General features: G+C 39.6%; 4 protein-coding genes and 4 pseudogenes across 5 annotated transcripts; 4 read left to right on the plus strand and 4 right to left on the minus strand.

Moving 5' to 3' along the window:
- Positions 1 to 5,969: 5,969 nt before the first annotated feature.
- Positions 5,970 to 6,710, minus strand: LOC147633094 (uncharacterized; annotated as a pseudogene).
- A 7,201-nt stretch (positions 6,711 to 13,911) lies between these two features.
- LOC147633095 (uncharacterized) lies at positions 13,912 to 65,232 on the plus strand (annotated as a pseudogene).
- LOC147633096 (xyloglucan endotransglucosylase protein 1-like) lies at positions 18,187 to 20,133 on the minus strand. The gene is made up of 4 exons (XM_086805796.1): positions 19,794 to 20,133; positions 19,209 to 19,309; positions 18,759 to 18,952; positions 18,187 to 18,638 (listed from the first exon to the last, which is right to left on the minus strand). Exons 1-4 carry the CDS (start codon positions 19,957 to 19,959, stop codon positions 18,254 to 18,256), a joined length of 846 nt encoding a protein of 281 aa, XP_086661922.1. The 5' UTR covers positions 19,960 to 20,133; the 3' UTR covers positions 18,187 to 18,253.
- On the plus strand, positions 28,007 to 29,842 carry LOC147633097 (xyloglucan endotransglucosylase/hydrolase protein 24-like). Its single transcript, XM_086806810.1, has 4 exons — positions 28,007 to 28,240; positions 28,723 to 28,827; positions 28,917 to 28,976; positions 29,601 to 29,842. Exons 1-4 carry the CDS (start codon positions 28,075 to 28,077, stop codon positions 29,840 to 29,842), a joined length of 573 nt encoding a protein of 190 aa, XP_086662936.1. The 5' UTR covers positions 28,007 to 28,074.
- On the minus strand, positions 43,698 to 45,585 carry LOC147633098 (xyloglucan endotransglucosylase protein 1-like; annotated as a pseudogene). Its single transcript, XR_015267045.1, has 4 exons — positions 45,195 to 45,585; positions 44,610 to 44,710; positions 44,204 to 44,353; positions 43,698 to 44,083 (listed from the first exon to the last, which is right to left on the minus strand). The product of XR_015267045.1 is annotated as a xyloglucan endotransglucosylase protein 1-like (transcript).
- Positions 65,233 to 65,320: 88 nt separating the features above from the next.
- Positions 65,321 to 67,031, plus strand: LOC147633099 (xyloglucan endotransglucosylase protein 1-like; annotated as a pseudogene).
- Positions 67,032 to 103,884: 36,853 nt separating this feature from the next.
- LOC147633100 (xyloglucan endotransglucosylase protein 1-like) lies at positions 103,885 to 105,845 on the minus strand. Its single transcript, XM_086805798.1, has 4 exons — positions 105,555 to 105,845; positions 104,865 to 104,965; positions 104,415 to 104,608; positions 103,885 to 104,294 (listed from the first exon to the last, which is right to left on the minus strand). The coding sequence occupies exons 1-4, from the start codon at positions 105,718 to 105,720 to the stop codon at positions 103,910 to 103,912; spliced, it is 846 nt and encodes a 281-aa protein (XP_086661924.1). The 5' UTR covers positions 105,721 to 105,845; the 3' UTR covers positions 103,885 to 103,909.
- Positions 105,846 to 110,887: 5,042 nt separating this feature from the next.
- Positions 110,888 to 112,807, plus strand: LOC147633101 (xyloglucan endotransglucosylase protein 1-like). The gene is made up of 4 exons (XM_086805799.1): positions 110,888 to 111,203; positions 111,688 to 111,788; positions 112,045 to 112,238; positions 112,359 to 112,807. Exons 1-4 carry the CDS (start codon positions 111,038 to 111,040, stop codon positions 112,741 to 112,743), a joined length of 846 nt encoding a protein of 281 aa, XP_086661925.1. The 5' UTR covers positions 110,888 to 111,037; the 3' UTR covers positions 112,744 to 112,807.
- Positions 112,808 to 144,179: the final 31,372 nt, after the last annotated feature.

A 144,179-nucleotide genomic window follows, 5' to 3' on the forward strand; every position in this document is an offset into this window, starting at 1 on the left:
CTCAAGGAAGTTATTCTCATAATGATGGCTATCTTTTCTTTGCCATGCCCTGGAGACTTTCATCAAAAGTGTGCCATCTAGAAATTCCACTAGGAGACGAGGCAAAAAAAACAAATAGTGATGACTATGTCAAGGTCAAGCACCTCATCATAATCTTGGATGAACTTACACATGCAGAGAAGGAGAGGTGGTTGAAGAGGAGGTATCCATAGAAATTTAAATTTTAGGTTTGAGTTAGAATCGTAGTAGGGATCGGAGGGGATATAAGAGACCACAAGCTAGAGCTACCCTACTCACACAAAAACTCATGGGGAACAACCTATATGGTAGTGTCCTTACCTTCTCCATGCCAAGTATTGGAAAGAGTACTGCTATGCTCTCAGGTTCCTCAGAGTTAGCCCAATCTATTTCCCAATTGGACGAAGATGGGTCTAGGACCTTTTTTAGGAAAACAAGGTTAGTTTCTTTTACCTATTCCTAAGGCATAAATGATTGAAAGCTAGTGGTTTATGCTGCCCTAATTTTCATGTGTCTCCTGTTCTCCTTCACAAGTATGTAGGGTTGGAGCCCCATGAACTAGTCATTGAGGATCCACCAGAAGTGGATGAGCTTGTTGAGGAGATTTTGCAGCTAGAATAGATTGTGTATCACAAGGAACACAAGCTTACTGGAAGTCATTACCTTGTGAAGTTCAAGAACTATCTTCCCATTGATGCTAAATGGGTAGATGAAGATTTCTTTAAAGATTTTTCACACTGCGGACATTTGTTTAGAAGAAGGGGGGGGGATGTCACCATTTGGCCACCCAACTGGTCCACTCGTGCTTTCTCATCATGTGTATACATTCTGGCATCCATGGTAGTTACATACATCAGAGATTGATGCCACTCATGTGATATTGTGGATTTGGCTTCTATTTTTGCAACTTGTGCCTGTGTGTACATGCCTAGAAATTCCTTGATAATTGGTGTTTCATTGGGTCTGGTACCTCGTGTACTTGCCTGGAACACATTTATTATGGTATAGTCTCATGAACGGGGATTGTCCATACCAATGTTGAATTGCATAGAATCTTTATGTGCTTGTATGCAAATTGAATTTGCATGTTGTTTTCATGTGTAGTTGAGGGTAAGAGGATGCCTGCCCGTGAAACCGTGTATGTACAATTATCTACTAACATAGTTATGTGGCATGTGACAGGTGGTAAGTATTGGTGAAACGTTAGCCTTAGGATCTCACATTAATTTATGAGTCATTGTGTAAACCTTTTATTAAGTTTTGGGTGACCAAAACACACTTATAAATTATGACCAACTCTGTGTTCCCACACATTGATGTCCCGGGTGAACAAAGTTTAATGTACACTTCCCATACCTTATTCCATTTATTAACGAAGTTATGTGGCATGTGACAGGTGGTAAGTATTGTTAAAACCCTAGCCTTAGGATCTCACATTAATTTATGAGTGAGTGTGTAAACACTTTATTAAGTTTTGGGTGACCAAAACTCACTTATAAATTATGACCAGCTCTATTTTCCCACATTGATATCTCAAGGTGAACAAAGTTTAATGTACACTTCCCAGACTTATCCCCTTTGTTTTAAGAGAGAAATTAGCCATGTGTCCATCCCAGCTTGAACCCCAACTAGCTTTTCCCTCTATGTCTAACACCTAGGGTGTGGAGATCTCATCATCTCTCTCTTCTTTCTGTCTCCTTTTCATGAGGCTCTTTGGCTATATTTTTTGTACTTTCTTCTTTCCTACACCATATCCAAGCTTACTACTTTTTTTTTGAAGCTTCAAAGAGTGTCATGTTGTATTCACTCTCTCTCAATGAGACTAACATTTTAAAAAAAATAGCCCTTTCATTTGCTATATTTTTGGTCTTTTGTCTTAAAGCCCTAATTTTAGCCTTCCTTTCCTTTCTCAAGTTAAACCACAGGGGAAGCTTTCCCAGGGTTCCTTGCATCCACTTGAATACTTTTATCGTGAAGGATGACGACACATTGAAGATTTCAACACTCTTGGTTCCATCGTGAAGACTTTCATTGTCATCGACTCTACTTGCAATCGGTAAGCTTTAATACTCAATTATGGAAGCAAGTAATAGGAGGAAGGAGCAGGACTCCATGTTCACATACCCTATGTAGTGTTCTTTTGTCATACGTACTCTCTTGCAGATTATTTCTACCTTGTATGGGTGGCACAATAACGAGTAGATGGTAGGGAACATGGGGCACTTTTGAGACGGTAATGTGAGTTAAAGATCTTCACCGACAACCATATTATTTGCAATACTATATTCTTATGCATTGGTATGGAAATTTGGTCGTTAGAAATTCCCATGACACTATGTTCTTGATTCTCCCAAGATTAATATACACTATTTGAGGGAGGGGCCGGCCGTTTGGCTCATTGTGCATCTCTTATTAATTTAGCAAATTACAACTTGTATTGTGCTTGTTGTCCATAAAATTTGAGTGTATTTAAGTATATTGATTAGCATTGTGTTCAACCAAACATTCCACACGGACTAGTGGAATTACACCAAGTGCTCACCTATGCATATCAAACACTACATGTCACCGTCTAGTGCCAGCTCTCTTGAGGACTCTAGGGTGAGCCAAGGATATCTATCTAGTAGGAGCTCCCATAATTTGTGCCAATACTCACCACTATCTAGAATAGAGCCTCTGTCACGATCAGTGTATCCCTCATCTCTACTCGCACAATCTCATGTGGCAGGGAAACCTTCACATAAGGCCTTGTAAACATATGAACCAAAAGTGGATCCAACACATCCCTCGCATGGGAGAACTGATCGGCAAGAAACCCATCATAATCCTATGCTCTCTCATTCTGCATCCTATCAATATAGCATCTCTCACCATGCTCAAGTGGAAGGAGGAATAAGGCTGACGAGGCTCAGGTGGGTGAGGGATGGCACCCCTTGGGCACTATGCAAAATAGAGCTGGTGGGAATACACCATCACATCCATACAGTGTGTGATGGGGATAAAACTTTGCAAGTGGGGGGGAGAAGTCCCATGGACCCACTTGCAACGTTTCACCCCCATCATCGAACATTGGATGGGTGTGATATCTTACCCAAACTTGCTATTTTTTTTACGTAGGGGACCCTTGAGAGGTGGCTATCCAAGGACGTGGTAAAGGGAGGTGGCATAGGTATGCCATATGTCGAGTGAGGTGATCGAGGTTGATAGGCGATGATCCTCGAAGATCCTACATCTCCTACTCGGTGGGATCTCGGGCGACAGGAAGCTGTGTGGTAAGCTCATCAAGTGGGATGTGTGGGTCGATGTCAGAGAGGGTGTGGAAAGTGTGGGTAGAGTAGATAAAAGAGGTATCCCTAGTGAAGTGGTATCTCGGGCGGCGATGAAGTGGTAAAGTAGGTGGCTGAGTAGTGTGGAGCCCGTTTATCCATGGCCTCTTACATGGTGGTGTGCCACATGCAAATAAGCACAAGGAACTCTAACCGCCTTACTATATAGTAAGAGAAGACTAATTTGCTAGATACATATGAACGTATCTAGTAAAAGTCCAGACTAGTAAAATACGAACGTTTTGCTAGTTTCATATATATACAAAATTTTCCTATATAGTAAATTTTATGAAATCTACATAGTAAAATTTTATAATTGTAATTGTAGTATATGTAGATTACATAATAAAGTACTATATAGTAAATTTTTTTAATTGTCTATATAGTAGTTTATCTATTTTATATAATAAAGTACTATATATATTTTTAAATTGTCTATATAGTAGTTTATCTACTTTATATAATAAAGTACTATATATTAATTTTGTTTATATAGAAAAGCCAAACATTGTCTATCTCATATTTTATCAACATTAGATTATTTACTATATAGTCTTTAATCTATCTAGCGAGTTTATCTTATATATAGAAAAACATATAAAATATAGTGATTTACATGGATATAAAAATAAAAATATAAATTAAATTTTAAAAATTGATCATGAAAATGTAACTTGAGCAGAATATACTTAATCTAACTCACTTAAAGAGTCAATAAGACATCTTAAACACTTTTATAACATTTATTAAACAAAAAAATTTACAATAAGAATTAGGAATGTAAAGACATACTTAAAGTACTAAATTTGAGAATCTTAAAAACAACATTGAAAAGTTATAATTTTGATATTTCCATAGTTCAAAGAGCATTGGTGAAATTGTACATGAATCATTCCAATACATGTATATCATCAAGACTCAAAAGGTGATTGCCATTCTTCTTTACATGAACTTTTCTTTCATAGATCAACCAATCCACAATAGCTTTTCTCATTGTAGACAAGGTATGCTGCTCGGTTCTCCCTCCAACAAAAGTTGGATCTCTTAATAATGTTGTAGTTGGACTTCAAGGATGTATACATCTCATCAACCGTATGTATATCTAGAAACTTCAAAAGAATTGTCTCTTGATCCTCTTCACCAAATTCATTATCCTAAAAAAATATAAACATATACTATATCAGATGCTATTTTCAAATTTTGAACCATGATCAAAACAACAATGCAACATTCTCAATAGAGATTTTCTTACTTCACGAGTTTCTTGAGATGAGAGTGAACACACATTCTTATGAGCATCATTCACATTAATACCCTACAAATGAAAAAAAAGTACATAAGAGACAAAATATTCCAACTATGAGACACTCATTTTCATATACTAATCCATTAAAACGAGAGTAAATCATTCTTAATAGAGATTATCTTACTTGACGAGTCTCATGAGAAGAGAATGAGCAAACATCCTTATGAACATGGATGGACATATTACGGTCCTACCAATGGGAAAAAAGCAAGCACATATAGTTAGAACGTATTTCAAATGCTTATAGTATAGATTTCTAAAGTACAACATGTAAGAAAGGAATGCCATATACCTTCAACTTCTTTTTCTTTCTAGCATCATTGCTTGCCTTCTTACTTCGCATAGAATGTTGCATCTTTTCACTCCACTATAAAAGAGGACAATAGTAAATGTGGTGATGTTTTAATATTTTCATGTAATAGAAAGAAAAGAGAATTAAACTCTAAATATCTAATTATCAATGTTAAAAATTAGAAAGACTTACATATACCTTTATTTCTACGATTGCTTTTTCTTGCAATCCCAACCTTCACACTTTTTTATGAAGGCTCATGAAGACGTGCTTGAGTCATATAGTCAATCTACATTATCTAAGATATTAGTCACCAATTTTTGTTTAATTGATAGATATGAAATCTAAAAAGATATTATAAAGGCAATTTCAAACCTATGGTGTTTGTTGCAAAAACTCCATAGAATTTCAGAGTTTTGGTTGAAAAGCAAACAGGGAAATATGTAAAGTGCCTAAGGTCAGATGGAGGGAGAAAACATGCATTACATCATATACCAAGTCTAATGATAAATTAAAGCCATAGAGATCATATAATTTCCAAAGTATAGATTCTCTAGATAATCCTGCATCTTTCAATATTCTCTCTCGTTTCAACTTGTGTGAAAGCTCTCTCGTTCAACTTGTGTGAAAGCTCTCTTGGATTGTGTGACAAGGCATCAATCATTTCAACCACATAGCATTTAGAAGGTGGCTATCTAGCTTGGAATCTATTTCCAGCATAACAATAACAACCTTGAAATGATGGATTTCTTATGTCCAGCATGGTTTATGCTTTTTCCCTACAACAAAAACCATTGTCCACCATCTTTGAACAATCCTATTTTACATTGGGTTGGATGGTCTCCGGTGACCATCATCAACATTCCATGAACTTTACACAATTGGGTATAACTAGATGGATCATCAAATATTTGTTCAATTGGATAGTTATACATCCCTTCAACTCCCTCAATGTAAAGATCTTGTAGCTCCTTGATTAGAGGTCTTAAAAAGGCACTAAATGTATCACTAGAGTTTCGAATTATTTTTAAGCAACTAAATGGTATAAATAATACTGGAATAATGTCTCATCGTTCCATCCTCTTTGTAGAATTTTAGAAAAGCAAGACCTTGGAAAGGTGGTATTTACTTTGTTGCATTTTGAGTTTTCACAAACAATTGGCAATTCATATTCAACATTTGGGTTCCAAAAGTCTTGAACCTCATGACACTTAGAACCATCCCAAAATTCATTTATCTTATCCATTTGTGTACTTATTTCTTTACCTAACCATCTTTCCTTTTTACGCCACATCATTAATAAATCATGATAAATTTTTTTACTTCTAACTAAGAGCTCAAGTTGTTTACCAATAGGTAGATAGTCAAATGCTAACATTTCCTTTCTTGGTTTATTACATCTACTACATCTCTCACAACAACCAATACAATCACGCTTCAATTTTCTCTTTCCTATGATGGAAGGGTAAGAACATAATATAATATTTTCAACATAGTTATCTTCTTTACTAGATTGAAGAAGCTCAACCTCATGCCGATTTTCATCTTCTCCCATACACAACTTATAACGTCCAGATTGCATCATTCCAAGTCCACTAAACATGGAGTTTAATTGCTCTCAGCATGCTGGAACTCTTATTCCATCAAGGTCACCATCCGAGGAGGCTAGCAATTGTACCAAGAGTTTACTCAAGCTTGGAGGTACGCATTCATTTGAACGTTTTCCAACCCTCGCTCCACCCATGTCTCCAAAAAGGAGCTTTAACATCTTACCTTGGGACCTATTTTGAACCGAGAAAAAGGAGAATGCTAGGTTGGAGTTTAACTTCCCCTTCTTGCCACCTATGTCCCATAACCCCTACATGGAGGCCAGCATGATCCTGAAGATGCATGGCCACCATCAGATTTTTAAACGAGCTCGAAGTCGTGTTATGGGTGTAGCCAAATAAAAGCTCAATGAGCTACAAAGACCAAACCACAAGAAAGTAACGCTAATTAAACATAATAAATAAATATTAAAACATTAAAACAACATAATAATATATACACCCAAACGAATATTAGGCCCAGTTCACATAAGGCGGCGGAAGGAATTTAAAAAGTGTAGAAGCCAACAAAAAGTTGCCATATGGACATTAGTGTTCACATAGAGCGGCGGAAGAGAAGGTTGAGAGGTGCCACATCGTGGAAGAAAAAAGGGAGTTTTGTTCCAACCCCCCCCCCCCCTTGGAACAAACTTCTTCCACCCTCCAACTTGGCAAAAAGTGCCATGTTGGCACCAATCAACTCTTGGCTCTACTTTCCATGTTTTTGTTTTATTCTTTCTTCCGCCGCCCGAAAGGTTCACACTGGGCGGCGGAAGAAAATTAGTGCAGTCTTCCTTCCGCCCTCCGTGTGAACACTCGGGTGGCGGAAGTGTGCATTTTTTAACTTTTCCACCTGGAATTGCTCATTTTTGAGTGTGTTTTCCGCCGCTTCACTGTGAACTGGGCCTTAAAAGCGTGCAGGTTTTACTTTCAATTCAGAGAGTCAGCGAACGATGGGACGTTGCCGCACGTCCGTCTGCAGACGTGCGAATATGACATGGCGAACTTTCTTGGCTCAACACGTGGCCGTCAACTGCAGCGAAGTTGGTTCTCAACCTGCAGGCGCGCTGCAGACGTGGCGTACTTTCTTGGTTCAGCTGCAAGTGGCCGTCAGGTGCAATATGGGGGCACCCGGCACGGAGCCTGGAGGTGTTCCGGACGTCACTCTTCCTCCACCACACGGTTGTGGTCGAGAGGCCGGAGGCGAGCCGAGTCTTCTATTCAAGCGAGGGCAAGCTGGTGAGAGTCATGGCATAGGTCTTTCGTAAAGCTGCTAGGCGAAAACACGCTGGTGGCTTTGTCAGCGGCACAAGCGGCTGCGCCGCCTCGTGATGACGTGCCTCTACCCGGAGGCTCTTCAGAAATTCGTGCCCAAGGTGGATCTTCTAACCCAAGAGCATCTGGCCCAGCAGTGGCACCCTGCGGCTACGCGAAGCCCGCCCAACAATACCCTCGTGCTTTACAGCCTACGCCCTCAACGTCGTATTGTTGGTGCACAAAAAAAGTTGACGGAGCCTCCTGCTGGGCGTGGAAGACGGCCAAGATCGAGACCAACTGGCGTCTGTCGTCGAAACCCTTATCTTATGCCTCATGAGCCTGCCCATCTACCTCCTCGGGACACGCTACTACAAAGCACACTCCGCACATGCCAAACTAAATAAGCTCCTGGGCGAGCTCATCTCCGAAAGAAAGAGGGAGACTGAAGCAGCTGCAAGCAGCCAAGTGCGCCAATCCGGTGAGTTCAAAGATCTGGTGTCCATCTTGATTACAGCCAAGGACGAGCAAAGCAACCCGCTCACTGAAACGGAGAATGAGGACCTCATGCGAAGTTGGTTCAGCAGGCAAAGCTAAGGCGGCCCCGTCAGCGCGTCAAACAGTTTTTGATCAAAAAGCAAGCCAATGCTATTACATGTAATACCCTAATGCTATCTATAATAGTGATCACCAGCTCTGTGCGCAGCAGCACCACGTACCGGCGTCGGACGAAGTTGGTTCTCTGCAACGTGCAGGCGCGCTAGCCGCGTTGGCATCCGACTGTGCGACCCCGTCAGCTGCTGCAGCTGCACTAGGCGTCCGTCGAGGGGCCAGACCGCCAGTCTTGCAGCGCATGCGAGCTCGTCAGTACGAACTGGGCACTTTCATCTCCTCACGCCTGGCAAAGCTTAGGCGTCCCGCAGCACGTACCAGGCGTCGGACAGTGGTGCGCGAGCTCTATTTTGTGTGCACAAAACAGAGTATGTGGGGAGCCTAGATCTGAGGCCTTAGAGTTCAAATGAGCTCAAATCCTTTCAAGGCCATCAATAGCAATTAGTCTAGTAGAGAGGATTAAGCCAAGAAACACAAGATTTGACCAAACAGTGAATGCTTAATCTCTGTTTTACCAAAGTCACCTTCAGATTTGATGAAGAGCTTGGATCTCACTATAGACTTGATCAAATCAAATTCTGACTTCACCAGCTTATAGAGCATGCTTGAAAACCCCCGGGGCTAAGAGGAATTAGACCCACTGCAATTGGAGAAGACAAGATGTCAATTTTTCTCATAAAAAATGGCGCTTGTAAAAAAGCATAGAACTGCAGCAGTGCGTGGCGGTTTGAGCTTCTATTTAGATGGGCTGGAGCACAACTAAGTTAGCTAGGTTTGCCTAAAAAGTGGCTTGAGCTAATTTGATGTATGATGGGAGATAGAGCTCCTCCAGCAGCTGGGGGTACAGAGGGTTAGTTGAAAACGAGGGAAAAATATTAACTAGTTACTAATCCTAATTAGCCAAGTGATTAGCAAGATAAGGGGCTCACAAATTAATGGATTCTAAGCTAGGCTCTGATACCATGTTAGAACTACAGCAATATGATAAGCTATGGTGGATCAAATGCTAGAATCAACATCATTAACAAAGAGATTAGATGATAATTAAGACGTAATTAGTGAGTAATTAACTAATAGCTTCATGTAGGCATGGATAATAAAAAACCAGCAAGTTCTCATTAGGCCAATGCCTCAATTTATAGAGTTTACATCCAAGTATCTAATCCCATTGATTTCTCCTTGATTCACTCCACCTCTTTTGCTTGATTCTCTCCACCTCTCCCAGAATATCTCCACACCTCCTAAATCTTCTCATGCTACCCTTTATTCTCTCCCAGTAGATTCTTCTCACCTTTTCACAGGTTCTCTCACATTTACAGATTTTCTTTTACAGCCTCTAGCCAAGGGCTTGTTCCCGCACACACCCTATTCACTTGTATATTTCAACACCGTGCACATCAGGTGGATAGTCCCTTGGACTAAAGATATTTGTAGCTTCAAAAAGCTTTAAATCATGAAAACGGCTATGCAAAGAAGATATAACTTTACCAACAAATTGTTTGTCAACATTAATACAATTGTCCCAAGTGGTTAAGTATCGACAATCATCTTTCTCCCCTAGAGTTTCATTGTGAAGAGAATACTTCTCACATCCTTCAGTGTCACTTTCACAAGTCATGCATCCATCTTTAACTTGTTCGAAAAATGCATAAATATGCAGCATAGCTTTGTTGAGTGGGAACATTTGGCGTTTTAAAAAACCCCAACTCCTGAACATTCTTTTGTCAGATAAAGGCTTGTCTCTAATAGCTATGAAGTACATGACTTGAAGAAGTACCTTTACCCTTGCAACCTTCTTATCTACCTCTGCTTGATCCATATTCTGTAGATGAATGTTTACAGGCACGGTTGATCTTCTTTCCTTTTCATCCCACAAGAACTTTGCTTTTTCATGTTCCTTTGACTTCTCATGCCCGTCTAATGAAGACCTTTGAAGCACTGTACTACCAACTGTAGCAAACACATTACTCATCTTAAAGAGAGTACACATACAACAATGTATTCTCTCTTTTCCATTTCCATCATGCACTGCATAGCTCCATGGGAAGTATACTTTCCAATGCTCTTTATAAGATCCCTGGCCTTTAGTTGCCATAGCCTCTGAGAGTACTCCCTTTCTAAACCCTTCAAGCCTCCATAGCTTGCTTGCCAAAGTGTTGTAGCCTTTCGGTATGGAGGCAACTTTGCAGCTATGGAGATCATCATCAACAAGGAGAGAGTACAACATCAAAGACAACAACAACACAGACCAAGATTCTAGCACTACTTCTACCCCTTTTGTAAGTGCACCTTCAAGCCCTATTGGGAGTACTAGCTTGGGATATTACCCACAAGCCCTACTAGAGGAGGCTTTGACATGAGAAAATCTGAGAGAACAGTAATGGCCTCTGTAAATGTGCCCCCTAGTCTTTCTTGGGAAGAGAGAGGTGGGCTTTGCAGTAAGGATGAGTCATCCTCATTCAAATCAGCTTGATGACTATGAAGAGGAGAATCTCTTTTTCTTTTTGGCAAGCTCTAATTTTGATTTCAGTGCAAGGTTTTCTGAAGCTAATGGAGGGCCACCTACCCCTCCCATGTCCAATGTGCAGAGGAGCTTTTCCATAATGGCAAAATCAGGCCGTTGAATAGACTCTATTGTTCCTCTGAGGTAGATATTTCATGTTCACCTATTCATGTAGATTATGATGGCTATTATGATTCCTTAATCTCTGTAGATTATGCTAATGATTGCAGGGGATCGCAATCATGCGGGCTGTCTGCACAGATGCAGCAGAGCAGAGCAACCAATGAATTAGAGGTTGGGGCATACAGAGCCCACCACAAGTGCTTTGGAGCAATGGAAGAAAAGCATGGGTAGGAAGGATACAACAAATGCAAGTGCAAATGCACATTATGATGAGATGAGAACAATGCAACACTGTGGAGGTGGCCATAGGAGAGCAAGGTCGTTATCTCCTCTGAGAGTGTTTCATATAGATGATATGATACAACCCATGCCATCTTTTGAAAGTGAGATTTACACCAATACTTCATCAGTTGATGATATAGAGGGCAAGTGCAAGTGTGCATGTAGAAATAGAAGGACGAGGATGAGCTAGAAGCTAAAAGAGCTGCTAAATATGGGGGATAGTAGGGTACACGAGTCATCTGGTAGGAGGGCCAAATGTGGAGACCATTTTGGGAGATGCCTAAATTGGGATAAATTTGGAGAAAAGACCATGGACAAATGTGGGGATGAAGTGTACAGCAAGAGCACCTCTAATTTGGAGAATGGTGGGGGCAAGCTAGACAGGAAATTACACAGCATCCCCCAAAGAAAACATGAAGCCACTAGTAGATCTTCTATCTGAGATACTACCAGCCCAATCAGCAGCAACCAACCTGCACTTGTCTTTAAAGTATTCAACATAATAACCATCGGGATTAAACCAAACCTGCAAACCCTACTCAATCATGTGGCCAACTGAAACCAGATTCTTTGTTATGTTCGGAACATGAAGTACATCTGCAAGGTACTTCACTTTGCCATCCTGCATAGACAATGGCACATCTCCAACATGGCAAATTGGATGAGCAGTGTCATCCCTTGTTTCCACAAAACCTGGTCTTTCAAGGTTCTTCATCTCCTTGAACCACTCCCCATGACTTATGTGGTTCGAAGCACCTGAATCAATGTACCATACATCATCTTTATGTGCCACTTCAACATTTTTAGACGGCATTAACGACATGCTGCATAACAAATAACCTTTCATTATCCTCATTGTTTCTGCTCGAGGATGCATAGTTGTTTTGCTGCAATTTCCCATTTTGCATGTCAGCCTGCTTCTTATAGCAATCTGCCTGCACATGTCCAGGCTTACCATATTAAAAGCATCCACGTGTATCATTATACTGCCTTTGCCAATTTCCACGACCTCTTTGACTCCCCCTGTCTCTGAACTGGCCTCTTCCACCTGCGTGTTGTTGTTGTTGTTGTTGTGAATTCTGGGACTGTTGTTGTTGCTACTGTTGGCCATAATTCTAATTACCTATTCACCTACCTCCTTGACCACGTCCATGGCTTCCTCTACCTCATCATCTTCCTAAACTTGTGTAGAAGACCTGTTGCTGTGAACTGTTTTTGTTTTGTGAAGATTGTTGGTCTTCACCCAAGCTCTTCTCTTCTATAATCAACATAGACACCAAATCTATGAAATTTGGAATGTTTTTTTGAGTCTGAATAGATGTCTTGAACGCCTTGTATTGTGGCCCGAGACCACGTAGACAAACTTTCACCTTATCATCATCATCTACTGAAACACCAATAGATGCAAGGGATTCCACAATACCCTTTATCTTTAATGCATAGTATGAAGTTCATTCTTCAACTGTATCTTTCGTGCCTTGGTATTCGTTTCATAGCGTTTTACCAAGGTGTCCCATGCCTCCTTGGGGGACTTGGCATCCTGTATGTGCCCAATCATGGTGTCATGTATACTTATAGAGAGCCAATACATAACTTTTCTGGCTCCTTGGTTCCAATCCTTGAACTCTTTCACATCTGCAGTAGTCGGATTGATGTCCGGTATCTTCGGTGCCTCTTCATGCTCACCTTCTATATAGTCCCAGTAGCCCTTTCCCATGAGGAAATTTATCAGCCTGAACCTCCAAGCATGGAAGTTGTTCTTATCAAGCTTCTCAGCAACAATCTAGTTCATGCCATCATTTGACATCTTGCCAGACACACAAATTTACCAGAAACAGCACTCTGGTTTGTCCTGTACAAACTGCTGTATTTTCTGTAGCGGTATTGTAGTACACTCAAATGTCACAACCAGTGACCTCAATGTGCATACATACACCCAATGTGGCAACTATTGACCTCCTTGTAGCACACACAATGTCTGCACAGCCAATCTGTCTTTCTGTAGTTCTTAAAACAGAGTTTTGCAGAGAATCGATGACTTATCCGTAGTGCTCGAAATTGCCTGCTTTCTGAAAAACGGAGGTCCTGACGCGCCTGAAACGCATTTTCGGCCCAAAAAATGTCGTCCGATAGGATAGTATAGCTACCCTATAGCTTTACTCCCTCGAAGAAAACTCCTCAATCGAAAGAGTAGTTAAAGCTCTTACCCTCGTACTGCTTCCTGTGCTTCTCTTGCTTTGCAGCTCAGCCCTTAGCATGCACCACGCTCTGATACCATGAAAAGATGCAGGGGAGAAGAAAGCTTGAGCTCTTGCAAGCACACACACACTCATAAAACCCTAAAAGAGAACACACAAGGTCAGAGGCTAAAAATCTTCTTCACTCAACACTGAACACACACTATACAAAAATAAGAGTACTCACATATGAAAAGGTACTCGGCACAAATTCTTGCAATTCGTGCTTCCTATAGCCATCAAGGATTGCCTTAATAATGACATTATAGCCATAATTTATAAAATTGGTACAGTGGTACATTGGATATCAAGGAAAGAGATTAGTAGAGATACATGGAAGCAGCACGGTTAAACTCCATCGAGGTTGTTACAATGGCTAAGAAATACTTTCCAACAAGTATTTTAACCATTCAATTGCACTTGCGAGTTCATGTGGGTGATGAAGTTGCTGTGGTTGGGGTTGTCCATAGTCGATGGATGTTGTTCTTGGAGAGATTTATGAAGAAACTTAAAGGATTTGTTCGTCAAAGAGCTCGTCCTGAAGGTACTATGGCAGCGGGATGGCTTGTTTAAGAATCACTTGTATATATAACTGAATTTCTCAGTACGTCTGATCCGGATTAACCAAGATTATGGACACAAGAAGAAGATGATCGACTAGTTGGGAAAGAGCCACAAGACGATATATGCGTCGAAATAACCGTGGAAAAAAGTGTCGAAATCATGGTGGAAAAAAGTGTCGAAAAGTGCATGGGAAATAGCGTGGAAATAAGTGTCAAAAAAATAAAATTCCCACGCTCTTTTCGACAGATATTTTGACGATCGCTACTTTTCATTCAAATTCAAAATGTTTCGAGATCTTACGTGCCCCCGACATTTCAAATTACCTATCACCGACTACCACCCTCCACAAACAATTAAGGGAGGATTCCCCTTCAAAAATAAGCATTCGTTCCCGTTTTTCAAATCAATATGGAAACCATGGACGATGCCATACCCTCAAATTTTGTTGATTTAGAGGAGAAGACACTTTGGCCATGTACTCGCTGCAAATACCAAGTGGCTTGACATCGACGAATTTGCAATGATCATACAAAAAAATAAGAAATATTTTCGGTGGAGCGATTGGAACATCTAATTAGTGGCAATGCGCGCTTCAATAATGACGAACTAGTGGATATCCAGCCTAAACGATGGAGACTAACAAGAGTACAAAAGAGGTGATCCAACAATCCGAGGAACTTGAGGTGGATTCAGATAAAATACTACAACATGGCATGGATAACATGATAATGCCTTACATTGATCTGCCAAACAATCTTGGTTTAATAGAATATGCATAATCAAGATGCAATCTCACAAGCTTGTCAATTATTCTTATCTCTACATGCACAGTGCATATGTGAACATTCTTAAGAGAGATAGGAAGAATGGAATCCCAAATGTTTTCTTTATTCTTGATCTTACTCAGATCTATAGAGTCTCCCATTGGGACTCTCCTTGCTGGTCGCAAACTACTCCACTCTTTTGATCCCATACCTTCCATACAACAAATGCAAGGATACTTTGCATTAGCCTCATTGCATATTCCAAGTATACATTTGATAGTCTTTAAGTCAGCACCCAAATGCCATTCCACTTTGAAATTGCCAACTCCATCAACTATGAACATATCTCCAGTACTTTGGGATTGAATGATATTAGGGATACCTGTGTGGGAGAACAACCATTTGAGGGTTTGATCTAATTTTCAGTTGGTATCTTAGCTGCACCAACCCACCAAAGCTCCATCTCGGACTGTGTTTTATGTTCTGGTTCCTCTCCTCTACCATTGCTGTACTCAATTGCCATGTTCATGATAGATATGCTCGCTCTTTCCATCTTTTGTCCTTTTTGGATCCGTACCTCATCCAGCTTCAACACAAACTTTAGCACACCACCACATTCTTCTACAATAATTTTATACATATGCACCATTGCAATTTGTACTTTTCTAAGATCCACCCATATATTGTTGAAAGCATTACAGACAAATGTACTCTTTTTCTTCTGCTTCTCATAAGGCATTATCCCTTCAATATGTATGTACTCTCAAAAAATACTCGAAATTTTTCGATTCATAGTAGTCCTGGTAGTGAAACTGAAATAGATTTTGGCAAACCAAAAGCCCTTATTCTCTTGCATCTAAGATTTTGGAACCATAATCTAGAAAGAGCTTGGTAGCCTTTGCGAGGACTAATACCACAGTGTCACAAGTCTCTACTATTTCATCTGGTTTCACAATGGTCCTTAAGTCTCTTACCAACTCTTTGAGAGTAATATCTCTCAAATTTGTATTCTCTAGAGATTGAAGAATTCTGACCAGGTCTGCCTTGTTCATGGTTTCAATGAGAAGCTTGATTATTCTCTCCTCATTTCGACGGATATTAATATCTGAAATGTGAGACACATTTCTTTGCAAGGTTGAGTCTCCTCTTTTTAGCCCCACTACTTCTAGACAACTCACTTATATTCTTTAAAGTTCTCTTCCTCTCTCTGAATCCTCCTAGGGTTTCTTTCAAGTTTACTAGTTTCTCTTTCAAGGAGTGGTTTATAGCTTCTATCTCTCTAATCTTATCATAAAGCTCTGAAATAGTTTTCTGAGATGTTAATAAAGTTTCTTTCAATTGATGCATTTGGATTGAGCACATAGAAGATGCAAAATATAACTTCATACAGTAACCAAGCAGACCATCAAAACCATCTCCAATAAATCTAATCAAGTCATGAACATTTACAAATGGAGGAGGTCTACCAGTTGAAGGATCATTGGGATAAATACTTCTATCCACCCACAAATCAATGTGCTTCATTCCCTCTAGTCATAGTATGTTTGCCTCATCTTTGTCCAATAATGCTCGGTGATGAATACTTCTCCAAGATGAATAGACCTGATCTATGTTAATAGCAAGTTTGTATCTGCGTTCTCTTGCATTGACGAGAGAAAAAACGGATGTGTTTTGGTGGGAATGTTTGTACAATAGATGTTTCAAAAGTTGAAATAATACTGAGAATAACGACTAAAAAGTACCTCTGACATGATTTAAGGAATGTTAGTATTTATTGTGGCCCATCTCTTAAATGCACCAAAAGTGCCGCTGAACGGCCAAATTTGGAGGTCTCATTCTACTAAAACCTCAGCTAATTAGTGTTTTAATCAAAACCTTAAATGGCCCTTTTTTTTTCATTTTTTGCCATAATGTGTCTTTCACATAAAGGCCCATGTATTCATTCTTAACACTCTCTATGGAATGTGATCTGCAAGTGGGCCACACAAACGTGTATAAGTAACCTTATAGGGTGTCTTTGAAGAGGTGTTTTGCTTCCTAGTTTAAATTCAAAGAAGATACTATGTTGTGACAGAAGACCTTGCTTTATGAATTATGTTTCTAAATTGATATTTCTGGCCTCCATTCATCAACAAAATTTCTCTAAGGGTACCTTAGGAAAAATCACAACCTATCTCTTGGTCATTAAACCAAGATGGCTTAAGTTTGCCCACTCATTGAATTGACTGTCTTACATGCCAAGTCCTAAAAGTAAATGTAGCACTATTTGTAACTACAGAAACATTCAATCTTTAAACTTACATTTTACTTCTGAATTCAATGGTTTCCAACACATTTCATGATCATCTTACTAGATTAAAAAGTGCAGTGCTGAGGTTTCCATCTTTGGGTGTAGGGAACAAACCTGAGATAATCACAAGGGCTCCGTATGACCACAACTATCAAGGAGGGAAGGTTAAGGAAGACGTCTACACAAACAAGGGTGCAAGTAGGCCTCCTTGTAAGGCCCGATGGTGGTAACATGTAGAGAATTAAAATGTGATGTGTGACATCACACATCCTATTTTAACCACTTCTCATGTCGCCCCCTTTCTAGCTCAACAAAATGCATACTTCATACATCTGTAGACTTTGGTTAAATTCCTATGGGAGAGGGACACTTTTAATCATCAACATGTGTCAATTGAAGGCCATGGTGCATGGTTGCCCTCAACGAATTTTGATGATCTGCATAAGATGTATTCGGGAGTCCACAACTTATCATTATGATGACAAGCTCTCATGTGATGTCATGTGCTCATCAAGAAAAATGGCCAAGGAATGCTATGCCGATTGTAGCCCCTCTTCTAGATATTGTCTTCCCTAGTTTTTGGCACCCAATTTTCCGTTGTGAGTCCATCTTGAGTTCCCAATTTTGTGTTGTAAATGCCGCTTGATTGGCAAGTATGTGGACTACCTATGACTCTCTCTTCTTGAAACTCACAATCAATATTTATATGGTTTGGTGTCAATGTACTTATAAATGTACCAAAAGATATGTGTTGAAGTAAAACCACTATGCTCTCTTTTGTTCTGTTGCAGCTGGACCAACAAATGGTGTATTTAATGGTTGCATAACCAGAGACATAATTTGAAGAATTAAGTCTGTTTAAGCATTTAAACGAGTTGTCCTCTGCATGGCTTTACCTTGTGTGAGAAATAATATTGGTGTATTTAATGATTACATAAGTAGACTCAATTTGTAGAAAAATCCGTATTCCGTTAGCAACATTTAACTTGGCCACTATGCTGATAATAAATCGTGATATTCTTATTGGTGTTTTTATGTATAACTGAATAATAATAATATTTCTGAGAAGTTAAAATGCTTACAAACAACATCCCTTTCATGCAGCAGCTCTGCACTCTGAGGGGGGCGTTGCATAGCGTGCGTGGTCTGTGCAATAATTGTACACCATATAGTTTCTCTCCACCCAAGCCAATTTAGCAGCGTCGAGTGTGACAGGGGGAGCGGGGCTACCGACGGTGTTACAAGCGGCTATACCGCTACTACTGCTGGACGTGGCGACACAGGCATTGGCATTGAAGTTACGGTAGCTGGCGACGAAGGGGGCGTGGGTCCAGTCGATTTTGACCTGGCCGCCACGAGTTGCCCACTGGTCGCCGTTCCAGATGCTGGAATAGACGCCCATGGGCTGCTTGTCCAAGTAGGCCTTCCCAGAACTCTCCTGGTTAGGGAAGGCGCGGATGGGCGTGCCATCCACGAGGAACCTACAAGTAATTATGCAGGCAAAATGAGATGAGAACGCACGTATCTTTCTTTCTGTTTCCAAAAAGAAGAAGAAGAAGCGAAGGGCTATCTATATAGGTAGGCTTAATTTTTGTGCTTACAGGATTTGTTGTTTGGTCCAGGAGACGGAGTACGTGTGGAAATCGGCCGTGGGGTCGAACCACAGGAAGATGCGCTGTTCCCGGCCCCCCACTCCGCTGGCAAACACATTGGTCTGCAGAATGTAAGGCTCCCCAGACACGTTCCCCAGAAACTCGAAGTCCAGCTCGTCATGGTACGCCGATTGCGAGGAGAGCTGCACCACCACGTACACACGAGAAGCATATTTATCGTCATATAAAGCTCATGAACGTGTACACGGCCACGTTTCAGCTCAGATAATCAATGATAAAACCAGATCATTAAAACAATATAATCAATGTCCTCTTACACAGATGCACATTTAATAATACACTTATTTTAGCTGATGAACACACGGCAACCTGAGTATTCCTCACAGCTAACCATATCATGAACTAAAACAAGTATGCACATTTCTTTAATACACTTACGTAGTAGGCCGTCACCGTCCCTGCAGAGTCTCCCGGAACCAGCTTGATTTGCATGTCGATGTTGCCAAACAGATACTCCTCCTTAGATTTGAACCCGGATCCTGCCAACGTTAGACGCATCAACTCAACGGAACGATTTATATAAAGGCATTCATTAAATACATTAATGAATGACAGGTCAAGCTCGCAGTAGACGCTAGCTTATAAGACATATACTAATTGGACTATAGATCATCAATTATCTGAGACTCGTAATGCTCGCAGTAGTCGCTAGCTTAGAAGACATATAATAATTGGACTATAGATCAGCAATTGTCTCTAGCTCGTAGATGTACATTATTAATGAACCTGCCAAATCAGCAAGACTAGCAGCTGCTCTACTGCATTGCATTGGACATTTGTTTGATTAAGTGCAGCCTGCAAGGATATTAACCTTCATGACATCTCGATATTCGATATCAAGCTCTACAGAATTATAATTGGTAACTCGATCACCACCATTAAGGCTATAACAACATATGATTCGATTAAATACACGTACGGTTGATAGAAACCTTCACATTTTGGATGGAGATAATATTGTACCCGAATCGCTATCCAAGAGTAGCTGAAGCTGCTCTCCTCCATTCAATACCTTCACTTTGGATGGGCTCCAAGTGACTTGGAAGTCACGGAAGAAGTCACCGGTTGCAGCAGGCATGATGAGCACCGCCAGCAAGCCCAAAATGAGGAAGACGATTCTAGTCGACATTCCTTCTATCTTTGCTTTTGAATCAAAACAACGTTAAACACACACTGTACCCCAAAGAATGTGATGAATGACTGAGAGAGAGAGAGAGAGAGAGAACGCCTAATGGATTTGCATTTGTGGGCTGAGGATGGAGTCAGTCCCTTTAATATAGCTCAGCAGCTTATTCACAACACTCGACCAAACACATCATAGAGTGAGATCAAATCAAGGTGAGCCATCACTCTCAAAATACACATTATAGAGTGAGATCAAATCAAGGTGAGCCATCACTCTCAAGGCACCAGCCCATTTATAAGGGATACATAGTCATGTGCAGTGAGTAGAAAAGGGGAGCTATCTCCCTTATTCATATCTCAACAACAGCAAAACAAGTATTGCTGCATATGTCATCTATATACTGTGCACAATTGTTTGCCCCATCATGCATGTTACTAGCGCCTAGCTATGGCCTAGCGATTTGGAGTGGACTCCCAAAGCGCCAGCTCGCTTATTCGGACTAGTCGAGTAAAATCATTGGCAACGTCCTATCGAAAGCCTTTGTCCCTTATATGACCGTCGCATTCGCGGGCTCCAATATTGGCTAACGCCGAGTAGAATTATTTATTGACAACTCCCTGTAAAGAGCTCTTCCTACTACAAAGGTTACACACAAGTATACCTTTACCACCACCACTAGTCAAATATCGCTTCAAAACTATAACCATTCACTCTAAGAACATCCTTCAAAAAGACTCTCTCTTTCCTACAAAGGTTACAAGTACACCCTTACCACACTCATAGATAGAGTTTCAAGAAAAAACATGCCATTAATTTCAAGGCGAACACACCTCGAAAGAATTACATTACCTTGTTTTGCTTTCTTGGAATTCTTAAAAATCGATAGTTATTAGCTGATGCTTGACAATAGTTTAATCTTCTATTCCATTTGTGCCATCATGCATCTCTTATTATTAGGAAAATTAAATAATTCAATAGCGTATGTAATTTTGTCGTTTCTCTTTTTGAATGACAAATCGATCTTGTTACTAAATGTATGTCAATATCTTTGGAATTCCTCCTTAGCACATGATCCTTCCGCTTTGATTAGACAACTTAAGAGAAACGCACATGTATCCTCTAGTGTCTACCTTGGAGCTATCTAGTTATACCAACCATACATGATAGCCTTGATAACGACCTCATTTAAAGATTTGAACAAAGACCTAAATGTTTTTAGTTTTGCCTTTTCTTTCTTCCCTTTCACTACAAGGGAATGGTCCACATAGTGATAGTGCAATATATTATTTTTGCCTTAGTGCATATGTATGCACCATTTTGGAATTAATATAGTTGTTGGGATCATTGTACATAGTTATTGGGAAAATGATTTATTATCGTTATTCAACAACTAGAACTTGAACCAAAATCAAACACAACAGCTAATCTAGAACTCGAAGAAGAAATAAAAGAAGAGCTTTCAACACAACCACCTCTAATGCCCGAAATAGAAGAGGACAATATAGATGAACTACCTTGTACTCTAACAAAGGAGGCTACACGCATAATTTGACGAAGATGCAGATGGAGAGGTATTTCTAGAAATAGATGTATCTGGGTAGTCATGGATCTAGCTGAGTCAATGATGAGCTATAACATCTTATTTCATTTTTATTTACCAAAAAATACTTGGTTGTTGTCACTATTTTCTAGTTTGGGACTATAAATGGAGGCTTTAGCAAATTGTTGTCATATTTTTTTATAAATATTTCTACATATATCCTTGTATTTAGGATCATTAGTGCACGATTTGGGAAACAAATATTAGCTTTTTAATTTTTATAAATATTGTATTTATTTGAAAAGTACTTAAAAACGTGGTTGATAAGGACTGTGAGAATAAGTGCACACTTGAAATTTGTTTAGAAGTCTTTTTTTTTGATGTGCTTTTCAATGATTACCTCGACTCTTATTCCGACAGTTATTCCGACACCTATCTTGGCGTCAATTGGCGATGTTTATATCGATGTTCATTTTGAAGGCGTAGCCACCATCCAAACTAGGCATCCAAAATGGATCATCATGTAGTAGTGCTAGTGTTGTCTTTCCAGAAGTCGACGACACATTGAACAACCTTGAAACTCACAAAATCTTTCCTATGCTTTCGACCTCCATTAGCCCATTTGAAATCTGCTCCTTCTATGTCGACATGATGCTTCTTCAAATGTCATGGTTGAATATCAAGGGCTTTAGTGACTTTGCTACCACTATATTGTTTTACCATTGATTTATTAGCAATCATGTGGAGTTCTACTCTCTTTGAAGCTAACTTATCACCACTTTACACTCGTTTGACAACACCCAATGATGTCCTCGAATTCTCCACAATTTCCATTTATATTGACTGGCTTGGGAAATCTGTGTTATCCACAACCTTTTTCATATCTGGATGTTGTATAAGCCTAGCCAATTAAAAGCAACATCTAGAGATAGCCAGAGCGTGACTCAAAGGTTTGGGGGCTTCTCACCTTAGCAACAAACGACATCGGATGCTTCCATGCATGCTTCATAAGTGAATCCCTCATAGTTACTCCATGCGTTTATGCATAGCCTTGTACCATATGTGTGCTCAATTGTCTTTCATGAATGTGTATAAAAGAAAGCACCGGTTGTGCCTAGACATAAGTATGACTATACATGGAGGCACATAACATCTCCATTGCTCAAGAAGTTTGAGGAGCGAGAAGGGCATTCAATTAATTGGGCACATAAGAATAATGATTTGCTAATTATATTTGAAAGCATATAACTTATGGTTTGGTAGTATAAAGTTTATGGTCTACGTATATTTTTGTAGGGAATTCCGAAAGAGGAAGGAGGAAATGATGACGATTGGATAGTCTATTTTTTGTGATTTTTTCTGCAACATAGTGATGTAAATGACTCTCTTAGCAATATCAATATAATCAAAATTGTGTGTATAAGGATGTCTTTCTTTCGAACACCTTCCCTTCAGTATCTCTCAAATTTGAGTACATGTTCTGGTACCAATGGTGGCAAAACCGAATAGACTAAGCTAGAAACTCTACCAACCCCAATCTCTCCCATTGTACCACTACAAGAGCTTGAGGGCATACCGACGCTAAAATACCGACGCAAATGTCGAACGTCCGTATGTCCGTCGTAATGTTGGAGGAGTATTGTAGGGCGGGATTTTTTCAAATTTTCATGTCCCGACGCGTATACCGACGACTATACCGACGCATATTCCGACGTGTATACCGACGCACATTCCGTGGCATATACCGACGTATATTCCGACGCATATTCCGTAGCATATACCGGCGCTAGTAAGTTTTTCACAGCCGAGAGCTTATTTTCTAATTTTTTCACACAGGAGGGCGCGTTACAGCTAGAGAAGGCCTCTTTCTCTCCCTCTTCTCTTTCTCTCCCTCTCCTCTTTTTTCCTCTCTCCTCTTTTCTCCTTCTTTCTTCTTTTCTCCTCTTCTCCTTCTCTTAATATGTTCTTGCAATTGCTTTTACTTTTTAATTTAAGAATTAGGATGTTTAGGGTTTTGTATTTTTTTGGCCGCTATGCATGTTGAGAGCTCTCTATGTATGCATAGATCTCCTAATGCATGCATAGAGATTTTAGGGTTTTGTATTAGTTCTTTTTCTTGTGTTTAATTTACTAATTAGTTTGTTTAATATTTTGTTTTGCAGCTCTTTCACCTCACCAATCTTTCACCAATCCTCTCCTTCAGCTTTGCAAAAAAGAGGTAGATCCTCTTTCGATTTTTCTTGTTTATGCTATTTTCTATGAATTATTGCATCCCTGTTTTATGGTTTAGGGTTAGTTTTGGGTTCTTGTAAGCTTACACATAGGATTAATTTAATATCTATGCATAAAACCTATCATAAGCTTGCAATCTCTATGCATAGCCTTCTTGCAAGCTTTATGCATAAGCTCTATTCATAGAGCTTGTGAGCTTGTGAAATCTCTATGCATAAGCTCTATGCATAGGCTTTATGCATAGAGTTTGCAAGCTTATAAAATCTCTATGCATAGGTTTCTTACAAGCTTATAAAATCTCTATGCATAGGTTTCTTGAAAGCTTGCATGGACATTGTACATAGAGCTTGCGTAGTCTTCTTGTTGAAAGCTTTTTGAATGTTTTTACTCTCTTATACATATAACATATAAGTCTTATGCTCTGTTTTTCTATGCATAAGGTATTCTCTTTATTCATAGAGTTTATATATGTTATCAAGGTAAGATCTATTATCCATGTAAAACAAGATCATGTTTATTACACCATTGGGTGATGGGATTAAGGGTTAGCATAGTGCATAAGGCATATAGCATAGAGCTTATGCATAAGTCTTGCATAGAGCGTATGCATAAGACTTATGCATAGAGCGTATGCATAAGACTTATGCATAGAGCTTATGCATATGGCTTATGCATAGAGCGTACGCATAAGACTTATGCATATGGCTTATGCATAAGGCTTATGCATAGAGCTTATGCATAAGACTTATGCATAGAGCGTGTGCATATGGCTTATGCATAGAGCGTGTGCATAAGGCTTATGCATAGAGCGTAATTGCATAGAGCGTGTGCATAAGACTTATGGCTTAGGGATTGTTGGAATGCAATTGCAAATGCCTTGATTGTGGTTAACAAATGCTTATGCAAATGCCATGGTGAGGGCATTGTGAATTGTTGGTTTGTGTTGGAGCTTTTGGATGATGGATTGAGGCATGAGTCCATGCTTTATTGATGAGTTCTAAATTGTAAAAGGGCATGAGTCATGCTCAATACTTGTAAGCCAACAAACTTGTTCTATCATTTGATATTATCCACATCATTTTGTACCTACACTCACCATTGCTACCACTTCAAGTTTCTATAGAATCTAGCAATGTGTGAGGGTACCTTGGCATTGGTTGGAGAGGCCAAGGGGAGAATGGCTTGAACTCTTTGTGCCGTGATTGCTTGGTAAAGCGGTACAAAGGGGGATTAGGTACACCGGTGTGAAGAAATGGCCTCAACCTTCACCTTGGAGGAAAACTCGGTGAAGGGGTGAGAAGAGCTTGGCCGGGAGATCGGCAAGCTTCAACGCGCGTCCTCAACAATCCTCACCATCGACTTTGTGGATGCATTTGCGCAATGGGCCCCTTTTCCGTCATATTGTGTGGATATTGCAAATGCTTTGATGGACAAAGAGTGCATATGATCTTTCATGACATTGTGATATACAAAGAGTATTGCATTGTGATTTGAGAAGTTGCATTTTCATTTGAGATTTGGTTCCAATTACAAAGGAGACTCTGGCGGAATTTTTCCAACAAGGGAGCCAAACAAGCTTATTGATTGGAGATTTACCCCATGGATACACTTGAAGAGTTATTCAGAACTACCAAGGGGAGAAACACCAATCATTTGTAGCCGGATTGAGCTTTGGGACCGAATTTTGGGAATTTCTGGGATTTTACAAAACCCTAATTCAGTCCTAGGGTTTTTGGGATTAGGTCCGAGTGATTACACGACTCTATTCTACTCCTTGAGAGTTTTCAAATGAGCCATAGAACCCCTTAATCGGATATCACAATCTCGGTCAAAGTAGTCATGTTGACTTTCTGGTCAAAGTCAAACAGAATATACTTCCACTTTGACTGAATCAAAATGCTTTTAGGGGTAGGTTCTATCTTCGGTTAGCTTTCTATAGAGCCGTCAAAATCCTAATTCCGACATATATTTTGCGTTTTAGAGCCAAATTACTACTTTCAGCTGTCCCGCAGAGAAAAGAATTATGGTGACTACCAGCAAAGAAAAGGCAAGGGCATCTTGAATGAGGGTTTAGGGTTTATGCATAGAGCGTGTGCATATGGCTTATGCATAAGACTTATGCATAGAGCGTGTGCATAAGACTTATGCATATGGCTTATGCATAGAGCTTATGCATATGGCTTATGCATAGAGCGTGTGCATAAGACTTATGCATATGGCTTATGCATAAGACTTATGCATATGGCTTATGCATAGAGCTTATGCATATGGCTTAAATCATTCATCTGTGGCGCTCAAGAAAACTAATAGAATAATAGAAATCCAAGTACTATGAACAAAAATAATAATCTTGCACAATTAGCAAAAATTAACATAACTCATTTTTTACATAACTTGCAGCCTTTTTCCCTTCACATAAATAAGAATTCTAAATATATTGAAGCTCCCAAATTTTTGAAATCCTCCTATATGCTTCCTCCATAAGATTATTTTTTTATTTTTCTTCACAAACTTCCATGCTCAAATTCTTCTTTGAATTTGTTTATGCTCGGAAACAAGAAACATAAAATTGGGTGTAATATCCTCCCCGACATGTGTGGCTCCTCTGCCACACACACAATATTTAGATCATATTAACAAAAATAGCCCTTGGAGATATTAGAAGAATGCATTTTCAAAGATTGGGATTTTTCTTAGTACAAGAGTGACTTTTTTCAAAAGTTTAAGGTATTAACAATAATAAATCATTTTCCCAATAACTATGTACAATGATCCCAACCATATTAATTCCAAAATGGTGCATACATATGCACTAAGCCAAAAATAATATATTGCACTATCGTTATGTGGGTCATTCCCTTGTAGTGATGAAAGGGAAGAAAGAAAGGGCAAAACTAAAAACATTTAGGTCTTTGTTCAAATCTTTAAATGAGGTCGTTATCAAGGCTAGTTGTCTAATCAAAGGGGAAGGATCATGTGCTAAGGAGGAATTCCAAAGATATTGACATACATTTAGTAACAAGATCGATTTGTCATTCAAAAAGAGAAATGACAAAATTAGATACGCGAGTGAATTATTTAATTTTCCTAATAATAAGAGATGCACGATGGTACAAATGGAATAGAAGATTAAACTATTCTCAAGCATCAGGTAATAACTATTGATTTTTTAGAATTCCAAGAGAGCAAAGCAAGGTAATGTAATTTTCTCGAGGTATGTTCACCTTGAAATTAATGGCGTGTTTTTTCTTGAAACTCTATCTATGAGTGTGCTAAGGGTGTACTTGTAACCTTTGTAGGAAGAGATTTTTGTAGGATATTGCTCATAAAGTGAGAACGATTTTAGTGTGAGGGACAAGCTTGAGTACTTTTGAAGCAAATTGACTAGGGGCATACTTGTAACCTTTGTAGGATGAGGCATTTGAAGGATGAATGTGAATGATTTTAGTGAGAGGGAGAGGATTGAATTTGCAAGCAATTTGACTAGTGGTAAGTGTACATACTTGTGTACCCTTTATGTGGGTAGAATGTGTACTCGCTTGACTAGTTTGGAATCAAATTCTCTAGGGATATACTTGTAACCTTTGTGGAAAGAGAGGCTTTTTGAAGGATGTTCTTAGACTGTGAATGAGTATAGTTTTGAAGCAGTTTGACTAGTGGTGGTGGTGGTAAAGGTAGACTTGTGTAACCTTTGTAGTAGGAAGAGCTCTTTACAGGGCGTTGTCAATAAATAATTCTACTCGGCGTTAGCCATTGGAGCCCGCGAATGCGACGATGGAGTCCCATATAAGGGACAAAGGCTTTTCATAGGACGTTGCCAATGATTTTACTCGACTAGCCCAATGCTGCAATAGAGAAGATCAGGACGTCCAAATATGCGAGCTGGCGCTTGGGAGTCCACTCCAAATCGCTAGGCCACAGCTAGACGCTAGTAACATGCATGATGAGGCAAACAATTGTGCACAGTATATAGTTTTGCTGTTGTTGAGATATGAATAAGGAAGATAGCTCGCTTTAGATGTCCACCCACCACTACACACAACAAGGACAGGGGCTAGTACTCTAACACGCCTTCTCTACTTTCACTGCACATGACTATATATCCCTTATAAATGGGCTGGTGCCTTGAGAGTGATGGCTCACCTTGATTTCATCTCACTCTATGTTGTGTTTGGTCGAGTGTTGTGAATAAGCTGCTGAGCTATATTAAAGGGACTGACTCCATCCCCAGCCCACAAATGCAACGCCATTAGCCGTTCTCTCTCTCTCTCTCTCTCATTCATCACATTCTTTGGGGTACAGTGTGTGTTTAACGTTGTTTTGATTCAAAAGCAAAGATAGAAGGAATGTCGACTAGAATCGTCTTCCTCATTTTGGGCTTGCTAGCGGTGCTCATCATGCCTGCTGCAACCGGTGACTTCTTCCGTGACTTCCAAGTCACTTGGAGCCCATCCAAAGTGAAGGTATTGAATGGAGGAGAGCAGCTTCAGCTACTCTTGGATAGCGATTCGGGTACAATATTATCTCCATCCAAAATGTGAAGGTTTCTATCAACCGTACGTGTATTTAATCGAATCATATGTTGTTATAGCGTTAATGGTGGTGATCGAGTTACCAATTATAATTCTGTAGAGCTTGATATCGAATATCGAGATGTCATGAAGGTTAATATCCTTGCAGGCTGCACTTAATCAAACAAATGTCCAATGCAATGCAGTAGAGCAGCTGCTAGTCTTGCTGATTTGGCAGGTTCATTAATAATGTACATCTACGAGCTAAAGACAATTGCTGATCTATAGTCCAATTATTATGTCTTCTAAGCTAGCGACTACTGCGAGCATTACGAGTCTCAGATAATTGATGATCTATAGTCCAATTAGTATATGTCTTATAAGCTAGCGTCTACTGCGAGCTTGACCTGTCATTCATTAATGTATTTAATGAATGCCTTTATATAAATCGTTCCGTTGAGTTGATGCGTCTAACGTTGGCAGGATCCGGGTTCAAATCTAAGGAGGAGTATCTGTTTGGCAACATCGACATGCAAATCAAGCTGGTTCCGGGAGACTCTGCAGGGACGGTGACGGCCTACTACGTAAGTGTATTAAAGAAATGTGCATACTTGTTTTAGTTCATGATATGCAATGCTTAAATTTGAAGCCCGTTTTGGGCTTCAATGGCTGTGCAGGGCTTCAAATGAAGCCCTACAATATTCTAAAGGCTTCAACCATGAAGCCCAATTTTTCAGGCAAGGCTTCAAATTGAAGCCCTCCTAAATCACCAAGGCTTCAAAAAAATATAGTATATAAATTATAATATATATACTATATAGTATATATATATAATACAGTGTAAATATATATCTATATATACATATATATATATATATATATATATATAGATATATAGTATTATAGTATTATAGTATATATATTATAGTGTTATAGTTTAGATATCTTATAAAATTTTTATATAAAGGTAACTTAGAAGTATAAACGTTTTAACTTACTATATTAAAAATTAAAAGTTATATTTTTAGACTCACCAACTATTCAATCTTATCATGAACGTGGCCCCCTCCCCTCCCCTCTCTCTCTCTCTCTTAGGTTTCACTTTCACTATCTCGATTCTCCTCTCTCCTTCCATGTTCCCGCCCATGCACAGAACTATCTCCTCTCTCCTTCCATGTTCTTTTGGCAATTCATAAAGGTGATCTTGAAGTGGCAGTGGGCACTGTGACGATCTCACATTCAACGGTTAGTCGCGCACTTTCAACGGTTCGAGGGCGGTGTCTGTGTGTGTGTGAGAGGTAAGCGGCGTATGTCTTTTTTTCATGCTATTGGTCTCACAGAAGTTCTGCAACTTTGAGCAGAGAATCGTAGCAAAATGGGTTTTCTTTTGGGGGGCGGGGGGGAGGGGGCGCCAGAAACTCCAGCTCCATTTGCAGGCTTTCTGAACCTCGCCGCTTGTAACACCGTCCGTAGCCCCGCTCCCCCTGTCACACTCGACGCTGCTAAATTGGCTTGGGTGGAGAGAAACTATATGGTGTACAATTATTGCACAGACCACGCACGCTATGCAACGCCCCCCTCAGAGTGCAGAGCTGCTGCATGAAAGGGATGTTGTTTGTAAGCATTTTAACTTCTCAGAAATATTATTATTATCCAGTAATACATAAAAACACCAATAAGAATATCACGATTTATTATCAGCATAGTGGCCAAGTTAAATGTTGCTAACGGAATACGGATTTTTCTACAAATTGAGTCTACTTATGTAATCATTAAATACACCAATATTATTTCTCACACAAGGTAAAGCCATGCAGAGGACAACTCGTTTAAATGCTTAAACAGACTTAATTCTTCAAATTATGTCTCTGGTTATGCAACCCCATTTGTTGGTACAGCTCTTGAAAGTTAACCTTTCTCCATCAATATTGCAACTGTACCTTCCACCTAGAGTTCAAGCTCTCATCATACAAGAGAGGGAGAGAGAAACCAATATAGCTGTCCAAAACACATGTGAGATTTTGAACAATCTACTAGAAGGCTCGTGTGCTCCAAGCAAATGTCCAGATGTCTCCACTTTGCCACTTTCTTCGACGTGCACCTTATAAAAAAATAGAACCTCGACTCTCCAAAGGTTCAAAACCATCTCCCTACACACAACACTAATTAATTAACGTAAAAAACCGTTTCAGACCCTTATTAACATAAATGAAGCATATTTTACATTCCTACCAAGGCGTGCCATTAAATGTTACTAACACAATATTGATTTTCCTATAAACTAAGTCTATTTATGTAATCATTAAATACACCAATATTATTTTTCACAGAAGGTAGATAACTTGTTTAAACGCTTAAATAGACTTAATTCGTAGATTTAAGTCTGTTCATGCTATCATTAAATACACCAGAGCTGCTGCATGAAGGGGATGTTGTTTGTAAGCATTTTAACTTCTCAACAATATTATTATTATTTAGTTATACATAAAAACACCAATAAGAATATCACGATTTATTATCAGCATAGTGGCCAAGTTAAATGTTGTTAACGCAATATGGATTTTTCTACAAATTGAGTCTACTTATGTAATCATTAAACACACCAATATTATTTTCTCACACAAGATAAAGCCATGGAGAGGACAACTCGTTTACATGCTAAAACAGACTTAATTCTTCAAATTATGTCTCTGGTTATGCAATCATTAAATACACCATTTGTTGGTACGTCATCTCTTGAAAGTTAACCTTTCTCCATCAATATTGCAATTGTACCTTCCACCTAGAGTTCAAGCTCTCATCATACAAGAGAGGGAGAGAGAAACCATAAAACTCGTGTCAGATTTTGAACTATCTACTAGAAGGCTGGCATGTTCCAAGCAAAGGTCCAAACGTCTCCACTTTGCCACCTTGTTCGACGTGCACCTTATTAAAAAATAAAACCTCGACTCTCCAACGGTTCAAAACCATCTCCCCACACACAACACTAGTTAATTAATGTTAAAAACCATTTTGGACAATAATAAAATATACCAATATTATTTTTCACAAAAGGTAGATAACTTGTTTAAATGCTTAAACAGACTGAATTCTACGAATTAAGTCTCTTTACGGTATCATTAAATACCCCACTATTATTTTCCACAAAAGATAGGACTAAATAGTTTCTCAAAGTTCTACCATACTCCGAGTTACTTTTTCTGAGCAAACCAGAAAATCGAGGCGAGACATGGCAAAAGGCCTCCTTTAGAGAAGTAGATTGATAGTGAAGACTAAGTGAGCAATAAAGGTTGAGGGAGCAATAAAACAAAAGAGAGCATAGTGGTTGTACTTCAACACATATCTTTTCGTACATTTATCAATACATTGACACCAAACCACGTAAATATTCATTGTGAGTTTGAAGAAGAGAGAGTCATGGGTAATGCAAATATTTGCCAATCAAGGGGCATTTACAACACAATATTGGGAACTCAAAATGGATTCACTACTCAAAATTGGGTGCCAAAAACTAGGGAAGACAATATCTAGAAAGGGGGCTACAATGGGCATAGCATCAGTTGGACATTTTTCTCGATGAGAACATGACATCACATGAGAGCTTGTCATCATATTGCTAAGTTGTCAACTCCTGCATACATCTTATGCAGATCATCAAAGTTGGTTCAGGGCAACCATGCAACATGGCCTTCAGTTGATACATGTTGATGATTAGAAGTGTCCTTCTCCCATAGGAATTTAACCAAAGTCTACAGATGTAGGAAGTCTGCAATTTGTTAAGCTAGAAAGGGGGAAACATGTGAGGGAGTAAAATGTGATGCATGATGTCACACATCACACTTTAATTCTCTACATGTTGCCACCATTGGGCATTACAATGAGGCCTACTTGCACCCTTGTTTGTGTCGTCGCCTTCCTTAACCTTCCACCCTTGATAGTTGTGGTCGTACGAAGCTGTTGTGATTGTCTCTGATTTGTTGCCTACACCCAAAGATGGAAACCTCCACACTTCGAATCTAGTGAGAGGATTATAAAATGTGTTGGAAACCATCGAATTCAGAAATGAAATGTACGTTTAAAGATCGAATGTTTTTGCAATTACAAACAATGATACGTTTGTTTTCAGGACTTGGCATGCAAGACAATCAATTCAACTTGAGCGAGCTTGGTTTAAGGGCAAGGGGAGAGGTTGTGATTTTGAATCCTAAGGTACCCTTAGAGAAATTTTGTTGATGGTTGGAGGTTCGGGACATCAATTTAGAAACGTAATTTATAAAGCAAGGTCTTCTTTCACAACATAGTATCTTCTTTGAATTTAAACTAGGGACTCAAAACACCTCTTGAAAGACACCCTATGGGGTTACTCATACACGTTTGTGTGGCCCACTTGCAATTCACATTCCATAGAATATGTAAAAAATGAATACATGGGCCATTGTGTTGAAGACAAAGGCTAAAACAAAAGCTAATGGTAAGCTGACAACATGGTACGATACTAAATTGATGTATGCACAAGCCCACTGCCATCCATAGCCTCTGGTAATACCTGAAGAGCATAGTTTAAAGATGCACAAAACATTGAGAATCGCTCAATATGACCACCTAGCAGAAACGCACTCCTAGAAAGAGCTGAGACAATCCACAAGAGATTACAATGCATACCTAAAAGAAGTGTTAGACCCCTACCCTTCTAACCCTTGATAAATACAAAGCGAAAGAGCCTATAAATAAGGTAGAGAATCTCACCCGGGGCCTCGAAATGCAATGACCTAAGGTTTGGCTATTCCACTTGACTATCAATCGTTGATTCTAGAATAGATCCTTACCCAAGGAATACATGTGATTCCTCCCCCTTGAGTAAAAGCCATAGACAGTCCTCTCCACTTGTAAATCCTAGGTCATTGATGATCCTAATTCCCCATTTTCCAATTATCCCTTCATAATTATCCAAAAAAAAATTGGTTTTGATTTGGAAAGTATCCGTAAATTCTCAAGTCCACCCTACCACCCACGTTCCTAGGACATCCACTTTTTTACTCTGACAGATGCATAATTTCATCCTAGAGCCTGAAAGATTTGTGTCGCCGTCTTCCTTAACCTTCTGCCCTTGATAGTTTTGGCCGTACGAAGCCCTTGTGATTGTCTCAGGTTTGTTACCTAGACTCAGAGATGGAAACCTCAACACTTTTGATGTAGTAAGATGATCATAAAATGTGTTGAAAACCATTGAGTTTAGAAGTGAAATGTACGTTTAAAGATCCAATGTTTTTGAAGTTACAAATATTGCTATGTTTGCTTTCATGACTTGGTGTGCGAGACAATCAATTCAACTTGGTGTGCGAGACAATCAATTCAACTTGAGCGAGCTTGGTTTAATGGCCAGGAGAGAGGTTGTGATTTTGAATCCTAAGGTACACTTAGAGAAATTTGTTGATGGTTGCAGGCAAGGGACATCAATTTAGAAACATAATTCATAAAGCAAGGTCTTCTTTCACAACCTAGCATCTTCTTCGAATTTAAACTAGGGACTCAACACCTAAACAGGACATTTGGGATCCCATTCTTCCTATCTCTCTTAAGAATGTTCACATATGTACTTTGCATATGTGAAGCAAAGATAAGAACAATTGAAAAGCTTCGAAGATTGCATCTTGATTATGCATATTCTTTTAAACCAACATCGTTGGTGGCAGATCAATGTATTGATAAATGTTTAGCATTGTGTATCAAACATGGGCTTTCATGGGGGTCACGTTCATTTGAGAAAAGATCCAACAGTTTCACAGAAAACACGAGATGTCTTGGTAGATGTCTCCATGCGAGGTGCAACAGCTAGAAGATTTTTAGGAAACCATAGTAAAAAACAAGTGAATGCTACATGGGATTGTTGGAAAGAATTGTGTGAGATCACGACAATGTTGCCAGTACACCACGGCTAGCAAATCTTAGAATGGAGGTTTGGAAGCATCTTGACATCTTTTTAAATGTTCTTAGACAACAGAAGACATCATGTACATATGTGCAAGAGTACAAAAGTTCTATTACAAATCTCATTCAAATAATCAAAGAAGCATGGGGAGAAAACGATATCACATACTATTTGGTAAGACTCCTTTGTATTCTCATGATACACTCAGTGGAATTGACATATGCTAATTTTATTTTTTTGTTATGCAACACATCCTCCATGTACATGGGCCATATTTTGTTGAGGAGCATGGACCCCTAGCAACATACAGTAAGCAAGGGATGGAAAAGTCACATTACTAGTCATGCACATCATTCTTTCGGAGCACAGGACATGGTGGAGGGGCTACAAGAACCAATGCTCTTGCAGAGTTATTCAATTGGTTTTTCAAAAGACAACTACAAAGAATCCCTCATCAGAACCTACAGGAACCATAGGTACTCCTTGACTAACTTGTGGTACCATAGCCTGGGCTTCAGCGGGCTTCATCCTCTCAATCACTGCATTCATGGGTGTAGCCTCCACTCTACAAATTTTTGGCTGTGCTACAACTGGAATCATCCCCAGCTAATTCATCTGTTGCAACTTCCAATCCTTTGATTTGGCAATCTCCACCGCATCCTCATAAGACCTGGGCTTCTTTAATTCCACCTTCCAGCGAATACTCCTCTTAAGCCCGGCTACAAACTTGTTTTTCTTCATCATGTCAGGAGGTACCTGGTCTTCCCCTAAAGCCCTGCATAAAGTCTCCCACAGCAAAGAGAATTTCTTCACATAATCATCAATTGATTCCAACTCACCCTGTATCAGAGCTTGTACCTCATGCCAAACCTTGTCGGGGTCTTCTACCTTCTTAAACCTGTTGCTAAGTGCTGTCTTTAATCTATTCTCAGTCATATCGATACGTGGAACAGCAACCCTCAATGACTGCTCATAAGCTCTGTACCAGGTCCTTGCATCCCCTTTCAAGCAGATGCTCAGTTGCCGCAACACCTGTACCGACTCATTGATGTGGTTGCTTATGCACGCAACCTCCATTCTTTCAAGAAAGTCTGCTACATCTTCATTAGGACCACCAAAAAACTCTGGATAAGACATCATTTTAATCCCCAAACTTCACCTCAAATTCCAAGAAAAACACCTTCCCTGAAACCTTCAACTCCTAGGGCATACACCCTTGTAAACTGAAGAAAATACCTGAGCTATCCTCAGTGGGGGCACCAAAAAGATGTGAGGCAGAAACAAGGAAACAAACACTAGGCCTCTATAGCCTTCCACATCACAAACTTTGGACACAACAACAAAATGGGGGCACCAGAGACGATATCATACATGTCTCACCACATCTCTCTCTTACCCCACACAAACCAAAGAAAAGACAGCCTCAACGGCTCACACATCTCATTATCAAGGCCTTTTATTTGTCGGCAAGGCTAAGCCACTCACATATCATCAACACAAACCCTATTTGTCCATTGACAAGGGGTCATCCATCACACATAGCTTTTTATCAATTGACAAAGCGTCAACCCACTCTTCCTCGCACTCTCCTTTTATCACACACTCACACTGCAGTAACACTGCGCTCCCCAACATATACGCATGTACCCCATTTGCTAAACATGCACATATACACTCGTAAGCTACTGCTGGCTGTTGCAGACACACACCCGCGCTCACCTCTTACTCAAGACACACAAACATCCCTTGTATGCTTGTTGTCGTTGGCGCCACCTCCTGCGCACACACAGAGGCCGCCCACCTTTATAGTCACCAACCCATAGTCGATGTAGGCGAGTGCGCTAGCAGCCCAAGCAACCTACACCTATCCTCTGTCACCAACCATGTCCAAGACAAGCAAGGCAACCCCCTGACAATCGGCAGCCCCCAATCGATGTTGACACCTTTGCTCCCTGAGGTATCCCCTAGCCAGTCATCCACAGTACCAAGCGGCTCCTTAGCTCTGCCCGCTCACACAAAAAAAAACCCTGCCCTCCTGGCTCCGCTGGCTGGTCCTAGAAGTCTCCTTCCGTCTCCAGGCGGCAACTTCCTTCCTCTTCATCTGCCTTTCACACTGTCAAATGAAGCCTCCTCCCGTTCGGTCTGCTCACCCTCGAAGTCTCTTTTGGTCTCTCGACGGTAACTCTTCACACCCAACCCAAAAATAGCTCGCCACCTTCTGGCTCCTTCTTTTCATGATGGCGAGAGAGTTGGCAGCAAGGCAAGCGGCCAGCTGACTCTTCTTTCGCTTGCCACTTGGTGGTGTTATATATATATATATATATAAATTTCTTTAAAAGGTGGTTCCCATGCCACACTGCAGTGCCTATCAAGGCCTTTATCAAGATCTTTTGAACACCAAAATCCACACACATACTACGTCTCATCACCATGGCTATCATGCCCAAACCCCCTGAAATGTGGAGACATACGGCCATTCCAAATCTACACAGTACATCCAAACTCAAGTACAAAGAGCAAATTATATTTAGCTGGCGTTCCTTGTAGATTTTAGTATTTACAGTCTAAATTGGGCTCTCTCCACGTAAAGCAGCATATGTACATCTATCTCCACCAGAGGCTCATCAAAGCCCCAATCATTGACATCCTCATGCTCTTCCACCTCTTGTTTGCACACATCCAAGACACCCTCTTGACAAATAGAAAGCTCATACAAATAAAACTTCAAGTCTCAAGCACCTTCTCCAAAAAAAAATGCATGTACTAACTCACTGTAAGGCCATTCAGTCTGTACATTTGCCAGGGCATTCAGGGCAAAGTTTTATTGCATACCATGCATCCCATATGTACACGAACTCAAAACACCTTTATAGAATTTTGCTTGACAGTGTGAAGGCTTGCTTTATAGAAATTGAAGGAATCCTTTATCGCACCGTTCTGGAATGGCATCTTCCCCATCACCAACTCATGCCTCACCAAGTTCTCCAATAGGTGGTTCAAAGCCTTCATCTCAAAGGTCTACCTCACCAAGAACACCTATTAGTTTGTAGTCTTCACAAGTATCTCCATCTAGGTCCAAAGTTTCCAAAAAGAGAGGGCTTTCCAAATCTCCTACAACAGTTACAAAATCATATAAGAAACTGAAGGAAACAAGCCAACCCTCTCCAATCAACAAAGCCTATTGGGTCCTCAAATCTTTCTCTTCATGCACTAGATACCCAATCAAAGTCTAGTGTATCCAAAGCACGTGGAAGGCTTACAAAGTCACCGAAGGTAGGTCCTAAAGCATCAAAAAAGTTTAAGTCATCAACCAAGGCTCCTGGTCTTTCTGAGATAGTAGAGGTGTGTCCTACTACAGAGAGAATGTTGGATTTTCTTTTTGAAAGTGGAATTGAGGCCTCTTTCTTTCCAGTTGCTAAGGATTTTTCAAACCAGAAATTGATGTTTCAGTGATTATTAATCACGCCATGCAATTCATCAAAGAGGACTTTGATGAATTTGAGGAACTTACAGGGTCTTCTATCTTGATTGATATTACAAGGAGTATGTCCATGTCCCTATGGGAACCTCCTCTATCCAGAGACAAACATTTACAAAGAGATGTAGTATGTACAAACTTCAAAGGTTTTTAGTAGAAAATGCAGAATGGTCCTCTCATCCAAAAGGCTGCAGAGAATGGTCAAAGCTGCTACATTCATAGTTTTCTCCATTGTCAAATATCCTCTTAGAGGTAAAGAGGAGGAACTTGAGGAGATTGAAGGCTCTTCAAACTTTTTCTTTCTCAGAGATTTAGAGGCAAATGATATAGAGGAGGAACTTGGACATGAGGAGGAGGAGAGGCTTGCCGAGGATAATGAAATCATAGAATTAAAGGCACATACAATTGTTCAGTCACCCAAGGAAGGTGGAGATCCATTGCATAAATATATTGTTCCTTCACTACCAAGTTTTCCTATCAAGGATAAGGAGTACTTACTCCTTATTGATATTCAAAAGCTATTTAGCTTGAGGGAGGACTATTGTCTTGCCATCATTGCAGACAGTTGTGAAGTTGCTGAAGGGCTCATTGATATGGAGAATGAGCATAATGATGAATTTGCTACTTTAGATGTGTGTACTTCGGATGACAAGTTCATTGACTCAACTCCTGCTTTATCATTATGTATTAAGAAAGCACAAGAGTCAGAACCATTGATCTCCGAAGATGAATTTAATCAGCTTCAAGCTTCACTTGGTATTGTTGATGTTGGTAGGAAACATAGTGATTATGTCCAACTCAAAGACATCAAAGAAACCTCAATCTCACTCTAGACATCAAATATACTTGAACAAGATGAAAATCAAAAGGTAAATGAATACGAATTTGAATCCATACATTACATTGTTTTTACTTACAATAATTTCATAGTATTCCTCTTGTTTACAATTGGAGCTAGCAGATGAAGACAACTTCTTAGGGAGAGATAAGGCTCAAGGCAAGCAGGATCTAGCAACAAGAAAGATACTGCAGTTGGACACTATTTGTCTAAGATGGATGAGAATATTTTCCATGTGTTGCATAGCCAGATCTTCGAGGATGCAGACTGGCTTTTACTTTGTATTAAAGCTCTCTGCAGACTATATGGCTTCTCAACTATAGAAACCAATGCTAACAAAATCATGTTTCTTGAGAAGAAAATCACTACTAGAATTTTTGATTATGGCCCTAGGTTTTCCGCCTCTAGAGCAGGATATTTTTTGACATACTCTGCATATGCTCTAGCTACAAATAAAACCAATGTAAACAGTGGCTACAATAGAAGGAAATTTATATGCTCCAGGGGAGTACTAACAAACGATGATGATGTGAAAACTTTGGAATAGACTTTTTATACATACTCCGGATTACAATAGATAACTTTTTATACAAAGTTATGAATACAATAGTTGTCTTTTTTGACACTGTTATGTGTCCAAAATGTTGTTTTTCTGCATTCTTTGGAGTTGTCTTCTGAAAAACCAGTTGAATAACTTTGCAAGAGCATTGGTTCTTGTAGACCCTCCACCATGTCTTGTGCTCCAAAAGAATAATGTGTGCGCCTGGTAATGTGACTTTTCCATCCCTTGGTTACTGTATCTTGCTAGGGGTCCATGCTCCTCAACAAAATATGGCCCATGTACATGGAGGATGTGCTGCATAACAAAAAAAAAAAATAGCATATGTCAATTCCACTAAGTGTATCATGAATAGTCTTACCAAATAGGATGTGATATCTTTTTCTCCCCATGCTTCTTTGATTATTTGAATGAGATTTGTAATAGAACTTTTGTACTCTTGCGCATATGTACCTGACATCTTCTATTGTCTAAGAACATTTAAAAAGATGTCAAGATGCTTCAAAGCCTCCATTCCAAGATTTGCTAGCCGTGGTATACTAGCAACATTTGTCGTGATCTCACACAATTCTTTCCAACATTCACTTGTTTTTTACTATGGTTTTCTAAAACTCTTCTAGCTTTTGCACCTCCGATGGAGACATCTGCCAAGACATCTCGTGTTTTCCCTGAAACTGTTGGATCTTTTCTTAAATGAACCTGACCCCCATGAAAGCCCATTTTTGATAACAATGCTTCACATTTATCAATACATTGATCTGCCAAACAATCTTGGTTTAATAGAATATGCATAATCAAGATGCAATCTCACAAGCTTGTCAATTATTCTTATCTCTACATGCACAGTGCATATGTGAACATTCTTAAGAGAGATAGGAAGAATGGAATCCCAAATGTTTTCTTTATTCTTGAACTTACTCAGATCTATAGAGTCTCCCATTGGGACTCTCCTTGCTGGTCGCAAACTACTCCACTCTTTTGATCCCATACCTTCCATACAACAAATGCAAGGATACTTTGCATTAGCCTCGTTACATATTCCAAGCATACATTTGATAGTCTTTAATCAGCACCCAAATGCCATTCCACTTTGAAATTGCCAACTCCATCAAGTATGAACATATCTCCAGTACTTTGGGATTGAATGATATTAGGGATACCTGTGTGGGAGAACAACCATTTGAGGGTTTGATCTAATTTTCAGTTGGTATCTTAGCTACACCAACCCACCAAAGCTCCATCTCGGACTGGGTTTTATGTTCTGGTTCCTCTCCTCTACCATTGCTGTACTCAATTGCCATGTTCATGGTAGATATGCTCGCTCTTTCCATCTTTTGTCTTTTTTGGATCTGTACCTCATCCAGCTTCAACACAAACTTTAGCACACCACCACATTCTTCTACAATAATTTTATACATATGCACCATTGCAATTTGTACTTTTCTAAGATCCACCCATATATTGTTGAAAGCATTATAGACAAATGTACTCTTTTTCTTCTGCTTCTCATAAGGCATTATCCCTTCAATATGTATGTACTCTCAAAAAATACTCGAAATTTTTTGATTCATAGTAGTCCTGGTAGTGAAACTGAAATAGATTTTGGCAAACCAAAAGCCCTTATTCTCTTGCATCTAAGATTTTGGAACCATAATCCAGAAAGAGCTTGGTAGCCTTTGCGAGGAGTAATACCCACAGCGTCACAAGTCTCTACTATTTCAGCTGGTTTCACAATGGTCCTTAAGTCTCTTACCAACTCTTTGAGAGTAATATCTCTCAAATTTGTATTCTCTGGAGATTGAAGAATTCTAACCAGGTCTGCCTTGTTCATGGTTTCAATGAGAAGCTTGATTATTCTCTCCTCATTTTGACAGATATTAATACCTGAAATGTGAGACACATTTCTTTGCAAGGTTGAGTCTCCTCTTTTTAGCCCCACTACTTCTAGACAACTCACTTATATTCTTTAAAGTTCTCTTCCTCTCTCTGAATCCTCCTAGGGTTTCTTTCAAGTTTACTAGTTTCTCTTTCAAGGAGTGGTTTATAGCTTCTATCTCTCTAATCTTATCATAAAGCTCTGAAATAGTTTTCTGAGATGTTAATAAAGTTTCTTTCAATTGATGCATTTGGACTGAGTACACAGAAGATGCAGAATATAACTTCATACAGTAACCAAGCAGACCATCAAAACCATCTCCAATAAATCTAATCAAGTCATGAACATTTACAAATGGAGGAGGTCTACCAGTTGAAGGATCATTGGGATAAATACTTCTATCCACCCACAAATCAATGTGCTTCATTCCCTCTAGTCGTAGTCTGTTTGCCTCATCTTTGTCCAATAATGCTCGGTGATGAATACTTCTCCAAGATGAATAGACCTGATCTATGTTAATAGCAAGTTTGTATCTGCGTTCTCTTGCATTGACGAGAGGAAAAACAGATGTGTTTTGGTGGGAATGTTTGTACAATAGATGTTTCAAAAGTTGAAATAATACTGAGAATAACCACTAAAAAGTACCTCTGACATGATTTAAGGAATGTTAGTATTTATTGTGGCCCATCTCTTAAATGCACCAAAAGTGCCGCTGAACGGCCAAATTTGGAGGTCTCATTCTACTAAAACCTCAGCTAATTAGTATTTTAATCAAAACCTTAAATGGCCCTTTTTTTTTCATTTTTTGCCATAATGTGTCTTTCACATAAAGGCCCATGTATTCATTCTTAACACTCTCTATGGAATGTGAACTGCAAGTGGGCCACACAAACGTGTATAAGTAACCTTATAGGGTGTCTTTGAAGAGGTGTTTTGCTTCCTAGTTTAAATTCAAAGAAGATACTATGTTGTGACAGAAGACCTTACTTTATGAATTATGTTTCTAAATTGATATTTCTGGCCTCCATTCATCAACAAAATTTCTCTAAGGGTACCTTAGGAAAATCACAATCTATCTCTTGGTCATTAAACCAAGATGGCTTAAGTTTGCCCACTCATTGAATTGACTGTCTTACATGCCAAGTCCTAAAAGTAAACGTAGCACTATTTGTAACTGCGAAAACATTCGATCTTTAAACTTACATTTTACTTCTGAATTCAATGGTTTCCAACACATTTCATGATCATCTTACTAGATTAAAAAGTGCAGTGCTGAGGTTTCCATCTTTGGGTGTAGGGAACAAACCTGAGATAATCACAAGGGCTCCGTATGACCACAACTATCAAGGAGGGAAGGTTAAGGAAGACGTCTACACAAACAAGGGTGCAAGTAGGCCTCCTTGTAAGGCCCGATGGTGGTACCATGTAGAGAATTTAAATGTGATGTGTGACATCACACATCCTATTTTAACCCCTTCTCATGTTGCCCCCTTTCTAGCTCAACAAAATGCATACTTCATACATCTGTAGACTTTGGTTAAATTCCTATGGGAGAGGGACACTTTTAATCATCAACATGTGTCAATTGAAGGCCATGGTGCATGGTTGCTCTCAACGAATTTTGATGATCTGCATAAGATGTATTTGGGAGTCCACAACTTATCATTATGATGACAAGCTCTCATGTGATGTCATGTGCTCATCAAGAACAATGGCCAAGGAATGCTATGCCGATTGTAGCCCCTCTTCTAGATAATATTGTCTTCCCTAGTTTTTGGCACCCAATTTTCAGTTGTGAGTCCATCTTGAGTTCCCAATTTTGTGTTGTAAATGCCGCTTGATTGGCAAGTATGTGCACTACCTACTATGACTCTCTCTTCTTGAAACTCACAATCAATATTTATATGGTTTGGTGTCAATGTACTTATAAATGTACCAAAAGATATGTGTTGAAGTAAAACCACTATGCTCTCTTTTGTTCTGTTGCTCCCTCTACCGATATCGCTCACTTAGTCTTCACTCGCTATCCATCTACTTCTCTATAGGAGGCCTTTTGCCATGCCTTGCCTCGATTTTTCGGTTTGCTCGGAAAAAGTCGCTCGGAGTATGGTAGAACTCTCAGAAACTATTCAGTCCTAACTTTTGTGGAAAATAATACTGGTGTATTTAATGATAACATGAACAGACTTAATTCAAGTTATCTACCTTCTGTGAAAAATAATATTGGTGTATTTAATGATTACATAAATAGACTTAGTTTATATAAAAATCAATATTGCATTAATGGCACGCCTTGGTAGGAATGTAAAATATGCTTCATTTATGTTAATAAAGGGTCTGAAACCGTTTTTAACATTAATTAATTAGTGTTGTGTGTGGGGAGATGGTTTTGAACCTTTGGAGAGTCGAGGTTCTATTTTTTTATAAGGTGCACGTCCAAGAAGGTGGCAAAGTGGAGACGTCTGGACATTTGCTTGGAGCACGCGAGCCTTCTAGTAGATTGTTCAAAATCTCACATGTGTTTTGAAGAATTAAGTCTGTTTAAGCATTTAAACGAGTTGTCCTCTGCATGGCTTTACCTTGTGTGAGAAATAATATTGGTGTATTTAATGATTACATAAGTAGACTCAATTTGTAGAAAAATCCGTATTCCGTTAGCAACATTTAACTTGGCCACTATGCTGATAATAAATCGTGATATTCTTATTGGTGTTTTTATGTATAACTGAATAATAATAATATTTCTGAGAAGTTAAAATGCTTACAAACAACGTCCCTTTCATGCAGCAGCTCTGCACTCTGAGGGGGGCGTTGCATAGCGTGCGTGGTCTGTGCAATAATTGTACACCATATAGTTTCTCTCCACCCAAGCCAATTTAGCAGCGTCGAGTGTGACAGGGGGAGCGGGGCTACCGACGGTGTTACAAGCGGCTATACCGCTACTACTGCTGGACGTGGCGACACAGGCATTGGCATTGAAGTTACGGTAGCTGGCGACGAAGGGGGCGTGGGTCCAGTCGATTTTGACCTGGCCGCCACGAGTTGCCCACTGGTCGCCGTTCCAGATGCTGGAATAGACGCCCATGGGCTGCTTGTCCAAGTAGGCCTTCCCAGAACTCTCCTGGTTAGGGAAGGCGCGGATGGGCGTGCCATCCACGAGGAACCTACAAGTAATTATGCAGGCAAAATGAGATGAGAACGCACGTATCTTTCTTTCTGTTTCCAAAAAGAAGAAGAAGAAGCGAAGGGCTATCTATATAGGTAGGCTTAATTTTTGTGCTTACAGGATTTGTTGTTTGGTCCAGGAGACGGAGTACGTGTGGAAATCGGCCGTGGGGTCGAACCACAGGAAGATGCGCTGTTCCCGGCCCCCCAGACACGTTCCCCAGAAACTCGAAGTCCAGCTCGTCATGGTACGCCGATTGCGAGGAGAGCTGCACCACCACGTACACACGAGAAGCATATTTATCGTCATATAAAGCTCATGAACGTGTACACGGCCACGTTTCAGCTCAGATAATCAATGATAAAACCAGATCATTAAAACAATATAATCAATGTCCTCTTACACAGATGCACATTTAATAATACACTTATTTCAGCTGATGAACACACGGCAACCTGAGTATTCCTCACAGCTAACCATATCATGAACTAAAACAAGTATGCACATTTCTTTAATACACTTACGTAGTAGGCCGTCACAGTCCCTGCAGAGTCTCCCGGAACCAGCTTGATTTGCATGTCGATGTTGCCAAACAGATACTCCTCCTTAGATTTGAACCCGGATCCTGCCAACGTTAGACGCATCAACTCAACGGAACGATTTATATAAAGGCATTCATTAAATACATTAATGAATGACAGGTCAAGCTCGCAGTAGACGCTAGCTTATAAGACATATACTAATTGGACTATAGATCATCAATTATCTGAGACTCGTAATGCTCGCAGTAGTCGCTAGCTTAGAAGACATATAATAATTGGACTATAGATCAGCAATTGTCTCTAGCTCGTAGATGTACATTATTAATGAACCTGCCAAATCAGCAAGACTAGCAGCTGCTCTACTGCATTGCATTGGACATTTGTTTGATTAAGTGCAGCCTGCAAGGATATTAACCTTCATGACATCTCGATATTCGATATCAAGCTCTACAGAATTATAATTGGTAACTCGATCACCACCATTAAGGCTATAACAACATATGATTCGATTAAATACACGTACGGTTGATAGAAACCTTCACATTTTGGATGGAGATAATATTGTACCCGAATCGCTATCCAAGAGTAGCTGAAGCTGCTCTCCTCCATTCAATACCTTCACTTTGGATGGGCTCCAAGTGACTTGGAAGTCACGGAAGAAGTCACCGGTTGCAGCAGGCATGATGAGCACCGCCAGCAAGCCCAAAATGAGGAAGACGATTCTAGTCGACATTCCTTCTATCTTTGCTTTTGAATCAAAACAACGTTAAACACACACTGTACCCCAAAGAATGTGATGAATGACTGAGAGAGAGAGAGAGAGAGAGAACGCCTAATGGATTTGCATTTGTGGGCTGAGGATGGAGTCAGTCCCTTTAATATAGCTCAGCAGCTTATTCACAACACTCGACCAAACACATCATAGAGTGAGATCAAATCAAGGTGAGCCATCACTCTCAAAATACACATTATAGAGTGAGATCAAATCAAGGTGAGCCATCACTCTCAAGGCACCAGCCCATTTATAAGGGATACATAGTCATGTGCAGTGAGTAGAAAAGGGGAGCTATCTCCCTTATTCATATCTCAACAACAGCAAAACAAGTATTGCTGCATATGTCATCTATATACTGTGCACAATTGTTTGCCCCATCATGCATGTTACTAGCGCCTAGCTATGGCCTAGCGATTTGGAGTCGACTCCCAAAGCGCCAGCTCGCTTATTCGGACTAGTCGAGTAAAATCATTGGCAACGTCCTATCGAAAGCCTTTGTCCCTTATATGACCGTCGCATTCGCGGGCTCCAATATTGGCTAACGCCGAGTAGAATTATTTATTGACAACTCCCTGTAAAGAGCTCTTCCTACTACAAAGGTTACACACAAGTATACCTTTACCACCACCACTAGTCAAATATCGCTTCAAAACTATAACCATTCACTCTAAGAACATCCTTCAAAAAGACTCTCTCTTTCCTACAAAGGTTACAAGTACACCCTTACCACACTCATAGATAGAGTTTCAAGAAAAAACATGCCATTAATTTCAAGGCGAACACACCTGGAGAGAATTACATTACCTTGTTTTGCTTTCTTGGAATTCTTAAAAATCGATAGTTATTAGCTGATGCTTGACAATAGTTTAATCTTCTATTCCATTTGTGCCATCATGCATCTCTTATTATTAGGAAAATTAAATAATTCAATAGCGTATGTAATTTTGTCGTTTCTCTTTTTGAATGACAAATCGATCTTGTTACTAAATGTATGTCAATATCTTTGGAATTCCTCCTTAGCACATGATCCTTCCGCTTTGATTAGACAAGTTAAGAGAAACGCACATGTATCCTCTAGTGTCTACCTTGGAGCTATCTAGTTATACCAACCATACATGATAGCCTTGATAACGACCTCATTTAAAGATTTGAACAAAGACCTAAATGTTTTTAGTTTTGTCTTTTCTTTCTTCCCTTTCACTACAAGGGAATGGTCCACATAGTGATAGTGCAATATATTATTTTTGCCTTAGTGCATATGTATGCACCATTTTGGAATTAATATAGTTGTTGGGATCATTGTACATAGTTATTGGGAAAATGATTTATTATCGTTATTCAACAACTAGAACTTGAACCAAAATCAAACACAACAGCTAATCTAGAACTCGAAGAAGAAATAAAAGAGGAGCTTTCAACACAACCACCTCTATGTTGGCTATATATAGAATGTCTATATATATAGCCCTAGGATCTCCTCTATATATACTCATCTATTGTGTGTATTCCACACACTTTGGGGATTCAATATTGTGTCTCGTGTGCTTCTCTCTCATGCTATCGCCTCCATCTCCAACATGGTATCAGAGCGAGATGAAAGCGAGCTGCCCAGATATATGCTGTGTGAAGGATGTGTCTCTTATTCCTTCCTTAACATGAAGATTAAAGCGAGCTGCCCAGACTGAATTGATCATCGTTGCAATCGACGATGCTCAGAAGCTTTGTTTCGAGGTTTAGCGACGGGTTCTCAGGGAAATAGTCCTCCGGAGAGCAGCTGCTCAGGAGCGTTGCACGCGGAAAGCTTTTACTGTCAGCTCTCCTGAACTTTGCAGGTGAGACAGTGTCTTTGTATGGTGAAAGGATTGTCAGTCGCAGCATGATCGTTTGCACTTGATCAGATAGTTCAAACTGGTAAACCCTAGCAAAGTCATGTCTGAAAGTTCTTGTTTTATTAATAAAAGAGGAAGACGCATAACATAAGTGCTCACGTTTGGCGTCCTCTGTATCGATTACGATTACTTGCTCTTCTTCAAGAAACATCAGGGAATTGGTTTCGCCTGTGGAGCTCTGATGCAGATTCTTCGAGGCACTGTTTTTCTGTGCAAGAAAAGGCTTTCTCATGACTGTCCTTCGCTCCAGAGCTCGTGTTTTAGTTGTTGTATCGATTACAGCTTTCGCCCTCTTCTTCAAGGGGATGGATTCGCCTGCGGAGCTGTGCTGCAGTTCTTTATATTGCGCTGCTGTTTTAAAAGGTTCATATATGGAGTTGATGTTTCAGCAATTTTCTGCAAGCTTCAAAGAGTACAGTTCTCTAAGCTCTACAGTTGGCTGCAGAGCTCTGCTCTTTTGAGAAGCGTCAAAACATGACTGAAAGGTTCGTTTTTTAATTTCATCTGGCATTTTTTCTTCTAAGGCTGCCGTTGCCTTAAGCGTGTTATTTATATGCTTCCGGAGGCCACGTCTAACAATCTGTTGCAGCATAGAATCGATACTTCTGCGTTTTTGCCATGCTAAGGCGTTTAATTCTTGCCTGTGCGTAAAGCCTTGAGAGGATATAAAGATAGACGGACAGACAAGTATTAGAATGGAGCCGAGCTATGAATCTAACCTAGATGAAGAGAAGCCTGAATGATAGCATTCGTTGAAGAAACCACTAGCTCCATGACGTTGTGGAGCAAATACTAGCTGTGTCTCCTTGCAGATGTTTCATTGGCTCTCTGCAGGATTCCCTAATAGTATGGGTAGGTATCCATCAAGTGCGTGGAGGATACTCAAATCTCACTTTTCAGATGAGGAGCGGATAGGTATGATTCTCATATTAAATCCTCAAGAAAAGGTATGTCAATTGTTTCTCTCTCACTTTTTAGATGAGGAGCTGATAGGTATGATTCTCATATTAAATCCTCAAGAAAAGGTATGTTCCATCACGAAAACTGCTATATGGGTAGGTATCCATCAAGTGCGTGGAGGATTCTCAAATCTCACTTTTCAGATGAGGAGATGATAGGTATGATTCTCATATTAAATTCTCCCAGTATGATTCTCATATTAAATCCTCAAGAAAAGGTATGTTCCATCACGAAAACTGCTATATGGGTAGGTATCCATCAAGTGCGTGGAGGATTCTCAAATCTCACTTTTCAGATGAGGAGATGATAGGTATGATTCTCATATTAAATCCTCCCATATTGATTGTGATCCTTTTAAATGCATCTTGTTTCTTCCATATTGATGGAATGTGCATCCATTGACTTGGTTTACCTTTGTATTAATGCTTTGGTGTTGTCTCATGATACTATGGTTTCCTTCTATGATGATGGTTACACGTTTCCTGAAAATGTCCATGATGCCATGGTGATGGTTACACATTTCATCGATATTGGTTGACTATGTTCCCATGGAAAAGATCCATGATGCCATGGTGCTATTTTATGATGATTTTTCAAGCATACATATGGATACTTTTTCGTCAAAATGTCCATGATGCCATGGTGGTGATGGCTACACATTTTATCGATATATGTATATGTGTTCATTGCATTGATGTAATTCACTCACTACAATCCATGATGCCATGGTGTTGTTCCGTGATGATGGTGTTTCGTGAATGATGGTTGACTACGTTTCCATGGATTGTTACCATGATGCCATGGTCATTGGATGCACCAAGCCTTGGCTTTGGCTCATCAGATTGACTAGGTTTATTTAAGTCTATCAATGTCTTTTCGTGATGATGGTTACATGTTTCATCGATGATGGTTGACTATGTTTTCCATGGATCGTTGTTCCATGGTGATGGTTATATGTTTCGTTGATGTTGGTCATTCCAAGCTATATGTTTCGTTGATGTTGGCCATTCCAAGCTACATGTTTCGTTGATGTTGGTTCACTTGGCTAATCTATATTGGTTGATTGTGTTTCCATGGATTTTATCCATGATGCCATGGTGTTGTTCCGTGATGATGGTGTTTCATGAATGATGGTTGACTAAGTTTCCATGGATTGTTACCATGATGCCATGGTCATTGGATGCACCAAGCCTTGGCTTTGGCTCATCAGATTGACTAGGTTTATTTAAGTCTATCAATGTCTTTTGTGGTCGACAATGCAACCATGCAAGTCTAAATGGCTATAATGGTGGTCAAGTCTTGGAATTGAATCTATGGCACCTAACAAGAAATTTTGTCGAGCATATTTCCCGAGAGGTTTTATTTCTCGTCCCGTCAGCTTATGAGGTTTATGTTCACGTCATGTCATTTCTTGTCCCGTCATCTTACGAGGTTGGTTTACGTTCACGTCATGTCACAAACCTCTCGTCCCGTCAGCTTATGAGGTTTATGTTCACGTCATGTCATCCTGACTACATGCCAAAGGTTTGATTTCTTGTCCCGTCATCTTACGAGGTTGGTTTACGTTCACGTCATGTCATCCTGACTACATGATGTCAGAGGTTTGATTTCTCTTCCCGTCAGAGGTTTGATTTCTCGTCCTATCAGCTTATGAGGTTTATATTCACATCCTGTCATCCTGGCTACATGCTGCCTGTGGTGGATGTTAAACGTTTGATTTCTCGGCCTATCATCTTATGAGGTTTACTTTCAAGTACGTCATGTCAGAGGTTTGCTTTTTCGTCCCGTCAGAGGTGTCTACATCCTAATTATTGTTTCATGTCAGAGGTTCGCTTTTTCATCATGTCTGGTCATCCTACCTATGGACGTCAGAGGTTTGATTTCTCGTCTTGTCATCTTCTGAGGTTTACTTTCATATCATGTCATCCTGGAGGTTTGATCCAAGTTATAGTTGTCTCATTATCTTGACTCATAATATTGGAGGTTTGATCTTATGTCATAGACTTTTCCTATGGCAAAGATATGATTCTAGCTTTCGCTCCTTCTGGTAAGATACCCATCACAGCATGGACAGGTGATGATGCCATATCTTGCAATCATGATCACCTGGAGCAGTGACAACATTTGCTACAGCATCAATTGGAGGTTTGATCTTATGTCATAGATTTTTCCCATGGCAAAGATATGATTCTAGATTTCCATGATATATCCTTACTAACTAGAATGAGTGTCATTTTCTATTTTAGTGTTTATTGACAGGTCAATCTTCCAAGTCAACTTCTCCAAGTAACCAGATTCTCTTACCAAATCTAGTTCATTTGCCATTGATTGGATGATCTTCCACAAGTTGACATTGCCATGCATGTCCTTGCGGATGGTCTATATTCCTAAGCAACCATATAATAGATACCTTTATGTCTATTTCTTTGTGTACATCTCATATTTCTATAACAAAATTATGGTTTTCCATTTGTTATGGAGACTTCTTCCATATTACAGGGTTTATGGATCAGGATTGTATTTGGATATTGTTGAGCTTCAATATAGAGAAGAGACTACAAAAATATTCTTTGGCATCATCACGAAGATAGACTCGCACCCAACCTACATGAATGGATCAAGACAACATGAAGATGGATGACGATGACTCCTTCAAAGCCTTCATGGCTATTGTACACATAAGAGTGATGAAGTATATATGGGAGTGATGTAGCTCCTTCATGGCTATTGTATATATGGGAGTGATGTAGCTCCTTCATGGATATTGTGTATATGGGAGTGATGTAGCTCCTTTGAATAATACTTTGTAACTATAAAATAATTTAATATAGCGGTAGGTGTATATAGAGCTGTGGGTTTTTCCCTTGATCCCCCAAGGGTTTTTTCATCCACAGTTAGAGACCCTTCTTTGAGCGGGGGTGTTGGCTATATATAGAATGTCTATATATATAGCCCTAGGATCTCCTCTATATATACTCATCTATTGTGTGTATTCCACACACTTTGGGGATTCAATATTGTGTCTCGTGTGCTTCTCTCTCATGCTATCGCCTCCATCTCCAACACTCTAATGCCCGAAATAGAAGAGGACGATATAGATGAACTACCTTGTACTCTAACAAAGGAGGCTACACCCATAATTTGACGAAGATGCAGATGGAGAGGTATTTCTAGAAATAGATGTATCTGGGTAGTCATGGATCTAGCTGAGTCAATGATGAGCTATAACATCTTATTTCATTTTTATTTACCAAGCAATACTTGGTTATTGTCACTATTTTCTAGTTTGGAACTATAAATGGGGGCTTTAGCAAACAGTTGTCATATTTTTTTATAAATATTTCTACATATATCCTTGTATTTAGGATCATTAGTGCACGATTTGGGAAACAAATATTAGCTTTTTAATTTTTATAAATATTGTATTTATTTGAAAAGTACTTCAAAACGTGGTTGATAAGGACTGTGAGAATAAGTGCACACTTGAAATTTATTTAGAAGTCTTTTTTTTTAATGTGCTTTTCAATGATTACCTCGACTCTTATTCCGACACCTATTTTGGTGTCAATTGGCGATGTTTATATCGATGTTCATTTTGAAGGCGTAGCCACCATCCAAACTAGGCATCCAAAATGGATCATCATGTAGTAGTGCTAGTGTTGTCTTTCCAGAAGTCGACGACACATTGAACAACCTTGAAACTCACAAAATCTTTCCTATGCTTTCGACCTCCATTAGCCCATTTGAAATCTGCTCCTTCTATGTCGACATGATGCTTCTTCAAATGTCATGGTTGAATATCAAGGGCTTTAGTGACTTTGCTACCACTATATTGTTTTACCATTGATTTATTAGCAATCATGTGGAGTTCTACTCTCTTTGAAGCTAACTTATCACCACTTTACACTCGTTTGACAACACCCAATGATGTCTTCGAATTCTCCACAATTTCCATTTATATTGACTGGCTTGGGAAATCTGTGTTATCCACAACCCTTTTCATATCTGGATGTTGTATAAGCCTAGCCAATTCAAAGCAACATCTAGAGATAGCCAGAGCGTGACTCAAAGGTTTGGGGGCTTCTCACCTTAGCAACAACGACATCGGATGCTTCCATGCATGCTTCATAAGTGAATCCCTCATAGTTACTCCATGCGTTTATGCATAGCCTTGTACCATATGTGTGCTCAATTGTCTTTCATGAATGTGTATAAAAGAAAGCACCGGTTGTGCCTAGACATAAGTATGACTATACATGGAGGCACATAACATCTCCATTGCTCAAGAAGTTTGAGGAGCGAGAAGGGCATTCAATTAATTGGGCGCATAAGAATAATGATTTGCTAATTATATTTGAAAGCATATAACTTATGGTTTGGTAGTATAAAGTTTATGGTCTACGTATATTTTTGTAGGGAATTCCGAAAGAGGAAGAAGGAAATGATGACGATTGGATAGTCTATTTTTTGTGATTTTTTCTGCAACATAGTGATGTAAATGACGCTCTTAGCAATATCAATATAATCAAAATTGTGTGTATAAGGATGTCTTTCTTTCGAACACCTTCCCTTCAGTATGTCTCAAATTTGAGAACATGTTCTGGTACCAATGGTGGCAAAACCGAATAGACTAAGCTAGAAACACTACCAACCCCAATCTCTCCCATTGTACAGCAAAACAATAGATTTGGTATAGGCATAGACATGAGTGTTAATAATAACTAGTGTAAAAGGTCTTGCATATGGAGATTTGTGGCGCTCAAGAAAACTAATAGAATAATAGAAATCCAAGTACTATGAACAAAAATAATAATCTTGCACAATAATCTTATAGCAAAAATTAACATAACTCATTTTTTACATAACTTGCAGCCTTTTTCCCTTCACATAAATAAGAATTCTAAATATATTGAAGCTCCCAAATTTTTGAAATCCTCCTATATGCTTCCTCCATAAGATTATTTTTTTATTTTTCTTCACAAACCTCCATGCTCCAATTCTTCTTTGAATTTGTTCATGCTCGAAAACAAGAAACATAAAATTGGGTGTAATATCCTCCCCGACATGTGTGGCTCCTCTGCCACACACACAATATTTAGATCATATAAACAAAAATAGCCCTTGGAGATATTAGAAGAATGCATTTTCAAAGATTGGGATTTTTCTTAGTACAAGAGTGACTTTTTTCAAAAGTCTAAGGTATTAACGATAATAAATCATTTTCCCAATAACTATGTACAATGATCCCAACTATATTAAAACCAAAATGGTGCATACATATGCACTAAGCCAAAAATAATATATTGCACTATTGTTATGTGGGTCATTCCCTTGTAGTGATGAAAGGGAAGAAAGAAAGGGCAAAACTAAAAACATTTAGGTCTTTGTTCAAATCTTTAAATGAGGTCGTTATCAAGGCTAGTTGTCTAATCAAAGGGGAAGGATCATGTGCTAAGGAGGAATTCCAAAGATATTGACATACATTTAGTAACAAGATCGATTTGTCATTCAAAAAGAGAAATGACAAAATTAGATACGCGAGTGAATTATTTAATTTTCCTAATAATAAGAGATGCACGATGGTACAAATGGAATAGAAGATTAAACTATTCTCAAGCATCAGGTAATAACTATTGATTTTTTAGAATTCCAAGAGAGCAAAGCAAGGTAATGTAATTTTCTCGAGGTATGTTCACCTTGAAATTAATGGCGTGTTTTTTCTTGAAACTCTATCTATGAGTGTGCTAAGGGTGTACTTGTAACCTTTGTAGGAAGAGATTTTTGTAGGATATTGCTCATAAAGTGAGAACGATTTTAGTGTGAGGGACAAGCTTGAGTACTTTTGAAGCAAATTGACTAGGGGCATACTTGTAACCTTTGTAGGATGAGGCATTTGAAGGATGAATGTGAATGATTTTAGTGAGAGGGAGAGGATTGAATTTGCAAGCAATTTGACTAGTGGTAAGTGTACATACTTGTGTACCCTTTATGTGGGTAGAATGTGTACTCGCTTGACTAGTTTGGAATCAAATTCTCTAGGGATATACTTGTAACCTTTGTGGAAAGAGAGGCTTTTTGAAGGATGTTCTTAGACTGTGAATGAGTATAGTTTTGAAGCAGTTTGACTAGTGGTGGTGGTGGTAAAGTAGACTTGTGTAACCTTTGTAGTAGGAAGAGCTCTTTACAGGGCGTTGTCAATAAATAATTCTACTCGGCGTTAGCCATTGGAGCCCGCGAATGCGACAATGGAGTCCCATATAAGGGACAAAGGCTTTTCATTAGACGTTGCCAATGATTTTACTCGACTAGCCCAATGCTGCAATAGAGAAGATCAGGACGTCCAAATATGCGAGCTGGCGCTTGGGAGTCCACTCCAAATCGCTAGGCCACCGCTAGACGCTAGTAACATGCATGGAGGCAAACAATTGTGCACAGTATATAGTTTTGCTGTTGTTGAGATATGAATAAGGAAGATAGCTCGCTTTAGATGTCCACCCACCACTACACACAACAAGGACAGGGGCTAGTACTCTAACACTGTAGGAATTAATGCTATAATGCCCGCATGTGTGTGAACGCATGTGAGTAATGAACGGACACACGAAGAGGCACAACTCAATAACTATAAATAAATGTATTCTCTCATCAATTAATAACAACGATTCATCTACAACGCGATTCTCTTCATCTCCCTTCTTGCGCGTCTCCTGCTGCAGCCATGGCAACACCAGCATGGCTGTAGCCTCCCACTCATTTTACATGGTATCATCGCCTTCCTTCCTGGAGTGCTTGTGGGGCTTGCCTTGAGCGCTTCTGTCGTGTGCTCTGCCAGCATTCGTTCGTCGCCACCTGCTCCCAAAGTCGCCAACTTTACAAGACGCTCACACCCCGCCCGATAGGTCTTACCACCCAAGACTTCATTCCGTGCAAAAGGACTGCATTTTGCATAAGCGCAACAAGAGAAGACGTTAGCAAAGGAACCCTACACATAACCACCACCTTGTACGTCAGTAAAACAAAAGCCCCTTCATCACCTTGCGCAACAACAATAGTACGCAGCAATGGCATATACAACAACAAGGTAACTCAACAATTGCCGTCCGTCAAAATTTAAAAAAATATAGAGTATCACATTGCAAATTCATGCTTAATTCATACTTTAAAAAAACAACTATAAGCGTACTAATACATTCATTAATTTGTAATCAATCAAAAAATCATTTTATTCATTAATTCACTCACATCACGAACATGCCTAAACATTCAGGCTATTCGTGAGCGCAAACATGCCTACTCTTTCAGGCTATTTGCGTGCACACATGACATTTTATATAAAAATGATAACAAATAATAATAATAATGATGATTAAAAGAAACAAACTAACAAATAAACAACACAAATGGGCAAAGACCCACAAAAAGGCAAAGACCTACCAAAAGGGCAAAGACCCACAAAAAGGCAAAGACCTACCAATGGACACTAATATAAGGACCTGGGCAAACAAATGAGATAAAAAAATAATAATAATAAAAAACAAACAAACAAAAAAAAGTTAGCCTTAAGAGGCATCAACCCGTTGGAGTGTTGGCCACACCCACGAGGTATGATATTAAAACAAAATTATGAGTGATATAATCATCCACCCTAAGCGCCCAAAGTGGCATCACTACAAGAGGTTGAGGACATACCGACGCCAAAATACCGACGCAAATGTCGAACGTCGGTATGTCCGTCGTCATGTTGGAGGAGACAAGCATGGCGGGGTTTTTTTAAATTTTCATTTCCCGTCGCGTATACCGACGCATATACCGACGCATATTCCGACGCCGATACCGACGCATATTCCGTAGCATATACCGACGTATATTCCGACGCATATTCCGTAGCATATACCGGCGCTCGTAAGTTTTTCACAGCCGACAGCCTATTTTCTGGTTTTTTCACAGAAGAAGCGCAAGTATACACGCGAAGAAGGTGCTCTCTCCCTCTTCTCTTTCCCTCTCTCTCCTCTTTTTTCCTCTCTCCTCTTTTCTCCTTCTTTCTTCTTTTCTCCTCTTCTCCTTCTCCTAACATGTTATTGCAATTGCTTTTAGTTTTTAATTTAAGAATTAGGACGTTTAGGGTTTTGTGTTTTTTTGGCTCTCTATGCATGTTGAGATCTAGAGCTCTCTATGTATGCATAGATCTCCTAATGCATGCATAGAGATTTTAGGGTTTTGTATTAGTTCTTTTTCTTGTGTTTAATTTACTAATTAGTTTGTTTAATATTTTGTTTTGCAGCTCTTTCACCTCACCAATCTTTCACCAATCCTCTCCTTCAGCTTTGCAAAAAAGAGGTAGATCCTCTTTCGATTTTTCTTGTTTATGCTATTTTCTATGAATTTTTGCATCCTTGTTTTATGGTTTAGGGTTAGTTTTGGGTTCTTGTAAGCTTACACATAGGATTAATTTAATATCTATGCATAAAACCTATAATAAGCTTGCAATCTCTATTATCCATGTACGTAAAACAAGATCATGTTTATTACACCATTGGGTGATGGGATTAAGGGTTAGCATAGTGCATAAGGCATATAGCATAGAGCTTATGCATAAGTCTTGCATAGAGCGTATGCAAGAGACTTATGCATAGAGCGTATGCATAAGACTTATGCATATGACTTATGCATAGAGTTTATGCATATGGCTTATGCATAGAGCGTACGCATAAGACTTATGCATATGGCTTATGCATAGAGCTTATGCATAAGGCTTATGCATAGAGCGTGTGCATAAGGCTTATGCATAGAGCGTGTGAATAAGGCTTATGTGAAAGGGATTAAGGGTTAGCATAATAGTGCATAAGGCATATAGCATAGAGCTTATGCATAAGTCTTGCATAGAGCGTATGCATAAGACTTATGCATAGAGCGTATGCATAAGACTTATGCATATGACTTATGCATATGGCTTATGCATAGAGCGTACGCAGGTAGGCTTATGCATATGGCTTATGCATAGAGCGTGTGCATAAGGCTTATGCATAGAGCGTAATTGCATAGAGCGTAATTGCATAGAGCGTGTGCATAAGGCTTATGTGAAAGGGATTAAGGGTTAGCATAGTGCATAAGGCACATAGCATAGAGCTTATGCATAAGTCTTGCATAGAGCGTATGCATAAGACTTATGCATAGAGCGTATGCATAAGACTTATGCATATGACTTATGCATAGAGCATACGCATAAGACTTATGCATATGGCTTATGCATATGGCTTATGCATAGAGCTTATGCATAAGGCTTATGCATAGAGCGTGTGCATAAGGCTTATGCATAGAGCGTAATTGCATAGAGCATGTGCATAAGGCTTATGTGAAAGGGATTGTTGAAATGCAATTGCAAATGCCTTGATTGTGGTTAACAAATGCTTATGCAAATGCCATGGTGAGGGCATTGTGAATTGTTGGTTTGTGTTGGAGCTTTTGGATGATGGATTGAGGCATGAGTCCATGCTTTATTGCTGAGTTCTAAATTGTAAAAGGGCATGAGTCATGCTCAATACTTGTAAGCCAACAAACTTGTTCTATCATTTGATATTATCCACATCATTTTGTACCTACACTCACCATTGCAACCACTTCAAGTTTCTATAGAATCTAGCAATGTGGGAGGGTACCTTGGCATTGGTTGGAGAGGCCAAGGGGAGAATGGCTTGAACTCTTTATGCCGTGATTGCTTGGTAAAGCGGTACGAAGGGGGATTAGGTACACCGGTGTGAAGAAATGGCCTCAACCTTCACCTTGGAGGAAAACTCGGTGAAGGGGTGAGAAGAGCTTGGCCGGGAGATCGGCAAGCTTCAACGCGCGTCCTCAACAATCCTCACCATCGACTTTGTGGATGCATTTGGGCAATGGGACCCCTTTTCCGTCATATTGTGTGGATATTGCAAATGCATATGATCTTTCATGACATTGTGGGATGCAAAGAGTATTGCGTACAAGTTTTAAGAAGTTGCATTTTCATTTGAGATTTGGTTCCAATTACAAAGCAGACTCTGGCGGAATTTACAAAACCGTAATTCAGTCCTAGGGTTTTTGGGATTAGGTCCGAGCTTATGGCTTATGCATAAGACTTGTGCATAGAGCGTGTGCATATGGCTTATGCATAAGACTTATGCATAGAGCGTGTGCATAAGACTTATGCATATGGCTTATGCATAGAGCTTATGCATAAGACTTATGCATAAGGCTTATGCATAGAGCTTATGCATAAGTCTTGCAGCCTTATTATGCAAGCTTATACTTATAATATGCATTTAGATTATTGCATAAGGCCTTTATAAACAGCTATTTATGAATAGAGATAGCTTCTCTCTCCATCCTTGTTCAAATTCTATTTAATTTTGTATGGAGAGGAGATAAGCTGATTTGTGTTTAACGAGCTGCATATACATGTTATCCTGCTAGATGGAGCCTCTCAATCTTGAAGAGAGAATAGCGTGTCCATGCATGCGATGTAAGTACCAAATCTTTCGAAAACGAAGGATTTGCAACGAGCATGTTCATGACGCTGGAATATTTCCAATGGAGCGCTTGCAAAATTTACGGTTTCAATCGTACAACCAAGCAAGTGTGCAGCCGCATCTTGATAACATTGTGCCTGTGAATTCTCGTCCCCAACAAAGGATGAGGATATCGCATGAGGGAGTGACAGATGGAGCTCAATTAACAGCACCCGAGGGAATGGAAGAAGGTCAGGAAATGGAAGAAGGTCCAATGGAAGAAATGTTGGATGCCTTCATCTAGCAACAAGAAGCTCTCTTCGAGGAGCATGAACATGAAGATCATCAACCACGACATTCTCAACGGTCAAATTATGAACCAGAGGAAGAGGCCATGCGTAAACTTGCACGCCTTCCATTATACAATGGTGCCAACATATCTGTATTGCGTGCATCTCTTACGATGCTAAATTTGCAGTCAGTTTTTGGATGGTCTAATACAAGTGTCACTGAACTATTCAAGTAAGGTCTTTTTTTGGAGATTACACCTACTGTTGAAATGTTAAATTATCAACTTGTATTTGAGAAAATCTTAATAGTAACGATCAGATATTGCCATACATGCAGGCTTTTGAAAGATCAAATATTGCCCCCTGGCAACGAGATGCCTCCATCTCGTGCAGATGCGAAGAAGTTATTGAAATCCATAGGCATGGATTACAATAATATTCATGCTTGTCGCAATGATTGTTGCCTCTTCCGCCATGAATATGAGCATTTGCAAGAATGTCCCCATTGTGGCTCTAACAGATATAGAGAAGATGTTCAGGGGGAAGCTGTCCCGGTAAAGGTTCTCAGGCACTTTCCAATCATTCCAAGGATAAAAAGCATGTTCAGGTGCAAATCAATAGCAAGCTTGATGACATAGCATGCCACAACTCGATCCACAGATGAAGTGATGCGTGTGCCTGCTGACTCACCCGCATGGAGACACATTGAAGAGAAATGGCCGGCTTTTAAGGAAGAACCTAGAAACCTCCGTCTTGGCCTAGCAATGGATGGTGTAAACCCTTTTGGTTTAAGGAGCTCTTCATGGAGCACATGGCCTGTTTGCCTTGTGAATTATAATCTTCCGCCATGGTTAGCAATAAAGAAAGGTCATCTGTTGCTCTCATTAATAGTTCCAGGAAAGTACAAGGTGAAGAACATGGATGTATATTTGGCACCACTTATTGATGAGTTACACACCTTGTGGAACGGAATTGAAGTGAAGGACATGTCAAAGCAGCAGAGTGGCCAAAGACTTACAACTGTGCAAGGTATTCTCATGTGGACAATGCATGATTGGCCTGGCTATGGAGAATGCTCAGGTTTGTCTATATCGGGTTACAATGCATGTCCTGTATGTGGTCCTCGACTTGATTCAAGATACTCAAAAGCATTACGAAAGAATGTCTACCAAGGACATGTTAGGTATCTTCCAGAAAATCATGAATTGCGGGATGGTAATCTAGGAAGACCTCCTCCAAGTGCATTGAAGGCAAGCGATTGGAAGATCAAATGGGAGGAATGTGGCAACTTGGCATGTCCTGGGATGAAGAGGCTCTCTATCTTTCACCAACTCCCCTATTGGGGTGATCTCCTTATAAACCATTTGCTTGACCCGATGCATATTTTCAAGAATGTAGCTGACATTCTGTGGAAGACCATGACAGGAAAAAAGGATACTAAAGGCCAAAGGGATGACTTGGAAGAGATTGGTTGTATGCAAGAGTTGTGGGCTCGCACTAGACCCAATGGAAAGGTGCTACTTCCAAGAGCCCCATGGGTTTTTAGCAAGATGGAGGAACAACAAGTCAAGAGGACAATTTCAGAGTTTCGGACTCCTATAGGTTGTATGCATTGCTTGAAAAGTGCATTTACAAAGGATGATGATCTTAGTGGTCTCAAGAGTCATGATTGGCACAAGTTTCTACAATTTGTGCTACCCATAGCAATAAAAGATTGCCTCACTGAAGACATTAGAGCTACTATCTATAAGATTGGCACATTGGTGCGCTGGATTTCTTCAAAAGAGATAAAGAGAGACACTTTGGAGACAGCGCGTTTAAACTCCATAGAGGCAGTCTGCATGGTAGAGAAGTTTTTCCCTACAAGTTTATTAACAATCCAGATGCATTTGCTAGTTCATGTTGTAGATGAGGTTGCAGTTGTTGCTGGAACAGTCCATTCAAGATGGATGTTCTTTTTGGAGAGGTTTATGAAGACATTAAAGGGATTTGTTCGCCAAATGGCTCGCCCAGAGGGTAGTATGGCAGAAGGGTGGCTGATACAAGAGTCCCTTGTTTACATCACTGAATATTTAAGTTCCTCAGATCCAGAGATACCTCGACTATGGTCTCAAGAGTCCAACAGGCGAGTCATTGGTGAGGAACCTCAAGGCCAAGGCATTAAGAGAAAGATGGATAACACTTTGAGAGAAAAAATCAACAAATTTTGCATCTTGAACTCTCATGTAATGGAGAAGTGGATTGAGACATATGAAGCTCTCAAGCGACAGCGAGTACAAGATCGTTTAAGTTTCAGAAGGAATCGCACTACAAGAAATCTCCCATATCCAGAAGGTATGCAAGCTCTTCCGGACTTTCCCACAGGTAGATGGCTAGAAGCTACAATTTTAGAAGCCAAACGTGCTGGTTTACCTATAACAGAGGAGGAGGAGGAGCTTACAAAAGGATGCGATTGGCATGTAAGTGTTTAAGTTCTACATGTCTCATTTTTTTCTCTACATGTCTCTGTGTTTGATTCTCCATCAACAAACTTTTTGTGCTATTTGTAGTATCACAAATATGGGGCGTTTTGGTCACATGGACGTCATTTTCGAGTAGAACGAATAGACCAAAGAAGAGCAACCTTTGATTGTGGTGTCACAGCACAGTTTGTTCAAGAAAGTCGTGCAAATGCAAGTGATGATAACACAATTACTGGAATGCTTGATTACTTTGGAACCATTCAAGATATAAAAAAGGTTGGCTTCAGAAGTTTTGAGTTGTTTATCTTTGATGTGAAGTGGTTCAAGGTAATCATGAATGGGCCACATGCAACTGTACGTAGAGACAAGAGTGGCCTCATCCAAGTGGACTCCACAAAGGTATGGACCGATCAGCAAGATACTTTTGTGCGCCCAGAGCATTGTGAGCAGGTCGTCTTTAAAGCGGATCCAAAAGATCCACGCTGGCTGTTTGTGGTTCAAGTCGCCCCCCGCAGTAAGCAAATTTTTGAAGAATTTGAGCTACAACAAGGTGATGTGGATGCACAGGGTAATGGAGAGCAGCAAGAACAAGCCGATATCAACAATGAAGAGGAGCAAGCAAATGAAGAGAAGCAACTAGAGCAAGATCCAAATGAAGAGGTGCAAACCAAGGAAGCTGAAAAACAAGTTGAGGAAGAGGACATAGATGATGAAGACATCCTTCATCAAGGGACTTTTAATGATGAGGATGCTGAAATGTACATAGACATAGATCTCTTTGGGGCTACTGATCTTAATGAGGATGATAGAATAGATAATGATTTTTAAAATGATGTATCTCCATGATTATGCAAATAGTTATGACATATTTGTAATGGTTTTATGACATTGAAGGTCCATTCATTGTTTACCATAGTTAATGTTTACCATCATAATCACTACTGTAGGAGCAAGTTGATATAGTTTTACCAATGTTGTTTATCATTGTTAATGTTTATCTTATGGTTCTTTCATTCATTGTTTACCGTGTAATTTTCATTCCGTACAAGTTTGTCATATGGTTTTTTGTCCAACAGGCCATGGGTGACTCACTGCCCTACGACTACAGTCCAGATTTCTCATTTAATCCTACACCGCAGGGCATGAGTCCCCAGCAGTTATATGGTTTTCTTTCGTCCATGACTCCAGAGCAGAGAGCCATGGCTCAGAGTTATTGGGGTTCTGGAGCAGGGACATCTGCCTCACCATCTGGCTTCCCGACGCCAGTTCCCACACCCGTGGGTACGACAGCAGCTCCCACACCTCATACCACACAGCCTTCCACTCCTCTTACGGCTCGATCTACCACCTCTTCACATAGACGGCGCTCACGTAGTAGGTCTTCAGGGGGAGGTTGTTGTGGTGGTAGTGCCGCAGATGCTGTGACACCACCACCACGTAAGCGTCGTCCTTCGCTCTCATCTGTTGATAGCACACCCATAGGGTCACCTTCCACTCCCTGGGGTGCACATGACCATGACAACAGCAAGATTTACACAATTAGGGATGGGGCACCAATAATGGATAGTGCAGGGAAGGCAATGAAGACACGCATTCGACAATTGTGCACTATACAGTTTCATGACTCTGTCATGACTAAATGGGATCAGCAAGACAAGGGGAAGAAAAATTATATAAACACAAAGATAAAGCAAGAGTTCCAGCCATCTGACCCTATGAATGTCGTCTCTAATGAGTGGATACAGTATACAGCTCGCATTTTGATGGGGCATCGTAGGTCAGAGGCGAGGGACGCATTCAGAGAGGGGAAGGAGAAACCTGTTTGGCTAGATGACAGGGAGTGGGCAGCCATTGCTCAGGAGCTCACCGAGACACCAGACAGGTTTCAACAACAAAGAGAGGCGGCAAGGGCAAGACTCCAAACAGTAGGGGCTTCTCATCTCGGGAGTGGTGGTTACGAAACCATGCGCCATGAATTCGTAAGTGTTTGTAGCAATTTTATTTATTTAAATGTATGTATGTGGGCTAAATGTTGATTTTTTAAAAGTTATAATTGTTAATCGTGTGTGCAGGAGTTGGCTATGAATCGCCCACCAAGCAGGCGAGAGGAGAAGTACGCTCACAAACATGGCCTTGTGGCCTTGTTTGAGATGCTTGAAGAAGAAGGAGAGACCGTCAATTGGGAGGCATTACCATGATGTAAGATGACCTTCAAACTAATGAAATATGATCAAAACATTCTTGAGTATTAATGTTTAATTTAATTTCTTGTTTGTCGATCAGGAAAATATGCAAACGAGCACGGTTGTTTTTGTGCTCTATTGTAGACAGAATGGTGCTGTCTGTTTGCTGTTGTTGATCCTGCTCATTGCAGGCAGCTAGGCAACAGCCAGGCAGCACTATTCTGCCCAAAAAAAAATTTCTGCTACAGCGTCGGTATATGCCCCGGTATCAGCGTCGGTATATACGCCGGTATATGCCCCGGTATCAGCGTCGGTATAATCCGGTATAGACGCCGGTTTATTCGTCGGTATATAAACCGGTATAGACGCCGGTTTAAGCGTCGGTATTACCCCCGGTTAGCATCGGTATAAGCGCCGTTATATGCGCCGGTATTAACACCCGACAGTTATACCGACGCTACGATACCGGCGCTTATACCGGCGCTTATACCGATGACGAGGCTTTTTTAGACCCCGTTAAATAGCGCCGGTACAACCCCCGGTATTAGGCTAATATGTAGTAGTGCATGAAACAACCACCCAAACAGGGAATTACGAATCCCCAAGAGGGAAACAACTATGCCCAAAGAGGCAAATTGAGCCCATTGGAGTGTCTACAACATCCATGAGGCCAAAATTAAACATTATCTTCGACAAGCTGAAAACAAATCAGCCTCTGAGCGATGACAAATTAAACTTAATTGTACATACACACTTGTAAATAACATCATTTCACATCTATATTTTGATAATTCAACTCATACTCATATATTAATTTCCTTTTGACATGTACAAATGCAACTACATTTTATTCCCTTTATGTGCTTGAGGGGGAGAGCTCAATGGATGGTTCAAGCTCACAAAGAGAATCAAAGTGTTGCGGCTATAAAGCATCACCGACGTCATTATTTCAAATGGAGTACCTAAAGTTGTCTTCGTCATCATCAACATCGACATCAACACTCATATACTTTTTAACTTTGTTCACCACATTCAATTGTTCACTCATGATATAAACAAAATATATCATATCTCATGCATTCACAATACATACATCACTAGACACATAGCATGCTCTCACTTACCCTTATGCGGACATTCGCATTAAGGGGGAGTGTAGGAATTAATGCTATAATGCCCGCATGTGTGTGAACGCATGTGAGCAATGAACGGACACACGAAGAGGCACAACTCAATAACTATAAATAAATGTATTCTCTCATCAATTAATAACAACGATTCATCTGCAACGCGATTCTCTCCATCTCCCTTCTTGCGCGTCTCCTGCTGCAGCCATGGCAACACCAGCATGGCTGTAGCCTCCCACTCATTTTACAAACACGCCTTCTCTACTTTCACTGCACATGACTATATATCCCTTATAAATGGGCTGGTGCCTTGAGAGTGATGGCTCACCTTGATTTCATCTCACTCTATGTTGTGTTTGGTCGAGTGTTGTGAATAAGCTGCTGAGCTATATTAAAGGGACTGACTCCATCCTCAGCCCACAAATGCAACGCCATTAGCCGTTCTCTCTCTCTCTCTCTCTCTCTCTCTCTCATTCATCACATTCTTTGGGGTACAGTGTGTGTTTAACGTTGTTTTTATTCAAAAGCAAAGATAGAAGGAATGTCGACTAGAATCGTCTTCCTCATTTTGGGCTTGCTAGCGGTGCTCATCATGCCTGCTGCAACCGGTGACTTCTTCCGTGACTTCCAAGTCACTTGGAGCCCATCCAAAGTGAAGGTATTGAATGGAGGAGAGCAGCTTCAGCTACTCTTGGATAGCGATTCGGGTACAATATTATCTCCATCCAAAATGTGAAGGTTTCTATCAACCGTACGTGTATTTAATCGAATCATATGTTGTTATAGCCTTAATGGTGGTGATCGAGTTACCAATTATAATTCTGTAGAGCTTGATATCGAATATCGAGATGTCATGAAGGTTAATATCCTTGCAGGCTGCACTTAATCAAACAAATGTCCAATGCAATGCAGTAGAGCAGCTGCTAGTCTTGCTGATTTGGCAGGTTCATTAATAATGTACATCTACGAGCTAGAGACAATTGCTGATCTATAGTCCAATTATTATATGTCTTCTAAGCTAGCGACTACTGCGAGCATTACGAGTCTCAGATAATTGATGATCTATAGTCCAATTAGTATATGTCTTATAAGCTAGCGTCTACTGCGAGCTTGACCTGTCATTCATTAATGTATTTAATGAATGCCTTTATATAAATCGTTCCGTTGAGTTGATGCGTCTAACGTTGGCAGGATCCGGGTTCAAATCTAAGGAGGAGTATCTGTTTGGCAACATCGACATGCAAATCAAGCTGGTTCCGGGAGACTCTGCAGGGACGGTGACGGCCTACTACGTAAGTGTATTAAAGAAATGTGCATACTTGTTTTAGTTCATGATATGGTTAGCTGTGAGGAATACTCAGGTTGCCGTGTGTTCATCAGCTAAAATAAGTGTATTATTAAATGTGCATCTGTGTAAGATGACATTGATTATATTGTTTTAATGATCTGGTTTTATCATTGATTATCTGAGCTGAAACGTGGCCGTGTACACGTTCATGAGCTTTATATGACGATAAATATGCTTCTCGTGTGTACGTGGTGGGGCGTGGACGTGGTGCAGCTCTCCTCGCAATCGGCGTACCATGACGAGCTGGACTTCGAGTTTCTGGGGAGCCTTACATTCTGCAGAGTGGAGTGGAGTGGGGGGCCGGGAGTAGCGCATCTTCCTGTGGTTCGACCCCACGGCCGATTTCCACACGTACTCCGTCTCCTGGACCAAACAACAAATCCTGTAAGCACAAAAATTAAGCCTACCTATATAGATAGCCCTTCGCTTCTTCTTCTTCTTTTTGGAAACAGAAAGAAAGATACGTGCGTTCTCATCTCATTTTGCCTCCATAATTACTTGTAGGTTCCTCGTGGATGGCACGCCCATCCGCGCCTTCCCTAACCAGGAGAGTTCTGGGAAGGCCTACTTGGACAAGCAGCCCATGGGCGTCTATTCCAGCATCTGGAACGGCGACCAGTGGGCAACTCGTGGCGGCTAGGTTAAAATCGACTGGACCCACGCCCCCTTCGTCGCCAGCTACCGTAACTTCAATGCCAATGCCTGTGTCGCCACGTCCAGCAGTAGTAGCGGTATAGCCGCTTGTAACACCGTCGGTAGCCCCGCTCCCCCTGTCACACTCGACGCTGCTAAATTGGCTTGGGTGGAGAGAAACTATATGGTGTACAATTATTGCACAGACCACGCACGCTACGCAACGCCCCCCTCAGAGTGCAGAGCTGCTGCATGAAAGGGATGTTGTTTGTAAGCATTTTAACTTCTCAGAAATATTATTATTATTCAGTTAAACATAAAAACACCAATAAGAATATCACGATTTATTATCAGCATAGTGGCCAAGTTAAATGTTGCTAACGGAATACGGATTTTTCTACAAATTGAGTCTACTTATGTAATCATTAAATACACCAATATTATTTCTCACACAAGGTAAAGCCATGCATGATGCAGAGGACAACTCGTTTAAATGCTTAAACAGACTTAATTCTTCAAATTATGTCTCTGGTTATGCAACCATTAAATACACCATTTGTTGGTACAGCTCTTGAAAGTTAACCTTTCTCCATCAATATTGCAACTGTACCTTCCACCTAGAGTTCAAGCTCTCATCATACAAGAGAGGGAGAGAGAAACCAATATAGCTGTCCAAAACACATGTGAGATTTTGAACAATCTACTAGAAGGCTCGTGTGCTCCAAGCAAATGTCCAGATGTCTCCACTTTGCCACCTTCTTGGACGTGCACCTTATAAAAAAATAGAACCTCGACTCTCCAAAGGTTCAAAACCATCTCCCCACACACAACACTAATTAATTAACGTAAAAAACCGTTTCAGACCCTTATTAACATAAATGAAGCATATTTTACATTCCTACCAAGGCGTGCCATTAAATGTTACTAACACAATATTGATTTTCCTATAAACTAAGTCTATTTATGTAATCATTAAATACACCAATATTATTTTTCACAGAAGGTAGATAACTTGTTTAAACGCTTAAATAGACTTAATTCGTAGATTTAAGTCTGTTCATGCTATCATTAAATACACCAGAGCTGCTGCATGAAGGGGATGTTGTTTGTAAGCATTTTAACTTCTCAACAATATTATTATTATTTAGTTATACATAAAAACACCAATAAGAATATCACGATTTATTATCAGCATAGTGGCCAAGTTAAATGTTGTTAACGCAATATGGATTTTTCTACAAATTGAGTCTACTTATGTAATCATTAAACACACCAATATTATTTTCTCACACAAGATAAAGCCATGGAGAGGACAACTCGTTTACATGCTAAAACAGACTTAATTCTTCAAATTATGTCTCTGGTTATGCAATCATTAAATACACCATTTGTTGGTACGTCATCTCTTGAAAGTTAACCTTTCTCCATCAATATTGCAATTGTACCTTCCACCTAGAGTTCAAGCTCTCATCATACAAGAGAGGGAGAGAGAAACCATAAAACTCGTGTCAGATTTTGAACTATCTACTAGAAGGCTGGCATGTTCCAAGCAAAGGTCCAAACGTCTCCACTTTGCCACCTTGTTCGACGTGCACCTTATTAAAAAATAGAACCTCGACTCTCCAACGGTTCAAAACCATCTCCCCACACACAACACTAGTTAATTAATGTTAAAAACCATTTTGGACAATAATAAAATATATCAATATTATTTTTCACAAAAGGTAGATAACTTGTTTAAATGCTTAAACAGACTGAATTCTACGAATTAAGTCTCTTTACGGTATCATTAAATACCCCACTATTATTTTCCACAAAAGATAGGACTAAATTGTTTCTCAAAGTTCTACCATACTCCGAGTTACTTTTTCTGAGCAAACCAGAAAATCGAGGCGAGACATGGCAAAAGGCCTCCTTTAGAGAAGTAGATTGATAGTGAAGACTAAGTGAGCAATAAAGGTTGAGGGAGCAATAAAACAAAAGAGAGCATAGTGGTTGTACTTCAACACATATCTTTTCGTACATTTATCAATACATTGACACCAAACCACGTAAATATTGATTGTGAGTTTGAAGAAGAGAGAGTCATGGGTAATGCAAATATTTGTCAATCAAGGGGCATTTACAACACAATATTGGGAACTCAAAATGGATTCACCACTCAAAATTGGGTGCCAAAAACTAGGGAAGACAATATCTAGAAAGGGGGCTACAATGGGCATAGCATCAATTGGCCATTTTTCTCGATGAGCATATGACATCACATGAGAGCTTGTCATCATATTGCTAAGTTGTCGACTCCTGCATACATCTTATGCAGATCATCAAAGTTGGTTCAGGGCAACCATGCAACATGGCCTTCAGTTGATACATGTTGATGATTAGAAGTGTCCTTCTCCCATAGGAATTTAACCAAAGTCTACAGATGTAGGAAGTCTGCAATTTGTTAAGCTAGAAAGGGGGAAACATGTGAGGGAGTAAAATGTGATGCATGATGTCACACATCACACTTTAATTCTCTACATGTTGCCACCATTGGGCATTACAATGAGGCCTACTTGCACCCTTGTTTGTGTCGTCGCCTTCCTTAACCTTCCACCCTTGATAGTTGTGGTCGTACGAAGCTGTTGTGATTGTCTCTTATTTGTTGCCTACACCCAAAGATGGAAACCTCCACACTCTAGTAAGAGGATTATAAAATGTGTTGGAAACCATCGAATTCAGAAATGAAATGTACGTTTAAAGATCGAATGTTTTTGCAATTACAAACAATGATACGTTTGTTTTCAAGACTTGGCATGCAAGACAATCAATTCAACTTGAGCGAGCTTGGTTTAAGGGCAAGGGGAGAGGTTGTGATTTTGAATCCTAAGGTACCCTTAGAGAAATTTTGTTGATGGTTGGAGGTTAGGGACATCAATTTAGAAACGTAATTTATAAAGCAAGGTCTTCTTTCACAACATAGTATCTTCTTTGAATTTAAACTAGGGACTCAAAACACCTCTTGAAAGACACCCTATGGGGTTATTCATACACGTTTGTGTGGCCCACTTGCAATTCACATTCCATAGAATATGTAAAAAATGAATACATGGGCCATTGTGTGGAAGACAAAGGCTAAAACAAAAGCTAATGCTAAGCTGACAACATGGTACGATACTAAATTGATGTATGCACAAGCCCGCTGCCATCCATAGCCTCTGGTAATACCTGAAGAGCATAGTTTAAAGATGCACAAAACATTGAGAATCGCTCAATATGACCACCTAGCAGAAACACACTCCTAGAAAGAGCTGAGACAATCCACAAGAGATTACAATGCGTACCTAAAAGAAGTGTTAGACCCCTACCCTTCTAACCCTTGATAAATACAAAGCGAAAGAGCCTATAAATAAGGTAGAGAATCTCACCCGGGGCCTCGAAATGCAATGACCTAAGGTTTGGCTATTCCACTTGACTATCAATCGTTGATTCTAGAATAGATCCTTACCCAAGGAATACATGTGATTCCTCCCCCTTGAGTAAAAGCCATAGACAGTCCTCTCCACTTGTAAATCCTAGGTCATTGATGATCCTAATTCCCCATTTTCCAATTATCCCTTCATAATTATCCAAAAAAAATTGGTTTTGATTTGGAAAGTATCCGTAAATTCTCAAGTCCACCCTACCACCCACGTTCCTAGGACATCCACTTTTTTACTCTGACAGATGCATAATTTCATCCTAGATCCTGAAAGATTTGTGTCGCCGTCTTCCTTAACCTTCTGCCCTTGATAGTTTTGGCCGTACGAAGCCCTTGTGATTGTCTCAGGTTTGTTACCTAGACTCAGAGATGGAAACCTCAACACTTTTGATGTAGTAAGATGATCATAAAATGTGTTGAAAACCATTGAGTTTAGAAGTGAAATGTACGTTTAAAGATCCAATGTTTTTGAAGTTACAAATATTGCTATGTTTGCTTTCATGACTTGGTGTGCGAGACAATCAATTCAACTTGAGCGAGCTTGGTTTAATGGCCAGGAGAGAGGCTGTGATTTTGAATCCTAAGGTACACTTAGAGAAATTTGTTGATGGTTGCAGGCAAGGGACATCAATTTAGAAACATAATTCATAAAGCAAGGTCTTCTTTCACAACCTAGCATCTTCTTCGAATTTAAACTAGGGACTCAACACCTAAACAGGACATTTGGGATCCCATTCTTCCTATCTCTCTTAAGAATGTTCACATATGTACTTTGCATATGTGAAGCAAAGATAAGAACAATTGAAAAGCTTCGAAGATTGCATCTTGATTATGCATATTCTTTTAAACCAACATCGTTGGCAGATCAATGTATTGATAAATGTTTAGCATTATGTATCAAACATGGGCTTTCATGGGGGTCACGTTCATTTGAGAAAAGATCCAACAGTTTCACAGAAAACACGAGATGTCTTGGTAGATGTCTCCATGCGAGGTGCAACAGCTAGAAGATTTTTAGGAAACCATAGTAAAAAACAAGTGAATGCTACATGGGATTGTTGGAAAGAATTGTGTGAGATCACGACAATGTTGCCAGTACACCACGGCTAGCAAATCTTAGAATGGAGGTTTGGAAGCATCTTGACATCTTTTTAAATGTTCTTAGACAACAGAAGACATCATGTACATATGTGCAAGAGTACAAAAGTTCTATTACAAATCTCATTCAAATAATCAAAGAAGCATGGGGAGAAAACGATATCACATAGTATTTGGTAAGACTCCTTTGTATTCTCATGATACACTCAGTAGAATTGACATATGCTAATTTTATTTTTTTGTTATGCAACACATCCTCCATGTACATGGGCCATATTTTGTTGAGGAGCATGGACCCCTAGCAACATACAGTAAGCAAGGGATGGAAAAGTCACATTACTAGTCATGCACATCATTCTTTCGGAGCACAGGACATGGTGGAGGGGCTACAAGAACCAATGCTCTTGCAGAGTTATTCAATTGGTTTTTCAAAAGACAACTACAAAGAATGCAGAAAAATGACATTTCGGACACATAACACTATCAAAAAAGAGAACTGTTGTATTCATAACTTTGCACAAGAAGTTATCTATTATAATCCGAAGTATGTACAAAAAGTCTATTCCAAAGTTTTCACAACATCATCCTTTGTTAGTGCTCCCCTGCAGCATAGAAATTTCCTTTTATTGTAGCCACCTAGTGTGTTTACATCGGTCTTATTTTAAGCTAGAGCATACACATAGTATGCTAAAAAATATACTACTCTAGAGGCGAAAAACCTAGGGCCATAACCAAAAATTCTAGTAGTGGCTATCTTCTCAAGAAACATGATTTTGTTAGCTTTGGCTTGTATAGTTGAGAAGCCATACAGTCTGTAGAGAGCTTTAATACAAAGTATAAGCTAGTCTGCATCCTCGGAGAACTAGCTATGCAACACATGGAAAATATTCTCATCCATCATTGACAAATAGTGTCCAAGTGAAATATCTTTCTTGCTATAGCCTGCTTGCCTTGAGCCGTTACCTCTCCCTAAGAAGTTGTCTTCATCTGCTAGCTCCAAGTGTAAACAAGAGGAATACTGTGAAATTATTGTAAGTTAAAATAATATAATGTATGGATTCAAATTCATATTCTTTTACCTTTTGATTTTCATTTTGTTCAAGTATATCTGATGTCCAAAGTGAGATTGACGTTTCTTTGATGTCTTTAAGTTGGACATAAATACTCTGTTCCTCCCTACCAACACATTAACAATACCAAGTGAAGCTTGAAGCTGATTAAATTTATCTTCACAGATTAATGGTTGTGACTCCTGTGCTTTCTTAATACATAATGATAAAGCATAAGTTTGCTTAGCATTTTAGCAATCCTTGATTGTTATACCTTATGCAACCACTTTTTGGTTGACTCCTGTGCTTTCTTAATACACAATGATAAAGCATGAGTTTGCTTAGCATTTTAGCAATGCTTGATTGTTATACCTTATGCAACCACTTTTTGGTTTCAATAGATGTGTGCTTAGCACTTTGGCAAGTCCTTTATTAAGTCATACCTTATGCAACCACTTTTGAGACCTCCATTTGCTCTGTGTGCAGCATATAAGTATATCGACAATTTTTTCTTGCTTTAGTTTGGGACATCCTTTTGTGTGCCTTTTTGAAACCACTGGCCATGTACATCCTTTCTTTATTTCTTCTTGTTTGAGGGTCTTCTGTTAATCTAGAAAGGATTTTGGCTACTGTTGTTGTAGGGTTTCTCAAATATTTCTCAATTTGCAGTCTATGGCAAATACAAAGAAAACTGCAAGGAAAGTATATATTGAAGATCCAAAGATAGCACAGGTTGCTACTGCACCAAGTCCTAAGAAGAAAAGAAGGTCAAGATGGTATTATATGAAGATGTGTTTTTCAGAGATCAGGAAGGCCCAAGATGACACTCATCATCTTATCCCAAGGGCTGCCTTCATTCGTGTAGTAAAGCAAATATGTGACAGGATTGGCGTCTTGACCAAAAGTAATACCCCATACAAAAAGTGGCAAGGTTTTGTATTGTGGTGCTTGCAAGAAGCAACTGAAAACTTTCTTATAGATTTCATGAATGATGCCCATATTGCTGGTGCACATGCACACAAGGTCACTTTAAGAACAAGGATTTCTCAGTGGGTGAGCAGGCTTAGGTGTAGATTTGATAAAGTTCTCAAGCCACTTCCCACCACAAATACTAGGGCCTTTGATATCCTGACAATTCCTCCCAAGAGGTCCCGCAAAGCTGAGGGGCCTACTATTGAAGATGTTACACATGAGTATGAAACAAGAAAAGCACTTGACCAAAAAGAGATGCTTCTCGAGAGGGAGGATAAGTTTTATAAAGAGGAAGTTAAGAGACTTGGTGCTATGAATTATGATAGAATGGGCCAGGTATTTGGTCAAATGATTATCAATGTCTCCTCCAACCCTCAGAATGATTATTACTTGAGCATTTCACCTGAGGATATTATTCTATTGCATGAGGTAAGCATCATTCTTTAGCCATAGTTTTGTCCTTTTCTCTCCTTTTTGCAAACTTAATACTGTCTTTGATTATAGGGCATACATTTCTACAATGCCCACATAGATTTCAAGCAGTATATTTGTTGTTGATCCTCTAATATCAAATGATATCTTTTCAAAGACATGATCAAATATTGAAGTGTTTTTTAGTGCATATGATAGCCTGAGAAACTATTATATATTTATCCCATATAATGAAAGGTAGTATTTTTTAATAGTTTTAAATTCATAACTCATGTGAGTAGATATTTTATTACTATTGTTTTATTTGCAGTTACCATTGGAATCTTATACTCATTGATGTTTTGGATAGAGAGGTTACTTTCATGAACTCCTTATTTGGTATCCATGGTCAATGCAAAATATAAGTATCTCTTTTCATCAACTATCACAATTTTGTTACAAACATTGCACTTGTTTGATATGCTCTTTATTGCACTGCTTACAAAATTGTATTAGCATATTTAGAGAAGAATTGTGAAGACCTTATAGATCTAGAGAAGCCACTCAAGTATCTTCACACATGGGCAATTTCCACACGTACTCCATCTCCTCGACCAAACAACAAATCTTGTAAGCACAAAAATGAAGCCTACCTCTATAGATAGCCCTTTGCTTCTTCTTTTTTTTTTGCATACAGAAAGAAAGATACATGCGTTCTCATCTCATTTTCCCTGCATAATTACTTGTAGGTTCCTCGAGGATGGCACACCCATCTGTGCCTTCCCTAACCAGGAGAGTTCTGGGAAGGGCTACTTGGACAAGCAGCCCATGGGCTTCTATTCCAGCATCTAGAACGGTGACCAGTGGGCAACTCGTGGCGGCCAGGTCAAAATCAACTAGACCCATGCCTCCATAGTCGCCAGCTACTGTAACTTCAATGCCAATGTCTGTGTCACCAGGTCTAGCAGTAGTAGCGGTATAGCCGCTTGTAACACCGTAGCCGCTTGTAACACCGTCTCGGTAGCCCTGCTCCCCCTGTCACACTCGACGCTGCTAAATTGGCTTGGGTGGAAAGAAACTATATGGTGTACAATTATTGCATAGACCATGCACGCTATGCAACTCCCCCCTCAGAATGCAGAGCTGCTGCATGAAAGAGATGTTATTTGTAAGCATTTTAACTTCTCAATAATATTATTATTATTCAGTTATACATAAAAACACCAATAAGAATATCACGATTTATTATCAACATAGTGGCTAGGTTAAATGTTGCTAACGTAATATGGATTTTTCTACAAATTGAGTCTACTTATGTAATCATTTAATACACCAATATTATTTTCTCACACAAGGTAAAGCCATGGAGAGGAAAACTCGTTTAAATGCTTAAATAGACTTAATTCTTTAAAATATGTCTCTGGTTATGCAATCAATAAATACACCATTTGTTGGTATATCTCTTGAAAGTTAACCTTTCTCCATCAATATTGCAATTGTGCCTTCCACCTAGAGTGCAAGCTATATATATACATATATATACATACTGCTGATCCAAGAGGAGCCTCCCTTCTCCCCCTTTTCATAGAGTCGACCTCCTCTATTTTCAGCATGTGCTTGCTTTTCCCTTAGCTAAAAGTGGCCTTTCCTCATAAAAATATCCAAATTTGTGCTTTATATATCCAATCACTCTATAAATGACCAAACTTGCCATCTTTAGAGTCTAGATTATAAAAATACCTCATTAAAGGTAGGCGCCTGGCTTTTATTGACTTTTTGAGCCATGCCCAAATACTAATATGTCCACCCCTTTGCTATTAGTGTATGAAAACACTAACTCATCACTTTAATGATGAAAATTTCATGCCACCTTTGTCCAGATGCCATCTTCCAGGCCAAAACCTTGCCGGTCCTCACAACAGGGCTGCGCAGAGGGAAGAGGCGGAGGAAGGAGGGGAGGCGTTTAGAGGAGCGATCAACAGGAGGGCGAAGAAGGGCGGGCAGGGGTAGAAGCGAATAGAGGGGAAGGAAGAGGCGAATTAGGGCGGGTAGAGGCAAGGAAGGGAGGCGGAGGAGGATGGGGGGTGAAGCAGGAAGAGAGGCGGATGGGCGCAGCGAAGGAGGAAGGAAACAAAGGAGGAAGGAGGGGCGCAGCGATGGAGGAAGGAAGCGAAAGCATAGGAACAGAGGCGGAGGAAGGATCAGAGGCGGAGGGGAGCGATTCAGGCAGCGAAGGAGGAAGGAAACGATGGAGGAAGGAGGGGTGCAGCGATGGAGGAAGGAAGCGATGGTAGAGGAACAGAGACGGAGGAAGGACCAGAGGCGGAGGGGAAAGAAACAAATATTTTATTAACGTCTTCCAAAAGACCGAACTTGGCCTATGAGACAAATCAGAGGACCTGTATGAACACCATATTGGGGAATATGGGAATTTCCTAGTAGTTTGGGACACATGGTCAAATCTTTGGATTAATCATAACTTGACACCGTTACTCCAAATTGAGCGCTCTATAGCTCACTAGATTCCATTTTGCAAGCGCTTTCCAACAATAGGTCACATGATATGGTTTTGAGAAACTTATAGGCATGTTATCTAGGTCCCACCTTTTTGGTATTCGAAAAATGGGAGTTGGGAAATTCCCAAACTCACGAATATAGTGTTTATGGGGTATCCTCTGTCATCCCAAACAAAATGAAAAAGTACTGAACTAAAAAGCTGAATCTGGGTGTGCAATAAGTACAATGGGTGGTGAAGGGGATGGAGCTCTACTACTAGGAAACTCGTGGTGCCTGCTGGTCTCAGGTTGGAAACTTGCATGATAGTTTTGAGCTGCAACAGATTGAACAGTAGACCAGCACACAGGCCTTCCCATAGCAGGGATTCTATGAGGTACTTGCAGGATTCACGGGGTGAGGTTCAGATTGAGCCTAATAAGGTGAGGGGTATTGCTTCAAAATTTTATCGGTCTTTGTTGACTGTAGAGGTGCCCTCCCCTCAGAAATGAAATGAAATAGATGAAATGATATATTAATGTCTCTAAGAGGCCATAGTGGCCTATGAGACCAAAACTGAGAGACATCTGAAGTTGGTGTCTCATCAAAGAGAACAACTAAATGAGACTAAAAGGTACAATAAATTGATTGTCCTACAGTTATAAGAATAGAACTGTAAGACTCTGAGATGATACTGAGTAGAAAATACTAAAAAATGTATATCAAGTAGATCCATGTATGCTGATCAGTTGAAGTGTTGCCCTCTCCTTAGATCAAGTATCTCTGCCATGGGGCTGTCTAGAATGGAGAGGTCGTAGAAGTGAGGTAGGCACCTCCGATGTCGAGCAATAATGGCTCTGATCTGGCGATGGTGAGGATGCTGTGGTCGGGATCCTAGTGGGCGTGGCCGACGAGCACAACATAAGATAACTGCTCTATCAGTTGGTGGTGACCTGGGAGCATGGTCGGTGCCAATGGCCCAATGGAGGAGGTATCAGGAGGTGTGTGGGCTCGGTTACTGGTGTTGGTGCCGAAGAAATCTATCAGGGTCCTTTGTCTAGGTACATCATGGCTCGGCCTCCTGTCTGCCAAGAGGGTCTCTCTGTGTCTGTGTCTCCTGAGCTCAAGTAGAAACAATCCCAGGCATCTCTGACCCTCAAACTCCATGACCCTTCGTAACGGCCCAAAACCCTCTCGGAAGAGGTAGTGATATCTCCCTCGGATCTCATAATAGACTGTACATCGGCAAATGTACTGTTCCTTTGTCTCTACCTCCTGGTAGCATAGCTGACAAATGCGATCATCCATGATTTGATGCACATATCGCCCTGTCTCAATCCGCAACTGGTGTGATGAGGTCCGGATATTTCCAATGGCACAACGTATCCCATGTTATAGGTGTACATCCATGTACACCGGGCGGGTGATAAAATCATCCGATGAGGTGTAGAAAATGGCTCTTGTAATGAGCCATTTTCGTTCCCAAGGGCTCAAGGGGGCTAGTCCATGTCCTCTCTGTGTCCACTCTAATGATATCCATCCTGATCACGCGGTTTTGCTCTGAGCAGGTGAGATCCTAAAATGGACAATCCAGACTGTACTGAAAGGGTGGTAGTGCCTCTATCCGCAAACCATGTAGGTCAAACCATGATCTCATCTGAGCGTACCAACAATCAGTATCTCCATCCTCTGCCAACTGTATGGATGAGGTCAATGCCAATCGAGAGTACCTCTGCTGAGGGAGCTCCCATAGCCGCTGTAAAAAGGTAACTGCCTGGAATAGGGCCTCGTTACTACTGGTGGGCACCTAGCTCAGCCCGAACAATCTCATGTGGTACTGAGGATTTGCTCCGAATCATGCGGGCAATCATCATAATCAGTGGTCTCTCCATTTGCCTCCATCCCTCATCTATCCCTCTCTAAGATCTGTGATGTATACTAGGTCCCCAAATTGGAGCTCCGTACAAGAGGGTCGGTGTGACAAGTGTATCAAATAGTCACAATTTGGTGTGTGGCTCCTGAAACTGTATGTGTGCACACTGCCTCTCAAGTGCCCCCAAGGCTACATGCCCTCGAGCTAATCTAGCTGCTGTTGCCTCCTTCAGGGAGAAACGCGGTCCTGTGAAAGTAACTCCCAAGTAGACATATGACCTGACGCACTCTACCGGCTCCCCTCGGAAAGTGAACTGAGGCTTTGATCTCGTCACCCATTCCTGTGTGGTGTTAAACACCATAACCTTGGTTTTCCCAAGGTTCACTGTCAGATCTTTATCCGCACAGAAAGCCTGTAATGCATCCAGGTGTCTCTGTAATCCCTCCGGAGAGTTTGAGATTAGAATAATATCATCAGCCAACACCCCTGCCAGGCATGCCCCTGGGCCTCCCAATCTGTCTACATAATCAGAGACCGCATCAATGTACAGTCCAAAGAGGGTGGGCGATAGCGGGCATCCCTACTTCACCCCTATCGTGTGCTGGTCACCCTATTAGATAGTCCGCCTGGAGCTCGGACTCTGCCTGTCACAAACTCATACAAAGCATATATCCCCCTCACATGCTCTTTTCTCTCTCTCTCGCTTGGTACACAGGAGGTTTATAGGAGGGCTGGACTGCAGGCGCTCAAGGTTGCATGCTCTTCTCCTAGGTGGCGAGAGAGCTGGTTTCTCTGGACATAAAGGCGGATAGGGGCTGGTTTTTCATGAACATAGACATCATGTCGATGGCGTTCAATTGATGGAACTTTCAGCTTCTCTTTGCTTTGGTTCGGGACTATTTTGAAGTGCGTGTGCAGTGAACTCAATGCATGTGCAGCTGTGAGATTTGCAGCGAATTCAATGCGTGTGGCAGGAAACTCAATGCGTGTGCAGCTGTGACATTTACAGGGAATTCAAAATGTTCAATCTTCTTGTGTGTGTACAGATTTCAGTTTCTCTACAGGTGCAGGTTTAAGAGAGAACTAAAATGCAAGTTTAACAACAGATATTTAAAATGCACAAAATTAAAGATGCAGAAAACTAAACTAAGCTAAGAACAAAAAATAAAACGAACATGCAGAAAACTAAAACTGTAAAAATTATCCTTAAAGAGAATGACAGAAATGCAAAAATAGGCCTCTCTCTTTCGCACACAAATTGAAATTGGCAGGTTTAGCGCCTACCTCCAATCCTTCCCGTGTGTTGAATCCTTGTCCTGACCTCAAGGGAGAAGCGTAGCCAGCCAATCGCACTCAAATTGCAAGATAAATAAAGAGAATTTAACAACAGATTAGTCTTAAAGAAGTACCAAAATTAGTCCCAAAGCCTGCTCTCCTATCCAACAGTTTTGCAACCGATTGGAGCTTAACATGGAGTGGTAGTGTGTGTATGGTGCTCAACTAATGTAGGCACTCGCTCCCCGGCAGCGACGCCATTGTAGAGCGGTTCTCTCTACCGTGCAATATAGTGCTCATAGAGTACTATCGATCAACAAATGTGTTAAGAAACACAATGTCAGTTCGAGGACTCGACCTGATTAGTGCATGAAGGCTTATCCCTTGAGGGAGAGCTCACATACATGAACCACCACTTGACGATTCAACCATTCAATACCTCAATCAATCTCTCAATCCCTTAAATCCACTACACTAATCAAGAGAACAAGCAATGCAAGGCAATCTCTTAATCCCATTCAAACATTGATTAAATCTTAGCTTTCCCTCATGCCAACAAACCCATAAGTGTGCATCTACTAACCCACAAGCTTAAGCAAGCATAGAATGTAACATTCACAAACCCACAAGCTCATAGAGAGAGTCTATTCATAAATAACTCATTGCCAATGAAGTGGGCAAGAGCTTGCATCAATGGAGACTACACACACACACTACAAGCTTGCAGCATACACAAGAGAAAGAAAGAAGCATTCAACTAATCATAGATTAATCTACTTCAATGATGCTAAAACAGATTAAGAGAAAGAAGTGGAGCTATACTCATTGGAGCTTGATGCTCATTAGAGTACAATAGAGAGAGAGTTAGAGAGTTTCCATAGCTTGAGAGCTCAAGAGCTTCACTCAATAGCTTATGAGAATGGCCAAAAACATCCCTTTTCTTTAGCTAACATCTCTTTTATAGAGATGTCACTAACCCTAACCCTAGGCCTCTTTTATAGAGATGTCACTAACCCTAACCCCAGGCCTCTTTCACACATGGGCGGACAACCCTATAAGTGAGCCTTGCTTAATACACTTAGAACTCTCATTTAGAACCCACATTGGCCTAAAACGATTTACATTGCACTTCGGCACAAAAATATGAAAAAATTATGTGCGTCTTTATGTTCCCATGGCTACAATCCCGCTCTCTCGCATTAATTGCTTCCGGCCTCCTTCCATAATCCATGTTCTCGTGAGTGTTCCTGTGGAACATTCACTTTGCTTATTTGGACTCCCAGACTTTGCCTGCTCTTGATCTTAACTTTGCTTATTTGGGCTCCTAGACTTTGCTTGCTGTTGGGCTTCACTTGGTTTTTTTGCACTCCCAGACTTTACTTCCTCTTGTCATTGAGCAGGATGAGCATCGAAGTTGAGAGGCTTCTGAGCAGAAGGCTTATTTGCATGAGATTTCTTTTGTGAGGTCCTCTTTGGTGGGCTGAGATGTCTTTTTTGGAGAGGACTTCTTTGCAGTGGTCTCCTTTGAGACTTTTTTCATCTTCTCAAATTTTAAAGGAGAATACACTAGAAAACCCTTGCCTTTGCCTTTCGGTCTTTTCAGCTTCTTCTCCTTCACTTTTCTCTGAGCTTGATCTCCTCAAGGAGGAGAGACCCGATCTACAGGCATAATTGCTTTGTCCAATATAATCTTAATACATCTCTCTCTTATCCCCACCAAATATAAGATTCAGGGTATTTGTTGCATTGCCAAAAAAAGTGGAGTTCCAAGAAAAATAATTAATGTACAAATACATTAAGAGCAATGCAAAGGATTCTCTGGGGTTCTTACGTTGACTTGTTGTTTTAACAACTTAAAATCTATTGTCCTGCAAGCCGGTGGTTGTAGGATCAAGTTGCCCAGTTTTGTCTACTCAGACACCCTGTAAACAATAAAAAAACAGGAATTTGTTTACCTTTAGTGGCCAATCTCTCCTAGCTAACGAAGGAATTTCCTTTCAAGTTCTTTTGTTGGAATGTAAAGTTGCAAAATTTATCATTTCCTTAGGTACAAAGTCAATGTATACACCATGTCCCAAATTTGGACTGATTCCATAAAGTGCTAATATCTTTTTCATATAAACTCATATGATATTCCCACTTTGGATCCTAGATATTCACATAATATAGAGCTTAACTTTATTTTTTGAGAAAATTTTAAGCTATTTTTCTATTTTTCTTAAATATTTCAAGGTTTTTATAATGTTATAATATATGCCACTTTTTGCACCCACAATAACTACCACTTAAAATGCTCAATCTTGTAGATCAAAAGAGTGGTAGATAGTGAGACATTAGTAGAATGTGTTGGTTAGTCAAAATTGAAAATCCAATGGTTGGATTTTTAATGATCGCTTTTCCAAAATTCTTCCAAGCTATCAGAAGGCCTGTAAATATTAATAATCTAATTAGTAAAGTTATATTTTTTATGTAAATCATCTAAAACCTATAGGGACTAGTGTACTTGTAATAGTGCATCTATGGAAAAAAAATGGATCACTCTAAGTATAGAAAGATCATTTTTTAAATCATTTCATCATATTTTTTTATTAATTTTGATTAATCAGACTAAGTTCTATTAATTTAGGCTATATTTGATTAATTTGATTGCATGTGTATTTTCTATTAGTTTCTTGATATCATTTGAAGTACCTTTCTCTCCAAATTTACTTTCCAAGCATTGTCTCAGTCCAGCATGACAAAACTGGACACCTTGATCTTGCAACAACCCAAGCATTTGCAAACACCCTCCATCCACAAACTAGTATTGTCAGACTGAATTAGAACATGAAATAATAGTGTAATTAGAAGAAAGCCATCTTCAAACAAAGAAACATCCAAACTAAATTCTTAAAACCTCTTGCTAAAGATACTTGAATGGCTTCTCTGGATCTGCAAGGTCTTCATAATTCTTCTCTAAATATGCTAATACGATTTTGCAAGCACTGCAATAAAGAGCATAACAAATAGGTGCAATGTTTTTAACAAAATTGTGATAGTTGATGAAAAGAGATACTATGGTAGTTGATGAAAAGAGATACTTACATTTTGCATTGACCATGGATACCAAATAAGGAGTTCATGAAAGTAACCTCTCTATCCAAAATATCAATGAGTATAAGACTCCAATGGTGACTGCAAATAAAAAAATAGTAAGAAAATATCTACTCACATGAGTTATGAATTTAAAACTATTAAAAAATACTACCTTTCATTATATGGGATGAATATATAATAGTTTCTCAGGCTGTCATATGCACTAAAAAACACTTCAATATTTGATCATTTCTTTGAAAAGATATCACTTGATATTAGAGGATCAGCCACACAAATATGCTGTTTGAAACCTCTCTGGGCATTATAGAAGTGTATGCCCTGTAATCAAAGACAATATTAAGTATGCAAAAAGGAGAGAAAAGGACAAAGCTGTGGCTAAAGAATGATGCTTGCCTCATGCAACAGAATAATACAGAGTCAGATATTTTAATATCCATCTTCTCTTACATCACTTTGTCCTCAGGTGAAATGCTCAAAAAATAATCATTCTGAGGGTCGGAGGAGACATTGATAATCATTTGACCAAATACCTTGCCCATTCTATCATAATTCATAGCACTAAGTCTCGTAACTTCCTCTTTATAAAAATTATCCTCCCTCTCGAGAAACATCTCTTTTTGGTCAAGTGCTTTTCTTGTTTCATACTCATGTGTAACATCTTCAATAGTAGGCCTCTTATCTTTGCAGGACCTCTTGGGAGGAATTGTCAGGATATCAAAGACCCTAGTATCTGTGGTGGGAAGTGGCTTAGACCTTTATGAAATCTATACCTAAGCCTGACCACCACTGAGAAATCCTTGTTCATTAAAGTGACCCTGTGTGCATGTGCAGCAGCAATATAGGCATCATTCATGAAATCTATAAGAAAGTTTTCAGCTACTTCTTGCAAGCACCACAATGCAAAACCTTGCCACTTTTTGTATGGGGTATTACTTTTGGTCAAGACACCAATCCGGTCACATATTTTCTTTACTACACGGATGAAGGTAACCCTTGGGATAAGATGATGAGTGTCATCTTGGGCCTTCCTGATCTCTAACTGGGTGGAGTAGCAACCTGTGCTATCTTTGGATCTTTAGTATATACTTTTCTTGCAGTTTTCTTTATCCTTGCAGTTTTCTTTGTCCTTGTTGCAGTTTTCTTTGTCCTTGTTGCAGTTTTCTTTGTCCTTACATACTTAGCATAATTTTAGCCATAATTATAAGCATAATTATGATTATTTGTCTTCCTTAAACTAAAAGAACCATTCCTCATTTCTACAATTGTTAGTATAATCCCCTTTATGTGCTTGTATACAAATTGAATTTGCATGTTGTTTTCATGCTTGCTTGACCAATGTGTAGTTGAGGGTAAGAGGATGCCTGCCCATGAAACCGTGTATGTACAATTATCTACTAACATAGTTATGTGGCATGTGACAGGTGTGGTAAGTATTGGTGAAACGTTAGCCTTAGGATCTCACATTAATTTATGAGTCATTGTGTAAACCTTTTATTAAGTTTTGGGTGACCAAAACACACTTATAAATTATGACCAGCTCTGTGTTCCCACACATTGATGTCCCGGGTGAACAAAGTTTAATGTACACTTCCCATACCTTATTCCATTTATTAACGAAGTTATGTGGCATGTGACAGGTGGTAAGTATTGGTAAAACCCTAGCCTTAGGATCTCACATTAATTTATGAGTGAGTATGTAAACACTTTATTAAGTTTTGGGTGACCAAAACTCACTTATAAATTATGACCAGCTCTATTTTCCCACACATTGATATCTCAAGGTGAACAAAGTTTAATGTACACTTCCCAGACTTATCCCCTTTGTTTTAAGAGAGAAATTAGCCATGTGTCCATCCCAGCTTGAATCCCAACTAGCTTTTCCCTCTATGTCTAACACCTAGGGTGTGGAGATCTCATCATCTCTCTCTTCTTTCTGTCTCCTTTTCATGAGGCTCTTTGGCTGTATTTTTTGTACTTTCTTCTTTCCTACACCATATCCAAGCTTACTACTTTTTTTTCGAAGCTTCAAAGAGTGTCATGTTGTATTCACTCTCTCTCAATGAGACTAAAATTTAAAAAAAAATAGCCCTTTCATTTGCTATATTTTTGGTCTTTTGTCTTAAAGCCCGAATTTTAGCCTTCCTTTCCTTTCTCAAGTTAAACCACAAGGGAAGCTTTCCCAGGGTTCCTTGCATCCACTTGAATACTTTTATCGTGAAGGATGACGACACATTGAAGATTTCAACACTCATGGTTCCATCGTGAAGACTTTCATTGTCATCGACTCTACTTGCAATCGGTAAGCTTTAATACTCAATTATGGAAGCAAGTAATAGGAGGAAGGAGCAGGACTCCATGTTCACATACCCTATGTAGTGTTTTTTTGTCATACGTACTCTCTTGCAGATTATTTCTACCATGTATGGGTGGCACAATAACGAGTAGATGGTAGGGAACATGGGGCACTTTTAAGACGGTAATGTGAGTTAAAAATCTTCACCGACAACCATATTATTTGCAATACTATATTCTTATGCATTGGTATGGAAATTTGGTCATTAGAAATTCCCATGACACTATATTCTTGATTCTCCCAAGATTAATATACACTATTTGAGAGAGGGGCCGGCCGTTTGGCTCATTGTGCATCTCTTATTAATTTAGCAAATTACAACTTGTATTGTGCTTGTTGTCCATAAAATTTGAGTGTATTTAAGTATATTGATTAGCATTGTGTTCAACCAAACATTCCACACGGACTAGTGAAATTACACCAAGTGCTCACCTATGCATATCAAACACTACATGTCACCGTCTAGTGCCAGCTCTCTTGAGGACTCTAGGGTGAGCCAGGGATATCTATCTAGTAGGAGCTCCCATAATTTGTGCCAATACTCACCACTATCTAGAATAGAGCCTCTGTCACGATCAGTGTATCCCCCATCTCTACTCGCACAATCTCATGTGGCAGGGAAACCTTCACATAAGGCCTTGTAAACATATGAACCAAAAGTGGATCCAGCACATCCCTCGCATGGGAGAACTGCTCGGCAAGAAACCCATCATAATCCTATGCTCTCTCATTCTGCATCCTATCAATATAGCATCTCTCACCATGCTCAAGTGGAAGGAGGAATGAGGCTGACGAGGCTCAGGTGGGTGAGGGATGGCACCCCTTGGGAACTATGCAAAATAGAGCTGGTGGGAACACACCATCACATCCATACAGTGTGTGATGGGGATAAAACTTTGCAAGGGGGGGGGGGGAGAAGTCCCATGGACCCACTTGCAACGTTTCACCCCCATCATCGAACATTGGATGGGTGTGATATCTTACCTAAACTTGCTATTTTTTTTACATAGGGGACCCTTGAGGGGTGGCTATCCAGGGACGTGGTAAAGGGAGGTGGCATAGGTATGCCATATGTCGAGTGAGGTGATCGAGGTTGATAGGCAATGATCCTGGAAGATCCTACATCTCCTACTCGGTGGGATCTCGCGCGACAGGAAGCTGTGTGGTAAGCTCATCAAGTGGGATGTGTGGGTTGAGGTCAGAGAGGGTGTGGAAAGTGTGGGTAGAGTAGATAAAAGAGGCATCCCTAGTGAAGTGGTATCTCGGCGGGCGACGATGAAGTGGTAAAGTAGGTGGCTGAGTAGTGTGGAGCCCGTTTATCCATGGCCTCTTACATGGTGGTGTGCCACATGCAAATAAGCACAAGGAACTCTAACCGCCTTGCTATATAGTAAAAGAAGACTAATTTGCTACATACATATGAACGTATCTAGTAAAAGTCCAGACTAGTAAAATACGAACGTTTTGCTAGTTTCATATATATACAAAATTTTCCTATATAGTAAATTTTATGAAATCTATATAGTAAAATTTCTTAATTGTAATTGTAGTATATGTAGATTACATAATAAAGTACTATATAGTAAATTTTTTTAATTGTCTATATAGTAGTTTATCTATTTTATATAATAAAGTACTATATATATTTTTAAATTGTCTATATAGTAGTTTATCTACTTTATATAATAAAGTACTATATATTAATTTTGTTTATATAGAAAAGCCAAACATTGTCTATCTCATATTTTATCAACATTAGATTATTTACTATATAGTCTTTAATCTATCTAGCGAGTTTATCTTATATATAGAAAAACATATAAAATATAGTGATTTACATGGATATAAAAATAAAAATAAAAATTAAATTTTAAAAATTGATCATGAAAATGTAACTTGAGTAGAATATACTTAATCTTACTCACTTAAAGAGTCAATAAGACATCTTAAACACTTTTATAACATTTATTAAACAAAAAAATTTACAATAAGAATTAGGAATGTAAAGACATACTTAAAGTACTAAATTTGAGAATCTTAAAAACAACATTGAAAAGTTATAATTTTGATATTTCCATAGTTCAAAGAGCATTGTTGAAATTGTACATGAATCATTCCAATACATGTATATCATCAAGACTCAAAAGGTGATTGCCATTCTTCTTTACATGAACTTTTCTTTCATAGATCAACCAATCCACAATAGCTTTTCTCATTGTAGACAAGGTATGCTGCTCGGTTCTCCCTCCAACAAAAGTTGGATCTCTTAATAATGTTGTAGTTGGACTTCAAGGATGTATACATCTCATCAACCGTATATATATCTAGAAACTTCAAAATAATTGTCTCTTGATCCTCTTCACCAAATTCATTATCCTAAAAAAATATAAACATATACTATATCAGATACTATTTTCAAATTTTGAACCATGATCAAAACAACAATGCAACATTCTCAATAGAGATTTTCTTACTTCACGAGTTTCTTGAGATGAGAGTGAACACACATTCTTATGAGCATCATTCACATTAATACCCTACAAATGAAAAAAAAAAGTACATAAGAGACAAAATATTCCAACTATGAGACACTCATTCTCATATACTAATCCATTAAAACGAGAGTAAATCATTCTTAATAGAGATTATCTTACTTGACGAGTCTCATGAGAAGAGAATGAGCAAACATCCTTATGAACATGGATGGACATATTACGGTCCTACCAATGGGAAAAAAGCAAGCACATATAGTTAGAACGTATTTCAAATGCTTATAGTATAGATTTCTAAAGTACAACATGTAAGAAAGGAATGCCATATACCTTCAACTTCTTTTTCTTTCTAGCATCATTGCTTGCCTTCTTACTTCGCATAGAATGTTGCATCTTTTCACTCCACTATAAAAGAGGACAAAAGTAAATGTGGTGATGTTTTAATATTTTCATGTAATAGAAAGAAAAGAGAATTAAACTCTAAATATCTAATTATCAATGTTAAAAATTAGAAAGACTTACGTATACCTTTATTTGTACGATTGCTTTTTCTTGCAATCACAACCTCCACACTTTTTTATGAAGGCTCTCATGAAGACGTGCTTGAGTCATATAGTCAATCTACATTATCTAAGATATTAGTCACCAATTTTTGTTTAATTGATAGATATGAAATCTAAAAAGATATTATAAAGGCAATTTCAAACCTATGGTGTTTGTTGCAAAAACTCCATAGAATTTCAGAGTTTTGGTTGAAAAGCAAACAGGGAAATATGTAAAGTGCCTAAGGTCAGATGGAGGGAGAAAACATGCATTACATCATATACCAAGTCTAATGATAAATTAAAGCCATAGAGATCATATAATTTCCAAAGTATAGATTCTCTAGATAATCCTGCATCTTTCAATATTCTCTCTCGTTCAACTTGTGTGAAAGCTCTCTTGGATTGTGACAAGGCATCAATCATTTCAACCACATAGCATTTAGAAGGCTGCTATCTAGCTTGGAATCTATTTCCAGCATAAACATAACAACCTTGAAATGATGGATTTCTTATGTCCAGCATGGTTTATGCTTTTTCCCTACAACAAAAACCATTGTCCACCATCTTTGAACAATCCTATTTTACATTGGGTTGGATGGTCTCCGGTGACCATCATCAACATTCCATGAACTTTACACAATTGGGTATAACTAGATGGATCATCAAATATTTGTTCAATTGGATAGTTATACATCCCTTCAACTCCCTCAATGTAAAGATCTTGTAGCTCCTTGATTAGAGGTCTTAAAAAGGCACTAAATATATCACTAGAGTTTCGAATTATTTTTGAGCAACTAATGGTATAAATAATACTGGAATAATGTCTCATCGTTCCATCCTCTTTGTAGAATTTTAGAAAAGCAAGACCTTGGAAAGGTGGTATTTACTTTGTTGCATTTTGAGTTTTCACAAACAATTGGCAACTCATATTCAACATTTGGGTTCCAAATGTCTTGAACCTCACGACACTTAGAACCATCCCAAAATTCATTTATCTTATCCATTTGTGTACTTATTTCTTTACCTAACCATCTTTCCTTTTTACGCCACATCATTAATAAATCATGATAAATTTTTTTACTTCTAACTAAGAGCTCAAGTTGTTTACCAATAGGTAGATAGTCAAATACATTTCCTTTCTTGGTTTATTACATCTACTACATCTCTCACAACAGCCAATACAATCACGCTTCAATTTTCTCTTTCCTATGATGGAAGGGTAAGAACATAATATAATATTTTCAACATAGTTATCTTCTTTACTAGATTGAAGAAGCTCAACCTCATGCCGATTTTCATCTTCTCCCATACACAACTTATAACTTCCAGATTGTATCATTCCAAGTCCATTAAACATGGAGTTTAATTGCTCTCAGCATGCTGGAACTCTTATTCCATCAAGGTCACCATCCCAGGAGGCTAGCAATTGTACCAAGAGTTTACTCAAGCTTGGAGGTACGCATTCATTTGAACGTTTTCCAACCCTCGCTCCACCCATGTCTCCAAAAAGGAGCTTTAACATCTTACCTTGGGCATTGATAGATATTTGATGCTCATCCCATAAAGCTTGTAATTTAACTATTATTTCTAAAATTTGGTTGCACAATGATGATCCTCGACAGTCATCAACATTAGTTGGATCTACAAAAACATCATTTTGTTGCTCTTGATGATCATGTGGTTGCCATTCATTTTCCTCGTCTCCATCTATAGTGTTCTTTTGTCTATATAGACCTATTTGGGTAGTTAAGTCATTATATCTATGCTTTAATTGTTGGTGCACAAAAAACGTTGACGGAGCTAGGTTTCGTCCACCATGAAAATATGCTAGATAATTACACCAAACTCGTCTTCTATCTTCTTGTATTAAGTTTCAAATACAAGCTCAATGAGCTACAAAGACCAAACCACAAGAAAGTAACGCTAATTAAACATAATAAATAAATATTAAAACATTAAAACAACATAATAATATATACACCCAAACGAATATTAAAAGCGTGCAGGTTTTACTTTCAATTCAGAGAGTTGGGACGTCCGTCAGCAGACGTGCGAATATGACGTGGCGAACTTTCTTGGCTCAACACGTGGCCGTCAACTGCAGCGAAGTTGGTTCTCAACCTGCAGGCGCGCTGCAGACGTGGCGTACTTTCTTGGTTCAGCTGCAAGTGGCCGTCAGCTGCAATATGGGGGCACCCGGCACGGAGGTGTTCCGGACGTCACTCTTCCTCCACCACACGGTTGTGGTCGAGAGGCCGGAGGCGAGCCGAGTCTTCTATTCAAGCGCGGGCAAGCTGGTGAGAGTCATGGCATAGGTCTTTCGTAAAGCTGCTAGGCGAAAACACGCTGGTGGCTTTGTCAGCGGCACAAGCGGCTGCGCCGCCTCGTGATGACGTGCGTGTACCCGGAGGCTCTTCAGAAATTCGTGCCCAAGGTGGATCTTCTAACCCAAGAGCATCTGGCCCAGCAGTGGCACCCTGCGGCTACGCGAAGCCCGCCCAACAATACCCTCGTGCTTTACAGCCAATCTCACGCCCTCAACGTCGTATTGTTGGTGCACAAAAAAAGTTGACGGAGCCTCCTGCTGGGCGTGGAAGACGGCCAAGATCGGGACCAACTGGCGTCTGTCGTCGAAACCCTTATCTCATGCCTCATGAGCCTGCCCATCTACCTCCTCGGGACAGGCTACTACAAAGCACACTCCGCACATGCCAAACTAAATAAGCTCCTGGGCGAGCTCATCTCCGAAAGAAAGAGGGAGATTGAAGCAGCTGCAAGCAGCCAAGTGCGCCAATCCGGTGAGTTCAAAGATCTGGTGTCCATCTTGATTACAGCCAAGGACGAGCAAAGCAACCCGCTCACTGAAACGGAGAATGAGGACCTCATGCGAAGTTGGTTCAGCAGGCAAAGCTAAGGCGGCCCCGTCAGCGCGTCAAACAGTTTTTGATCAAAAAGCAAGCCAATGCTATTACATGTAATACCCTAATGCTATCTATAATAGTGATCACCAGCTCTGTGCGCAGCAGCACCACGTACCGGCGTCGGACGAAGTTGGTTCTCTGCAACGTGCAGGCGCGCTAACCGCGTTGGCATCCGACTGTGCGACCCCGTCAGCTGCTGCAGCTGCACTAGGCGTCCGTCGAGGGGCCAGACCGCCAGTCTTGCAGCGCATGCGAGCTCGTCAGTACGAACTGGGCACTTTCATCTCCTCACGCCTGGCAAAGCTTAGGCGTCCCGCAGCACGTATCAGGCGTCGGACAGTGGTGCGCGAGCTCTATTTTGTGTGCACAAAACAGAATATGTGGGGAGCCTAGATCTGAGGCCTTAGAGTTCAAATGAGCTCAAATCCTTTCAAGGCCATCAATAGCAATTAGTCTAGTAGAGGATTAAGCCAAGAAACACAAGATTTGATCAAACAGTGAATGCTTAATCTCTGTTTTACCAAAGTCACCTTCAGATTTGATGAAGAGCTTGGATCTCACTATAGACTTGATCAAATCAAATTCTGACTTCACCAGCTTGTAGAGCATGCTTGAAAACCCCCGAGGCTAAGAGGAATTAGACCCACTGCAATTGGAGAAGACAAGATGTCAATTTTTCTCAGAAAAAATGGCACCTGTAAAAAAGCATAGAACTGCAGCAGTGTGTAGCGGTTTGAGCTTCTATTTAGATGGGTTGGAGCAAAACTAAGTTAGCTAGGTTTGCCTAAAAAGTGGCTTGAGCTAATTTGATGTATGATGGGAGATAGAGCTCCTCCAGTAGCTGGGGGTACAGAGGGTTAGTTGAAAACGAGGGAAAAATATGAACTAGCTACTAATCCTAATTAGCCAAGTGATTAGCAAGATAATGGGCTCACAAATTGATGGATTCTAAGCTAGGCTCTGATGCCATGTTAGAACTACAGCAATGTGATAAGCTATGGTGGATCAAATGCTAGAATCAACATCATTAACAAAGAGATTAGATGATAATTAAGACGTGATTAGTGAGTAATTAACTAATAGCTTAATGTAGGCATGGATAATAAAAAACCAGCAAGTTCTCATTAGGCCAATGCCTCAATTTATAGAGTTTACATCCAAGTATCTAATCCCACTGATTTCTCCTTGATTCACTCCACCTCTTTTGCTTGATTCTCTCCACCTCTCCCAGAATATCTCCACACCTCCTAAATCTTCTCATGCTACTCTTTATTCTCTCCCAGTAGATTCTTCTCACCTTTTCACAGGTTCTCTCACATTTACAGATTTTCTTTTACAGCCTCTAGCCAAGGGCTTGTTCCCGCACACACCCTATTCACTTGTATATTTCAACACCGCGCACATCAGGTGGATAGTCCCTTGGACTAAAGATATTTGTAGCTTCAAAAAGCTTTAAATCATGAAAACGGCTATGCAAAGAAGATATAACTTTACCAACAAATTGTTTGTCAACATTAATACAATTGTCCCAAGTGGTTAAGTGTCGACAATCATCTTTCTCCCCTAGAGTTTCATTGTGAAGAGAATACTTCTCACATCCTTGAGTGTCACTTTCACAAGTCATGCATCCATCTTTAAGTTGTTCGAAAAATGCATAAATATGCAGCATAGCTTTGTTGAGTGGGAACATTTGGCGTTTTAGAAAACCCCAACTCCTGAACATTCTTTTGTCAGATAAAGGCTTGTCTCTAATAGCTATGAAGTACATGACTTGAAGAAGTACCTTTACCCTTGCAACCTTCTTATCTACCTCTGCTTGATCCATATTCTGTAGATGAATGTTTACAGGCACGGTTGATCTTCTTTCCTTTTCATCCCACAAGAACTTTGCTTTTTCATGTTCCTTTGACTTCTCATGCCCGTCTAATGAAGACCTTTGAAGCACTGTACTACCAACTGTAGCAAACACATTACTCATCTTAAAGAGAGTACACATACGACAATGTATTCTCTCTTTTCCATTTCCATCATGCACTGCATAGCTCCATGGGAAGTATACTTTCCAACGCTCTTTATAAGATCCCTGGTCTTTAGTTGCCATAGCCTCTGAGAGCACTCCCTTTCTAAACCCTTCAAGCCTCCATAGCTTGCTTGCCAAAGTGTTGTAGCCTTTCGGTATGGAGGCAGCTTTGCAGCTATGGAGATCATCATCAACAAGGAGAGAGTACAACATCAAAGACAACAACAACACAGACCAAGATTCTAGCACTACTTCTACCCCTTTTGTAAGTGCACCTTCAAGCCCTAGAGGGAGTACTAGCTTGGGATATTACCTGTCTAGGGCACCCACAAGCCCTACTAGAGGTGGCTTTGACATGAAAAAATCTGAGAGAACAATAATGGCCTCTGTAAATGTGCCCCCTAGTCTTTCTTGGGAAGAGAGAGGTGGGCTTTGCAGCAAGGATGAGTCATCCTCATTCAAATCAGCTTGATGACTATGAAGAGGAGAATCTCTCTTTCTTTTTGGCATGCTCTGATTTTGATTTCAGTGCAAGGTTTTCTGAAGCTGATGGAGGGCCACCTACCCCTCCCATGTCCACTGTGCAGAGGAACTTTTCCATAATGGCAAAATCAGGCCGTTGAATAGACTCTATTGTTCCTCTGAGGTAGATATTTCATGTTCACCTATTCATGTAGATTATGATGGCTATTATGATTCCTTAATCTCTGTAGATTATGCTAATGATTGTAGGGGATCGCAATCATGCGGGCTGTCTGCACAGATGCAGCAGAGCAGAGCAACCAATGAATTAGAGGTTGGGGCACACAGAGCCCACCACAAGTGCTTTGGAGCAATGGAAGAAAAGCATGGGTAGGAAGGATACAACAAATGCAAGTGCAAATGCACATTATGATGAGATGAGAACAATGCAACACTGTGGAGGTGGCCATAGGAGAGCAAGGTCCTTATCTCCTCTGAGAGTGTTTCATATGGATGATATGATACAACCCAGGCCATCTTTTGAAAGTGAGATTTACACCAATACTTCATCAATTGATGATGTAGAGGGCAAGTGCAAGTGTGCATGTAGACATAGAAGGACGAGGATGAGCCAAAAGCTAAAAGAGCTGCTAAATATGGGGGATAGTAGGGTACACGAGTCATCTGGTAGGAGGGCCAAATGTGGAGACCATTTTGGGGGACCCCTAAATTGGGGTAAATTTGGAGGAAAGACCATGGACAAATGTGGGGATGAAGTGTACAGCAAGAGCACCTCTAATTTGGAGAATGGTGGGGGCAAGCTAGACAGGAAATTACACAGCATCCCCCAAAGAAAACATGAAGCCACTAGTAGATCTTCTATGTGAGATACTACTAGCCCAATCAGCAGCAACCAACCTGTACTTGTCTTTAAAGTATTCAACATAATAACCATCAGGATTAAACCAAACCTGCAAACCCTACTCAATCATCTGGCCAACTGAAACCAGATTCTTTGTTATGTTCGGAATATGAAGTACATCTGCAAGGTACTTCACTTTGCCATCCTGCATAGACAATGGCACATCTCCAACATGGCAAATTGGATGAGCAGTGTCATCCCTTGTTTCCACAAAACCTGGTCTTTCAAGGTTCTTCATCTCCTTGAACCACTCCCCATGACTTATGTGGTTCGAAGCACCTGAATCAATGTACCATACATCATCTTTATGTGCTGCTTCAACATTTTCAGACATGGCATTAACGACATGCTGCATAACAAACAACCTTTCATTATCCTCATTGTTTCTGCTCGAGGATGCATAGTTGTTTTGCTGCAATTTCCCATTTTGCATGTCAGCCTGCTTATTATAGCAATCTGCCTGCACATGTCCAGGCTTACCATATTAAAAGCATCCACGTGTATCATTATACTACCTTTGCCAATTTCCACGACCTCTTTGACTCCCCCTGCCTCTGAACTGGCCTCTTCCACCTGCGTGTTGTTGTTGTTGTTGTTGTGAATTCTGGGACTGTTGTTGTTACTGCTGCTGGCCATAATTCTAATTGCCTATTCGGCCACCTCCTTGACCACGTCCACGGCCTCCTCTACCTCATCGTCTTCCTAAACTTGTGTAGAAGACCTGTTGCTCTGAACTGTTTTTGTTTTGTGAAGATTGTTGGTCTTCTCTTCTATAATCAACATAGACACCAAATTTATAAAATTTGGAATGTTTTTTCGAGTGTGAATAGATGTCTTGAACGCCTTGTATTGTGGCCCGAGACCACGTAGACAAACTTTCACCTTATCATCATAATCTACTGAAACACCAATAGATGCAAGGGATTCCACAATACCCTTTATCTTTAACGCATAGTACAACTGTATCTTTCGTGCCTTGGTATTCATTTCATAGCATTTTACCAAGGTGTCCTATGCCTCCTTGGGGGACTTGGCATCCTGTATGTGCCCAATCATGGTGTCCTGTATACTTATAGAGAGCCAATACATAACTTTTCTGGCTCCTTGGTTCCAATCCTTGAACTCTTTCACATCTGCAGCAGTCGGATTGATGTCCGGTATCTTTGGTGCCTCTTCATGCTCACCTTCTATATAGTCCCAGTAGCCCTTTCCCATGAGAAAATTTGTCAGCCTGAACCTCCAAGCATGGAAGTTATTCTTATCAAGCTTCTCAGCAACAATCTAGTTTATGCCATCATTTGACATCTTGCCAGACACACAAATTACCAAAAACAGCACTCTGGTTTGTCCTGTACAAACTGCTATATTTTCTGTAGCGGTATTGTAGTACACTCAAATGTCACAACCAGTGACCTCAATGTGCATACATACACCCAATGTGGCAACTATTGACCTCCTTGCAGCACACACAATGTCTGCACAGCCAATCTGTCTTTCTGCAGTTCTTAAAACAGAGTTTTGCAGAGAATCGATGACTTCTCCGTAGTGCTCGAAATTGCCTGCTTTCTGAAAAACGGAGGTCCTGACGCGCCCGAAATGCGTTTTTGGCCCAAAAAATATCGTCCGATAGGACAGTATAGCTACCCTATAGCTTTACTCCCGCGAAGAAAACTCCTCAATCAGAGATTGTTTGCCGGTGCCTCCCATAGAGCTCCCGACAAGGGTGTAGTTGCTCGCCAATACAAATAGGGAAGAGTAGTAAAAGCTCTTACCCTCGTACTGCTTCCTGTGCTTCTCTTGCTTTGCAGCTCAGCCCTTAGCATGCACCAGGCTCTGATACCATGAAAAGATGCAGGGGAGAAGAAAGCTTGAGCTCTTGCAAGCACACACACACTCATAAAACCCTAAAAGAGAACACACAAGGTCAGAGGCTAAAAATCTTCTTCACTCAACACTGAACACACACTATACAAAAATCTTCTTCACTCAACACTGAACACACACTATACAAAAATAAGAGTACTCACATATGAAAAGGTACTCGGCACAAATTCTTGCAATTCGTGCTTCCTATAGCCATCAAGGATTGCCTTAATAATGACATTATAGCCATAATTTATAAAATTGGTACAATGGTACATTGGATATCAGGAAAAGAGATTAGTAGAGATACATTGGAAGCAGCACGGTTAAACTCCATCGAGGTTGTTATAATGGCTAAGAAATACTTTCCAACAAGTATTTTAACCATTCAATTGCACTTGCTAGTTCATGTGGGTGATGAAGTTGCTGTGGCTGGGGTTGTCCATAGTCGATGGATGTTGTTCTTGGAGAGATTTATGAAGAAACTTAAAGGATTTGTTCGTCAAAGAGCTCGTCCTGAAGGTACTATGGCAGCGGGATGGCTTGTTTAAGAATCACTTGTATATATAACTGAATTTCTCAATACGTCTGATCCGGATTAACCAAGATTATGGACACAAGAAGAACATGATCGACTAGTTGGGGAAGAGCCACAAGGCGATATATGCGTCGAAATAACCGTGGAACAAAGTGTCAACATCATGGTGGAAAAAAGTGTCGAAAAGTGCATGGGAAATAGCGTGGAAATAAGTGTCAAAAAAATAAATTTCCCACGCTCTTTTCGACGGATATTTTGACGATCGCTACTTTTCATTCAAATTCAAAATGTTTCGAGATCTTACGTGCCCTCGACATTTCAAATTACCTATCACCGACTACCACCCTCCACAAATACTTAAAGGGAGGATTCCCCTTCAAAAATAAGCATTCGTTCCCGTTTTTCAAATCAATATGGAAACCATGGACGATGCCATACCCTCAAATTTTGTTGATTTAGAGGAGAAGACACTTTGGCCATGTACTCGCTGCAAATACCAAGTGGCTTGACATCGACGAATTTGCAATAATCATACAAAAAAATGAGAAATATTTTCGGTGGAGAGATTGGAACATCTAATTAGTGGCAATGCGCACTTCAATAATGACGAACTAGTGGATATCCAGTCTAAACGATGGAGACCAACAAGAGTACAAATGAGGTGATCCAACAATCCGAGGAACTTGAGGTGGATTTAGATAAAATACTAGAACATGGCATGGATAACATGATAATGCCTTACATTGATCTGCCAAACAATCTTGGTTTAATAGAATATGCATAATCAAGATGCAATCTCACAAGCTTGTCAATTATTCTTATCTCTACATGCACAGTGCATATGTGAACATTCTTAAGAGAGATAGGAAGAATGGAATCCCAAATGTTTTCTTTATTCTTGAACTTACTCAGATCCATAGAGTCTCCCATTGGGACCCTCCTTGCTGGTCACAAACTACTCCACTCTTTTGATCCCATACCTTCCATACAACAAATGCAAGGATACTTTACATTAGCCTCATTGCATATTCCAAGTATACATTTGATAGTCTTTAAGTCAGCACCCAAATGCCATTCCACTTTGAAATTTCCAACTCCATCAACTATGAACATATCTCCAGTACTTTGGGATTGAATGATATTAGGGATACCTGTGTGGGAGAACAACCATTTGAGGGTTTGATCTAATTTTCAGTTGGTATCTTAGCTGCACCAACCCACCAAAGCTCCATCTCGGACTGGGTTTTATGTTCTGGTTCCTCTCCTCTACCATTGCTGTACTCAATTGCCATGTTCATGATAGATATGCTTGCTCTTTCCATCTTTTGTCCTTTTTGGATCTGTACCTCATCCAGCTTCAACACAAACTTTAGCACACCACCACATTCTTCTACAATAATTTTATACATATGCACCATTGCAATTTGTACTTTTCTAAGATCCACCCATATATTGTTGAAAGCATTATAGACAAATGTACTCTTTTTCTTCTGCTTCTCATAAGGCATTATCCCTTCAATATGTATGTACTCTCAAAAAATACTCGAAATTTTTTGATTCATAGTAGTCCTGGTAGTGAAACTGAAATAGATTTTGGCAAACCAAAAGCCCTTATTCTCTTGCATCTAAGATTTTGGAACCATAATCCAGAAAGAGCTTGGTAGCCTTTGCGAGGACTAATACCACAGTGTCACAAGTCTCTACTATTTCATCTGGTTTCACAATGGTCCTTAAGTCTCTTACCAACTCTTTGAGAGTAATATCTCTCAAATTTGTATTCTCTAGAGATTGAAGAATTCTGACCAGGTCTGCCTTGTTCATGGTTTCAATGAGAAGCTTGATTATTCTCTCCTCATTTCGACGGATATTAATACCTGAAATGTGAGACACATTTCTTTGCAAGGTTGAGTCTCCTCTTTTTAGCCCCACTACTTCTAGACAACTCACTTATATTCTTTAAAGTTCTCTTCCTCTCTCTGAATCCTCCTAGGGTTTCTTTCAAGTTTACTAGTTTCTCTTTCAAGGAGTGGTTTATAGCTTCTATCTCTCTAATCTTATCATAAAGCTCTGAAATAGTTTTCTGAGATGTTAATAAAGTTTCTTTCAATTGATGCATTTGGACTGAGCACACAGAAGATGCAGAATATAACTTCATACAGTAACCAAGCAGACCATCAAAACCATCTCCAATAAGTCTAATCAAGTCATGAACATTTACAAATGGAGGAGGTCTACTAGTTGAAGGATCATTGGGATAAATACTTCTATCCACCCACAAATCAATGTGCTTCATTCCCTCTAGTCGTAGTATGTTTGCCTCATCTTTGTCCAATAATGCTCGGTGATGAATACTTCTCCAAGATGAATAGACCTGATCTATGTTAATAGCAAGTTTGTATCTACGTTCTCTTGCATTGACGAGAGGAAAAACGGATGTGTTTTGGTGGGAATGTTTATACAATAGATGTTTCAAAAGTTAAAATAATACTGAGAATAACGACTAAAAAGTACCTCTGACATGATTTAAGGAATGTTAGTATTTATTGTGGCCCATCTCTTAAATGCACCAAAAGTGCCGCTGAACGGCCAAATTTGGAGGTCTCATTCTACTAAAACCTCAGCTAATTAGTGTTTTAATCAAAACCTTAAATGGCCCTTTTTTTTCATTTTTTGCCATAATGTGTCTTTCACATAAAGGCCCATGTATTCATTCTTAACACTCTCTATGGAATGTGAACTGCAAGTGGGCCACACAAACGTGTATAAGTAACCTTATAGGGTGTCTTTGAAGAGGTGTTTTGCTTCCTAGTTTAAATTCAAAGTAGATACTATGTTGTGACAGAAGACCTTGCTTTATGAATTATGTTTCTAAATTGATATTTCTGGCCTCCATTCATCAACAAAATTTCTCTAAGGGTACCTTAGGAAAAATCACAACCTATCTCTTGGTCATTAAACCAAGATGGCTTAAGTTTGCCCACTCATTGAATTGACTGTCTTACATGCCAAGTCCTAAAAGTAAATGTAGCACTATTTGTAACTGTAGAAACATTCGATCTTTAAACTTACATTTTACTTCTGAATTGAATGGTTTCCAACACATTTCATGATCATCTTACTAGATTAAAAAGTGCACTGCTGAGGTTTCCATCTTTGGGTGTAGGGAACAAACCTGAGATAATCACAAGGGCTCCGTATGACCACAACTATCAAGGAGGGAAGGTTAAGGAAGACGTCTACACAAACAAGGGTGCAAGTAGGCCTCCTTGTAAGGCCCGATGGTGGTAACATGTAGAGAATTAAAATGTGATGTGTGACATCACGCATCCTATTTTAACCCCTTCTCATGTTGCCCCCTTTCTAGCTCAACAAAATGCATACTTCATACATCTGTAGACTTTGGTTAAATTCCTATGGGAGAGGGACACTTTTAATCATCAACATGTGTCAATTGAAGGCCATGGTGCATGGTTGCCCTCAACGAATTTTGATGATCTGCATAAGATGTATTCGGGAGTCCACAACTTATCATTATGATGATTGCTCTCATGTGATGTCATGTGCTCATCAAGAAAAATGGCCAAGGAATGCTATGCCGATTGTAGCCCCTCTTCTAGATATTGTCTTCCCTAGTTTTTGGCACCCAATTTTCCGTTGTTGTAAATGCCGCTTGATTGGCAAGTATGTGCACTACCTATGACTCTCTCTCCTTGAAACTCACAATCAATATTTATATAGTTTGGTGTCAATGTACTTATAAATGTACCAAAAGATATGTGTTGAAGTAAAACCACTATGCTCTCTTTTTTTTCAAAAAAAGGCTGATGAATTATGATTAAGGAAGGGGCGAAATTACAAGGACAACATCCACGTGTCGATCATGCATATCTACTACCTAATGGCTGGCGCGTGGCCACAACACGTGATCTTGCATGAGGGAAAAAAAAAAAAAAGGGATCCGAGGCAACAAAAGGCACTTGTCTGGTTCTATGTCGCTCCGGCCAAGTGTCACACGCGTGTTAGCATGTGCTCCACGTGGTCTGGGAGGATCGGATTAGAGCAGGTCACTTCTTCCAGACTGGTTCCTGCTCGAGCTCCAACCGAGCTGATGATGATTTCCTCTCGCCTCTCCTCCTTCGTCCTCCTGAGGATCGAGCTCTCTTTTGCTCTGGCTAGCCGCCGACTCCTTCTTTCCCTCTGGTCGCCGGATGGGGCTTGCGAGGGATCTTCGTCTCGCTTGATTGCTCTTCCTCGTATGCCTCTTAATCACAGACGGCTCTGGCTCCCTCGATAGCCTTTGGACGAAAGCCCTTCTGTTCAGCTTCTTTCTTTCTTGACCTTGATTCCGGGATCTTCTGTCAGCAGCAGAAGGCTACCTCTGGGGGCCTGAGGCTTCCTCGCCCTTCAAGGCGGATTGGTTTCTTTTGGGTCCCTTGATTTTTAGTTTACGGCAGGTTTGATATATAGGGAATAATCTATTCTGACTCATTTCCTTTCTTTGCAGGTAGACAGAAGAGGTAGATGCGGATGGATCCGACCTCTTGTTGATTTGGGCCTCTGCTATCGAAGACTCTGGCATATCAGGGACCACCAAGAGACCTTCATGCGAAGTCTCCTGGCTCTTCTGAGTTGCTTCTCTTTTTTGATCTTGAGTCCAGGTGGTAGGCTCTCCTGGCGGCGGAAGGGGGACTACCGGGGTCCTTGGAAGTACTCTTGACACACCAGGCCGCCTTCCTCTCTTGATGGAGGATAAGATGGCTCTGCCTCTTTCCTTCTTTGCAGGTACATAAAGGATGCATCTGGCACATCGGGATCATGAGGTTGTGGGCTTACCTGATTTTGCCGAGATGCGGTAGCCTCTCCAGAATTCCTGGTGGACAGGCCAGCGGTGGCTCCTTCTAGTCGATAGGTCACTTTTCCTTAGTAGCCTTTTGACTTCTCTTGGTTGATTAGTGACTGCATGTCTGTTGTTTCCCTCTTCTCCTGTGAGGGGAGGGCTAGGAATGTTTACTGCATCCTTCTGATAGTTTCTATTAATGCTCTGTCTTTTGAGAGGAGTAAGAGGATCTTGTCTCTGGTTTTTTCGAGTTGATTCATTGTGAAATCTGATTGCCTCTTCTGGAATTTAATCAACAGCATCTTCTCTAGCTTGAATAGGGCTTGTGTTTGGATGTTCCAGTATCTGTTGCATGATGTGATTAAGCATTCTGCTAGGGGAGGGCCCTTAATTTCAGGATTATCAAAAGTGGCAGCTAACCTCTGCAGCCATGCATGCCATATGTACTCGCACCTTACTACATTCCACAGAACTGTAGAACAACCTATATTTTCTCCAAGAATTGTATTCTTCCAGTTTACTTCTTTCCCCCAGCTTAGAATAACTGCCTGCAACTCTTTGTAGGATTCTGAGATGTGCTTGCAGTGAATGAATATGTGTAGATCGTCCTCGGGCTGGCCACATCTAGAACATTGTTCAGAGGCAATGTTGAACTTGGCTGCCTTACACTGGGTCCAGATGGCTGTGTAAGCAATCAGCCATGCGAGACAAGATTTCTTAGGTTCTATGTGTTGACTCCACAGCTCTTTGAGGCAACTGTACCATCTTTTCCTGTCCCAGGCTATGTTCCATCTGCGGTTCAGAGTAACCTGGATAGGGGGAGACTTTTCAAGATAGGGAATGGGTAGAATGGGTTTATTTTTTATCCAGCGAAAGGCCAGGAAGTTGAAGCTGGGGGGACTACTGATTCTCCAGATTTCCTGGGTATCCCATTGGGAAGTTCTGCTTTGTACTAAATCTAGTTCAGGGGTTCTGCAGTCGTATTTGCCTACCAGCTCTGCTCTTGTGAGCCAAGTACCGGTGATGGGGTTAAAAATATCTGACCAAGTAGCCAGTCCTTTCCTGTGCAGATTGAGGGCAATATTCTCTTCTTCTGGACCTAGAAGAGGCTGAGGGAAAAAGGACCACCAGCAGGAGTCGGCAGCTATTAACCCTTCTGATTTCTTGTCATTGAGATTGATGGACAGTGCTCCTTTAGATCTGAACCAGGCTTTCCAGATTGAAGTAACAAGATGACTCCCTTTGGGGGTAATGGGATGTTTTGAAGCTACTATTGTGGTCATGGGTAGATTTACCCATTTATTGTGTCCGGTGATAGAAAATCTGGGGAGGTCTTTGACTAGAAGCTGAGCCCAGTCTTCAGATGGATTTTCCAAAGCTCTGATTATCCATTTAGCGGCCATTCTGTCTGCGATCAGACGGATGTCTATAATCCCCAGTCCTCCCTTGAATTTTGGGACCGTGCAGATCTCCCATTTAACTTTAGGTCTGCTTCTGATCCATGGGTCACCTCCCCACAAGTAGTTTCTGCAAAGCTTGGTGAATTCGTTGAGATCAGCATCAGGAGGCCTCCAGCAACTGAGGAAGTAGATCGTGGCTGGGATGATGAAGTGGTTAATGACCATGATTCTACCTGCTAGGGACAGTTGCTTCCTTTTCCATCTAAGCAGCTTACTTTCTATTTTTTGCATTACCCATTGCCATCTTTGTTTCATTGACACCCTGAATCCCATGGGGATTCCAAGAAGTCTGAAAATTTCTCCATCTTGGATGCTATGACATCCTGTTTCCAAAAGCCACGATGGGGGGGGTACGATGAGAGTTTTGATGCCTGTTTTACTGTGATTGACTTTGGATCCTGAAGCCTCACAGTAGATTTGGAGACAACTCCAGAGAACCTTGATGTTATCCTCTTCGTTTGCAATGAGGCTGTTGGTATCGTCCGCGAACATCTGAGTGCACATTTGCTCACCGTTAGGAAGTTTGATGCCCACTAGTTCTCCTTTGTTTATCCTGTCCTTTATCAGCCAATTGAGCCCATCTGCAGCTATAGCATAGAGTAGGGGAGCTAGTGGGCACCCTTGTCTGATGCTTTTTTCTAGAGGGAAAGGGTCTGACCACTATGCTCTCTTTTGTTCTGTTGCAGCTGGACCAACAAATGGTGTATTTAATGGTTGCATAACCAGAGACATAATTTGAAGAATTAAGTCTGTTTAAGCATTTAAACGAGTTGTCCTCTGCATGGCTTTACCTTGTGTGAGAAATAATATTGGTGTATTTAATGATTACATAAGTAGACTCAATTTGTAGAAAAATCCGAATTCCGTTAGCAACATTTAACTTGGCCACTATGCTGATAATAAATCGTGATATTCTTGTTGGTGTTTTTATGTATAACTGAATAATAATAATATTTCTGAGACGTTAAAATGCTTACAAACAACATCCCTTTCATGCAGCAGCTCTGCACTCTGAGGGGGGCGTTGCATAGCGTGCGTGGTCTGTGCAATAATTGTACACCATATAGTTTCTCTCCACCCAAGCCAATTTAGCAGCGTCGAGTGTGACAGGGGGAGCGGGGCTACCGACGGTGTTACAAGCGGCTATACCGCTACTACTGCTGGACGTGGCGACACAGGCATTGGCATTGAAGTTACGGTAGCTGGCGACGAAGGGGGCGTGGGTCCAGTCGATTTTGACCTGGCCGCCACGAGTTGCCCACTGGTCGCCGTTCCAGATGCTGGAATAGACGCCCATGGGCTGCTTGTCCAAGTAGGCCTTCCCAGAACTCTCCTGGTTAGGGAAGGCGCGGATGGGCGTGCCATCCACGAGGAACCTACAAGTAATTATGCAGGCAAAATGAGATGAGAACGCACGTATCTTTCTTTCTGTATCCAAAAAGAAGAAGAAGAAGCGAAGGGCTATCTATATAGGTAGGCTTAATTTTTGTGCTTACAGGATTTGTTGTTTGGTCCAGGAGACGGAGTACGTGTGGAAATCGGCCGTGGGGTCGAACCACAGGAAGATGCGCTGCTCCCGGCCCCCCACTCCGCTGGCAAACACATTGGTCTGCAGAATGTAAGGCTCCCCAGACACGTTCCCCAGAAACTCGAAGTCCAGCTCGTCATGGTACGCCGATTGCGAGGAGAGCTGCACCACCACGTACACACGAGAAGCATATTTATCGTCATATAAAGCTCATGAACGTGTACACGGCCACGTTTCAGCTCAGATAATCAATGATAAAACCAGATCATTAAAACAATATAATCAATGTCCTCTTACACAGATGCACATTTAATAATACACTTATTTTAGCTGATGAACACACGGCAACCTGAGTATTCCTCACAGCTAACCATATCATGAACTAAAACAAGTATGCACATTTCTTTAATACACTTACGTAGTAGGCCGTCACCGTCCCTGCAGAGTCTCCCGGAACCAGCTTGATTTGCATGTCGATGTTGCCAAACAGATACTCCTCCTTAGATTTGAACCCGGATCCTGCCAACGTTAGACGCATCAACTCAACGGAACGATTTATATAAAGGCATTCATTAAATACATTAATGAATGACAGGTCAAGCTCGCAGTAGACGCTAGCTTATAAGACATATACTAATTGGACTATAGATCATCAATTATCTCTGACTCGAATGCTCGCAGTAGTCGCTAGCTTAGAAGACATAATAATTGGACTATAGATCAGCAATTATCTCTGACGCTAATTGGACTATAGATCATCAATTATCTGAGACTCGTAATGCTCGCAGTAGTCGCTAGCTTAGAAGACATATAATAATTGGACTATAGATCAGCAATTGTCTCTAGCTCGTAGATGTACATTATTAATGAACCTGCCAAATCAGCAAGACTAGCAGCTGCTCTACTGCATTGCATTGGACATTTGTTTGATTAAGTGCAGGCTCAAGGATATTAACCTTCATGACATCTCGATATTCGATATCAAGCTCTACAGAATTATAATTGGTAACTCGATCACCACCATTAAGGCTATAACAACATATGATTCGATTAAATACACGTACGGTTGATAGAAACCTTCACATTTTGGATGGAGATAATATTGTACCCGAATCGCTATCCAAGAGTAGCTGAAGCTGCTCTCCTCCATTCAATACCTTCACTTTGGATGGGCTCCAAGTGACTTGGAAGTCACGGAAGAAGTCACCGGTTGCAGCAGGCATGATGAGCACCGCTAGCAAGCCCAAAATGAGGAAGACGATTCTAGTCGACATTCCTTCTATCTTTGCTTTTGAATCAAAACAACGTTAAACACACACTGTACCCCAAAGAATGTGATGAATGACTGAGAGAGAGAGAGAGAGAGAACGCCTAATGGATTTGCATTTGTGGGCTGAGGATGGAGTCAGTCCCTTTAATATAGCTCAGCAGCTTATTCACAACACTCGACCAAACACATCATAGAGTGAGATCAAATCAAGGTGAGCCATCACTCTCAAAACACACATTATAGAGTGAGATCAAATCAAGGTGAGCCATCACTCTCAAGGCACCAGCCCATTTATAAGGGATACATAGTCATGTGCAGTGAGTAGAAAAGGCGAGCTATCTCCCTTATTCATATCTCAACAACAGCAAAACAAGTATTGCTGCATATGTCATCTATATACTGTGCACAATTGTTTGCCCCATCATGCATGTTACTAGCGCCTAGCTATGGCCTAGCGATTTGGAGTGGACTCCCAAGCGCCAGCTCGCTTATTCGGACTAGTCGAGTAAAATCATTGGCAACGTCCTATCGAAAGCCTTTGTCCCTTATATGACCGTCGCATTCGCTGGCTCCAATATTGGCTAACGCCGAGTAGAATTATTTATTGACAACTCCCTGTAAAGAGCTCTTCCTACTACAAAGGTTACACACAAGTATACCTTTACCACCACCACTAGTCAAATATCGCTTCAAAACTATAACCATTCACTCTAAGAACATCCTTCAAAAAGACTCTCTCTTTCCTACAAAGGTTACAAGTACACCCTTACCACACTCATAGATAGAATTTCAAGAAAAAACATGCCATTAATTTCAAGGCGAACACACCTGGAGAGAATTACATTACCTTGTTTTGCTTTCTTGGAATTCTTAAAAATCGATAGTTATTCGCTGATGCTTGACAATAGTTTAATCTTCTATTCCATTTGTGCCATCATGCATCTCTTATTATTAGGAAAATTAAATAATTCAATAGTGTATGTAATTTTGCCGTTTCTCTTTTTGAATGACAAATCGATCTTGTTACTAAATGTATGTCAATATCTTTGGAATTCCTCCTTAGCACATGATCCTTCCGCTTTGATTAGACAGGTTAAGAGAAATGCACATGTATCCTCTAGTGTCTACCTTGGAGCTATCTAGTTATACCAACCATACATGATAGCCTTGATAACGACCTCATTTAAAGATTTGAACAAAGACCTAAATGTTTTTAGTTTTGCCTTTTCTTTCTTCCCTTTCACTACAAGGGAATGGTCCACATAGTGATAGTGCAATATATTATTTTTGCCTTAGTGCATATGTATGCACCATTTTGGAATTAATATAGTTGGGATCATTGTACATAGTTATTGGGAAAATGATTTATTATCATTATTCAACAACTAGAACTTGAACCAAAATCAAACACAACAGCTAATCCAGAACTCGAAGAAGAAATAAAAGAAGAGCTTTCAACACAACCACCTCTAATGCCCGAAATAGAAGAGGATGATATAGATGAACTACCTTGTACTCTAACAAAGGAGGCTACACCCATAATTTGACGAAGATGCAGATGGAGAGGTATTTCTAGAAATAGATGTATCTGGGTAGTCATGGATCTAGCTGAGTCAATGATGAGCTATAACATCTTATTTCATTCTTATTTACCAAGCAATACTTGGTTATTGTCACTATTTTCTAGTTTGGGACTATAAATGGGGGCTTTAGCAAACAGTTGTCATATTTTTTTATAAATATTTCTACATATATCCTTGTATTTAGGATCATTAGTGCACGATTTGGGAAACAAATATTAGCTTTTTAATTTTTATAAATATTGTATTTATTTGAAAAGTACTTAAAAACGTGGTTGATAAGGACTGTGAGAATAAGTGCACACTTGAAATTTGTTTAGAAGTCATTTTTTTTTATGTGCTTTTCAATGATTACCTCGACTCTTATTCCGACAGTTATTCCGACACCTATTTTGGCGTCAATTGGCGATGTTTATATCGATGTTCATTTCGAAGGCATAGCCACCATCCAAACTAGGCATCCAAAATGGATTATCATGTAGTAGTGCTAGTGTTGTCTTTCCAGAAGTCGACGACACATTGAACAACCTTGAAACTCACAAAATCTTTCCTATGCTTTCGACCTCCATTAGCCCATTTGAAATCGGCTCCTTCTATGTCGACATGATGCTTCTTCAAATGTCATGGTTGAATATCAAGGGCTTTAGTGACTTTGCTACCACTATATTGTTTTACCATTGATTTATTAGCAATCATGTGGAGTTCTACTCTCTTTGAAGCTAACTTATCACCACTTTACACGCGTTTGACAACACCCAATGATGTCTTCGAATTCTCCACAATTTCCATTTATATTGACTGGCTTGGGAAATCTGTGTTATCCACAACCTTTTTCATATCTGGATGTTGTATAAGCCTAGCCAATTAAAAGCAACATCTAGAGATAGCCAGAGCGTGACTCAAAGATTTGGGGGCTTCTCACCTTAGCAACAACGACATCGGATGCTTCCATGCATGCTTCATAAGTGAATCCCTCATAGTTACTCCATGCGTTTATGCATAGCCTTGTACCGTATGTGTGCTCAATTGTCTTTCATGAATGTGTATAAAAGAAAGCACCGGTTGTGCCTAGATATAAGTATGACTATACATGGAGGCACATAACATCTCCATTGCTCAAGAAGTTTGAGGAGCTAGAAGGGCATTCAATTAATTGGGCGCATAAGAATAATGATTTGCTAATTATATTTGAAAGCATATAACTTATGGTTTGGTAGTATAAAGTTTATGGTCTACGTATATTTTTGTAGGGAATTCCGAAAGAGGAAGGAGGAAATGATGACGATTGGATAGTCTATTTTTTGTGATTTTTTTTGCAACATAGTGATGTAAATGACGCTCTTAGCAATATCAATATAATCAAAATTGTGTGTATAAGGATGTCTTTCTTTCGAACACCTTCCCTTCAGTATCTCTCAAATTTGAGTACATGTTCTGGTACCAATGGTGGCAAAACCGAATAGACTAAGCTAGAAACTCTACCAACCCCAATCTATCCCATTGTACAGCAAAACAATAGATTTGGTATAGGCATAGACATGAGTGTTAATAATAACTAGTGTAAAAGGTCTTGCATATGGAGATTTGTGGTGCTCAAGTAAACTAATAGAATAATAGAAATCCAAGTACTATGAACAAAAATAATAATCTTGCACAACAATATTATAGCAAAAATTAACATAACTCATTTTTTACATAACTTGCAGCCTTTTTCCCTTCACATAAATAAGAATTCTAAATATATTGAAGCTCCCAAATTTTTGAAATCCTCCTATATGCTTCCTCCATAAGATTATTTTTTTATTTTTCTTCACAAACCTCCATGCTCAAATTCTTCTTTGAATTTGTTCATGCTCAGAAACAAGAAACATAAAATTGGGTGTAATATCCTCCCCGACATGTGTGGCTCCTCCGCCACACACACAATATTTAGATCATATTAACAAAAATAGCCCTTGGAGATATTAGAAGAATGCATTTTGAAAGATTGGGATTTTTCTTAGTACAAGAGTGACTTTTTTCAAAAGTCTAAGGTATTAACGATAATAAATCATTTTCCCAATAACTATGTACAATGATCCCAACTATATTAATTCCAAAATGGTGCATACATATGCACTAAGCCGAAAATAATATATTGCACTATCGTTATGTGGGTCATTCCCTTGTAGTGATGAAAGGGAAGAAAGAAAGGGCAAAACTAAAAACATTTAGGTCTTTGTTCAAATCTTTAAATGAGGTCGTTATCAAGGCTATCATGTATGGTTGGTATAACTAGATAGCTCGAAAGTAGACACTAGAGGATACATGTGCGTTTCTCTTAAGTTGTCTAATCAAAGGGGAAGGATCATGTGCTAAGGAGGAATTCCAAAGATATTGACATACATTTAGTAACAAGATCGATTTGTCATTCAAAAAGAGAAATGAAAAAATTAGATACGCGAGTGAATTATTTAATTTTCCTAATAATAAGAGATGCACGATGGTACAAATGGAATAGAAGATTAAACTATTCTCAAGCATCAGGTAATAACTATTGATTTTTTAGAATTCCAAGAGAGCAAAGCAAGGTAATGTAATTTTCTCGAGGTATGTTCACCTTGAAATTAATGGCGTGTTTTTTCTTGAAACTCTATCTATGAGTGTGCTAAGGGTGTACTTGTAACCTTTGTAGGAAGAGATTTTTGTAGGATATTGCTCATAAAGTGAGAACGATTTTAGTGTGAGGGACAAGCTTGAGTACTTTTGAAGCAAATTGACTAGGGGCATACTTGTAACCTTTGTAGGATGAGGCATTTGAAGGATGAATGTGAATGATTTTAGTGAGAGGGAGAGGATTGAGTTTGCAAGCAATTTGACTAGTGGTAAGTGTACATACTTGTGTACCCTTTATGTGGGTAGAATGTGTACTCGCTTGACTAGTTTGGAATCAAATTCTCTAGGGATATACTTGTAACCTTTGTGGAAAGAGAGGCTTTTTGAAGGATGTTCTTAGACTGTGAATGAGTATAGTTTTGAAGCAGTTTGACTAGTGGTGGTGGTGGTAAAGGTAGACTTGTGTAACCTTTGTAGTAGGAAGAGCTCTTTACAGGGCGTTGTCAATAAATAATTCTACTCGGCGTTAGCCATTGGAGCCCGCGAATGCGACGATGGAGTCCCATATAAGGGACAAAGGCTTTTCATAGGACGTTGCCAATGATTTTACTCGACTAGCCCAATGCTGCAATAGAGAAGATCAGGACGTCCAAATATGCGAGCTGGCGCTTGGGAGTCCACTCCAAATCGCTAGGCCACAGCTAGACGCTAGTAACATGCATGATGAGGCAAACAATTTTGCACAGTATATAGTTTTGCTGTTGTTGAGATATGAATAAGGAAGATAGCTCGCTTTAGATGTCCACCCACCACTACACACAACAAGGACATGGGCTAGTACTCTAACACGCCTTCTCTACTTTCACTGCACATGACTATATATCCCTTATAAATGGGCTGGTGCCTTGAGAGTGATGGCTCACCTTGATTTCATCTCACTCTATGTTGTGTTTGGTCGAGTGTTGTGAATAAGCTGCTGAGCTATATTAAAGGGACTGACTCCATCCTCAGCCCACAAATGCAACGCCATTAGCCGTTCTCTCTCTCTCTCTCTCTCTCTCTCTCTCTCTCTCTCTCATTCATCACATTCTTTGGGGTACAGTGTGTGTTTAACGTTGTTTTGATTCAAAAGCAAAGATAGAAGGAATGTCGACTAGAATCGTCTTCCTCATTTTGGGCTTGCTAGCGGTGCTCATCATGCCTGCTGCAACCGGTGACTTCTTCCGTGACTTCCAAGTCACTTGGAGCCCATCCAAAGTGAAGGTATTGAATGGAGGAGAGCAGCTTCAGCTACTCTTGGATAGCGATTCGGGTACAATATTATCTCCATCCAAAATGTGAAGGTTTCTATCAACCGTACGTGTATTTAATCGAATCATATGTTGTTATAGCCTTAATGGTGGTGATCGAGTTACCAATTATAATTCTGTAGAGCTTGATATCGAATATCGAGATGTCATGAAGGTTAATATCCTTGCAGGCTGCACTTAATCAAACAAATGTCCAATGCAATGCAGTAGAGCAGCTGCTAGTCTTGCTGATTTGGCAGGTTCATTAATAATGTACATCTACGAGCTAGAGACAATTGCTGATCTATAGTCCAATTATTATATGTCTTCTAAGCTAGCGACTACTGCGAGCATTACGAGTCTCAGATAATTGATGATCTATAGTCCAATTAGTATATGTCTTATAAGCTAGCGTCTACTGCGAGCTTGACCTGTCATTCATTAATGTATTTAATGAATGCCTTTATATAAATCGTTCCGTTGAGTTGATGCGTCTAACGTTGGCAGGATCCGGGTTCAAATCTAAGGAGGAGTATCTGTTTGGCAACATCGACATGCAAATCAAGCTGGTTCCGGGAGACTCTGCAGGGACGGTGACGGCCTACTACGTAAGTGTATTAAAGAAATGTGCATACTTGTTTTAGTTCATGATATGGTTAGCTGTGAGGAATACTCAGGTTGCCGTGTGTTCATCAGCTAAAATAAGTGTATTATTAAATGTGCATCTGTGTAAGAGGACATTGATTATATTGTTTTAATGATCTGGTTTTATCATTGATTATCTGAGCTGAAACGTGGCCGTGTACACGTTCATGAGCTTTATATGACGATAAATATGCTTCTCGTGTGTACGTGGTGGTGCAGCTCTCCTCGCAATCGGCGTACCATGACGAGCTGGACTTCGAGTTTCTGGGGAACGTGTCTGGGGAGCCTTACATTCTGCAGACCAATGTGTTTGCCAGCGGAGTGGGGGGCCGGGAGCAGCGCATCTTCCTGTGGTTCGACCCCACGGCCGATTTCCACACGTACTCCGTCTCCTGGACCAAACAACAAATCCTGTAAGCACAAAAATTAAGCCTACCTATATAGATAGCCCTTCGCTTCTTCTTCTTCTTTTTGGATACAGAAAGAAAGATACGTGCGTTCTCATCTCATTTTGCCTGCATAATTACTTGTAGGTTCCTCGTGGATGGCACGCCCATCCGCGCCTTCCCTAACCAGGAGAGTTCTGGGAAGGCCTACTTGGACAAGCAGCCCATGGGCGTCTATTCCAGCATCTGGAACGGCGACCAGTGGGCAACTCGTGGCGGCCAGGTCAAAATCGACTGGACCCACGCCCCCTTCGTCGCCAGCTACCGTAACTTCAATGCCAATGCCTGTGTCGCCACGTCCAGCAGTAGTAGCGGTATAGCCGCTTGTAACACCGTCGGTAGCCCCGCTCCCCCTGTCACACTCGACGCTGCTAAATTGGCTTGGGTGGAGAGAAACTATATGGTGTACAATTATTGCACAGACCACGCACGCTATGCAACGCCCCCCTCAGAGTGCAGAGCTGCTGCATGAAAGGGATGTTGTTTGTAAGCATTTTAACTTCTCAGAAATATTATTATTATTCAGTTATACATAAAAACACCAACAAGAATATCACGATTTATTATCAGCATAGTGGCCAAGTTAAATGTTGCTAACGGAATTCGGATTTTTCTACAAATTGAGTCTACTTATGTAATCATTAAATACACCAATATTATTTCTCACACAAGGTAAAGCCATGCAGAGGACAACTCGTTTAAATGCTTAAACAGACTTAATTCTTCAAATTATGTCTCTGGTTATGCAACCATTAAATACACCATTTGTTGGTACAGCTCTTGAAAGTTAACCTTTCTCCATCTAGAGTTCAAGCTCTCATCATACAAGAGAGGGAGAGAGAAACCAATATATGTGAGATTTTGAACAATCTACTAGAAGGCTCGTGTGCTCCAGGCAAATGTCCAGATGTCTCCACTTTACCACCTTCTTCGACGTGCACCTTATAAAAAAATAGAACCTCGACTCTCCAAAGGTTCAAAACCATCTCCCTACACACAACACTAATTAATTAACGTAAAAAACCGTTTCAGACCCTTATTAACATAAATGAAGCATTTTTTACATTCCTACCAAGGCGTGCCATTAAATGTTACTAACACAATATTGATTTTCCTATAAACTAAGTCTATTTATGTAATCATTAAATACACCAATATTATTTTTCACAGAAGGTAGATAACTTGTTTAAACGCTTAAATAGACTTAATTCGTAGATTTAAGTCTGTTCATGCTATCATTAAATACACCAGAGCTGCTGCATGAAGGGGATGTTGTTTGTAAGCATTTTAACTTCTCAACAATATTATTATTATTTAGTTATACATAAAAACACCAATAAGAATATCACGATTTATTATCAGCATAGTGGCCAAGTTAAATGTTGTTAACGCAATATGGATTTTTCTACAAATTGAGTCTACTTATGTAATCATTAAACACACCAATATTATTTTCTCACACAAGATAAAACCATGGAGAGGACAACTCGTTTACATGCTAAAACAGACTTAATTCTTCAAATTATGTCTCTGGTTATGCAATCATTAAATACACCATTTGTTGGTACGTCATCTCTTGAAAGTTAACCTTTCTCCATCAATATTGCAATTGTACCTTCCACCTAGAGTTCAAGCTCTCATCATACAAGAGAGGGAGAGAGAAACCATAAAACTCGTGTCAGATTTTGAACTATCTACTAGAAGGCTGGCATGTTCCAAGCAAAGGTCCAAACGTCTCCACTTTGCCACCTTGTTCGACGTGCACCTTATTAAAAAATAAAACCTCGACTCTCCAACGGTTCAAAACCATCTCCCCACACACAACACTAGTTAATTAATGTCAATCAAAATAGGAATCTGAGAAGGATGAAGACTATGAGAATGAAGATTTTTGGCCATCAACAATGGAGCTAATTGCGTCAAAGAAGGTGTCTAAGCAGGCTTTGCATGAAGCAGGAGACTGTATACGTCTTGAGACTGGCTGGGAAGAACCTGTGGATTCTTTATCTGTTCATACCTACATTGCAAAATGCCAGAATAATGAGGCACATGTAGAGGAAAAGCGTAAGAGGGAAAATGAGGAAGGAGGGCCATCAAAAAGGGTCACTCGTGGTAGTGGAAAGAAGGACCCTGGGCCATCACATGTGCCTCCGCCACATAACCAGCCTCCACAAGAAGTATCAATGGAAAAAGCACCAGCAAAGATGAAGCATGAGAAGGAGAAGGGTAAAGGAAAAAGTCCGCTCTACAAGCTCCAATCTGATATTGAAGCCGCAACGGATCTCAAAAAGGTGCTAGAAGAAAGGATTCTAAACAGTAGGGTGGAATTTACACTAGGGGAAGTCTTGGGGATTGCAAAGAAAGAATTCCATGATGAGATAATTGATATTATACGAAGGAAAAGGCAGTCCATAATTGAATCTATTCCATCACAGGGGGAGACAAGCACTTCCAAGACTCATGGAGTACAGGTACAGCAAAAGGAAGAGAGAGAGTGTGTGGTGGAATGTAATCACTCTGTTGAAGGGGCACGACAAGTGCGCTTTGTGGATGAGGATGATGAAAAAGAAGTTCTTGCAAAAAGTCATTACTCCAGGAACCATTGGGCAAGGGCCACCACTGAAACCCTTGTCAAGATAGGAGACTTGGAAGAGCCGTATGTTGCTTTAATCGATCATGGGTCTGAAATAAATCTTATGGCTAAAAACCTCTACAACAAATGTAAGTGGCCAATGGATGTAGATCATGGGTGGATGATTAAGGCGGCTAATAACTCATCATGCAGCCTGTCCAAATGTAAGGATAACTATAGGGGATGTGAAAGATGATCAGAACTTCTTCGTCCAGGAGATGTCATCGTATCCCCTCATCCTTGGGCAACCCTATATTACAGCTGTGAGGATGGAGACAAAAGTCTTAGATGATGGTTCAGCATACACAAGAATAAGGAGCAAAGATGGCAAGAAAGCTGTTCAGTTCTTGACAGTTTGCATTAACCATGAAAGGAACCGCGAGTCTCTTCGAGAACAGTCACTCCCAAAGATAAACAGAGAATTCATGAACTACAGGGAGATGAGGGATTTTGGCATTGTAAAGCGGGATTGCAATGGTACAAGGGGCAATGAGTTCTCGCAGGACTCAATCAATGTAAATAAATTTTCAGCAAACTTTTAGGGATCCTCTAGCTATGGGTCAATAGTCTTTGTAAAAAGCAAGCATTTGAAGCATGGTATGCGTCGATATGTACAAAATGTACAAAAAAGTCTTGAGCAGTGTGGTGTGGATACTATGGATGAGCTTTCTGCCATGGAAAGCGCATGCTTACAGGGTGGAAATGAGATGGTAAAAGTGTCATCTGTGGGAATGTATGATATAATCTGGGAATTTGAGGAGATAGAATGTAAAAACATGTATTGTGAGATGGATGCTCGTGTTGATACAAAGTATAAAAGGGTTGCAAAGAAGGTGAAACCAGTTGCCTTGCCGTTGCCACGAGAAAGCAAGGAGAAGATAGTTGAAGCCTCTATGCAATCGAATCTCAGAGATCCGAAGAAAATTGGGCATAAGTTTTCACAGGAAACCCTAAAAGAGCTGAAGATTGGTGACAAGGAGTTCCTGTTACCAGTTAAAAAGGAATGCTTTGAGGAGATGCTTGTGAAACATGGAAAGGCCTTTGCTTTTGAGCCGCATGAGATAGGCTGTGTTGATCCAAGTGTAATAGCGCCAATGGTGATCTTCACTGTTCCACATGTGCCCTGGAACCTGCGGCCGATTCCAGTACCAAAAGCTCTCTTGCCAAAGCTGATGGAATTACTAAAAGAAAAGATCAGGATGGGAATTTTGGAGCCATCATGCGCTCCATACTCCAATAGATGGTTCACCGTGCCAAAGAAAAATGGAGCATTGCGCTTCATTCAAGACATGCAACCTGTAAACAAGGTCACAATCAGGAACGTGGAAACAAGTCCGATTGTGGATGAGTTTGTAGAAGCATTTGCAGGGAAAGCTATATACTCTATGGGTGATCTGTATTCGGGATATGATCAGTTCCAACTGGATATACAAAGTAGGGACTTGACCACAATGAAAACTCCTTTGGGTTTGGTAAGGATGTGCACCTTACCACAGGGAGCCACCAACTCAATGGCACATATGATGAATGGTATGAATAAAGTCTTGCAAGACTTCATTCCACAAATAACTATGCCTTTTCTGGATGATGTGCCCATAAAAGGCTGTGATGAGAAAGATAAAAATGGGGATTTGAATTTGAAGGGGTGCCGCAAATTTGTGGCAAATCATATAAAAGATTGTGACAAAATCCTTTCCAGGCTTGAAGAGGTGAATCTTACTTTGTCTGGAATGAAATAAGTGTTTGGGGTTGGTGAAGTACTAATCGTGGGGCATCTTTGTAATACTAATGGACGCCGACCTTGTCCAGCCAAGATAGATGCAATACAAAGAATGAAAGAGATATGCATTAATGTTACAGAGGTGAGGAGATTTCTTGGTGCATGTGTCTTTTATGTTATATGGATCCCACATTATGCACATGTAGTAGATCCTCTCTACCAACTTTTGAGGAAAAATCAGAGATTTTTATGGAGTGCTGCACATATTAAAGCTATGCGGAAGCTGAAATGTTTGCTCCAAACATCACCTACTCTAAGGAAGGTAGATTATGAGTGTGGCAGGCCTGTGATTGTAACAGTTGATTCTAGTCCTACTGGGATAGGATGGGCAGTAGGGCAAGATGATGAGGATGATCACAGGTATGTAATCAGGTTTGGAGCAAAGGTACTAAGCATTCGCCAGTGAAATTATCTGCAGATCAAGAGGGAGTTATGGGGAGTAGTCACTGCCTTAAAATGTGAAAAAGAATATCTCATTGGGGCATCCGTGCTTGTGGAAACTGACTGCTTGCCACTCCTTGGGATGATTGCAAGCTGCACCACTCTAGATATCGCTATGCTCAGGTGGATTGCCTATATCAAGTCACTAAATCCTGAATTTGAGCATATTGCAGGGAAGGATAACCCAGTTGCAGATATGCTATCGAGAGCCAGGTATGAAGATGAAGAAGGAATGATTAGTGACATTGATGATGTAGGCACAAAGTTCTATACTACTACACATGCCGAAGGGAACCATGTTTGCTTATCAAATGCACTTGAGTCTTTTACTGAGGAAATTTATGAAGGAGATTGGCTGCTTATTGGCCAATACTTGAGTACCTTGACAAGACAGGAAAATTGGTCTGACTTAGAATTCAAGAGGATCCACAGAAAGGCATATGGGTATTTTCTAAAGAATGGGTACCTATGGAAGCATCCTAAGTAGAGGAATGCTATGCCGCAGAGAGTTATATGTGATAAAGAGACTCAAGGGAAGCTCATGAAAGAATTCCATGAGAGTCTCTAGGCTGGACATCGAAGTGTGTGGGCCACCTTTACCAAAATAAAGGAAAGATATTGGTGGAAAGGAATGTACAAGGATGTATCCCAATATGTGGAAACATGCATGGTATGTCAAATGTACTCGAATGTGCGACATCGTGATGGCCTGCAACCAACTTACCCACTTGCCATGCACTACAAATGGGTAGTGGATCTAGTTACAATGCCCTTGGGAATCTGACAGATGCGGTATATAGCACTTGCAAGAGAAGATTTGACAAATCAGGTGGAAGGGCGTGCTCTTAGAACAAAGAGCACGAAAACGGTATGCAAATTTCTCTTGGAAGATGTGATTTGCCGGTATGGTTGTGTTGGGAAAATAACAGCTGACAGGGGTGAGCTAGATGCTGAAGAAGCAAGGGAATTCTTCTCTAGAATTGGTATCAAATTGGCCCTAACATGTGCTTACAACCCTAAGGGCAATGGTAAAAGCGAGCGAGGACATCCTCCAATCATTAAAGCTTTGGCTAAGGCATGCAGAGGAAGAATGCGAGAGTGGCCAAGGCTGCTACCATATGCTTTATGGGCTGACCGTACAACTCATAGCTCAGTGACAGGTTACATGCCTACAGAATTAATGTATGGTCAGAAGCCGGTAATGCCAGTTGAAGAAGTAGTTCCAACTTGGAATGTATTACCCTGGGTGGAAGAATTGAACAGGGAAGACCTCCTTGCATTGCGAATGAGGCAGCTGGAGAGGAGGCCTGAAGATGTAGAGCTTGCTAAAGCTCGTTTGAAAGATGCAAGGTTGAAAAATAAAGAAAGATTTGATAGAAGACACAGACTCCGGCCAAAACCCATTGAAGAAGGTGATTGGGTCCTAATGTATGATAGTAGTCTTGACAACCAGTTCACCGTGCAAAGGAAGTTTGCAAAAAGATGGTTTGGCCCTTACATTGTCAAGCATGTGCATGGAAATGCCACGTATACCCTGTGTGAGCTTGACGGAGCAGAGATAAAGAATCCTGTATAGCAGGCAAAAGGATCAAGATGTTTAAAAGAAGGGATGACGGTGATCCTTTTGATTCACAGGAGACTCAAAATGAGAGGCTTGATAGTGATAGCATGGATATGGTTGAAGAGGAAGAGGATGATCTTCCTGGTAATGTAGAAGATGAAGACGACATCCAGATATATGTGGATCTTGATGATGACTTGGCACATACCGGAGGATGTGCAGGTTTAGAGAGGGCGGATGTCGTGCCATGGCACGTCTATGGTGTGAAACCATGCATGTGAGGCCATTAAATATAAATCTAGATGCATGGGATTAAGTGCCATGACTTGAGTCATTTTATGATGCCTACGTACATATGTTCATATTGTAAATGAGTCAGTAAGACGAGCTGAGGCTGAGCCAGGTCTCGAAGCCTCTGTACATAAGTGTGGTGTGAATCATGGAGTTTTTATGCTTATGGTGAACCTTGAGGTGGCACGAATTATCAATGAACCAAAAGCGGCATCACTTTCTTATGGGGCTGACAAGAAAGAGGGTTTAGTTGTAGTTTTTGATCTTGATGGAGGCACAAGGAAGACAGTGGCATTAGATACTTGGATGTAAACTCTATAAATTGAGGCATTGGCCTAATGAGAACTTGCTGGTTTTTTATTATCCATGCCTACATTAAGCTATTAGTTAATTACTCACTAATCATATCTTAATTATCATCTAATCTCTTTGTTAATGATGTTGATTCTAGCATTTGATCCACCATAGCTCATCACATTGCTGTAATTCTAACATGGTATCAGAGCCTAGCTTAGAATCCATCAATTTGTGAGTCCATTATCTTGCTAATCACTTGGCTAATTAGGATTAGTAGCTAGTTAATATTTTTCCCTCGTTTTCAACTAACCCTCTGTACCCCCAGCTGCTGGAGGAGCTCTATCTCCCATCATACATCAAATTAGCTCAAGCCACTTTTTAGGCAAACCTAGCTAACTTAGTTGTGCTCCAGCCCATCTAAATAGAAGCTCAAACCGCCACGCACTGCTGCAGTTCTATGCTTTTTTACAGGCACCGTTTTTTCTGAGAAAAATTGACATCTTGTCTTCTCCAATTGCAGTGGGTCTAATTCCTCTTAGCCCCGGGGGTTTTCTGTTGGCTATATATAGAATGTCTCTATATATAGCCCTAGGATCTCCTCCATATATACTCATCTATTGTGTGTATTCCACACACTTTGGGGATTCAATCTTGTGTCTCGTGTGCTTCTCTCTCATTTGTCTCATGCTATCGCCTCCATCTCCAACATGGTATCAGAGCTGTGGCTACGCTCCACGGACGTCTCGAGCAAAGAAGCTAAGTAGTATTCCTCTTGATATATTGTTCTTTTGTTGTTGCTTAATTGTGTATTAGCCTATTGCTTATTGTTCTTCGTCAGAAATAAACGCTGTTATCTTGCTTATTGTTTGTCGTCAGAAATAAACGCTGTTATCACCTGTTTTGAGTGGATTATGCATGTAATTACGGCTTTGTTTGGTGCATGCATGTAATTAGCTGTATGCATATAATTAGTCGTAGCCTCTGATTACGTTGCTCAGAGCATGTTCCTAATCGCCATCTCTAGCGGCCCTGTGTGTGACTTGTTTCTATAGAGTATGCAGAGAAGGCTGCATGCGTTGCAGAGAAGACTACATGCGTGTGCAGTTTGCTTCTTAGTGCTTATTTCGGATTGAGAAGTTTGCATCCCATCTCTGGTTCATGTACAGCAGCAGCGCATGAATCTTATAATTTCTTAAGCAACGGATAGCCTTATAGAGAATGGATGAGCAGAGAAGTCTGAAGTCGTAAGCGCAGTGCAGTATCAATATTCAGCCGTATGAGCAGAGAAGCATACCTAACGCTTAGAGATGAGCAATGATTAATGAGTTCTGCATTCAGCAACACCATAATCCTGGTGGCAGTTCTCAGCGATGGTGTTGGTCTTCTATGAATTGATGAGGAATTGAAGCAGATGAGAGAAGCAGACTGATGTGAAGGCGATTGCAAACTTTAGAACCTGCCATCACCTCCTCAGAAACATAATGGACATCATGCTGCTCCTTTCACAGAATCGAACTGTTGGCCGCATGAACTCCAATATCACAACTATTTTCAATTTCACGTTCAACCCTTTCTCTTATGGACACAAACTATTGGTTACAACCAATGCTTTGCGGCGTGATGGACCAACAATACCTTTATTTACAGGCAATTCTTTTGCGCCCAGTAGAACAAGAAGCTGCGTGCCATATATACAGGCAATTCTTTTGCACCCAGTAGAACAAGAAGCTGCGTGCCATTTGCTGCCATGATAGAATATGATTACTGTTAGGCCATGGTTATTTTGCATAATTGTTCAAAGTAAATCCGCAAAAGGAAAAGCTTTATGATGAAGGCCATGGTAGAATATGATTACTGTTAGGCCATGGTGATTTTGCATGATTGTTCAAAGTAAATCAGCAAAAGGAAAAGCTTTGCGATGAAGGCCATGGTGCTATTGCATGACTATGGCAGTTTACAAAGACCTTCAAGGACAAGGACTGAAGACAACTTTTGCTTCCCAAATAAAGACTTGCTTCCAAGATTATTATGACTATGTTTTGGGTTATTTTGCAAGGAGATGATTTGCTTATTACAAGAATCAAGCGCTCGAATGAATTTGGGATATCCGAGAAGATAGGTTTGCGTTCTTTGTCCATCATCATCTCCTTTCCTCTCCTCATATCAATGTCCATGCTTTTCCATAGTTGCAGTTACAGTTTTTTGACTTTCAAGCATGCATGCGATGAGTACCGACCCAAACAGTTGATGACAAAGTTCATCATCATCTCCTTTCCTCTCCTCATATCAATGGCCATGCTGAAATTGTTCTCAAAGGGTCAATCTTATGCTAGAGAAAGTTTTATTCCTTAAGATCATACTTTGTTTTGTTAACTTGTGTATTCAAACTTGTCGTCTCGTCTCATCATTTTGATAATTTCACAATAATAACTATACATTCAAGGAGGCGAATTAACATGTGGCTTTAGTACAGGTTGCATATTTTTCTCTCTTCTGTTGATATAGGAGATCATGATCATATCATTTTGAAGGTAACTATATCATACTCCATTATGGTTACGGCCTTGTTAATGTCAAAAAAAAAATCATAAACTGTTCTTGTCGTCACCTTGACTGTTCATGTTGGATCTTTGATCTTATATCAAAGGTTTGGTTTGGTTTTAAATCTTATCTCGTCATTCCGTTTTGAAGGTCTATTGTGCTTATGTTACGCATTTGACTGCTTATGTCTAAGGTCTATTGATAGCGAAAGTTTAGTACTCTGACCTCATCATCTCGACTGTTGATTCTTATGTTATCATGTAATTGGTGATGTCGGAGGTTTCATTATTCTTGTCTGGTCCTCTGTCCCGTCATGATCTTGGACTGCTAATGTCGGACTCCGCATCCAATCAAATTAATGGTTTGTCCAAGAATCTAAAGTTTCAACAAATCAGTTTGATGAATTTGTTCTAGACTCAGTGTCTATCGATGATGGTTGACTACGTTTCCATGGATTATATCCATGATGCCATGGTGTTGTTCCATGATGATGGTTACATGTTTCGTAGATGATGGTTGACTACGTTTCCATGGATTGTATCCATGATGCCACGGTGCTGTTCTATGATGATGGTTACATGTTTCATCGATGATGGTTGACTATGTTTCCATGGATCGTTGTTCCATGGTGATGGTTACATGTTTCGTTGATGTTGGTCATTCCAAGCTACATGTTTCGTTGATGTTGGTTCACTTGGCTAATCTATATTGGTTGATTGTGTTTCCAAGGATTTTATCCATGATGCCATGGTGTTGTTCCATGATGATGGTTACATGTTTCGTAGATGATGGTTGACTATGTTTCCATGGATTGTATCCATGATGCCATGGTCATTGGATGCACCGTGCCTTGGCTTTGGCTCATCAGAGCTGTGGGTTTTTCCCTTGAGCCCCCAAGGGTTTTTTCATCCACAGTTAGAGACCCTTCTTTGAGCGGGGGTGTTGGCTATATATAGAATGTCTCTATATATAGCCCTAGGATCTCCTCTATATATACTCATCTATTGTGTGTATTCCACACACTTTGGGGATTCAATCTTGTGTCTCGTGTGCTTCTCTCTCATCTGTCTCATGCTATCGCCTCCATCTCCAACATTTTCAAGCATGCTCTACAAGCTGGTGAAGTCAGAATTTGATTTGATCAAGTCTACAGTGAGATCCAAGCTCTTCATCAAATCTGAAGGTGACTTTGGTAAAACAGAGATTAAGCATTCAATGTTTGGTCAAATCTTGTGTTTCTTAGCTTAATCCTCTACTAGACTAATTGCTATTGATGGCCTTGAAAGGATTTGAGCTCATTTGAACTCTAAGGCCTCAGATCTAGACTCCCCGTATACTCTATTTTTTGCACACAAAATAGAGGATTAATTTACTAATCGGTGATTAATCAGTACTAATCACTATATTTTGGTATAATTGAGGGTTCAAATTAACCATTAGGTATCTGATACAGATCCCTATAACTTCAGATTACAATTTAGAGATGGTTTGATGCTCCAACCATTCCGTACAAATTGGTTACCCTTGATTTAATGTAATTTCTAGTGATTTTATGCTGATAAATGTGTTGTAATCATATCTTAAACACTAGATTGAGTTATAAAAGGGTAGACATTGCCCTTGAATCTTGAAATTGGATCAAGAGGTAAGACCCCCTTCACATCATCATGAGTACAACACAAGAGATAGCCAAATTTAATGGGGAGCAGTTTTACACATGGCAGACAAGAACCGTGTATCTGCTCAACATGAGCAAAAATCTATGGGGGCTAGTTGAGGGAAGAGATGAATGCCTAGAGGTGAGAGGGAAAAATGAGTGGAAGAGCAGGAATGAAAAAGCATTGGGACTTATTGCACTCAGTTTAAATGATGAAATCATTCATCACATCATAGGGATACGATGGGCAAAAGATGCATTGGATGAACTCAATAAATTATTTGGCACACAAGCTAAAAATTCAAAGATAAATCTGTTAATGCAATTCTACAAATTGGATATGAAGGAAAGTGAACCTTTAACTCGGGGGGGTCACTATATATAAATCCTCTATATCACGTGCGTTCAAGGCCTATTTAAAAAGTCCCTTATCTGTGAATTTTTTAGTGAATATAATGTATCCTTTCCTATTCAAATCTATAAATTTTTTTTAAAATACAATAAATAAATCCCCTCTGTAAATATATTTCTGTAAGTTTTAAATATTTAAAATGTCCTTCTGTTGAACCCACGTGATACTTACATATTTATACGAGTGACCCCCCCGAGACCTTTAATCACACACTTGAACAGATATAAAAGCATTAAGCAACAACTGGCAGCTCTATTGGCAAAAAGGTAGAAGACGATGAGGCACTAGCAGTGCTTCTGAAGAGTGTGGATAAAGGTGAATATGAAAACATTGCAGCAACACTAAATAATGTACCTGAATTGAAGCTACACGAGATAGAAGGAGCTCTACTAGAGCAAGAGAGCAGAGGCAAAGAGAAGAAATGGCTCGACTCAACAGCAGGAGAAGAAAAAGCATTCTTCACCCGAGGAGGATTCTCTCGAGGACGAGGACGAGGAAGAGGCAGAGTAGGAGGAAGGACCTTCACTTGCCACAACTGTGGAAAGCCAGGACACATGGCAAGAGACTGCTACAGCAAACCCAGTGGAGAAGGAATGACATCGGCAAACTTCATGGAGGGTCCTAAGGAAGAGGAGTCGGATCATCTTTTCTAAGAGAGAGAGAGAGAGAGAGAGAGAGAGAGAGAGAGAGAGAGAGAGCCCACAACCCAATGTAACTTGTCCCAATAGAGTAAAACCACCTCTGAGCCACCGATGATGTAGGCCATGTGGTAGATGTATGTGTGAGCACTTTAGTCAAGGTCACGGGCACTTGTAGTAGCCTTGGACATATAGAGAGAGAGAGTGTCAAGGACTATGAGTTTAGGGACTTGAGGCACTGGTCGCAGACTATCAAGTAAGAGGGAAACTTGGTATAGGGTTCAGGTGTGCTAGGAGTATTCACTTGAGGGGAGGTGTTGAAATATACAAGTGAATAGGGTGTGTGCGGGAACAAGCCCTTGGCTAGAGGCTGTAAAAGAGAATCTGTAAATGTGTGAGAACCTATGATGAAAAGGTGAGAAGAATCTACTGGAGAGAATAAAGGGTAGCATGAGAAGATTTAGGAGGTGTGGATATATTCTGGGAGAGGTGGAGAGAATCAAGCAAAAGAGGTGGAGTGAATCAAGGAGAAATTAGTGGGATTAGATGCTTGGATGTAAACTCTATAAATTGAAGCATTGGTCTAATGAGAACTTGCTGGTTTTTTATTATCCATGCCTACATTAAGCTATTAGTTAATTACTCACTAATCACATCTTAATTATCATCTAATCTCTTTGTTAATGATGTTGATTCTAGCATTTGATCCACCATAGCTCATCACATTGCTGTAATTCTAACACTCGGTTGCTTTTCCATGGGAGCCATTTGGATAAAGGCCTGATGTTTAGTAAATGTTGATGTATGCAAGACAGCGTATGAAGATTTCATGATTAAGTTAAAGAGAACATGCCCTGGGACAGAGTATACATATGGCTTGGCAATTTTGTGGACATGATGTTGAATGGGATCAAGCTTTTGCTGAGATGAAAAAGCTATGGCATGCATGCTTGGTTATTGTGGCAAGCACAGTTAATTGTGAGAGAGGTTTCTCAAAGATGAATCGTATCAAGTCTAATGATCGTAACAGACTATTCTTGGAAACTTTGAATAAGCTCATGTTTCTCTCATATAATGGCGAAAAAGATGCATTAGGGGTGGATTGGGATGCAATATATATCACATGGGATGCTCTAAAAGCCCATCGCAATGTCAATGTGATGACAATTGAATAGTGCAAAGAAGGTAGCTTTTCATTATTCATGACTTGTTTGATCTATGGTTATTATTGATGACATTATTCATGACATTGATGGTCATATGAGCTTTTGGTGATGATCTATTATATTGAAACATTTGTGATATTTTACTTCTATGACTTGGTTTCTAAGATTCTAGATTATGTTGGACCTGCATGATGGTGAGTTTATGGATTGATGATTTGATAATGTACAATTCCTGAGATTTCTTGGTTGTATTTTAAGTACGTTTGCTTAAAAATACAATCTTTATGTTAGATGTAATCTTTTTAAGTATATTGTTGATTGTATTTTACATGCAATAGTTTTAAGTATTGTTGGTTGTATTTTACCTAGAAAGGTAACTTTAATGTCAAGCCATCTCTCTAAGGGCAAAGAAAAAAAATTGCCTTTCTTGGATTTCTTGGAGAAGGGCAACTTAAAAAGAGACCTTCCTAAAAGACAAGGTACCTCACCTTGCAAAAATAAACACTGCAAGTTGTCATTTGAAAGGAATGGGCATCATCATTAAACTTAAAATTCCCCCGTTGCAGCTACCCTACCCCTTCCACATTATGAGCATATTATCAGGATATCATTGAGCGAATCGTGGAGCAACAACCATTTTTTAGGGTTTTGTAGATCGAACTGCTCCCTAGCTCGAACTGCTGCCTGCCAACACAGAGATGTGGAAAGTGTATCAGATTAGATCGAATTGCTGCCTGCTCGCGCACCACTGTCCGACGCCTGGTACGTGCTGCGGGACGCCTAAGCTTTGCCAGGCGTGAGGAGATGAAAGTGCCCAGTTCGTACTGACGAGCTCGCATGCGCTGCAAGACTGGCGGTCTGGCCCCTCGACGGACGCCTAGTGCAGCTGCAGCAGCTGACGGGGTCGCACAGTCGGATGCCAACGCGGTTAGCGCGCCTGCACGTTGCAGAGAACCAACTTCGTCCGACGCCGGTACGTGGTGCTGCTGCGCACAGAGCTGGTGATCACTATTATAGATAGCATTAGGGTATTACATGTAATAGCATTGGCTTGCTTTTTGATCAAAAACTGTTTGACGCGCTGACGGGGCCGCCTTAGCTTTGCCTGCTGAACCAACTTCGCATGAGGTCCTCATTCTCCGTTTCAGTGAGCGGGTTGCTTTGCTCGTCCTTGGCTGTAATCAAGATGGACACCAGATCTTTGAACTCACCGGATTGGCGCACTTGGCTGCTTGCAGCTGCTTCAATCTCCCTCTTTCTTTCGGAGATGAGCTCGCCCAGGAGCTTATTTAGTTTGGCATGTGCGGAGTGTGCTTTGTAGTAGCCTGTCCCGAGGAGGTAGATGGGCAGGCTCATGAGGCATGAGATAAGGGTTTCGACGACAGACGCCAGTTGGTCCCGATCTTGGCCGTCTTCCACGCCCAGCAGGAGGCTCCGTCAACTTTTTTTGTGCACCAACAATACGACGTTGAGGGCGTGAGATTGGCTGTAAAGCACGAGGGTATTGTTGGGCGGGCTTCGCGTAGCCGCAGGGTGCCACTGCTGGGCCAGATGCTCTTGGGTTAGAAGATCCACCTTGGGCACGAATTTCTGAAGAGCCTCCGGGTACAGGCACGTCATCACGAGGCGGCGCAGCCGCTTGTGCCGCTGACAAAGCCACCAGCGTGTTTTCGCCTAGCAGCTTTACGAAAGACCTATGCCATGACTCTCACCAGCTTGCCCGCGCTTGAATAGAAGACTCGGCTCGCCTCCGGCCTCTCGACCACAACCGTGTGGTGGAGGAAGAGTGACGTCCGGAACACCTCCGTGCCGGGTGCCCCCATATTGCAGCTGACGGCCACTTGCAGCTGAACCAAGAAAGTACGCCACGTCTGCAGCGCGCCTGCAGGTTGAGAACCAACTTCGCTGCAGTTGACGGCCACGTGTTGAGCCAAGAAAGTTCGCCACGTCATTTTCGCACGTCTGCTGACGGACGTCCCAACTCTCTGAATTGAAAGTAAAACCTGCACGCTTTTAATATTCGTTTGGGTGTATATATTATTATGTTGTTTTAATGTTTTAATATTTATTTATTATGTTTAATTAGCGTTACTTTCTTGTGGTTTGGTCTTTGTAGCTCATTGAGCTTGTATTTGGCTACACCCATAACAAGACTTCGAGCTCTTATACTTGTGCTATATCATATCAATTGTGATATCATTATTTTGTTTAATTTTCATATTCTATCTAAAATATTATGAGGAGATGCACTTGTAATTATAAGTGTGCACATACTCATGATAGATGGCAATTAGTTAGTAGAAACACATATTATGAACATGCTAATCATGATGTACTAGGGAATGTTCACCCTAGTGTTCAAAAACAAAATCGAATTGAAACCCAAAATAATTCACTTGAGAATGCCCACCCAGGTATTCAAAGAAAAAATCAAAATGAAACCCAAAATGATATACCTGGCAATGTATATCAAAGTGTTAGTGAACAAAATCAAAATGAAACCCAAAATGAAACTCATGTAGAAGAAACTTAATACAAGAAGATAGAAGACGAGTTTGGTGTAATTATCTAGCATATTTTCATGGTGGACGAAACCTAGCTCCGTCAACGTTTTTTGTGCACCAACAATTAAAGCATAGATATAATGACTTAACTACCCAAATAGGTCTATATAGACAAGAGAACACTATAGATGGAGACGAGGAAAATGAATGGCAACCACATGATCATCAAGAGTAACAAAATGATGTTTTTGTAGATCCAACTAATGTTGATGAGTGTCAAGGATCATCATTGTGCAACCAAATTTTAGAAATAATAGTTAAATTACAAGCTTTATGGGATGAGCATCAAATATCTATCAATGCCCAAGGTAAGATGTTAAAGCTCCTTTTTGGAGACATGGGTGGAGTGAGGGTTGGAAAACGTTCAAATGAATGCGTACCTCCAAGCTTGAGTAAACTCTTGGTACAATTACTAGCCTCCTGGGATGGTGACCTTGATGGAATAAGAGTTCCAGCATGCTGGGAGCAATTAAACTCCATGTTTAATGGACTTGGAATGATGCAATCTGGACGTTATAAGTTGTGTATGGGAGAAGATGAAAATCGGCATGAGGTTGAGCTTCTTCAATCTAGTAAAGAAGATAACTATGTTGAAAATATTATACTATGTTCTTACCCTTCCATCATAGGAAAGAGAAAATTGAAGCGTGATTGTATTGGTTGTTGTGAGAGATGTAGTAGATGTAATAAACCAAGAAAGGAAATGTTAGCATTTGACTATCTACCTATTGGTAAACAACTTGAGCTCTTAGTTAGAAGTAAAAAAATTTATCATGATTTATTAATGATGTGGCGTAAAAAGGAAAGATGGTTAGATAAAGAAATAAGTACACAAATGGATAAGATAAATGAATTTTGGGATGGTTCTAAGTGTCGTGAGGTTCAAGACTTTTGGAACCCAAATGTTGAATATGAGTTGCCAATTGTTTGTGAAAACTCAAAATGCAACAAAGTAAATACCACCTTTCCAAGGTCTTGCTTTTCTAAAATTCTACAAAGAGGATGGAACGATGAGACATTATTCCAGTATTATTTATACCATTTAGTTGCTCAAAAATAATTCGAAACTCTAGTGATATATTAAATGCCTTTTTAAGACCTCTAATCAAGGAGCTACAAGATCTTTACATTGAGGGAGTTGAAGGGATGTATAACTATCCAATTGAACAAATATTTGATGATCCATCTAGTTATACCCAATTGTGTAAAGTTCATGGAATGTTGATGATGGTCACCGGAGACCATCCAACCCAATGTAAAATAAGATTGTTCAAAGATGGTGGACAATGGTTTTTGTTGTAGGGAAAAAGCATAAGCCATGCTGGACATAAGAAATCCATCATTTCAAGGATGTTATGTTTATGATGGAAATAGATTCCAAGCTAGATAGCCACCTTCTAAATGCTATGTGGTTGAAATGATTGATGCCTTGTCACAATCCAAGAGAGCTTTCACACAAGTTGAACGAGAGAGAATATTGAAAGATGCAGGATTATCTAGAGAATCTATACTTTGGAAATTATATGATCTCTATGGCTTTAATTTATCATTAGACTTGGTATATGATGTAATGCATGTTTTCTCCCTCCATCTGACCTTAGGCACTTTACATATTTCCCTGTTTGCTTTTCAACCAAAACTCTGAAATTCTATGGAGTTCTTGCAACAAACACCATAGGTTTGAAATTGCCTTTATAATATCTTTTTAGATTTCATATCTATCAATTAAACAAAAATTGGTGACTAATATCTTAGATAATGTAGATTGACTATATGACTCAAGCACGTCTTCATGAGCCTTCATAAAAAAGTGTGGAGGTTGTGATTGCAAGAAAAAGCAATCGTACAAAGAAAGGTATACGTAAGTCTTTCTAATTTTTAACATTGATAATTAGATATTTAGAGTTTAATTCTCTTTTCTTTCTATTACATGAAAATATTAACACATCACCACATTTACTTTTGTCCTCTTTTATAGTGGAGTGAAAAGATGCAACATTTTATGCGAAGTAAGAAGGCAAGCAATGATGCTAGAAAGAAAAAGAAGTTGAAGGTATATGGCATTCCTTTCTTACATGTTGTACTTTAGAAATCTATACTATAAGCATTTGAAATACGTTCTAACTATATGTGCTTGCTTTTTTCCCATTGGTAGGACCGTAATATGTCCATCCATGTTCATAAGGATGTTTGCTCATTCTCTTCTCATGAGACTCGTCAAGTAAGATAATCTCTATTAAGAATGATTTACTCTCGTTTTAATGGATTCGTATATGAGAATGAGTGTCTCATAGTTGGAATATTTTGTCTCTTATGTACTTTTTTTTTTCATTTGTAGGGTATTAATGTGAATGATGCTCATAAGAATGTGTGTTCACTCTCATCTCAAGAAACTCGTGAAGTAAGAAAATCTCTATTGAGAATGTTGCATTGTTGTTTTGATCATGGTTCAAAATTTGAAAATAGTATCTAATATAGTATATGTTTATATTTTTTTAGGATAATGAATTTGGTGAAGAGGATCAAGAGACAATTCTTTTGAAGTTTCTAGATATACATACGGTTGATAAGATGTATACATCCTTGAAGTCCAACTACAACATTATTAAGAGAGATCCAACTTTTGTTGGAGGGAGAACCAAGCATGCATACCTTGTCTACAATGAGAAAAGCTATTGTGGATTGGTTGATCTATGAAAGAAAAGTTCATGTAAAGAAGAATGGCAATCACCTTTTGAGTCTTGATGATATACATGTATTGGAATGATTCATGTACAATTTCAACAATGCTCTTTGAACTATGGAAATATCAAAATTATAACTTTTCAATGTTTTTTTTAAGATTCTCAAATTTAGTACTTTAAGTATGTCTTTACATTCCTAATTCTTATTGTAATTTTTTTTGTTTAATAAATGTTATAAAAGTGTTTAAGATGTCTTATTGACTCTTTAAGTGAGTTAGATTAAGTATATTCTACTCAAGTTACATTTTCATGATCAATTTTTAAAATTTAATTTATATTTTTATTTTTATATCCATGTAAATCACTATATTTTATATGTTTTTCTATATATAAGATACACTCGCTAGATAGATTAAAGACTATATAGTAAATAATCTAATGTTGATAAAATATGAGATAGACAATGTTTGGCTTTTCTATATAAACAAAATTAATATATAGTACTTTATTATATAAAGTAGATAAACTACTATATAGACAATTTAAAAATATATATAGTACTTTATTATATAAAATAGATAAACTACTATATAGACAATTAAAAAAATTTACTATATAGTACTTTATTATGTAATGTACATATAATACAATTACAATTAAGAAATTTTACTATATAGATTTCATAAAATTTACTATATAGGAAAATTTTGTATATATATGAAACTAGCAAAACGTTCGTATTTTACTAGTCTGGACTTTTACTAGATACGTTCATATGTATCTACCAAATTAGTCTTCTTTTACTATATAGTAAGGCAGTTAGAGTTCCTTGTGCTTATTTGCATGTGGCACACCACCATGTAAGAGGCCATGGATAAACGGGCTCCACACTACTCAGCCACCTTCTTTACCACTTCATCGCCGCCCGAGATACCACTTCACTAGGGATACCTCTTTTATCTACTCTACCCACACTTTCCACACCCTCTCTGACCTCGACCCACACATCCCACTTGATGAGGTTACCACACAGCTTCCTGCCGCCCGAGATCCCACCGAGTCGGAGATGTAGGATCTTCCAGGATAATCACCTATCAACCTCGATCACCTCACCTGACATATGGCATACCTATGCCACCTCCCTTTACCACGTCCCTGGATAGCCACCCCTCAAGGGTCCCCTATGTAAAAAAAATAGCAAGTTTGGGTAAGATATCACACCCATCCAATGTTCGATGATGGGGGTGAAACATTGCAAGTGGGTCCATGGGACTTCTCCCCTCCCACATGCAAAGTTTTATCCCCATCACACACTGTATGGATGTGATGGTGTGTTCCCACCAGCTCTATTTTGCATAGTGCCCAAGGGGTGCCATCCCTCACCCACCTGAGCCTCGTCAGCCTCATTCCTCCTTCCACTTGAGCATGGTGAGAGATGCTATATTGATAGGATGCAGAATGAGAGAGCATAGGATCATGATGGGTTTCTTGCCGAGTAGTTCTCCCATGCAAGGGATGTGTTGGATCCACTTTTGGTTCATATGTTTACAAGGCCTTATGTGAAGGTTTCCCTGCCACATGAGATTGTGCGAGTAGAGATGGGGGATACACTGATCGTGACAGAGGCTCTATTCTAGATAGTGGTGAGTATTGGCACAAATTATGGGAGCTCCTACTAGATAGATATCCCTGGCTCACCCTAGAGTCCTCAAGAGAGCTGGCACTAGACGGTGACATGTAGTGTTTGATATGCATAGGTGAGCACTTGGTGTAATTCCACTAGTCCGTGTGGAATGTTTGGTTGAACACAATGCTAATCAATATACTTAAATACACTCAAATTTTATGGACAACAAGGACAATACAAGTTGTAATTTGCTAAATTAATAAGAGATGCACAATGAGCCGAACGGCCGGCCCCTCCCTCAAATAGTGTATATTAATCTTGGGAGAATCAAGAACATAGTGTCATGGGAATTTCTAACGACCAAATTTCCATACCAATGCATAAGAATATAGTATTGCAAATAATATGGTTGTCGGTGAAGATCTTTAACTCACATTACCGTCTCAAAAGTGCCCCATGTTCCCTACCATCTACTCGTTATTGTGCCACCCAGACATGGTAGAAATAATCTGCAAGAGAGTACATATGACAAAAGAACACTACATAGGGTATGTGAACATGGAGTCCTGCTCCTTCCTCCTATTACTTGCTTCCATAATTGAGTATTAAAGATTACCGATTGCAAGTAGAGTCGATGACAATGAAAGTCTTCACGATGGAACCATGAGTGTTGAAATCTTCAATGTGTTGTCATCCTTCACGATAAAAGTATTCAACTGGATGCAAGGAACCCTGGGAAAGCTTCCCCTATGGTTTAACTTGAGAAAGGAAAGGAAGGCTAAAATTAGGGCTTTAAGACAAAAGACAAAAAATATAACAAATGAAAGGGCTATTTTTTTTAAATTTCAGTCTCATTGAGAGAGAGTGAATACAACATGACACTCTTTGAAGCTTCGAAAAAAAAGTAGTAAGCTTGGATATGGTGTAGGAAAGAAGAAAGTACAAAAAATACAGCCAAAGAGCCTCATGAAGAGGAGACAGAAAGAAGAGAGAGATGATGAGATCTCCACACCCTAGGTGTTAGACATAGAGGGAAAAGCTAGTTGGGGTTCAAGCTGGGATGGAAACATGGCTAATTTCTCTCTTTAAACAAAGGGGATAAGTCTGGGAAGTGTACATTAAACTTTGTTCACCTTGAGATATCAATGTGTGGGAAAATAGAGCTGGTCATAATTTATAAGTGAGTTTTGGTCACCCAAAACTTAATAAAGTGTTTACACACTCACTCATAAATTAATGTGAGATCCTAAGGCTAGGGTTTTACCAATACTTACCACCTGTCACATGCCACATAACTTCGTTAATAAATGGAATAAGGTATGGGAAGTGTACATTAAACTTTGTTCACCCCGGACATCAATGTGTGGGAACACAGAGCTGGTCATAATTTATAAGTGTGTTTTGGTCACCCAAAACTTAATAAAAGGTGTACACAATGACTCATAAATTAATGTGAGATCCTAAGGCTAACATTTCACCAATACTTACCACCTGTCACATGCCACATAACTATGTTAGTAGATAATTATACATACACGGTTTCAGCAGGCGTCCTCTTACCCTCAACTACACATTGGTCAAGCAAGCATGAAAACAGCATGCAAATTCAATTTGCATACAAGCACATAAAGATTCTATGCAATTCAACATTGGTATGGACAATCCCCGTTCATAAGACTATACCATAATAAATGTGTTCCAGGCAAGTACACGAGGTACCAGACCCAATGAAACACCAATTATCAAGGAATTTCTAGGCATGTACACATAGGCACAAGTTGCAAAAATAGAAGCCAAATCCACAATATCACGTGAGTGGCATCGACCTCTGATGTATGTAACTACCATGGATGCCAGCCCAATGTATACACATGATGAGAAAGCACGAGTGGACCACTTGGGTGCCAAATGGTGACATTCCCCCCTTCTTCTAAACAAATGTCCGCAGTGTGAAAAATCTTTAAAGAAATCTTCATCTACCCATTTAGCATCAATGGGAAGATAGTTCTTGAACTTCACAAGGTAATGACTTCCAGTAAGCTTGTGTTCCTTGTGATACACAATCTATTCTAGCTGCAAAATCTCAACAAGCTAATCCACTTCTGGTGGATCCTCAATGACTATTTCATAGGGCTCCAACCCTATATACTTGTGAAGGAGACACATGAAAAGAATTGTGTATATGCGAATCACTAGGCAATGCCAACCTGAAAGGCACTTCATTGATCTTCTTGATCACTTGAGAAGGTCTATAGTACCTTGTTGCAAGTTTAGGGTATGTACCCTCTTTGCCACACTTACTGAGACTTTCTTTCTTAAATTTCAGCAATACCGAATCATTCTCATTGACATCAAATTGCCTTCTATGCTTCTCGACAACCTTTTCATTAGGGAATTAAGCATGCATGCATAGATTAAGATCTATGCACGCATTAAGCTCTATCTCTGTGCATGCATTAAGCTCTATGCATAGAGCTTAATGCATACATAGAACTCTATGCATAGAGCTTAATCTATGTATATATCTCTATGCATTATGAATGCATGCATAGAGCTTAATCTATGCATTAAGCTCTACGAATAGAGCTTAATGCATAGATTAAGCTGTATGATTAGAGCTCTATGCATGCATTAAGCTCTATGCATAGAGGACCTACAAAACAAAACCTCTCTTTTTGGTAGATAAAAATAGAGGAAAGAGAGGAAAGCACTTACCTCTTTTTGGTCATGTTGAAAGAGAATATTAGAAGGCCTATAAAACTTTGGAGGAATTTGGGAGCTTCAGTATAGTTAGAATTCTTATTTATGTGAAGGGAAAAAGCCTACAAGTTATGTAAAAAGTGAGTTATCTTGAATTTTAGCATAAGATTGCTATTCAAGATTATTATTTTTGTTAATAGTACGTGGATTTCTATTATTCTATTAGTTTTCTTGGGCGCCACAAATCTCCATATGTAAGACCTTTTACACTAGTTATTATTGACACTCATGTCGATGCTTATACAAAATCTATTGTTTCGTTGTAGAATGGGATAGATTGGGGTTGGTAGAGTTGCTAGCTTAGTCTATCTGGTTTTGCCACCATTGGTACCACAACATGTACTCAAATTTGAGAGATACTGAAGGGAAGGTGTTTCAAAGAAAGACATCCTTATACACACAAATTTGATTATATTGATATTGCTAAGAGCATCATTTACATCACTATGTTGCAAAAAAAATCACAAAAAATAGACTATCTAATCATCATCATTTCCTCCTTCCTCTTTTGGAATTCCCTACAAAAATATAGGTAGAACATAAGATTTATACTACCAAACCATAAGTTATATGCTTTCAAATGTAATTAGCAAATCATTACTCTTATGGGACCAATTAATTGAATGCCCTTTTTGCTCCTCAAACTTCTTGAGTGATGGAGATGTTATGTGCCTCCATGTAAAGTCATACTTACGTCTAGGCACAACCGGTGCTATCTTTTACACACACAATTGAGCACGCATATGGTACAAGGCTATGCATAAATGCATGGAGTAACTGTGAGAGGGATTCACTTACGAAGCATGCATGGAAGCATCCGATGTCATTGTTGCCAAGGTGATAAGCCCCCAAACCTTTGAGTCACGCTCTAGCTATCTCTAGATGTTGCTTATAATTGGCTAGGCTTATATAACATCCAGATATGAAAAAGGTTGTGGATAACACAGAATTTCCAAGCCAATCAATATCAATGAAAATTGTGGAGAATTCGAAGACATCATTGGGTGTTGTCAAACGAGTGCAAAGTGGTGATAAGTTAGATGCAAAGAGAGTAGAACTCTGCATGATTGCCAACAAATCAATGGTAAAATAATATAGTGGTAGAAAAGTCACTAAATCCCTTGGTATTCAACCATGACATTTGAAGAAGCATCATGGTAAAATAATATAGTGGTAGCAAAGTCACTAAATCCCTTGGTATTCAACCATGACATTTGAAGAAGCATCATGTCAACATAGAAGGAGCAGATTTTAAATGGGCTAATGGAGGTCGAAAGCATAGGAAATATTTGTGAGTTTCAAGGTTGTTCAATGTGTCGTCGACTTCTGGAAAGACAACACTAGCACTACTACATGATGATCCATTTTAGACGCCTAGTTTGGATGGTGGCTACGCCTTCAAAATGAGCATCAATATAAACATATCCAATTGATGTCAAAAATAGGTGTCGAAATAGATGTCGTAATAGGAGTCAAAGTAATCATTGAAAAGCACGTCAAATTTTTTTATGACTTCTAAACAAATTTCAAGTGTGCACTTATTCTCACAGTCCTTATCATCCCTGGTTTTAGGTACTTTTCAAATAAATACAATATTTATAAAAATTAAAAAGCTAACATTTGTTTGCCAAATCATGCACTAATGATCCCAAATACAAGGATATATGTAGAAATATTTATAAAAAAATATGACAATTGTCTGCTAAAGACCCCATAATAGTCCCAATTAAGAAAATAGTGATAACAACCAAGTATTGCTTGGTAAATAAAAATGAAATAAGATGTTATAGCTCATCATTGACTCAGCTAGATCCATGACTCCACATACATCTTTTTCTAGAAATACCTCTCCATCTGCATCTCTGTCAAATTATGGGTGTAGTCTCCTTTGTTAGAGTACAGGGTAGTTCATCTATATTGTCCTCTTCTATTCCAGGCATTAGAGGTGGTTGTGTTGAAAGCTGTTCTTTTATTTCTTCTTCAAATTTTGGATTAGCGCCGCTGTTGTGTTTGATTTTGGTTCAAGTTCTAGTTGTTGAAGAACTATACCTTCATTTGATCCTTCTTCTAGTTGTTCAACTGGATAAATATATGTTTCGTGTGCTTCCTCAACCTCTACTTCGTTTGATGTTTCCATATCTTAAAATATTTGTTTACTGTATGGATCAATTTGGATTATAAACAACATCCTAGGATCTCTTGGGTCCACCTTAAAGACGACCTAGATAGAGTTTCAAGAAAAAACACGCCATTAATTTCAAGGCGAACACACCTCGAGAGAAAATTACATTACCTTGCTTTGCTTTCTTGGAATTCTTAAAAATCGATAGTTATTAGCTAATGCTTGAAAATAGTTTAATCTTCTATTCCATTTGTGCCATCATGCATCTCTTATTATTTGAAAAATTAAATAATTCACTAGCGTATCTAATTTTGTTGTTTCTATTTTTTGAATGACAAATCGATCTTGTTACTAAATGTATGTCAATATCTTTGGAATTCCTCCTCCTTAGCACATGATCCTTCCCCTTTGATTAGAATAGTTCAGAGACACGCACATATATCCTCTAGTGTCTACTTTGGAGCTATCTAATTATATCAACCATACATGATAGCCTGGATAACGACCTCATTTAAAGATTTGAACAAAGACCTAAATGTTTTTAGTTTTGCCTTTTCTTTCTTCCCTTTCACTACAAGGGAATGGCCCACATAGCAATAGTGCAATATATTGTTTTTGGCTTAGTGCATATGTATGCACCATTTTGGAATTATTATAGTTGGGATCATTTTACATAGTTATTGGGAAAATGATTTATTGTTAATACCTTAAACTTTGGAAAAAAAGTCACTCTTGTACTTAAAAAATCCCAATCTTTGAAAATGCATTCTTCTAATAGCTCCAAGGGCTATTTTTGTTAATATGATCTAAATATTGTGTGTGTAGCAAGAGGAGCCACACATGTCAGGGAGGATATTACACCCAATATTATGTTTCTTTTTTTTATCTTGATTTTTGGATTATTATTTTAGTTTATTTGGACAACATGAATCTCCATGTGCAACATCTTTTACATTCGTATTAGAGCATGAACAAATTCAAAGAAGAATTTGAGCATGGAGGTTTGTGAAGAAAAATAAAAAAATAATCTTTTAGAGGAAGCATAGGAGGACTTCAAAAATCTGGGAGCTTCATTATATTTAGAATTCTTCTTTATGTGAAGGGAAAAAGCCTGTAAGTTATGTAAAAAGTGAGTTATCTTGATTTTTGCTATAAGATTGTTGTGCAAGATTATTATTTTTGTTCATAGTACTTGGATTTCTATTATTCTATTAGTTTTCTTGGGTGCCACAAATCTCCATATGCAAGACCTTTTACACTAGTTATTATTAACACTCATGTCGATGCTTATACCAAATCTATTGTTTTGCTATAGAATGGGATAGATTGGGGTTGGTAGAGTTGCTAGCTTAGTCTATCCGGTTTTGCCACCATTGGTACCATAATATGTACTGAAATTTGAGAGATACTGAAGGGAATGTGTTCGAAAGAAAGACAGCCTTATACACACAAATTTGGTTATATTGATATTGCTAAGAGCATCATTTACATCACTATGTTGCAAAAAAAAACACAAAAAATAGACTATCTAATCGTCAGCATTTCCTCCTTCCTCTTTTAGAATTCTCTACAAAAATATAGGGAGACCATAAGCTTTATACTCCCAAACCATAAGTTATATGCTTTCAAATGTAATTAGAAAACATTATTCTGATGTAGTTAATAACATGGACCGAATTAATTGAATGTCCTTCTCGCTCCTCAAACTTCTTGAGCAATGGAGATGTCATGTGCCTCCATGTATAGTCATACTTATGTCTACGCACAACCGGTGCTTTCTTTTACACACATTCATGAAATACAATTGAGCACACATATGGTAGAAGGCTATGCATAAACGCATGGAGTAACTGTGAGAGGGATTCACTTACGAAGCATGCATGGAAGCATCCGATGATGTTGTTGTTGCCAAGGTGAGAAGTCCCCCAAACCTTTGAGTCACTCTTTAGCTATCTCCAAACATTGTTGGCTAGGCTTATCCAATATCAAGATATGAAAAAGGTTGTGGATAACACAGATTTTCCAAGCCAATCAATATCAATGGAAATTGTGGAGAATTCAAAAACATCATTGGGTGTCGTCAAAGGAGTGCAAAGTGGTGATAAGTTTGCTGCAAAGAGAGTAGAACTCCACATGATTGCCAACAAATCAATGATAAACCAATATAGTGGTAGCAAAGTTGCTAAAGCCCTTGGTATTCAACCACGACATTTGAAGAAGCATCATGTCGGCATAGAAGGAGCAGGTTTCAAATGAGCTAATGTACGTCGAAAGCATAGGAAAGATTTTGTGAGTTTCAAGGTTGTTCAATGTGTTGTTGACTTCGGGAAAGACAACACTAGCACTATTACAAGATGATCCATTTTGGACGCCTAGTTTGGGTGTTGGCTACGATATAAACGTTGCCAATTGACATCAAAATAGGCGTTGAAATAACTGTTGGAATAATAGTCGAAGTAATCATAGAAAAGCACGTCAAATTTTTTTTATGACTTCTAAACAAATTTCAAGTGTGCACTTATTCTCACAGTCCTTATCAACCCAGGTTTTAGGTACTTTTCAAATAATACAATATTTATAAAAATTAAAAAGCTAATATTTGTTTGCCACATCATGCACTAATGATCCTAAATACAAGGATATATGTAGAAATATTTATAAAAAATATGACAATTGTCTGCTAAAACCCCCATTAATAGTCCCAAATAAGAAAATAGTGACAACAACCAAGTATTGCTTGGTAAATAAAAAATGAAATAAGATGTTATAGCTCATCATTGACTCAGCTAGATCCATGACTCCACATACATCTATTTCTAGAAATACCTCTCCATCTGCATCTTCATCAAATTATGGGTGTAGCCTCCTTTATTAGAGAAGAAGGTAGTTCATCTGTATCGTCCTCTTCTATTTTAGACACTAGAGGTGGTTGTGTTGAAAGCTGTTCTTTTATTTATTCTTCGAATTCTGGATTAGGTGTTGTGTTTGATTTTGGTTCAAGTTCTAGTTTGCTGAATAACTATACCTTCATTTGATCCTCCTTCTAGTTGTTCAACTAGATAAATATATGTTTCGTGTGCTTCCTCAACCTCTACTTCATCTGATGTTTCCATATCTTAAAATATTTATTTATTGTGTTGATCAATTTGGATTACAAACAACCACCTAGGACCTGCTCACAATGCTCTGGTAGCACAAATGTGTCCCTTTGGTTTGTCCATATCTTTGTGGAGTCTACTTGAAAAAATTTGTTATTATCTCTATGTATGGTTGCTTATGGTCCTTGAGACACTACCATGAACCACTCCACATCAAAAATGAATATAGAAAACTTTCTGAACCCAACCTTGAGAATGTCTTATATCGTTCCACAGTAATCAAGCATGCCAACTTCACTACTTAGGTCAGTTGCACTTGAACGACTTTTTTGCATGAAAATTTCCTTGACACCGCAATCAAATATTGTTCTCTTCTTATCTATTCACTTCACTCGAAAGTGACAACCGCGTGACCAAAGTGCAACAAATTTATGATACTGTAAGAGAAAGAAGATCATAAAATTGCATCAAGAACAAAAACTTTTACAAGACTATGTCTTATAGTTTCTTGTGTACATATAAAATCTCACTTACATGGTAATAACAACCATATGCAAGATCCTCCTCCTCATTGCTTATAACCTCGCCACTATGCTTTGCTTGTTGTATGGTTTGCGGAAGCCATCTACTAGAAGAAAGTCTAGAAGCTGAGTGAGTGAATCTAGCTATTGCAATGCTCTAGTCGTTTGACTCTTTCTAAAATTTAAACAATCTTGTTCTCTTTCCTTGCTTGCTAGCTTATACCTCTTGATCCATTTATCCATAGCACATGAGTTGAGCATGCAAAATTTATTAATCTTCTCTCGCAATGCCATATCCATTGTTCGCTAAGTTCACAGACGGCCTTTTACTTGATGAAATGGTTTTTTATTTCATCAAGCATCTGCTTTAAATCTTCTACCTTAATTAAAGGGTATGACCAGCTCAAAGGTATAAGGCATTCATGTCCTTGATACATGATAGCCTTGATAGCGACCTCATTTACAGATTTAGACAAAGGACTAAAAGTTTGTAGTTTAGCCTTTGCTTTCTCCCCTTTCACTACTACAAGGGAAGGACCCATATACCAATAGTGAATTATATTATTTTTAGCTTAGTGCATATGTGTGCACCTTTTTGGAATTAATATAGTTAGGATCATTGTACATAGTTATTAAGTAAATGATTTATTATTGTTAATAACTTAGACTTTGGAAAAAAGTCACTCTTGTAAAAAGAAAAGCCCAATCTTGGAGAAAACATTCTTTTAATAGCTCCAAGGGCTATTTTTGTTAATATTATCTAAATATCGTGTGTGGGTGGAGGAGCCACACATGTCGGGAAGGATATTACACTGAATATTATGTTTCTTGTTTATTATCTTGATTTTTGGGTTATTCTTTTAGTTTGTTTAGAAAACTTGAATCTCCATTTGTAATACCTTTTACATTCATATTAGCGTATGAACTTCAAAAATTTGGGAGCTTCAATATATTTAGAGTTGTCTTTAATGTGAAGGGAATAAGCCTATAGATTATGCAAAAAGTGAGTTACCTTGATTTTTGCTATAAGCTTGGTGTGCAAGATTTTTTTTAAAATGTTGATAGTACTTGGATTTCTATTATTCTATTAGTTTATTTGGATGCCACAAATGTCCATGTGCAAGACCTTTTACACTGGTTATCGTTAACACTCATATTGATGCTTACACCAAATCTATTGTTTTGTTGTAGAATGGGATAGATTGGGGTTAGTAGAGTTGTTGGCCTAGTCTATCCCATTTTTCCACCATTAGTACCACAACATGTACTCAAATTTGAGAGATACTGAAGGGAAGGTTTTCAAAAGAAATACATCCTTATACACACAAATTTGATTATATTAATATTCTAATCGTCATCATTTCCTCCTTCCTCTTCGTCTTCATTTGCAAGCTTCTTTCCGAATTCCCTACAAAATTATAGGAAGACCATAAGCTTTATACTACCAACCATAAGTTATATGCTTGCAAATGTAATTAGCAAATCATTATACATATGGAGTTAATAACACGGTCACAATTAATTGAATGCCCTTCATGCTCCTCAAACTTCTTGAGCAATGGAGATGTTATGTGCCTCCATGTATAGTCGTACTTATCTTATGTCTAGGCAACACGACCTATGCTTTCTTTTACACACATTCGTGAAAGAAACTTGAGCACACATATGGTACAAGTCTATGCATAAATGCATGGAGTAACTTTCAAGTACCGAAGGACATCATTTTTCAAGCCTGCCCAATAAAAGGTCCTTCTTATGGCATTTAATGTTTTTGCAAAGCCTGGGTGTCCTACAACAGGACTATCATGAGCTTCATGGAGGATTAGTTTCTTTAAAGCAGGATCCTTAGGGATACATAGCCTGTGATTGAAGTAGAGGCTTCCTTCATGAGTGGAGTATCCTTGATTAGATTCTTCTCTTTCTCTGAATTTCCCCCTGCTTCTACTAACTTCACCATCCTCTAATAATCTGGATCATGAGATGAGACTTCTTTCACCTTGACTAGTATTAATTATTTGTCATTAAAATTGCACTTAAGAAGATTTGCCGGGCTAAGTGCATCTGCTACCACATTATCTTTCCGAGGGCGGAATTTGATGTCGAAGTCATATTCTTGTAGAATTTCAATCCATCTCCTTTGCCACAGGCTAGGTGAAGATCCACTTCAGACTTTTGTGGTCAGTTATACAAGCTGGAATTCGTCCCCCAAGAGATAACGTCTCCATAATTTGAGGCAATGAACAACTGCTAACAGCTCCAAATCATGGGTGTGGCATAATTTGCTTCATATTGCTTCTACAGCTTGCGGGAAGTATAAGCGACTGGTCTTCCTTCTTGGCCTAATACACCACCAAGTGCTAAACTACTGGCATTAATAACCACTTCAAATTCCTTGGTGAAATCAAGAAGTTTCAGGAGTGGGACAGAAGTAATAATGACCTTGAGCTGATCAAAACTGTTTTAATGGATTGGCAGCCACACTATTTTGCAATCCTTCTTAAGAAGATCCATCAAAGGTGCAGCTACCAAGGCATAATCTTTGATAAAAATCCTATACCATCCCGTGATTCCCAAAAACCCATGAACTTCACGAACTGATTTAGGGGGTGGCCACTCTAGAATATCTGTGACCTTGGTTGGGTCTACTGAGATGCCATCTTTGGAAATGATGAACCCAAGATACTCAATTTGATGAGTAAAGAAAGTACATTTGCTCTTCTTGGCATATTTTAACTAAAAATAATCAAAATTTGTGTATAAGCTTGATCCGGTGTCCCTTTTGGATGCTGTAAAATCCTATATTAGCGTAAAATTGCATGCAGATTCCAAATTTAGGCTTGGAATTTGAAGATTCTAAGTAGAAATGTCTCATTTAATAAAATCATTGATTTTTATACCATAAAAACTCATAAATTCATATATTACATGGACATTTCTTTATTAGTGAAGATGGGTATGTTACATCAATGAGGTCAAACCTTGCTAAAGTATCTATCTCAATGTCCATGCCTATATCCAAATCTACAAAGAGATCCATCCCACTACTAGAATCATCACTATGAGAGATAATATCATCATCTCCAATAGCATGATCATCATCTCCAATGGAACGATCA

The sequence above is a fragment of the Cibotium barometz genome, chromosome 12 (genome assembly GCF_041138505.1).
Source record: "Cibotium barometz isolate CiBa-2024 chromosome 12, ASM4113850v1, whole genome shotgun sequence".
Classification (NCBI taxonomy): domain Eukaryota; kingdom Viridiplantae; phylum Streptophyta; class Polypodiopsida; order Cyatheales; family Cibotiaceae; genus Cibotium; species Cibotium barometz.

Coding starts and splice junctions, on each gene's coding strand:
- LOC147633096 (XM_086805796.1), bottom strand. CDS start 19,959: ATGTCGACTAGAATCGTCTTCCTCATTTTGGGCTTGCTGGCGGTGCTC. Junction 18,953..19,208: donor GGACGGTGACGGCCTACTAC/GTAAGTGTATTA, acceptor GTGGTGGTGCAG/CTCTCCTCGCAATCGGCGTA. Junction 18,639..18,758: donor TGGACCAAACAACAAATCCT/GTAAGCACAAAA, acceptor AATTACTTGTAG/GTTCCTCGTGGATGGCACGC.
- LOC147633100 (XM_086805798.1), bottom strand. CDS start 105,720: ATGTCGACTAGAATCGTCTTCCTCATTTTGGGCTTGCTAGCGGTGCTC. Junction 104,966..105,554: donor ACTCTTGGATAGCGATTCGG/GTACAATATTAT, acceptor TAACGTTGGCAG/GATCCGGGTTCAAATCTAAG. Junction 104,609..104,864: donor GGACGGTGACGGCCTACTAC/GTAAGTGTATTA, acceptor GTGGTGGTGCAG/CTCTCCTCGCAATCGGCGTA.
- LOC147633101 (XM_086805799.1), top strand. CDS start 111,038: ATGTCGACTAGAATCGTCTTCCTCATTTTGGGCTTGCTAGCGGTGCTC. Junction 111,204..111,687: donor ACTCTTGGATAGCGATTCGG/GTACAATATTAT, acceptor TAACGTTGGCAG/GATCCGGGTTCAAATCTAAG. Junction 111,789..112,044: donor GGACGGTGACGGCCTACTAC/GTAAGTGTATTA, acceptor GTGGTGGTGCAG/CTCTCCTCGCAATCGGCGTA.
- LOC147633097 (XM_086806810.1), top strand. CDS start 28,075: ATGTCGACTAGAATCGTCTTCCTCATTTTGGGCTTGCTAGCGGTGCTC. Junction 28,241..28,722: donor ACTCTTGGATAGCGATTCGG/GTACAATATTAT, acceptor TAACGTTGGCAG/GATCCGGGTTCAAATCTAAG. Junction 28,828..28,916: donor GGTGACGGCCTACTACGTAA/GTGTATTAAAGA, acceptor ATGGCTGTGCAG/GGCTTCAAATGAAGCCCTAC.